General features: G+C 47.0%; 7 protein-coding genes and 2 non-coding genes across 11 annotated transcripts; 3 read left to right on the top strand and 6 right to left on the bottom strand.

Moving 5' to 3' along the window:
• Window positions 1-33,474: 33,474 nt before the first annotated feature.
• On the bottom strand, window positions 33,475-52,406 carry dhx15 (DEAH (Asp-Glu-Ala-His) box helicase 15). Its single transcript, XM_062449271.1, has 14 exons — window positions 52,179-52,406; window positions 50,650-50,974; window positions 50,334-50,527; window positions 49,928-50,087; window positions 48,572-48,790; window positions 45,587-45,754; window positions 40,974-41,060; window positions 40,383-40,532; window positions 39,777-39,885; window positions 37,245-37,436; window positions 35,796-35,918; window positions 35,372-35,562; window positions 34,349-34,518; window positions 33,475-34,161 (listed from the first exon to the last, which is right to left on the bottom strand). The coding sequence occupies exons 1-14, from the start codon at window positions 52,184-52,186 to the stop codon at window positions 34,044-34,046; spliced, it is 2,214 nt and encodes a 737-aa protein (XP_062305255.1). The 5' UTR covers window positions 52,187-52,406; the 3' UTR covers window positions 33,475-34,043.
• A 3,855-nt stretch (window positions 52,407-56,261) lies between these two features.
• Window positions 56,262-65,509, bottom strand: ccdc149a (coiled-coil domain containing 149a). 2 transcript variants are annotated; one of them, XM_062449555.1, is made up of 13 exons: window positions 65,324-65,509; window positions 64,366-64,527; window positions 64,158-64,196; window positions 63,707-63,814; window positions 63,400-63,516; window positions 62,981-63,153; window positions 62,738-62,810; window positions 62,536-62,620; window positions 61,968-62,112; window positions 61,649-61,725; window positions 61,452-61,484; window positions 58,462-58,569; window positions 56,262-57,581 (listed from the first exon to the last, which is right to left on the bottom strand). In XM_062449555.1, exons 1-13 carry the CDS (start codon window positions 65,372-65,374, stop codon window positions 56,611-56,613), a joined length of 2,142 nt encoding a protein of 713 aa, XP_062305539.1. In that variant the 5' UTR covers window positions 65,375-65,509; the 3' UTR covers window positions 56,262-56,610. The 2 variants fall into 2 exon arrangements, with proteins under 2 accessions (XP_062305539.1, XP_062305540.1); XM_062449556.1 differs by lacking the exon at window positions 61,452-61,484.
• Window positions 65,510-65,709: 200 nt separating this feature from the next.
• Window positions 65,710-70,111, bottom strand: LOC134009833 (uncharacterized). The gene is made up of 6 exons (XM_062449554.1): window positions 68,171-70,111; window positions 67,797-67,960; window positions 67,482-67,702; window positions 67,178-67,307; window positions 66,984-67,099; window positions 65,710-66,786 (listed from the first exon to the last, which is right to left on the bottom strand). Exons 1-6 carry the CDS (start codon window positions 69,846-69,848, stop codon window positions 66,312-66,314), a joined length of 2,784 nt encoding a protein of 927 aa, XP_062305538.1. The 5' UTR covers window positions 69,849-70,111; the 3' UTR covers window positions 65,710-66,311.
• Window positions 70,112-73,163: 3,052 nt separating this feature from the next.
• cfap184 (cilia and flagella associated protein 184) lies at window positions 73,164-76,536 on the bottom strand. 2 transcript variants are annotated; one of them, XM_062449205.1, is made up of 4 exons: window positions 75,214-76,536; window positions 74,358-74,705; window positions 73,742-74,110; window positions 73,164-73,693 (listed from the first exon to the last, which is right to left on the bottom strand). In XM_062449205.1, exons 1-3 carry the CDS (start codon window positions 76,009-76,011, stop codon window positions 73,769-73,771), a joined length of 1,488 nt encoding a protein of 495 aa, XP_062305189.1. In that variant the 5' UTR covers window positions 76,012-76,536; the 3' UTR covers window positions 73,164-73,693; window positions 73,742-73,768. The 2 variants fall into 2 exon arrangements, with proteins under 2 accessions (XP_062305189.1, XP_062305188.1); XM_062449204.1 differs by having other exon boundaries at window positions 73,164-74,110.
• On the top strand, window positions 76,288-81,282 carry tada2b (transcriptional adaptor 2B). Its single transcript, XM_062449206.1, has 2 exons — window positions 76,288-76,641; window positions 77,049-81,282. Exons 1-2 carry the CDS (start codon window positions 76,372-76,374, stop codon window positions 78,267-78,269), a joined length of 1,491 nt encoding a protein of 496 aa, XP_062305190.1. The 5' UTR covers window positions 76,288-76,371; the 3' UTR covers window positions 78,270-81,282.
• Window positions 81,283-81,428: 146 nt separating this feature from the next.
• grpel1 (GrpE-like 1, mitochondrial) lies at window positions 81,429-84,138 on the bottom strand. The gene is made up of 4 exons (XM_062449207.1): window positions 83,897-84,138; window positions 83,140-83,293; window positions 82,713-82,794; window positions 81,429-82,625 (listed from the first exon to the last, which is right to left on the bottom strand). The coding sequence occupies exons 1-4, from the start codon at window positions 83,962-83,964 to the stop codon at window positions 82,279-82,281; spliced, it is 651 nt and encodes a 216-aa protein (XP_062305191.1). The 5' UTR covers window positions 83,965-84,138; the 3' UTR covers window positions 81,429-82,278.
• A 942-nt stretch (window positions 84,139-85,080) lies between these two features.
• On the top strand, window positions 85,081-85,243 carry LOC134010166 (U1 spliceosomal RNA). The gene has a single exon (XR_009928316.1). It is a non-coding gene; the product is annotated as a U1 spliceosomal RNA (small nuclear RNA).
• Window positions 85,244-86,089: 846 nt separating this feature from the next.
• LOC134010164 (U1 spliceosomal RNA) lies at window positions 86,090-86,252 on the bottom strand. Its single transcript, XR_009928314.1, has one exon. It is a non-coding gene; the product is annotated as a U1 spliceosomal RNA (small nuclear RNA).
• A 4,445-nt stretch (window positions 86,253-90,697) lies between these two features.
• LOC134010122 (VPS10 domain-containing receptor SorCS2-like) lies at window positions 90,698-136,673 on the top strand. Its single transcript, XM_062449990.1, has 2 exons — window positions 90,698-91,143; window positions 136,602-136,673. The coding sequence occupies exons 1-2, from the start codon at window positions 90,784-90,786 to the stop codon at window positions 136,671-136,673; spliced, it is 432 nt and encodes a 143-aa protein (XP_062305974.1). The 5' UTR covers window positions 90,698-90,783.
• Window positions 136,674-141,798: the final 5,125 nt, after the last annotated feature.

Here is a 141,798-nt window from a genome sequence, read left to right as displayed (position 1 = left end):
AAAAAATTACGATCTATACTAAATTAATTAGGCTCGGCCAGAAGAATGTACCGAGCGTCTCTGGAATCAAAGTTGGTCTTAAATCATCTGTTGTTATCCGTTGCCTTCTCAGCAGACGGAATGAAAACGGTGGTTTAAAAAGCACATATATATATATTTTCCATACGATAAAAGACAGACCTTTTGGTCACCGTTTGAAAGCAACAGCCTGAAAAAGACAGTGTTGTTGTGGCCTGGCAGTGGACAGCAGACAGTCAGGACGCCTCCTCACGCCGTGCTGAGATAAATGACTCCAGCATCCCCAGTAAACGCAGTCACACCAGGGGAACCTAATCTCCTCACAGAGAGATGAAAAGCATGCCTGATTTAATAAGCCTGAACATGTGCATGTATGGATATATGCAGGCGCCTGGCTATAAATAAATGATCTCTTAACACACACGTGAAGACGCTAAATGCGCGTGTGTCTGTGTGCGCGCGTGTGTTCCTGTGCCTGTAGGCACACCAACACCAGGGGAATTCAACTCAAATGTAATAAATGTGAATCATACCACTTTTGGTCCAGTAGCACAATTCAGTCAGCATTTCTGTGTCTGTGTGTGCTAGTAGGAGTATGTAGAACCAAGACGTTTACATTTTACTTGACTTTAGGTGATCTGATAACCTGAGTTAAGGAAGAACACAAGGAACACCAGTTGACCTCTTTTATGCCCCTTAGTAGAGGGTCCTTTGTAAAGGATGACGAAAGCTTGTTTCATGCAAAGAGAACGACTGTGAGCCTTCACTCTTTGCACCACTCTGTACTTACCTACAATCAGTATTTAACTGGATCGAGCCTCAGAACTCTTGGTCACGTGTTACTTGGTAGTCTTCAGAACCGCCAAGGCTGACCTCACAAGGGACATTGTATCCAGCAGCTCCTGCAGTAGAGCCAGCCATCGAATTAGGGAAGGCATAGAGCACAGGAGAACCAGGCCCAAACTAGACCCTATTCTTAGGCAGCAGAGTCATCATCCCACCACCCTGCTTGCTGGTGGTCATGTGATTTCAGGGGCTGGTGAGGTCAGGCCTGGAGGGTTCTGTTTCATCACAGCACACTACTGACACAAATACACCCCAACCCCCCCTGGCTGTGTTTAAAGCCTCTCTTCAACACAGTGGTATGAGAGGATCGCATGGGTGAAGTAACCCAGACGTGCCACCCAATGCCCTGTCAAGCAACTGGGTTTCATTTGCGTGCTGGGTAGTTTGCAGGCACGGTGCCCGCACCACGAGCCTCTGGCACAGATCGTTGGAGACTCACGCGCCCGGCCAAGGCTGGCATTCGACTCCCTCCCCTCTGTTCCACTCACCCTTCCCCCCCATATCACCGTCTATGTCCAGGGGCAGTCGTGACGTAAGCCAGAGTTGGGGTATTTTTGGGATGAGGCGCACAAGTTCTCGCTGAGCAAAGAGGGCTAATTTTAACCAGATAGGTGAGATTCCTTCCTATCCTATCCCAGGATTCCAGCCGAGCAGTAGCTGAGATATTTCTGGTGAATGCTTCATGAGGCAACAGCCCAGATGGAAAGAAATAGCAGGCAGTGGAGAGAACAGCACAGGAACAAACCTGACACCAAGCACAGATCCAGCATCCAAGAATGACTCCACAAGTCCATTTATAGTCACTCTCACATGCAGACTTTTTGGAAGGGGATCAAGTTTAATACGGGGCTGCTCTAAGTTTATGATGACCACTACAGTAAATACAGGACAGATTAAGCTGTGTGTTGGACTGCAATGCTGTGACAACCTAAATCTGATGATCTGAGAAACAAATACTGGTTACTCATGGGATTCCGTACAAGGCCTTGTGGGACAGGTCAGCTTATACCCTAGAGACACAGCACCAATTTTCTTCTGTTTCTGATTGGCTGTCTCCAACGTGTGTACCCCCCCCCCACACCACCACCACCATTCCCCTTTTCACACTGAAGAACAGGACACAGTTCTTTGAAGTCATCTCACGTTTGGATTAAAATATATATATATTGCTGTTGGAGGTAAAAAAAAAAAAAAAATGCATTAGGAAAAGGATAAAAGGAGTTAATAAAAAAATATTCCGAACCAATCTGAATGAAATAAGAAGCGGTTTCCACGGACGGGCGCATGAAAAGTGCTGCACTGCAAATAGTGTGAGCACTTTATCTCCCGCAATTCCTATACATGTCTGCAGAGAGACTCATATTACATTGTCCCCAGCTTCCTGGGTGTATTTCCGTGTCCTAGATTCACTGCGTGTACCTGGCTCTTGGCATCACGCGGTGCAGAGGCTCAGACAGGAACCAAGCCAGCGTCCCCCGCAGTCGGTGAAGGACGAGCACGGGGCTGTGGCGTAAGGAGCTTCTGCTTCCCAGGTTTCCTGCGGTCGTGCGGGGCGTTGGCCTTGGTGGAAAGGGATCCGAGAGGACCGGCTTTGGTTCCGCACCTTCTCGAGAGACGAGCTGCTCCGATGCCACGTGCCGGCTTTACCCTTCGTAATCCTTGTATTTTGAGCCACCGGGGAAAAAACGATCTGTGTCTTCATCTTGATTTCCCTCGCACTGAACTGATTCACAGGGAGATATGAATGGGAATGTTACTGTTGTTCATCCTCTGGAGAGGGAGAGTGGAACAGCTTGTGCATCTCCGGGAGCAACCAAACACGTTTTAAAATCATCTACCAATTTATATAAACACCTTTAGTGTTACCAAGCATCTAATGTTGATGGTTGAAGAACACAGTAGCCTTAAATGCATATCTTCTACCCTGAGGCAGCACTTGCCGACTGAGGCGCTGATTGCTCTCAAGATGGTTCCTGTTCAGATGGAAAATAACATGAGGGTGGCACACCTCGATCACGGGGCTGCATGCAATAATTAGCTCCCGGCAGACCCGAAGAAAGGGACCATGAATGGTTTACAGCAAGAAAATGCAAGTCATGAGAGAGAGAGTCAGAGAGAGAGCTGTTATGATCTCGGTGACATTGTGCTTGTTCAGCAATTAGCATCTCAGGGAGAACAAAAGAGAAAGTGACATACGAGGTACTAGCTCAATGGGGGAACACATTAGGAACCTGGAGGAAAACAAAACAGTAAGATGACAAAATGAATACTTTTTTGCAAATGTGTGTGTGTGTTTGTGCGCGCGTGTTTAGTGGGCGCCTGCCTGAGTGTGAAAATGCAAGGCCCCGCTTCACGGCTCGTTCTCCTAATCGCACGGAAACTCGACTACTTACAGGAGCAATGAGGGGGGTAATGAGAAAGTAATCTTTACTAATTTCGCCTGGCTCCGCTTCCATTCTGTTTGATTGTGTGAGCCGTCTGCATCATTACTGCAACATCTGCAGTGATTCGACCAGCCCGTGCCATGGGCGGAGGAGAGGGGGCCTGGGGGGGGGGGGGCAGTTTGTGTTGCAGACACAAACCAGCAGAATGGGAAGGGGATTTGTTTTGGACGGTAAAACTTTCATAGCACTTGTCATCTCCTTCCTACTCCTGGTGCCCCCTGCCTCCCTGTCTGCTTCCACGCCGGGACAAGGCCGGAGACAGCCAACGCCACGCTGTCGCATCCAAAGTCTGTCTCTGTGCAGCTGCAGCTAATCTCTCCGACCAGAACCCGCCACACAGCTGACGACCCGGTAATATGGTCCCGGCGTAATCATTACCTCTGGAGCCAGCGGGGAGAGCCTAACTCGATTGGGGGGGACGGGGGGGACGGGGGGAAGTAAACAAAACCAAACCGCATTTACCTCCGACGTCTGCCGATTTGCTCTCTTTCATGTAATCTCATTTGAATATTCTTGATAGGCCAAATTCTACAATCGTTTTCATCGGGCGATCGCGTGCTCCGTACATGGGAGGCTGTTTGTGTTGACCCAGTCTGTCTGTGTGTCTGTCTGCCTGCCTGTCTGTGTGTGCCTCTGGATCCAGACGTCCCTGGTGTGGCACACTGCTGCTTGTATTACCATCCTCTGCCCCGCTCTGGGCAGAGATGCTGCCGTACTTGGAGGCTGTCAAGCTACTCTCACACACACACGCTCACACGCGCGATGGTAGGGATTACTAAAAGAGATACGATACACTCAACTAGCAATGCCTCCAGCACAGCGGTGGCCTCCCAGAGACTCCAGGGTGGCGATTGTAAGGGGAGGTTCTGTTGAGTTTGAACATTTGGATCATGTCTGCACATTAAACTCTCCGAAATAAGAGCGAGAGGCCACTTCACATGACAAACGCGTAGAGCCCTCGTTCCCCGTTCGCGAACCCGACTGCAGATGTAATCAACGACGAACCCGTCAGAGGGAAAGAGAGTATAGAGAAGCTATTTCCTTTTTTCATCACGCCAAGCCCTTCCTGGCATGGTCCCAGTGGTTATATAAGTCACACATTCAACTCCCCTACCATGAGCATACAGGAACAGGTGCCCGTGAAATTAAGTTGGGTTCGCAGCTTGAGAAAAAGGAAATAGAGAAAAAGTAGGCGCGCTACCGACTCCATATTACCTTAGGAGCGAGCGAGGGTCGAGCGGGGTGGTAGACCGGTCTGGAAAGTCACGCTGGAGGAGGAAAGGAGACACAGCCGAGGGCCCAGAAGCCCCCCTGCTAATCAGGCTATCATGGTTTGAACTTCCGGAACTTTCTTGCCGGTGGAGCTAGCCTAGACTAGAGGTACTAGAGGGGAGAATGCGGTGGCGCTCCATCACGGGGCTGCTCTGCTTATTATAGATCCTATTAAGATGGGCCTGCGCCGGACTCCGTCGTCTCGTCTGTGTGGGGAGCGCCTTGTTTGTTTTAGTCTTACCACTCAGTCTGTGGAGTTTGGCCTTTCAAAGATAAAGGGTCAATTAAAAGGATAATCAAATAAAAGGATGGGAAGTTTTCTCTGTCAATCCTATCTGTAAGACTTGGGAGGGGGAAAAAACTAAGAACCGGCAAAAAGAAATAATAGCTAACTTATTCTTAATAGAGATGCAAAATGATGAGACTTGGATGAGCTCATCTTTGGCTTTGCTCTGACACATACAGTGCCTATGCTAGCTAACAGTGCTGTTCAACCACAGTTGAGAGTCAACACTCGTCCACTGCATCGCTGTCTTTCAGATCCCTGTCAATGACATGGCATCCATCGCATCAATTACAGCCAACATAAAGATGGCAACCGACCAGGCAACCCATCTCTCCTCTGTGTCTTCCTCTACCCTGCGTGGCCAGGAAAAGAGCCATGGGTAGATGAAGGATGAGTATTGTTAGTATGGTTCTGTTCCTCTCTAAGGAGGGCCTGATTTGTGTTCCCGTTCAGAGCTGTGTACAGTGCACTCCCATTGTAATGGATGTAGCCAGTCTTAAATTCCTGTTGCGGTGGAAGCAGTTTAATTAATATTGTGCTACCATAAAATAACTATTGAAATGACAACCGTCGGAATGGATGAGCACATACCGGAGCTCCCAGACTCAGGGAGAGATATGCTGCGGGTGGAATTTACACTTGCAAATCACGCGCTTTTGGGGACAATGATGTAGACGACTAAATATTACCCTCCACCCCCCCCCCACCCCCCACCACACACACACCCAACCTCCCCCCCCCCCACCCCCTGTGTCTCATACCAGACGGGAGGGGTGAAGGATGAGCCCGTTAGTTCTTCCAGCATCGACAAAAAGATGGCTCATTTGAATATTTACGGCCGCCGCTAAGGCACGTAAATGATGTCTGCTGATTAGGCCTCAGCCCCTCCGAGCCCAGGCAAGACGCAGCGGCGGCGACGGCGGCAGCCATGGAGGGAAGACTGATGGATCCTGAGCAGCAGACTGGCTGGGACACACAGAGTTGGAATCACTCAAACATCTGAAGGTGGGTGGAGGGAGGGGGTGGAGGGAGGGGGTGGAGGGGGGGTGGAGGGAGGGGGTGGAGGGAGGGGGTGGAGGGGGGGGGGTGGAGGGAGGGGGTGGAGGGGGGGGGTGGAGGGGGGGTGGAGGGAGGGGGTGGAGGGAGGGGGTGGAGGCGTTACAGAGCGCACGGATGCGGAGGAAAGGCAGTCTAGGGGGGCAGAACTCTGTGCCGTGCAGTCAATAGTCATTTCAGGTGCATTGACCGAAGGAGGACAGATGAATATGCATGGAAAAAGAGAGGGAGATGGAGGGAGGGATGGATGGAGAGGACTCCTGGCCACTCTCAACAAGCCCACGGTGTTCCCTGCATGCTGATTAAACACTGGAGTGCGGGATGACTAAGTCGGGGTCAGACGACTGCGGGCCAGATGGAGTTTTTAATTTACACTGTCGCCACATTCAGGAGCTCGTTCATAGTCTTAGTCATGGCTGCCATTTTCGACTGGAATCACAGGGCCAACGCCAGTTTGAATTTCACTGGAAAAACAAGCTATTTTTTCATGTCAGGTGTCACAGCAGATCACAGCCAGAATGTTTTTGTGGTGGTTGTCTACTGTCACAGTTTGCAGGATGAGTTAACGGTGACAACAACTGTCATTTGGAAAAGAATGTCGGAAATCACAGAGGACGTTGAGCCTGGCGCGCAGCAAGTGAATTTATTCCGAGCACTCCTTTTATATTTGAACACAAACCATCCTAGCAGTTTTATATATATATACAAATATCAGTTTTTTCTTTGCCTACCACGCACACTGAAATGAATGGTGTCATAGAGCACGGTTCACACAGGTTTCAATTAGCGGTGGTTAAATGAATTAAGAGGTTTTAAGCCGTTGCTGTTTTAGTGGTGGTATTAACCTAGTGGCTCTCATTAGCCTCCCCTGGCTGATAAAGAGAGCAGGGGGAACAGCGCTACAGACAGACACCTCGCGCTGACAGGGGCTGACACGAGTGGATCACACCGGCTCATGAATAGTAATGGCCGTCGCCGTGTCCCCCGCTCTCTTTCTTGTGAGGAGTGACTGATTCCTGGCGTCGACAGGACCAGGGGCTGTGGAGAAGAGAGACACCTGCCTGCTCGGAGGCGTTGGGGAGGAAGAGAGGGAGAGAGGGAGAGAGGGAGGGAAGGATAGAGGGAGGGAGGGAGGGAGGGAGGGAGGGAGGGGGAGGCATGAAGGCAACGTCAAAGTCTCCCGCAAGTGAATAAACAAGCGAAAGGGAAATTGGGGGGGGGGGGGTGATTAAGGGGTGAGACAGGGTTTCAGGGCGGTGCCCTTGGGGCAAAGGCAGAGGCGCTGGGGCTATCTGAATAAAGCCAGGGCTGAGACTTTCACTCCTAATGCACTCCTCCAACCATCGATAAGAGAAGGAGAGGCAAGGGCTGCCATTTCGGAGGAGTGATGTCACTGATAACCTGCCGGGCACACTCTCTTCCCCCGCTTGCTCGGCCCGGGGCACGATCGATAACGGCACGATGCTTCACTTGGCAAACGCACGGCTGAGCGGAATCTGAAATAAGGAGCAGGAGGCGAGTCGAACTGAAGTTCTGCGTTCAGACGGAACCCGGAGCTCTGGCCCCCGCCACGCCACGCCACGCTCCAAAGCCGGGCCTCGCGGAGCCGGTCGTCTGGTGGGGGTGGACTGGACTTCACACTTCAGTCCACTTTGAAGTTGTGTAAGATGTGCAGGACTGTGGGGCGCACCTCTGCTCTCAATCGCCGGGGGTGGAACGTGGTTCTTTTTTTTCTGCCTTCCTCAATCTGTTGTTGTTTTCTGCCTTGTTCCAGTGATCCCACAGTGGATGGGGGACTACTGTGTCAAGAACGCAGCTGGCTCCCTGAAACGTTCATTTGTTCCCAATGAACCCCCTCGGCCCCGCTGAGAGCTTGCGCTTATGGCCCTTCCTGACAGTAAAAGCAGGAGGAGAAAAGAGTTGTGTGTCGCCCGGAGAAGACGAGCCTGCAGGGCCAGCAAACTTTTACAAGAGCGGAACTGCATGTTGGAGCTAAACGTGTGGAGGGCTTTGAGAAGCTCTCCGTCTCGCGGCCTTCCTCTGCTACTTCAAACAAACCCACGTCGGCACCGTTTGTCAGGCCGCAATCCGGAGGAGGAAGATCTTTTCTGATCATAGTGCAATGGAGGGATGTTTCAGACCTTCCAGGAGTGTGATATGTAGTGAAAGCTGTCGAAGTCACGCTGGGATGCATCTCTCTGCCTCCCCAAGGCCCCACAACATTGGACATCAGAGTAACAGGTGGAGAAAAAGTACTAAAGTAGAAGAATTATCCACTGGAAAAAGAGATCACTAATGTCATCCTCTCTAACGCTGAAAGACCATCTCTGACTAGATGTTTTTATGCTCACTTAGAAAAGAATCTAATTTGACCAGTCAAACAAACACTGGCCTTGAAACAATCAAGAAAGACTCCAAACTTTACCTAATCATGTTTGTCCACTGGACCAGTGGAACGATGACAAGCCGGACATTAAAATGTAAACGCCATCCGTACATCTAAATTGTCAGGTTTGCAAACCTGCTCTCTTGAAAAATGTGAAAATTAGGAATATATTGACTTTCGGTAAACTCCTATTTCACAGGGTGTCACTCTGGAGCAACTGAATTTGGTCTGATGAATAAGACAAGTGACAGCGCACACCGATGTTGCTCAGCTTTGACTTGCAAGGCCCACTTAAATCAAGAGATAATAGTATAAAGTAATTGCGTGTCTGTGTACAGTACAAGTCTATTAAATTGAGCTTTGCCTCTGTTATCCTGGGATTATGTCCATGTATTATGGAATGCATTTTTTAAAGGGAACGAATGCATGGATATTTCATTTTAATTAGGAAAACAATCATACTAGAGTAAGACCTTCGCCAGTGAGATGGAAAATCAACACTTAGAACATCAATCCTTAAAGAAATTGGTGGGTTTTGACAGCAACCTGTCTGTTGTACACAATATTTAATTTTTGTGGTTTTTAGAAGTTGACATGATTGAGAATTGTAGATGGTAGAAAAGAAATCTCAATTTCATTGCATAATTGTATATGGATCACACTGATAAAAGAAACAAACAGGCATACAAATTCATTTCTAGCTGGGACCACTATTTAATTGTGTCCCCTTTTCAATGTAAACCACCAAAAGGGATGGTTGTGGCCAGTTTAAAGGTTTCAACCTCCTAGAGCTCCTTCTTGTTAAGGATCAATTTGTCTGGACAGCCTTTACAAATTGCACAAAGAGACAAAGTTGTCTTAGGCGTGTGCCACATTTTGATTGATGGATCCACACCAGCACCGTTAATCCTCTGGACAGTGTGGAGACGAGACGAGTGTGGATCTCCAGCACGCTTCTCCCTCCCTCTCTCCATCCCTCTATCCCTCCTTCCCTTCCTCCCCTTTCCCTCTATCTTTCTCTCCTCACTCAACCCATTCCTCCCCGTTCTCCATCTTTTGCCCCTTCCTCTCTCTCCCCATCTCCTCATCCTCCCTCCCTTCTCCACATCTCTCTCCTCATCCTTCCACCCTACCTTCTCCTGCCCTCCCTCTCCCACTTTCCCTCCATGTCCTCATCCTCCCTCCTCTCCCACACTCCCTCCCTACCCTTCTCTCCCTCCATCAACTCCTCTTTCCTCCCTTCCTCCCCTGCCCTTCCTCCCCTCCCATTTGAACCCAAAACAGCATGCAGCTCAAAGTTTTTAATAGATATCCAAAACACATCACTCGCATTTCTTTCCCCCCGTTATGTTTTGCATCAAAATGTGCAAACTCGCACTGGCAAACACATAAATATGCTTATCGGACACTTTATATGGAAATTCACAGTGAGCAGTGAGTGGCAGTGAGTTTATATTGTGAGGCCGTTACAAAAATTAAAAAAAAAGCCATCCCAGGTGAATACCGGATGAAGTCGTCCCACAATAGTTATTTTTTTATCAGCAGCCAGCAAGATACAATCACTTGGCGATGCGTGAGTAACAAGACGAAGGAGTCTGGAGGCACGCGACTCAAACCCCAGAGTTAACAGCAGTGAAAGATGAAACAACTTCTCCCTTGGTGACACCACACCACTGTTTGTTTCTGCAGAAGCACCGGAGGCTGCTCTGACGCTTCCCCTCGCACACACACACTCACACATACACACACACGTATACACACACACTCACTCACACATACACACACACGTATACACACACACTCACTCACACATACACACACACGTATACACACACACACGTATACACACACACTCACTCACACATACACACACACGTATACACACTCACTCACACATACACACACACGTATACACACACACTCACTCACACATACACACACGTATACACACACACTCACTCACACATGCACACACATGTATACACACACACTCACACATACACACACACGTATACACACACACACACACACTCACTCACACATACACACACACGTATACACACACACTCACTCACACATACACACACACGTATACACACACACTCACTCACACATACACACACACGTATACACACACACTCACTCACACATACACACACACGTATACACACACACTCACTCACATATACACACACACGTATACACGCTCACATTTCTACATACACACACTCGCTCACACACATTAACACACACACACCCATCAGATGGGATCTGTTCACACGTGCGCCAGGCCCCTGGGGAGGAGCCGCTGCCAGGATGAAGGAGTTTCAGCAACCCCACGCACAAGAAAAAACTGTTGAGATAAAAAATAAAAAAGTGAATGAAGATTAAAGAAAATTAACAAGCGAAAAACGGCTCTGAGGAGTTTATCTTTTTCGTATTTTTTTTTTAAATCCTCAGCTGTGGCAAATGGGTTGCAGTTCCTACACCACACTTGTGTGAAGGCTCAAGCTGCATATGATTGTGTGTGTGTGTGTGTGTGTGTGTTTGTGTGTGTGTGTGTGTAAGTGAATGAGTGATTGAGTAAAAGAGCAGTAACACAACGAGAGATGGAGAGATGGAGAAACTAATGTATGTCTTGTATGGCTTTTAAGTGTGACGCAATGCGCACGTTTGTATCTCTGAGCCCGGGTAAACACAAGACGTGAGACAGCTTCACCTAGCCTCCACCATCTCTCCAGATAACAGGACTTGACAGAGAAGAAGATTCGGAAAGAGCTGAAGATTAAACCAAACACACACAGGGAGTATATTCCATTTCTTCTGTTGTAAGCATGTAGGTGTCGTGCCAATTTTCATGCCATAACAACAGAGAGGTATAAATAAGAAAGTGGTGCAACAGAGAAGAGCGAAAAAAATAAAATAAGTAGAGAGTAGAGAAGACAGCCCATCAAGCTCAAGGCATTTTGGAGTTCCACAACATCCTCATAATTAGGTCCTCTCCACCAATCACCAGGAATTTCTTTGAAGACAACAAATGGAATGCTTCTAGCCACCCCCCACCCCAACCAAGCACCCCCCCCAACCATCAGCCCCCCCTTCTCTCTCTAGTAATTAAAAGGAAAGCCTTGCTGTCACTAACACCAAGGAAGGCCGCAGCGTGCTACATATTTCCTGGAACTTTAATGAGTTGCGATAAACGCTATGCTCGTTTTGGCTATTTATACACTTTATGGCACAAATTGCGGCGTAAAGGCCACAAATCACAGGGCTGACGGATGAAGGACAGCCGCGCCTGCGTCCTTCATTAAACCATGCAAATGGCCCAACTATGGCGCTGGCAGTTCATTAGCCAAACGTGGCTTAATCAGAGTTCTGGAACCGGGTCCCTTCCCAGGTGATGAGCTAATAGACGCTGCCTGCGCGCCTGCCTGGGACAGGAGAGGAGAGGATAGGAGAGGTGTGAGTGGAGAAGGGCTTTGTGGACAAGCTGATTAGGTCTGATATAAGCTGAACAGGAATCACCACAATGCAGTCAAATAGCTAGAGCTTGTTCAACAGACGTGTTTCTTGTGTTGACGTTTCCCCAGTCACCGTCGCATGCTAGAGTGATGACTAACACCATAATGTCCTAATTACACACTTGCTCACTTCATGTTTTGGAGGATGAGTGTGGCCAGATTAGGCCTTCATTTTCTGCTATCCCAGCATGCATAATTCACAGTGCACTAAAACTGGTTGCAGTTACTACTTTGGGTGGGTGGGGGGCGCTGTTACAGCCCACTCCAGTCAGAGCGCTGTGGCATGAGATATCATAATAGAGCAACAGCCAGCATACAGACAAACACTCCCAGAGATAAAGCCCACAGTCGCCCGCAGCGTTCCCAAGTCATCAACAACACTTTTCTCTATGCATTTCAAATAGGCTCCCAAACAAAGCAGCCAGCTCCCGTTTCATAATCTACCACATAATCAGCCAGCTAGCACATTCTGCAGATGAGGAGAGAGTGGAGGAGAGAACGAGGACGACGACGACAGAAAAGCAGAAGGAGAGAGAGACAGAGAGAGGGACTGAGAGAGAGAGAGACAGAGAGGGACTGAGAAAAAAAGAGAGAGAGAGAGAGAGAGAGAAGAGAGAGAGAGAGAGAGAGAGAGAGAGAGAGAGAGAGAGAGAGAGAGAGAGAGAGAGAGAGAGAGAGAGAGAGAGAGAGAGGAGAGAGAGAGAGAGAGGGAGGGGGGGAAGAGGGGGGAAATCAAAGTCATGTTGTCCTGACTGATGATGTGATGCTGTAAACAGGAATCTTTTTTTCCTCACAATTAAAGAGTGCGGGCTATTGATTTCCGATGCAGTTCTCGAGTGACTCGCTGGCTGGCTGAATGGCTGGCTGGCTGGCTGCAGTCACAGTGAGGCTCGGGGTAAGGTGACCATGCTCCGCCAGTTCTGCTAGACCTGATAAAACCTTGGACGTCAGCGGGCAGGTAGGACACTATGTCCCCCCGTCCCTACACACACACACACACACAACTGCCACCACAGCATTCACCCATAGGCTGGTGTAACACGGCCCACTTCATTAACTAATGAAGTCCGCCTGGAGTTACTGCAGGTAGCGTGTGCTAGCTGGGGAGGTGAGGTCACACAGAGAGCAGGTCTTCCTGGACTGTCCAGAGCCCTGGTCACAACCAAACCTTCAGGATCTATAATCTATCATTATCTCCAATTAGTTACACATAAATAACATACATTTACGATAAAAGGAAATGCCACCAAACTGAAACAGCTGCAAAATGACAGATAGCGACTGTGCTAACCTGCCTGGGCTGCGTTTCCCGATAACGATGGATCGTAGCTGTTACGAGGGTTCTCTACGATCAAAATAACGATCCATCGTTATTTCTTACGTGCGTTTCCCGAACATACTCGTAAGGAGAACCATCGCACGTGTCTCTTAAGTTGCACTTAACAAGACGCTGTCCATTGTACTGAAATGTGATTCTTCTGACGCAACTTTAAGACTTTAAAATTAAAACGTTAACCAAAATAATTGACGAATAACGGTACACAAAAAATATTTTCTGTCGCTACAAAAAACTTTACATTTATTATAAGCTACTTATTTTTGTACTTTTCAATGTAGGCTACATTGTATGATGCAAAGACAAGGTGAACGTGCAAACTATTCTGCATCTGAGATTTACACCAGTGTCAGGACCCTGCAATCAGCGACACAGGATGCTAAATACCAAGAGGAGGTCTTGGAAATTAAGTGGGCTCGTCTCCAAATTGAGGTGAGGAAGCTCTTGTTTGAAGAGATGAAGTTCACAAGGCCCTCCATTTCTGTGCCTATTCTTCTGCCCAATCAACAAGGTAGTGTCAAATTTAGGTTACCTTATAGCCTAAGCATACAATGTTTATTCAAATTAAGTAAAGGCTGAATTGTGTATTGTATCATATATTCCGTGTTGCCTGTCCAATCCTTACATGTTTACATCCTTACAGTTGACCTTATAGATCCATGTGAAGAGCAGGAGCAGCACACTGCCATAAAACAACTATTTCTCAAATGACTTGTGCCTTGGTTTTTAACTCTTCTTGGTACTCCACTTCCCATAGGCAAATATACATATATGAGTCCTATATTTACTACTTGATTGAAGTACAAGGTTAAAAACCATGCATATAAACTGTATCACACATGGCATGTCCCAGCAGCCAGCCTAAATAATTCAATGTACAAATACAAGCATCTCAATTCAACATATTTACTGTCTTATTTTCTAGTGTTGACTATATCTACAATCTTGCATAGGCCAACAGCTTTCCAAGACCATGTTTGCAATCTCATGATTCTCACATATTGGCCACAAATGACACTGTGACAAATGACAAACACATAAGTAATGAATACCCCATGTCTTCAACATGGGGTACAACATGTCTTCAATCATTGTTTCTGACATGAATAATCAACTCTACTTTAATTGATGGTTGATCAATTATACTCATTATGAGTGTAAGATATGTCAGATGACATCATGATATCATGATGCTCCTGAACCTCACACAAGCAGACCTGCAGAGGCTAACAAGGAGGTCCTTTGCACTGACCCCTGCAACCCTACTGGCAGTGTTAAAGTTCTAGGCCTCTGGAAGTTTTCTGGAGGTTCTTGGAGATGGACATGGGCTCTCCAAGGCCTCAGTGTCAAGATCTGTGCAGGCTGTCACAACTGCATTACTTTGCCACATCCCAGACCACATCCAATTCCCCACAACCAGAGGGGACAAGTCTGCGGTGCAGGACTTAGGCTATCTTCAATGGCTTTTATGATTTGTGTATGAGTTTTCACTCCCTCCCAGCCCCTTCACCCATTTCCTGGGCACTACCATCTCCCAGCACTTTTTGTAAATCTCTCTCTTAGAGGCGCTTTGGATAAAAGCATCTGCTAAATGAATACATGTAAATGTAACATCAGCTCCCTCACCAAGAAGACACAACAGGATGTACTTCCTGTGTCAACTGAAGAAGTTGATCTGTCAAAGACAATGATGGTGCTGTAGCGGGGTTTGCTCGTTTAAAGATAGAAATACTTAATTTATCATAAAGTCTGGGGCACCACCCTAATATTGGTTTAGGACATTAGGGAATCCTATGTTTAATATGTAATAATCAGTCTCATCTTTAGGAATGAATTCGTTCTAAGAGTAGAGCCAATCGTAACATCAGTGAACACGCACGTCAAAATATCTTTACAATGAATTTATTCAAGTAAGGTAAACAGATCTTATGAAAAGTTGGATTATGGGTTTGATATGAGAGATTGGTTTCAATGAACAGAATGAAATGGTCTAACTTAAAGAAAGGCAGAAATTGTACAGTCAGTGATTACATCCTTACAAATCATAAACAGAGCTCACGCCAATGCCATGTCGAGGGGGAAAGAGCGTTAGCCATAGTTACGTTTGATCAGGGGTTGATCAATGATGTTGAGGGCGGTTTGCGCCAAAGGTCCATTTGAAGAATCTGAAGTCACAGCGCGGCTGCGCTGGGTCATGTGACTGAGTCTGCGGGATCTCAGTGAAGTCGCATTTGGAATTGCGTTTTTGGTTCTTCTGTTGAAACGTCCAGATAGTGTCGCGATCACTATAAAGTTGAATCTCAGGAGAAGCTTGGCGACGTCCTTGGAACGCCAATCCTGATGGCGTTCATGCCATGGTCGGTTTCGCTGGAGTCCGAGATTGATGGTCATCTTAGGGCTTTATACAGTTCGAGGGAGGACCCGTCTGGGGTCAGATGTGGATTGGGGGAAGCTGGGTTCTCAACTCCCCCCTCCTTCCTTCACACCTACCAAAGGTGTGATCTGATCTCTGGCTGATCATTCGATGGTTCAAATATTGTTCTGGACATCTTGGTACAGTTACAAAATATAGTTGAATGATTGTTTTATTATGATAGCTTCGTGTAGATACCAAGAATGACGTGGTTATCTTTCAGGAAGAAGGAGTTGTTACTAGAATCAAGATTTCAGTGAACACAACATTAAAACAAAGTAACAAACATAACACAAATATCCCTCTCATAATTCTCCACCTTGTACTATTGTGGTAAAGGTGAAGTCTCAAGCACTTTCCTCAAAAGTTCTGATCAAGGTATGTTCTTTGTTCAAATCGCCGCCGAAACGGATAGCAAATGGTCGCTGGAGACGTGTTGTCTAAATCAGGCCCTTTGAAGCTTGCAAGCTAGCAGGAGGGCTGATTAGGTAGATTGGGGAGGCCCCCCCCCCATTCTATGGTTCCTTTGCATCGGCGTTTGGTGGGTAATCAGCATACTGAGGGTGTCACAAGGGCTGATTCTGATGTGATTGAATCACTCTTCAGGTGTGGCAAGATGTTGGCTCCGTGTGGTCTTGTGGACCTCACTACATCCCCCCGGATGTCAACTTTCATAGACCGTCGTCGATGAAACTGTTGACATGAAGACAAGAGAAGAAAGACCACAGCAGCGTAACAGCATGTCACCCCCCCTCCCCAGACATTGGCATGGCTATGAGTGATTAAGCTATGACATGACATAGGAAAAAGGTTGAGAGGAAATTATTGAAACAAAAAGAGGCACTTGAAGTGGCTTACAATGGCCGTAGCAATTGAAGCTTTGTGACTAGGGGTCTAGATGAGGGAAAAGTTGTCGGCTTTCCAATCTTTTTAAATCAAACTAGTTTCAATAAACTCATTTAGGTTATGGTTACAATTGACTGCCAAAGACGTACACAAATAACAAATAAAGGTACAAGGTAATTATAGTACATACTTTACACAATTATAGTTACTAAGTAGCTTCTTGAAGTCAACGTAACTAAACCACATTGATGAACTGCATCTAATAATGTAACTTTAGTTTGGCAACCACTGTTATTTTAAAACACAGTTAGCTGCGGGAATAGTCAATGCATTTTTCGACAAGCTATCGTGGCGGCATAATAGGTTACGTGTAGAAACTGCATTGTTTAGTTGCTTCTAAACAAAAGTCCTTCAGGACTAAGCACTACTGTCTGTTTCCCTGAACTAGACATGTGCACCAACGTATTAGTTGGTTGGTTAATTCACTTAACCAAATAGCTACACTATTAAAATAGAGGCTATAATAAAGGCTCTTATGCTACTTTCCGTGAAGAGCTGGCCGAGGCAGATTACAACGTAAATGTCGGGGCAGCGGTGTTTCTGAGCACGAGCGTACCTCCGGTCAAACCTAGCCGCTTCCTTTGAGCTAGCTGGTCCCACACACACACTCGTGGTGGCGGTAGGTTACGTGTACAGAACTGCGTTGTTTAGTTGCTTCTAAACAAAAGTCCTTCAGGACTAAGCACTACTGTCTGTTTCCCTGAACTAGACATGTGCACCAACGTATTAGTTGGTTGGTTAATTCACTTAACCAAATAGCTACACTATTAAAATAGAGGCTATAATAAAGGCTCTTATGCTACTTTCCGTGAAGAGCTGGCCGAGGCAGATTACAACGTAAATGTCGGGGAAGCGGTGTTTCTGAGCACGCGCGTACCTCCGGTCAAACCTAGCTGCTTCCTTTGAGCTAGCTGGTCCCACACACACACTAGCAGCTATTTCACGAAAAACAATTGAATACGCACACAGCCACTGTAGCCTAGGCACAGTAGTATTAAATACATGGTGCTACATACAGTTAGAGCTCGCTCTATTTTAACAGTTCGTTTCACAAAAGTTACGATTGCTCATTTCAATCTATCTTAGCCTCACACGGGGCTCCAATATGTAGCGGGGTTTGCTCGTTTAAAGATAGAAATACTTAATTTATCATAAAGTCTGGGGCACCACCCTAATATTGGTTTAGGACATTAGGGAATCCTATGTTTAATATGTAATAATCAGTCTCATCTTTAGGAATGAATTCGTTCTAAGAGTAGAGCCAATCGTAACATCAGTGAACACGCACGTCAAAATATCTTTACAATGAATTTATTCAAGTAAGGTAAACAGATCTTATGAAAAGTTGGATTATGGGTTTGATATGAGAGATTGGTTTCAATGAACAGAATGAAATGGTCTAACTTAAAGAAAGGCAGAAATTGTACAGTCAGTGATTACATCCTTACAAATCATAAACAGAGCTCACGCCAATGCCATGTCGAGGGGGAAAGAGCGTTAGCCATAGTTACGTTTGATCAGGGGTTGATCAATGATGTTGAGGGCGGTTTGCGCCAAAGGTCCATTTGAAGAATCTGAAGTCACAGCGCGGCTGCGCTGGGTCATGTGACTGAGTCTGCGGGATCTCAGTGAAGTCGCATTTGGAATTGCGTTTTTGGTTCTTCTGTTGAAACGTCCAGATAGTGTCGCGATCACTATAAAGTTGAATCTCAGGAGAAGCTTGGCGACGTCCTTGGAACGCCAATCCTGATGGCGTTCATGCCATGGTCGGTTTCGCTGGAGTCCGAGATTGATGGTCATCTTAGGGCTTTATACAGTTCGAGGGAGGACCCGTCTGGGGTCAGATGTGGATTGGGGGAAGCTGGGTTCTCAACTCCCCCCTCCTTCCTTCACACCTACCAAAGGTGTGATCTGATCTCTGGCTGATCATTCGATGGTTCAAATATTGTTCTGGACATCTTGGTACAGTTACAAAATATAGTTGAATGATTGTTTTATTATGATAGCTTCGTGTAGATACCAAGAATGACGTGGTTATCTTTCAGGAAGAAGGAGTTGTTACTAGAATCAAGATTTCAGTGAACACAACATTAAAACAAAGTAACAAACATAACACAAATATCCCTCTCATAATTCTCCACCTTGTACTATTGTGGTAAAGGTGAAGTCTCAAGCACTTTCCTCAAAAGTTCTGATCAAGGTATGTTCTTTGTTCAAATCGCCGCCGAAACGGATAGCAAATGGTCGCTGGAGACGTGTTGTCTAAATCAGGCCCTTTGAAGCTTGCAAGCTAGCAGGAGGGCTGATTAGGTAGATTGGGGAGGCCCCCCCCCCATTCTATGGCTCCTTTGCATCGGCGTTTGGTGGGTAATCAGCATACTGAGGGTGTCACAAGGGCTGATTCTGATGTGATTGAATCACTCTTCAGGTGTGGCAAGATGTTGGCTCCGTGTGGTCTTGTGGACCTCACTACAGTGCAGTTTTGGGTACTGACAATGATGGGTTCCAGCCACTCCCCTCCGGCAGGAGGCTGCGGTCTACCCGGACAAGAACCTCTCGCCCAAGGAACAGTTTCTTCCAACTCTCACTGACTCATGTCTAAATGGAATTAGGCATAACTTGAATCCAGGAAAAGAATACCACATTAGGCCAAATGAAGTACGGGAGAATTGGACTGCACCTCCCTCTTCCCAGGTAGGCTATTGTTTCCGCATATACATATTCTTCCTGTCTGCATGCTGACATGTTTTGTTGCCCTCCCACCCTCTGCTTCACTCAGGCACGCCAGGGGGATCTGCTCGTGCTTCTGCTCAGTCGTGACTCGTGACCCTCAAGGACTCCACACCTCCAGCCCGGTAACTATCCCATCTTTACCCACTTCATTCAGTCTTGATCATATTCTAGAGAATGACACTCTTGTCTTCACAGGACGCTAGGCTTTATTGCATGCGCCAAACCCACCAAATCAAATTATTTTGTGTAACCTAAATTTACTTGAGAATAAACCGGATTCTGATATTGTTTCGGCACTTAAACTTGTATGGTTCACTAACAAATATCCCAGTTCCAACGCAACTGGTGGAAAAAGAGAACCAAAATAATCTTATTTTCCATCGGAAGTAACTTTCAGCATTAGTCTAATGTAGTTTTCATGGTCTACCTACGTGTGTCTCCACTGAGTCTCTGCGCTACGATGCATTTAGCGATCTACGACTGCTCTGGAGCTCTCAGGATTTTCAAGTGCCTCTTTAGCTACGATGGTTTCGGGAAACGGCCCGTACAACTAAGATCCATCGTACGATGGACTCTACGATAAATTTAGGCTTACAACGCTTTCGGGAAACGCAGCCCCTGCCTCTATCACATAGGTAGAATATTGCAATTTTGTGTCATAAAGTGAAAACTGACTAAAAACTAATTAGGAAGGAAGTTATCATCATCAGATTGTCAAATATCTTCATCCGATATTTCAGGTAACTTCTTTGAGTACAATTTTATAAAAATTCTTTATATTAAGAAGAATTTAGTCAAAACAATAGATGCTTTGGAGATAAGTCATTAATGAATTATCAGTTATTAACAGCTATTAGTGAATGCATGGCCAATTGTAAAGAAATTCAAACGTGAATGTAATTGACCCAGGACTGCTCCCAGAGTGATTTATCAAAGGCAAAGGCTGTTTGCACTTTACTGATAGGACAAAGTGCTATGACAACAAGATAAATTATGGCATGACCACACTGAAAGAGCCCATCAGATCAACTGTACAAGCACACAGAGTTACTGCCAAACACAACGGTTGGTCTAGGTCACTTTCCATCTTTTGGTGTCATTGTCTTTCTCTGCCATCTGTTACTTTAATATAACAAGCCCACTACCCCTCGTCATGGCTCTCACAAACAGAGAATGCATGTCCTCATAATCTCCAAACTGAACTCAATACACGGTAGGCTTGAGGAGGAACAAGCCCTTGGAAGGACTGTGATGAATTGAAAAGGGAACTGAAGGGTTCATTATTTTGCGTGGGGACGAAACTCAAGCCCTTGGCTTATTTATCACTTCAGTGGAAAACAGCTTCTGTGATTGCTTTATAATTATTTCTCTGATAATGCTACCCGACCCCCTTGGTGGCCGGCCATGCAGTACATTGATAGAGCATTCATCATTAGCGCAAACGTTTTAATTTTGAGTGGGTGGGGTGGGGGGGGGGGGAGTGGAAAAGAGAGGGGACAAAGGGAATACAAAATGTGATGCCATCTGTAACTAAAGCACATTACTAATGGAGTCGGTGTAACAGGGCTCTGATGCACTCTGGATGTTCCCTGACCTGCAGCGGGTCTGCGATGCATCATAACTCACAACAGCTACAGCACCTCTACGATTCACTTCTTCCAGTGTCACGTGATACAACGTTGGACACACTAACAGGAAGGCCGGGGATGCTGGATGGCTCAGACTGAATGTTGTGGGTAGAAGACAGTCAGCACGCCCGGAGAGCAGGTCAGGACAGGAGGAGGAACAAGCCTCCATCACCACCGCTTGATGACGGCTTTAACAACCCCCCACCAGGGGGCACCGAACCCCAGAAGAAAACGCATTAACCAGAAATAGATACGCTTAGTCTGCTATGAGGGTTTGGGCGGCATTCTGGAAACATGCACAAGAGCAAGGATAGCAGACCAGCCCACTTTACCGTGCAGAGGTGGACCTCCATTGAATGTGCAGTGCATGTGTGTGCATGCTCCAGAGACCTGTGGGCATCCTCCAGTCGTGTCACACAGACAGACACAAACTCCTACAGATGGTGCGTGTGTGTGCTGGGCTGTGAGACATGCTGGGGGGAGCCTTGCGTCCACCAAAAGGAATGGAGACGGAGAGGAAGTGACGAGGTTGTGTCTGTTTGAAAGCCCATCCCCTCCTCCCCCACCCCCCATCATCCCCCACCCCTCATCATCCCCCACCCCCCATCCTCCCCCACCCCCCGGCCGCGGGGCCTCCCAGCTCAATTAGCGAGGCTCAGCGAGGCTTTCTGCTGAGGGGGGAAATCTGCATGCTGGAGCAGGACAGGGGGCAACCCCCTCCACACTACACAGGCTTGGAGTATACCCCTGTGTGTGTGTCTGTGTGTGTGGTGTGTGTGTGTGTGTGTGTTTGTCTGGGTGTGTTTGTCTGTGTGTGTGTGTGCATGCTTTTTTCTACTTTTTCCATATTGGATCCTCACAGTGCTTTCCTCACCGGCAGCTGGCATGGTGGGTCATACTTGCTAAAACACTGCTAATTGTAGTCGTGCACAGTCATAAAAGTTAATAAATACAACATAAATTCTATGAAGGTTGTAGTCAGTTTAGCTGCACACAACAGCGCAAATGTTCCAAGATATAAAAAGGTTTTGTTTGATTACGTAAACCTTGATCCTAACCCAACTGGCAGCAGTGAGAGGATCAGCAACGGGGTTCAGACCTACAGAATAAAACCTGTAGCCGAACGGAGAAAAGTTTCAGCAAAAAGTTTTAAAAAATCAAAATAAAATGAAAAGCTGCAGGTAAATAATGTATGAGCTGAACCCTCGATAAGTAAACCCCTCAGCTAATGGCCTCAGCAGCACAGTCTATTACAAAAACATTTCTTAAAACTTCCCTCCAATGTTATCAAACTGTCCGTCCTCTTCTAAATGACTTTACCACTGCTTGGTCCACAATGTGGAGGCAGGTGGTCAGCATTTCAGATGCAGAGCATAAATCATTGATATGGGCAGAGGCGGAGCCTCCAAGATGTCCTAAAAAGGCCAAGGTCTGGAAAGGGGGGCCGTTGCCGTGACGCAGCCTCCCTCCCACCCCCAACAGAGGGGCGGTCCTTTCAGGGGTGTGGTGCACACGTTCCACAGCAAGGTGAGGTGGATAAAGGCTTACAGTAAAAAAAAAAAGGGGAGAGAGTGAGAGAGAGAGAGAGAGAGAGAGAGAGAGAGAGAGAGAGAGAGAGAGAGAGAGAGAGAGAGAGAGAGAAGTGCTTCGGCAGCACAACTCAAGGCCAAAATCTATTTAATCACAGAATAAGGACAGTTCAAGAAGAGGCTATGTAATATTCCCTGCATAAAACGTCCCCCACCTCTTCCTGTGCCCCGGAGGTGGCGGAGACGACACATTTCATGACACAGAATACATTTACGTACAAACCTGCGACCACCAAACAAACCTCATTCCATTCTGTGCCTTACCTAGAAACTACTGAACCTTCCTCTCTATACCAAGCCATGGCACCAGAACATTATACACATCCAACATGTCGACCAAATGCTGCAATGCGCAAAGTAACAAAATAAACAAACTACGCACTGATAATGCCGATAATAGCAGTCTTGTTGGAATGAAAGGATGAAGGTCAGTAATTGCAAGGACGCGGGAGATACGGAGGCGGGAGAGCTGTGTTTTGGTTTTTCTCGTGGAAAAGGAGGGTGGGGGTCCTACTGGGCACGTGCGGTGGCTGCACGGCGGAGCGCGCCTGAGCAGAGGTTAAGAAAAGCAATTAATAGACAGTTGAGATAATCGAAAGGAACCTCCCCCTGTAGACGCCTTAGTGTGTGGAAGACAGAGAGGGGGGGGACAGAAAGGGAGGGGGAGAGAGAGAGTGAGGGGGGGAGAGACAGAAAGGGAGAGAAAGAGAAGGGTGAGAGACAGAAAGGGAGAGAAAGAGAGAGAAAGAGATAGAGAGAGAGACAGAGAGACAGAGAGGGAGAGAGGGAGAGAGGGAGAGAAAACACTTGTTTACAGCCTTGCTGCGGCAATCAGCAGCAGGCGGGTTCAGTGCCGACACAGGGGCCCCTCTTCTCAGGTGAAACCGATAACACTTCAGAAACACACTTCTGGGCTGGAGCGCCTCACCTCCTCATGAGGAAGAAGCGAGGCCGTTCAGCACTCGGAGCTGCGCTGCCTTTCATCTCCTTACATTACACACAGTCACTGCCAAGACCTTCACACGTCCACAATAACAAGACAGCACGTGAAAACAGAGAGGGTAAAAGCCCACTTGATGCCTCTTTAAAGAATGAATATACAAATGTAATATAAATGCAGAATATCTGGCCCGCCGAACATTCAGAGATTCATCGTAAGGCTAAGGTCTGAAAGGGGAACATAAGGATTCAGATCCCCCCCTGATCCTACCCCCTCACAAAATGAAAGATGGTCGGTCTTTGAATCCTTGTCAGCTATGTTGAACAATACGATACAAACAACCTGCATACATTTCACCTTGTGTAGAGTTTCATCACTTATTTCTCTTGATAGGTATGCATGGGAAGAGGACAGGGTGCTTGGCATTAAAGCCTTGAGTTAACACAAGTTAGCTGGTTAGCTTGATCTCTTTATCCTTCTGATCATACAATATCAAAATGGTGGAGGAAAAAAGTAAATCCTTCTCCTAATATTTAAATACATTTTACATTTTAAGGAACGCTGCTTAGGGGTGCTGTAAGTGACCTAGATTGTCACTAAGTGGATATCTTTTTTTATTAATAGACAGTCACACATCTAACATGGAATAATGTGTCTAATGGGTCATTGATGTAAGAATAACATGCAGGCAGTAGGTGTGGAGTAAAGCCAGGTTGGCCACGGCTCTAAAACAATAAGGGCTCTTCCAAATAGCAACCCCTTTTTTATGAGAAAACTAGAACATTCCCTTTGAAAAAAGGTGGCAGGACGCCTTGTTAAATTCTGACTGCCTGTTTATTTGATCTTTAAGGGGAGGTTTCTCCGCTTGGCGTGCGTGTCGGAGTATCCTACAACAGCAAGCAGTGACAGCGATAACTAGCAAAGGATAATCTGTCCCACTTGTTAAACCGCATGTTCGCTGGATCAGAGGAGACGCGGCACAGCAGTGCGGAGGCAGGCAGATGTTTTGCAGGTCATTGGTGAGTTTGTGGCGGCTCCTTTGTAAAGTCTTGATTAGATAATTACCCAGCCATATCATAGCAATATGTTGCAAAGTAAAGAAGAGGTTGACTCATTAAAATGCTAAGAGGCCCCAGGAACTCGGAGCTCGCGTCAACGACAGGAGGAAGGAGCGGGGAGAGCGGTCTGCTCGGCTGCAAGAACGTGGGTACAAAAGAACCGCTTTTCTGTTCTGACGAATAGTCATGACAGATCATGTATCGCCTTAATCTGAACTTGAAAATGTAGGTCTATTATTGGAGGACGAGGGAATATTTTGAGGTCCAACAGTTAGGTGAGAAAAATCCTGTCCCACTATCATCCACCCCTATCACAATCAGGCAGGCAGCCTTTTCATAATCTAAATGCATAATACGACACACTGCAAAGCCTGGAGCTCTTATGGTTACAGATATTACTAGAGTGCAGAAGGTACCATTTGCATTCAAATCGACCACCGACTGCCAACCTGAACCTACAGTCCTTGTGATGGACTGCTTTGAGTCGCAGCCTCCCAAGAAACGATTCTGTGAGCGCTTTCAGGTCACCTGAAGCTTTCTGAAGCAGATTGAATGATCGGCCTCAGAATCCAGAGAGGTAGGAGAGTACGTTCGCACAAAGAGAGATACGCTTTTTGTCCAGACAAACTGAATACATCGCTTTTGAAGAGCAGGAGGCCAGACGAGGTTTCAAGTCTGGGATCTTTTATACAGTAGGTTTTTGCAAATGTGTGATGAAACTTTCAGCACCTTGGACAGCTGCCTGCACAACCCCACTCAGGAGAGGAGAAGTGAGGCTACAGCCTTCCATGCACACTAGAGGGAACGAAAGACAGCCAGAGAGGTAGGGAGCAGGAAGGAGAGACATATATACGAAGGCTGTAAAGGGAGAAGTGTGAAGAGAGGATGGATGAATGAGAGAGAGGTAGAAGGAGTGGGGACAAAGAGAGAGCCAAAAAAAAGAGCAAAGGAGGGTGGAACGAAGGAAGAAAGAGGGAGGGGAGAGAGACAGTTCAAAAGATTCAGAGTTCATCTGGTAATTAAGTGAACATGTAAGTCCTTTTACTCTCATGCAGTTCAGTGATCTCCATGTTCTTTACAAGTGGAGACACTCATTCAAAATAACTACAGACACACACACACACCCACACACACCCCACCGGCTAGATCCCATAGTTTTCTCCCGGCATGCGTGTCGCTAGCTGAATAATGTAGGGCCTTTACCCAGCGCTCAAGCCTGAGTGGATAATCTGGCCACAAGGACAGACTGTGTCAACATTCCCCTTATTTATTTATTTACCCACTTGCTGTAGGAGCTGGGGAAGGAGAGGCAATGTACCCACATGCAGCCCTGGTGCAATGTACCCACATGCAGCCCTGGTGCAATGTACCCACATGCAGCCCTGGTGCAATGTACCCACATGCAGCCCTGGTGCAATGTACCCGCATGCAGCCCTGGTGCAATGTACCCACATGCAGCCCTGGTGCAATGTACCCACATGCAGCCCTGGTGCAATGTACCCGCATGCAGCCCTGGTGCAATGTACCCACATGCAGCCCTGGTGCAATGTACCAACATGCAGCCCTGGTGCAATGTACCCACATGCAGCCCTGGTGCAGGAGCTGTGTTTAGGAGGCTCCTGTTGTATCCTCACACCAGCAAGGTGTACTTTCAGGTGCCTGCTCCACTGTCTGCCACTTCAGTCCCCCACTACTAATCTCTTCTGTAAATGTGTGAAATTAGGTTCCTTGCTTTTTAATTACATAAAACACACACAGATACACACACACGCACACATCTCCTTGTGTATTTATGGTGTAACATAGTTATGACATTGGCAAAGGCTTTATTTGTTGAAATATTACATGTTGCTTACAATAACTCATTAATAATGTTGGGGATGGCTTTTGTTTTCCAACTCTAAATACTGTTGCAATAGGATTTTGAGCATTGCCAATCACAATCCTCGTTTAAGAACCTAATCCGCTTTAATATGCAATTGCTTGAAATTCAAAACGGCACCTCGTTCTAAATAACAACTGCCATATTGTTTGAATGTGCTCCCAGAACTGCAAGGAAACTGTCCTGGACAGAAACTTCTAGGCTACCTTTCCAGGAAATGGATCCTAAACCCAAGTGGTTTCATTCTAGCTCATTACCATAAACGTTCACACAAATATTTTGACTGGAATAAAAGAACCATAAATTGCAGAACAGCTCTAAGCCCCATCAGAAAAAAAATGTTTTCAGCTCCTTATTTGTCAGTGAGATGATCATAGCTCACATCCATAGATTAGAATCCTTGGAATATCAAGCAATACAGCTTTGACACACATTTAATGAGTTTCAAGGCAGGATGATTGGGTTTAAAGCCAAATATGATTTAGGTAATTATCCGCAGGATTGCTATGAGAACGTAGCTGGATCAAACACAACAATATACAAGCTTACAGCAGCACTACCTCATACATTGTTGTAAAGTGATTGTTCTTGCCTACACATAAACTAACACCTACCAGTGTTGCTGAGTTTCAAAATGACGTGACCTTCACATCAACAAACGGAAGATAATCCAACACAATAGACAGAATTAAATAATACACATGGGTATTCATGAATTAGGTCTACTAAACTGTATATGCATGGCTATATCTTGCACAACATAGGGATGACTATAAAGTAAATAAAAAGTCTAAAAAGTCATACAGCTAACAGTTTAATTGCTTCAAAATCATTTTAAGATCCTGTTTGGAGTCAGGTGGCTGAGCGGTGAGGGAATCGGGCTAGTAATCCAAAGGTTGCCAGTTCGATTCCCGGCCGTGCCAACTGACGTTGTGTCCTTGGGCAAGGCACTTCACCCTACTTGCCTCGGGGGAATGTCCCTGTACTTACTGTAAGTCGCTCTGGATAAGAGCGTCTGCTAAATGTAAATGTTTGACTCAATTATTTATATGATTCCTGGCTATTCTATGAATCGTTTTGATTATATAATGTATAACAACTCCTACAAAGTTAGGCTAAATGTTGAGTGAGGAAATAAATATGTGACTTGCTAGGATGGTCACTTTCTTAGTGGTTCACAAGTTTTGTTTTACTTATCTTAAGTAGTAGGCTTGACTCCTGATATTTAATGATAACACACTAACATTATTACAAGTTTTCACTTTGAGGACACAGGTGAGCATGCATTTAGTTGGTTTTGTTTTTATTAAGCGATTTAAAATGTCCCTTTTGGTACCATACATGCATTGTACTCCCCTTTAAGCAGAGACAGGTGTGCTCATTCACGCGCTCAGACAACTCTCCCCGTGCTCTGTCGCGCGCATTCGATGAGACCCGCTCAATGGTATCTCTAAGAGGGGTGCGACGTCGATAGGTGCCTAATAATGTCGAAGTGAAAAAGACTGTTCCGACATGATGACATCACATTCCGATATTAATCCGGGACACGGCGAATTTGATAAGGCTTTCCTATCCCTAAATCGTTCCAATCCGTTACGATGTGAAGTTATAAATTAGAGAACATAGGGGATCTACAGTGTTTAAGTAGGTGTCGCGCGGAGTCGCGCTCCTACCTGCTCGTAGGAATCCTCCCAGGTGAGGTTCAGAAGGCAGGAAGAAAACAGTTCATCTTCTGTCAGGGCATAACCGTCCATGGTCTGTTGTGTTGCGACGAATGAGAGTAATTAGAGTCTGTATAGGTTTTATTCCTCCCTCGACGAGTCTCTCGGTCCCGCTTGCTTCTCTGGTACCGTGTATCAAACGAACGTCAACTATGGTGCTGCTCGCTCCGTCACGTGGGGCGGACACCTTCAACAACACAGATATGCCTTTTTTGGGCCAAGATACAATACTAGAAAGTATATTGTTTTCACCTATTTATCAGCAGACCAGTTTGTTTTATTACCTTTGTGTCCTAAGTTATGACAACACGAGTCCTATAAGATGTAGTAGCCTACTTCAACAGGTAGCTGGTCCTCACGCGACGCCTGGGGAACATACGTTACCTTGGCAACGAGCCTACACCAGGTGTTAATTTAGTGCTGTGTAACGGTAAATCATTTGAATACATCATTTGCATAGGCTAGTTGGCTAGTTAGGCTATTTACACTGAAGAAAATAGTTTGGTAAATATTAGGATACTTATTTGACAATTTATATATGTATAGCTAAAGCTAAATATCCTTGCATAATGCAGTCAGTCCGATATTGGAAGGTATGAATAGTTCCAAACATTACGGTCAACCATGTGATTTCTGTAGCCCACGACTTTCTGCATGTCATTACAGTAATAGCAGTAAAGCTCCCCATACACCAAAGCTGTCTACCCAGCCTTCCCCATTGGTTGAGAAATGTTTTCCTTTTCTTTTACTGCTTCACTGCTAAATCCTGTCCACTGCCTTAGCCTACTTTAGCTATATTTTTGAGAACAAGATTATGTTTTATTATTCACATCAAGCAGGTAAACTAAAATAATTTGCGCCAGAAAACAAGTAATGTTTGCACTGCGAAAATAATTGATAAACACCATCATCATATTAGCATAATGTATGCTAATATAGGGTAATTTGCACTCATTAAATATGCCTATCTATATATTGACACAATAAATGCTGCAATTTCAGAGGAATATGAAAAAGGAAAAATAGTACAATCATTACAAACTATTTTCCTAACTTTAAGGAACAATAAGCTGAAAAAGCTTCAGTAACTAAAAAGCTACTGTAACAATTCCCCCTAGTGGATCCCATGCTGGGCATCTTTAAATCAAGTTGGTTTAAGCTCAAGTCATTGAGAGCAATGAGCCCATCCGGCCATCACTAAGTTGTTTATATTTACATGTATTCATTTAGCAGATACTTTCATCCAAAGCAAGGTACAAAAAGTGCATATAGTAAGTAGGCCAACAAGTACAACAGATAGGCCAATCAAGGACTAGAAGTGCACAGATTTAACAGTGTTACAGTGGTTAGAACCAAGGAACAGTCTGTATTTTACGATACTATGCATGCCTGCTTTAATTAAATACACTCAGTTGTCTTCAATAGGAATTTGGGTTTGTGGCTTTTGGATAGGTTATTATAGTCTGACACTGTAAGGTTATCCAGTTGCAACATGTTCACATTGTTGCATTTACTATCGATTAGCCTTTTTTGGAGAACCGTCTTTCACCATTTGTCCTACCAGAATTGAGCAACACAAAGCAGAGGGGGTTTCTTTCATGCTGCAGTGTTGCTTTGCTCTCCTCCTCGTTTCATCTGGCGTGCGTTCGCCACGCATCGGTTGTAACCTTTTCATTTGTGGTCGAGTGGCTCAATGCTGTGCATGTTCCTCCACACACAAACTGTTAAAAGATTCACTTCACTGGCTAGAGTAATAGAAAGCAAAATTGACAAGTTTTTTGTTTTTCCTTTTCTTCTCTTCGTCGCATGTTCTCAGAGAAAAGCTTTGATACATGGTTCAATGCATGGTTAATTTGTTAGACGTGAGTAACAGGCCCTGTCACACGTGCAGTTAATAGATGTTTATAGAAATGTTCACATGTCCTTCCACGTCACAATGGAATGCTCAATTACCATAGTAGCCGGGTAGTCATCAATATGCAAGTGTGTTGTCAAGACAGCACATTTACCTAAAAAGCGGTTCTGGATGACAGTGAAGAATAAAGTATTCTCAGATCTGGGGGCCCGGACGCAGAAACAGGGAGGTCATGACGCACAGAGAAGGCTCCAACTCTTATCTCTCCCACCTTATCAACTATAATCTGTCCTCCACTGTAGATTAAATTAAAGATTGTGAAACACCATGCACCAGAGGAAGGCTAACAGCAAAAGGACACGTCACAAGCGTCACAAGCCAGATTTAGCTAAATAAATGGGAGAATTCCTCCTTCTCCTGGGTCTACGACATGTTCCCCCACCTCTGGCCCCCCAATGCTCCAGCACCCCCCCCCCTGTCTGTGATCTCATACGATTTCCCCTGGTCTCCTTGAGTAAAACAAATCCAAGCTGTCCAGGGAATCAAATAGACAGGCAGATTATTCCAAGTGACAACGTAACAATTACGTGTTGATTTTTTCAGTGTGGGTACATTTCCATAACGCATACACACACAAATGAGATGACACCGTTGCTCAAGGTGGCAAGTCAGGGGCCTCACCTATCAATCACAGTGTGTGGACAAAGTTAAATTAAAGCAAACATCGTTTTTTTCCGCATGTGTGCACGTTTTGCTTATTCCTGCACAGATTCTTGCTTTCAGTTGTGGAGGGGGGGGGGGGGGATTAATTCTGGTAGACTATTTTAGACATGCAGTCTTCAAATCACCACCCCCTATGGTCCATCCATCAAACATAACCATTTGGTTCATGCATATACCATATCACAGAAAAGACCCGATAGAAACTGTCAGAGATGGTGTGATTGAATTGTTCCATTGCACTGTCACCAGAGGGGCTATTACTTCAAATTAGCATACAAATTCAAACCAGGACAGATGGATTTGTCACATTCCAGGCACCATCTTCCTGCGAGATTGGCTGCGCTTGTGCTGCGTGAAGATAAGACACCTGTCTGGGTTGCGATCGGGGAGGGCTGGTGCAGGATGGTCAGGGGCTTCCTGGGTAGAGGGGTCTACGAAACGCTGAGGCATTCAGCAATGAACTTCCCCTCCCACCGTCGGGAAAAGGAAGCCTACTTCCTGCTCGCCGCAGGTGTCTTGAAAATAAGAGCCGTTTACGATACAAACTGCCAATTCACACTCCTGTCAGTTCCTGGTACAGCCCTCAGGCCTGTTGTTTTCCCGAAATACTTTGGTTTCCATGATTTATGATAAAAATAAAGTATTGTCGTTAACTAAGAAAAGATGGTTAGATCAGCAAAAATGGGGAATGGCTCCTGAATTTTCCCCTGATGGAGGTTATGGCAGTGATGACCTGGACCATCAAGCCCTCTTCACAATCCTGATCTCAGCTCAACCCCACAGGAGGCTTTCTGCATACCTGCCTCAAAACAAAGCAGCCTTCACTTCAACTTGATGAAGAATCATTGACATCCATTGCCATATAACTATTCTTTAGCCTTTTAGTAACAGCACAGGACCTTGTGGGAAACTGAGTCTACTTTGAGGATTGGGCTAAACAAAACATAAATATGGGTAAACATGTCATGCTTTTACTGTGTGCCATTATCCACTTGCTAATAAAATGTAACTTTAAAAAATACAGATTTTCTTTTGTAATTACGTGGAGTGGATCAATGGGAAATATTGAGCATGAAAAATGCCCTTACCCTAGGATCAATTCCATATAATTTCCTGATCAGCTCAACCTAATGGGATTTCTATTGGCTTCAGTTATGAAAGCTATTCTCTCCGGCACAATTTCATGGATACATTTAGATTTATGTGCCATTGAAAGGCTTCTGCAGTAAAAATGGCTCCCCAACAATCTAAGCAGTTCACAACAAGGATACCCTCATGTCTCTGCATAGTGAATGAGCTGTAGCCCAGATTTCATATGATCCTGTAATACTACTGCCAGCAGCTTTTCCCTCCTCTCTTTCTCTCCTTCGTACTTCTGACTCTAAAAACACTTTAACTGCCCCACCTCTCGTAGTGATGTGCCTTTGAAAATTGCAAAGAGGGGGCACGTGCTGACTCGGGGCGCTTTTGAAGCCGTCGTCTCTTTCCCGTGTGTCTCAGTGTGTTCTGGAATCCTCTGCTACCTCCAAACTATACAGCGGCAGAATAGAAGCCTCCTGAGGCACCATGATGAACTATGTTTTTCCCATGGTTACATAAACATTCACTATATATAGCTCATGCAACTGTTTCAGTTCTAGAGATTTACACATTACAGGAGAAGCTGTTTTGTGTAAATTCTAATAATTGTGAGAAGCTTTGTACCTGAACAGTAACAATGTCACTAGGGAGATAATGCAAAATAATTCACCCAGCGAACATGAAGCACCGTTAGAAAATAAGCATTACATCTTAGAAATACTGCCTCCAGCTACAGACTATTTTAAAACAGAATCCACTAAGGGATTGTGAACAACCACACTTCCTATAACTGTCAGTGGGTTTTAACACTGAATAACAGATTTTAGAGAAGTCGCCAAACCCCAGCCAACCCAATCATGGACACATGCTGTGAATCAGCCACCACAAAAAAAGCCCCTAGGGAGCCTGCAGGGCTGGAGGAACCCTGCATGCTCCCCCAGTTGGGATGCCGTAGCTGGGGACCCGGGCCGACCTGCGCCTGGGGGACCTCCTCTTCAACGGCCGTCCTCAGGGGTCCTACAGTCCAAACTTCCTTTGCTCCACGCTCCGCTTCACAGAGTTGGACTGATTTGGGCTGCTGACCCATGGAATGAGTGGGGGAGCTCTTCTAGAAACTTCCTTCAGGGTTCATCCAACTTTCAGAGCACTGCCTAGTTGTACAATCTGATATCTGCAGAGTAAAGTTTAATCTTGTGGACAAAGTTACCAAACTTGAGGAACTTTTGAAGGACACGGTGGCACCCAACTGGTTAGTAAACTGAGCGATTCACTTGGGGGCATTGTTTTAAGATTTGTCATCAACAGGGTGCTTCAACCTTCATGTATGAGGGCAGGGTTGAAACAGATAGTGTTGTCTGGTGTCTATTGCTTGCTGGGGTTCACTTCTACTGGACAGACCACACAGATTAACCAGTACCTTTTCCAAATAACATTTGCAGCAACACAAAATAAATAAATAAAATAACAAGATATTAGGTATATTCTATTAACCCTCGTGCTGCCTTCGGGTCACATGGCCCAAAGGTTCATAACGAACCATCGTTGTGTTTACCCAATTTTACCCAATACAAAAACAAATACAAATAATTTTCTTTTAACCATTCCAATGTGGGGGGTCTGACACAGCCCGACAGTTAAAAGAAAATGCTTCACTTTGTTTTTGTATGAGGTAAATTTGTCGCAATACGACGGTGGGTCACAATGACTGATGGGTCAGAATGACCCGAAGATAACACAAGGGTTAAGCATGGATCCATGTAGTGAACATGAACAAGTTCTTTATATGAAAGTCAGACTTTATTCAGGTAATTCCACTGTGCCTCCAGGAAACTGAACCAGGACACTGTTACAATGCTTTTCCCTACAGTTGGATCCTTGATAAACCAACCTCTCTCTCCAAGTACCATAAACACAAAAAATAATATTTAACATCCAGGACACACACCCTCAGAAGCTGGACGAGACCATCAAGACTGGCATAACCCGTCCTTCACTCCACAAGTCCTTTTCCTGGTTTACTAAATCTACACAGGCTGTGTCCATCTACAGTAAGTTCATCTGAAATAATTCACAAGTCATGAGAGTAATGCTGACATTCAGATGTATGGTCATGCTTTACATGGTCAATGGACTAGGCGATCATTTTTCCCCTCCTTCCAACTTGTTAAGCATTAGACGCAACTATTTGTTTAAAAAATGACAGGTGATTCAAAACATGAATACAAAACAAACTAAAGTATGATATAATATGGACAATGAAACAAAATACACATTTCAAACGATTGTTGAAAAGAGGTCCAATCCACTTTGTATAAATAATAAGGATGACATTGTTCCAACGAGTGTCCGCTCAGTACTGAGAGTGTTCCTTGCTTGAGAGTTTAGCCGCGATGCGCTCCAGCTGCCTTCTGGATTCACACTGAGGGAAGTTCCCCAGGTTGTAGTACTGGGGGGCGATCTTCAACAGCCTGCCACCACACAACACACCGGGTTAGTTAACGCTGTGACAATTTGTCAGTGTGTGCATGTTCGTTCAGAAAATGATTTCTTTTTCACATTCACCGATGTTTGGAACCGACACTGATCAGATGCCATAGAACCCCCCCCCCCCCCCACCCCACAGGAACCGGACGGCAGATGATGGGGACAGCTTACCACTCCGGGTTGATGCTGGTGCAGGTGCGGGTGTAGTTCTTGGTGGTGAGCACAAACTCGTTGTAGAGCACCCACTCAGGCTTGTGGTCCAGCACGGTGGAGGGATGCAGCTGAACCACCTGGTTGTCCTTCACAGTCAGGTAGTGTCCGGTACGCTCCAGATGGGCCACCTGCTCCACACACACATACACACACACAGAAAGCTGACAGAGCTACACCTGCGATTCATCTAGCTTCACAAAACACCTCCCACATAACCTAACCCTCGCCCCGACAACACGGTGCACAGTAGATGATAAGAAAATGTCATTTATAATTCAAATGTATGGGAATAAACCCCAAGACAAGAAAGACCCATCTGATCAGATGTAGCCTGCAAAAGACAGAAGGCCTTGGATGACATAACAATGGGTCTTCAGAGCAAGGACTGCTGGCCTGGCCCTAATGAGTTGGAAACTGCTAGAAACATTAAGTTGAGAGGAAGGTACGGCTTCTTCACTTGTGTTCCTATTTAGATATGCGTGTCACGGCTGTGGTGATTAACCAGGGCAATCAGTCTCAATAAAGGCTTAGCCAAATAAAGACATAAGCTTAAACCGCCACAGAAGTGGAACATGAGACCCACATTATTTCTCTGTGAAAAAGGTTAATGTTGACAAATATTTACATATTAATGCCCTAATTCAGCTTGTCAGGTTGCTTGTTTCAGGTAACCCCCCTCGGAAATGGACTCGCGCAAAATGCCATTTATTTTCCCCCGAGCGGGCAAAAGAAAGAAATAAATATATTGACTTGATTGCTTGTTGTGTGTTTTACGAGATTGTGACTTTAAAATGAGGCTATCCATTACGTAGATATTCTAACATTGATGTGTGTGTTTTGTTCATTTTGTACGTGACGGTGTGCATTTTTTTTAAGAGAACCTCTAAACGAACAAGAATTGAAACTCACTGAGTGAATAAAAATAATGACCAGTTACTTAGTATCAGTTTGGGGAGTGGGGGCTAGGGGGGGGGTGCTAACCTGCATGAAGAACCCTGTGGTGAGAGCCCGGCGGATGTTGACGTAGTAGTCTCTGCTGGTGAAGTCGGTGCTGCGGCGAGGCAGGTCGAAGCGCTCCATGATGCGGGACAGCTGCTGGCGCACGTTGTCGGCCGACATCAGAGAGCGGTAGTTGACAAAGTTGTCGAAGCACCACTGAGTGGACTCTTGGTCTGGGGGGGGGGGGGGGGGGGTGCGGGGAAGATGGAGGTTAGGGGGTTCTGGCATCAACGTCACCCAGAAAGAAAAATAAAGGCTAAAGACACGGTACACGATGAAGAAACATGACAGAATGGCGTTGATTTGGGGGACCTATGGAAGCTGGTCTGTAACATGCATCACAAGGCCACCTGGGGACTGCTGTCTGGAGATGAAGCAGCGAGGGACGGCGGGAGGGGGTGCTTACTCTGTTTGAAGGCGTGGTAGACGTTGAGGAGGGTCAGGTGGTCCCCGTCGACGTGGGCGAACTTCATCTTGGACTCGTCGGCCGCCTTCCTAGCCTCCGTGGGGCGGACGAAGCACTGTGGGACTAAACAGGGTTGGTGTGGGCCCCAACGCAGCCACCCACAGGGATGAGTCAAGCTGTACCACACAGAGCTACAAGGCCCCCCAGGTCAGAGAGGCCTGAACACAGAGGGGGCGAGGAGGAGAGACAGGTGGCTTTCTCCAGCCTTGGGTCTGGCAGCTTTTCTGGGGGAGTAAGCTATAGTCAACTCACTTGAGCCGGTATGACCAGATTGCTGCTAGGAAGTTAGACCGGAGGACAGAAGGAAGCGGGGAGCTTTGAGACCATTCAGACAAAACACGGTCTCTGTGCAGCAAATACGGGTGGCAATTAGGCTATCCTGTGTCTCGCTGAAAAGCTTTTTAACAGGCGGCAAAGAGAGAGACCAAAAGAACGAGTGTCTAAGCCTGTCGATAGGCACCCGAGTGCAATCCGGCATCTGTGTGGAAAGCACTTTCATCAAAAGACTTCCATCAAACATTTCCCCCGCCCGCCCGCACCTCGCTCCCAGCCGCCCAGCGTCAAAACACGCTCGATTGTGGGCTTAACGGACAAGGGTTGAGTGTTTATCGAGCCCCACGCTTGGTTGCTTAAGACGCCGTGCATTTTTCTTTTTTGTGTTGCTGACTCTGTAATGAACTCAGCAGAAAGTGTATTCCCTAACACACTTGTTATTAATGCACACCGTGTCCCACCAGCTAGTTACATTCAACCCCCCCCCCCATCCCAAACCGACCCCCCACCCCCCTCCCCTACTGAGGCATCGGATTCATCTCAATGAGCAGCATTCTGCTTTGGCAAGCCTAAAGTGCAATTACTGCGGCAGCACATTGGGGCTGCTCACAATATCAACCGATTCATTTAGTGGAGACACACTTTTTCCACTGCCTGACAAATATCAACCGACAGCACCAGTTCCTCCCTCCCCATCTCTCTCTCTCTCTCTCCCTCCCCCTCTACGTCACCATGGGCAAGGCCCCGCCTGACTAACCGTCAAACACGAGATCAAATGTTACTGGGCATCCATTATGATTGTGTGCTACATCATCGAGATGTTTGTTGAGGTAACTGCTGGATGTCAGTTCTATCCCAACCTGACTGTCACGGTTGTCCAACGCAAAGGTTTCATCCACCAACACCATTAGAGATGAACACCGTCTGTTAATCGACAGAGCTCGAGTACTCCACTGTCTTTTTTATAATAATGCTAAAACATTTGAATAAATGAGTAATGTTGGATTATTTAGCAAGGCATCTATAAACTATGTTGTTTTGTTTCTGAGACCTGGAGCTGAGTGCTAATGACATGAGGGAGAGGTGTGAGGCCCTGTCTCCAGGTCTGGGTGTTACCTGACAGCATGGCGGTGATGGACAGGATCTCGTTGGAGCAGTTGAACTCGCAGCTGGCGATCACCATCTTGGCCAGCTGGGGGTCCAGGGGGAACTCGGCCATCATGGAGCCCAGCTCGGTCAGGTCGCCATCGTCGTTCAGAGCCGCCAGGTAGTTGAGCAGCTCCAGCGCTCGCATCAGGGTCTCTGGGGCTGGAAGGGGGGGGGGGGGGGGGGGGAGACAGGGGGGGGGTTAGTGGTTGATGACCAGTTACCCCGGACAGAACTTAGTCACACTGATGTGGGTGGGGGGCTCATTTTTCATTCTCCGCTCTAGCGATTCAAAACAACTCTAATGCAATTACAGGGGAACCCTTCACTTAATGCATCAACACGGGGCTTTAGCCGTGGTAAAAAAAGAAATTCTCCTCTAGATGCAATTATTGACCTTTGGCTCAGGCGAACTGAAGCCTGATGACTAGTTGCATGTTAACTGAAAATTAGCTCCCTCTTCAGCTCAGGATCGCGTTCGCTTTCATTTCTCCAAAAGAGTTTAAGTGAAAAATCCCATTTCAAAATGCAGGGAGGTACTTTCTTCTGATGAACAAATATTGATTTGGGCCATCAAACTACTTTTACATCAAGTGAGAGCTAACTGCATTGCTTACAGTGGCAATGGACGCGTTGAAAATACGATTTTATGTTCTCCTACCATGATGAACCAGTGTTGGGAAAATGCAATCTATACACAACACACCTCATCAAAACAGAACCACAGAGCGCCTCCGCATGAGAAGCCGATATATTAACAAAGGGCCAAATCAATGGGACTAAAGGCTAAAGGTAAATAAACGCCGATTGGCTTTGAAATGTACGACTCTGCAAATGTCACCAGGCAAATGAATCCCTCCTCGCCTGCTCTCAGCTGTAAATGGCTACTGACTGTCTAGGGGGTTCTTGTTGTGTTTTGATGGAAGAGCGGTTCACAACACCACTTCTGCTCTTACTGAGCAGAGAGGAAAACGCGTAGAGGAAAATGGACCAGCAGTTACGATGGGCAAAACTATAATACATTAGGATTCTGAACGTCGATCTTTCTACACCTTAGAAAAAGCAAACATTGAAATGACCTTTTTCGTCACGTACAAAGTGGGCATCCACCAGCTCCACAACAACCCAGATATGAGGGTGACCCAGGCTGAAAGCTTTAGCGAACATGACCCGCTCCAGTCAGGAGTCCAGCAGAACCTGAACACACACACATGGTTTGACATCCACCTACAGAGAAGGAACAGAGAAGTTGGCGTGGGCCCCAGTCCCAGCTCTACCTGTGCTACAGGGGCTTGTTACTGGGCCAGTAAGGAGCTAGAACATGGTTCTGGTTCAGGTCCACTTTCACCTGTTCCAGAAGGATGTTTCAGAACAGATGAATTGTGTCATCATTTTCGTTCCCCATTCCCAGCTGGACTAAATAAAATGGGGCTTGAGTGGTCAACCAGGGGCGAGTAGGGGGCTCCACCGGTGCGTCCAAGAGACATACAGCAGCGGGAGAGAACCGGCAAGGTCTTGAGGAATAAGGGCACGTTTAACTGACAGAATATAAAGAGAAGGCGATAGCCGAGGTGATACCGGGGCTATTGATGTAACCAATTTCACTCACAAAATGGCGTTTGCCATGGCGGATGGGGAGAGATGGGTTTAATCTTGGAGGTGAGATGAAAACTGTATTACAGTGAGAGGAGGAGGGTGTGTGGAGGGGGGGGGGGTTAAGAGAGAGGAGGAAGAGAATGTGTGTGGGGTTAAGAGGAAGGATTGTGTGTGTGTGTGTGTGTGTGTGGGGGGGGGGTGGTAGGGCTATGAAGCAATAGAGAGAAGGAGAGGGAAGGTGTGGGTTAGGGCTATGAAGCAAGAGAGGAGGGGGAGGGTGTGTATGGAGGAGAGGGTAAGAGAGAGTAGTGTGCGTGTGTGTGGGGTTGGGGCTATGAATGGAGATGAGGGTGTCTTTAGGAGGAAAGCAGGAACAAATGCAGAACTGGCCAGGAACGCTGGGAAGTGCAACGGTCCGGTGTCTCTTGAGCGTGACATTGGTATGAGACAAGGCGCTAGTGTTTTTGGCTGTGGTCCAGGCCAGTGCGCATCGACAGGGAATAGGGAGTGCTTGCTTGTGAAACTGCAGCCCAAATACCCATCGACTGACCGACCGCAATCTACTCCCCATGACTTGGAACACCACAGTATATCCTCCCACAGAGGATAGACACAAACTGGTCCCAACAAGTAGCGGTTACACAAAAAGTCGAAACAGGAGTCACACGATACAAAGTGTGTTTTTCTCACTAGCGTTTTTGTAGTTGAAGATACCACCTGATTTTTCCTTAAACTTTAAACTGTGGGAGAGAAAAATTAAGACTTCACAACTGGTTTTCAGGACAATCTAAGAACTAATACAGTAACACACAATATGTAATCAGGACTTAATTGTGCATAATAATCAAGCCTCAGTCGTGCCTCGCCACGGGAAAGGCCTTTGTCACGACAAGAAAGTGTGCTCACCAGGTGGGTCCATGAAGTCAAAATGCACCAGGTCATCGATGCCCAGCTTCTTCAGCTGCAGGACGACCGAGCCCAGGTTGGACCTCAGGATCTCAGGGTACGTGTTGTCCTGTCCCACACAGGAGGCAGGGGGAAACCAGGAAAAGCAATCACAATGAATTAGTCAGGGTGCCGATTATTACTCCCAACGTGCGCTTGTATGACGAAGGGAACGAAAAAGCTGGGAGGCCGCCGTTTGAAGGACTATTAACTTCCCCTTTCCACGATGGCGTGACATGGAAGAAGGGCTCTGTTAAAGTGGAGGACTCGGCCCCCTCGCGTTAATTCGTCACAGGGTGTTGTTGCTGGCGCATTTTATAAAAAGAAAAGAAGCTTGCTTTCAGAGAGGACGGCAGACCAAGGACTGAGAGATTTCTAAGAGGAAAACTACCCAACCAGAGATGACTACCTTGGGGGAGCTGTCCTGATTCAACTATGTATGAGGTAACATACTGTCGGAGATCCCTGACACACAGTACATAGACTGAATGTAGCCAGCGATGATCGAATCAGGCGTTCTGAGGACGAGTCTTGCGACAACAAAAAAAAAGGCTGTGTGTCACCAACCTGCATCTCTGTCTTGTAGGCCTTTTCTGTGTAGAGGCGGAAGCACTTCCCTGGCCGTGTCCTGCCGGCCCGCCCTGCCCTCTGCTGGGCGGAGGCCTTACTGACGGCCGTCACCAGGAGGGACTCCACTCGGATACGTGGGTTGTACACCTGGGCGGTGGGGGAGGGGAGGCGGAGGAAAGGTTTGACACGCAGGAGGGGATGGAGACAACTCCGACGTATATCCTATTAAAATTGTTTTCTGCCCCCATATCCGCAAAAAATATACAATCCAACATTGACACGTGTACACAAAAATATACAATTCAACGTTGACACGTGTACACACAGGGGCAGGAGAGCGAACGAGCGCGCACACACACACACACTAGGCACATACATCATCTTAGATAGAGCCACATGTATGACTTGGCCCGGGGCTGGAGAAATGTCAGAGGAATAAATAACGGGCTTCTCCATCTCTGCTGCTGTCAGGTGCACGGGCCTCTATTTATCAGGGGATTTTCAGGCTACAGAAGCAGATGATCAGGGCAGATTAGGCTGGGGGGAAGCTGGGGGGAGGCTGGGGGAGGTCGGGGGGAGGCAACTAACCTTTTGCTTGGCAAATCCAGGATCAATTACAAACACCACGCCATCGATGGTCAGGGACGTCTCAGCGATGTTTGTCGACACCACAACCTGAGGAAATGAGAACAGCTGGTTTCAGATGCTGCCTCGATGGGGAGGAAGGGCTGGACGGCGCTTAATTCCTTGAACTCGATTCTGGAATTCACAACCAGCACGTATCGGGTCCACGGACGGGTCGGTGATTCCATAATTCAAACATGCAGGCTAATTATTAAAAAAGGCTGGTCAAGCTATGTGATAATCATTGCAACAATGGCAGCCGTGGGGTCAATGTCATCTTAAGAAGAGAGGGCTAGAAGGGAAAAGCGCAGGGGGGGAGAGAGAGAGCCAAGTGTGAAAGCCCTTCTCCCCGGACGCTGCAGGGTCTGAGGCGAAGCGGCGAGCTCTCCCGCGGCACGTTGCGGACGCTCCACTAATGCCACCCAACAGGGGAGCGCCGCGACAGTCGCAGCAATCAGGTCCAATGTGGCGCCGGCGAGACGCCTTGGCGCTGAGTGTCAGTGTCTTCCCAACGCATTACCGCCTCGCTCTTCAGAGAGGGGTTCCTCTGACTGCTCGCAGCGGGGCTTCCTGTCTCGGAGACGTCACACGCTCTCTGCACAAAGGCTTTCTCACCGCTCTTCAAAGAGCCAACACCTAATTGATGTATTAGTTGGTTTTCCGCGGGTGGGCCGCATTTGAAATACAGGGTCGTCCTCCCGAGTCTGTGTCTCCGTCGCCAGATGATAGCTTGACAAAGACTGGAGCTGTTGGCTTTAGATAAGGGAAAGTTAGGAGGGCGGGAGGGAAGGGAAAGAAAACGGGGGGGGGGGAAGAGTCTGTCGCATTCGACAAACAAAGCCAAACATGGCGGATGATTCACACGCCCCGAGGTGCAGGCGTCATGTGGCAGCGCGAGCGAGCGCCCACCAAATTAAAATCACTCACACTGACAATCAGGGGGGTGCTTGAAAACCCACCTCAAAATAAGAGCTAAGTTGCATTGAAATTAATAAGCTCAGTGGATAGCTGCAATTATGTTAAGAGAAAGAAAAAAAAAACGCCTATCAGCAAGCGGAGCTCTGAAACTCGATCTGGAGCACTGGGGGTTTGTTTTCATCTGCTTCAAATGAAAAGAGGAGGTTTGGAACATCATTTTCTATGATTCCCCTTTATTTCAAAGTATAATTTTTGGAAACATTATTCTGTGGGAAGGGGGTGATGTTTTTTTTCCTCCTCCAAAAAATGAGACCAAGGAAGCCCATAGTAATACAGAGCTGACTAAAGCTAAGAGTGGAAGCTCCTCAGCTGTCAGGGGGGTTCGCTGGCTGATCAAAGCAACAGAACCAGCTGCAATATTTCTCTCTCAAATGTATTATGGCACAGACAAAAACTCTGAAGAGAGGTTGGAGTTGGGGGGGGGGCGGTGAAAATAAGACTTTTGAGCGTTGGTAGAGATGCCGTGCAGAGAGGCGCTGGAGTTGTGCGTCTCTCAGTTCCAGATCCTTTTCTATTACATTTACATTTAGTCATTTAGCAGACGCTCTTATCCAGAGCGACTTACAGTAAGTACAGGGACATTCCCCCGAGGCAAGTAGGGTGAAGTGCCTTGCCCAAGGACACAACGTCAGTTGGCATGACCGGGAATCGAACTGGCAACCTTCGGATTACTAGCCCGATTCCCTCACCGCTCAGCCACCTGACTCCCATTTACCCTATTACAATTATCCCCTGTAGCAAGTCTGTCTATGAGAAATGACAGCTGAATTGGAGCGCCAAAATCAAATGAGTCATGTCAACCCTTTGGGTCGGTCTCTTGTCAGCATTTACTCAAGCCCGGGGTGAGGGGAGGGGGGGGGGGAGCAGATCAGAGGCCGTCTCACGCGAGCCTCAATGTCTGCTGGAGGCTGTTGTGTAACGGTGCGACCCCTTTGGCCGGAGAAACTGTCCAGACTCTGTTGCGAGTCCTGGTACTTGAGACGGAGTGAAACAGGTCTTGACCCAACGCACTGGGAACCGCCACTACAACGTCATAGCTCACGTGTAACAGAGGCCTCGCATTTAAAAGGAGTGGAAAAGGTCACCACTGAAATCTCTGCTTACAATAAACAAACCATTTGTTTGATTCGAGCAGCACAAGGCAGATCAGCCTGCATCTGTGATAGTTAGCAGTATGTGAGCCATTGCGGAAAAAAGATCATCGTGTCATAAATATTTCGTTTTGAGAATGATTAATCCCCAGACATTTATTGTCCGCTAGCAGTAAACAACCAATAAACCATTCCTTTCGTTCTCCTGATCAACCGTTTTAAATATCAAACATCTGAATAAGAATACTTCAGTGAGTCTTTCCAGATATACGTCCACAGCCAACTGTACACACTTGCCTTCCATCTAGCGTAGCTCTGCTTCTTAATCTATCTGAAGCTGGAGGCTCGGAGGCCTCCAAATCCCACCTTTAAAGCGAGGATTTCTCTCCCAAGAGAGAACGGCAGACTGTTCAGTTATTAATGCCAGAGTTTTCTTCTCCTTTCAGCCCTTGACCCTTTCTGTAATGTAGCCGTCAGAAGGAGCGACCATCTTGTTCTGTATTCATGCTGGGGGGGTGGGGGGGGGAGATGGGCAACAAAAGGAGGGGCCGAAATAAGGCTAATTCCAAACCCTTCAAAAAGCAACCGACCGTCTCTACAGAGCCTGCATGCCTCAAAGTGTGTGCACTTGGCGCGCGTGTGTGTGTGTGTGGATACAAATCACAGGGTGGAAAAACAGCATTCGGTGCAGGACACACTGCTGGGAGAGGTTCAGAGTCGCTCCTCCCCACATGGCAGGGGTCAGCCCGTGTCAAGGTAGCCTTATTGCTTCCCACAATCATACGGGAGGACCTCATCGACGGCATTGATTCCGAATGCATATGGACGCCGGGGCTATCACAAGAGTGCAGGCTGGCTCCGTCCTGTCTGATGCACTATTGAGCAATCCCGACTTTTTCATCAGTAATATCATTAGGGCATCATCTCCCGGCGTTATTTCTGGGTTATTAAGCAGCAGGAGGGCAGACAGTGAGGCTGACACGGGCCATCTCTCACTCACCCCGCTGTGGAGCGCTCCTCTCTGACGAACACGCTCCCTCCTCCAGCCTGGCGGAGAGGGAGTGCTCCTCGTGGACACGGCACGTCCCGCCGACACGGGAGCGCGTGAGCATGATGGAAAGCTAACCTGGTGCTAAAACACGGGCCGTTTGTCAAAAGACCCCCGACAATGGTGGTATTGAAACAGGGGGATTAAAGTCTTTGTTGGTAATTACAGTGAATTGACGCGTCGCCTCTGAATCATTAAACTGTTCAAAAATGGGAGATCAGTAGCTTTCATAGAGAACTGGAGATGACTGGGAAGCGTGTAGCGTTGATTGAGAGTGGTTTAATGCGGTCATTAGTGTGCTCGGCGGCAGATGTGGGGGAGCCTTCGTTTCCCTCGCCACTTCTCCGCGGACTCGACCCGACATCTGGCCACGCCCCCGTCGAACGTCCGCCGCCAACGTCACGGTGGGGGGGGGTGCTTTTGGGGGGGGGGGGGGGGGGGTGCTTTTGACTATCCTTATCTGGATAGTCAAAAGCATCAACACTGCGTCACCCCGCCCATGGCTGTCTATCCCGGCCGGGTGTGGAACTCCAACGGAATCATCAACGGAATCCAAATTATACATTCCCAGACATCACTGTTCCTAATAAGTCATCAATAACCTCTCACAGCTCCACTGACAGCCAAATCAGCCCAGAGTGGGGAGTCTGCTGTGGTGATGAGTCATTCATCAACCACCTGTCAGATGTTGGGCCACATGTTTGCAGATGTAACCGGCAAACATGGGCTCTGATTCCCCCCCACCCCCCCCCCCCCCCCCCCCTCGTCAGATCTCTGGCCGGCTCAGCTGTCGCTCGACCACGTGGCCTTTGTCGGAGCAAGCGGAGCAAAGTAAAAGCCGTGTTCTGGAAAGTATTCCTCGACGGTGAGGAAAAAGGGCAGTTGGGGGGTCTCCCGCCGTGTACCGTGGGAGAAACGCAGGAGGTAGGCGAGCGCGGGGGATGCATGCCGTCTCTCTCTGGGCTTCCACCAGGCAGGAGACGAGAGGCCACTGCTCTGGGAGAGAGAGTGTGTGTGTGTGTGTGTGTGTGTGTGTGTGTGTGTGTGTGAATCCCGTGGAGGAGCGGAGAGATGAAATAGACTGCAGCTTCGGTGTCTTCTCAAGGCTTGGAGGGTGTGAGTAATACCCCAGTTATAATTTAGAGCAGGGAATCGCATGCTGACAAAAGCAGCATATGTTGTGAGTCAGTTCTGCACCAAAGCTGAGAGCGAGGAGAGAGGAGAAAAAAAAACAAAAAACAACTTGATTCTACCCATCCCTCTCGGCTCCATCCTTATCCTCCCACCACCTACGTTCAAGTGTTTTTGCATCTCAGCCTCCCCGTTCTCCACTTCTTCCATCCCTCCGTTTCAAACTCTTCAAACTCCCCTCAACTCCCCCCGCCCGCCCTCTTTGAATAAGAGTTGCAGAGGCACCCCTTGCCTTCAAGGAGCCAGCCAATCACAGGTCGCAGTCTCACCTTCCTCCCGATGGCGCCGCCGGGCTTCCTGGGCGGGGCGGACTCGAAGATCCTCTGCTGCTGCTGGGGGGGCAGCGTGGAGTACAGGGGGATGATCTTGATGTCGCCCGCGTCCGAGCCCAGCTCCTCCACCTCCCTCTTGATCCTCTTGCAGGCCTCGTCGATTTCCTAGGAAAAAATGAGGTAGCACTGGTCAGAACAGAGCAGCAATAAGTTCGAGCTGGGCGAAGGGCGATGTGATGTCACAGGGACGACGGGACCGGGTTTGGGAGACGGGGGGGACCGCTGGTAACGGGGACCGTGGAAATAGTGTCCTCCCTTCTACAGTACACTTGTTCTAGCCATTGCTGTATCTGATGGAGGAAATGAAACCTGGAACGCCGTGCGCTCAGGCCAGCTCCCTGTGGCTCTGTTGTCAAACGCGGTGGTCACAAAAAACACGGACACACACGCACACAGTTCATTATTCCATAGTGCAGTATTGTGGGGGAATGATGAGAATGGCAATACCACGCTGGTGCATAACCAGCGGTTGTTGTGGCAGATCAGTTTAGTGAAGCTGAACATTCCGGAGCCATTGGGCTGGCAGGCCCGGCTATAAGAGCAGCCGACAGCAGACACAGGGATCCCAGTCAAGCAGCTCAACCTTGACATGAGACAACATGCCACAGTGCCATAACACTGCTCCTAAGAAGCCACACACACACACACACACACACACACACACACACACACACACACACACACACACACACACACACACACACACACACACACACACACACACACACACACACACACACACACACACACACACACACACACACACACACACACACACACACACACACACACACACACACACACACACACACACACACACACACACACACACACACCTGCAGGGAGAGTTGCTGTAGCCATACATCCTAACTCAATGATTTCCAACACCCAAGACGTTTAAAAATATAAATAACAAATAATAAGGCAGTTCAACACTCAGCCTTATTACTATGCTGTCAATGCTGAACCACAGGCCCTAACCGCCATCATCACATTCTCTTCCTCATCTATGGTCCATGTTTCACCAGCTCCAACATGGAGGCCTCACAGCTTATGCAGTTGCACCACCCTCAGGCGGAAGAGAGTATTGCACCTGATGTTTGGTTGGAAAGGCACACGATGGACCGATACCAACACAATAATACTTTGGTGTACAGGTTAGTTAGTACTATTGGATGAAAGGATCTCGAATTAAAAAAACGTTCTCCTTGTTTTGTTGCCATGTCATCCTAGTTTTCACATTTGTTTCGTGATTTTGTGAGGACAAGCCGCTTGCCAGAAAGGAGTCAAACAGCCACTAGCTGGAAAACAGGCTGCTTTCTAGACACAATTTTTTATTAGTTACCCTAAACCACAGCAAATACTGTCTATATCTGTCATATTGATCCCCAAGTCAGTCTGTGGTTCACCGGAGCATGTCCCCTTCTCAAAGTCAAACCCCACGGATGGCAACGAGCCTTGTAATCAACACGTTGACAAGTTTGAATGGAACTGAGTAAATATGAATAGATTGATCAAATTAGCCTGTGTATTAATACCCCCATCAACTCTCTGGAGTCAGCAGCTGTCCTGAAAAAAAAACGGACCCGGTTGCCAAGGCAGCTCGGGAGCGAGCTGGGCGCCCGTGCCTGAGGAGAACGGGAGCGCGTGCACAGCAGGGCAGCCGGCCAGCGTGGGCACCTGTCCACCAGCGCTCGCTACAACCCCAGGAGCAAGGGGCGCACGCCAGGCACCTCCACGATGCCACCGAGCGCTGGCCTGGGTCTGCGTGGAGCACGCGCCCCGACCAACCCCTCACGACTGCTGCTAACCGCTGACGGGGGAGCTTAACTGGTCGGACTTATCAGGGAAAGCCAGCTGTCATTAAGTTCTGCTTTTCTCTACTGTGGTAGTTTGGTTTGCGCTTCGTTTATTCACTTATTTTATTGTATTTAGTCAATCGAATTTTTTTTCTCTAAGTAAGAACAGCCCCACCCTTTCAGGATGCAGTGCGTCCCACGCCTGAACGATCCTACAGCTGACCAAAAAAAACTCAACAACCGACCTCACGGCTTCCCCTTGGATCTGCATGCCGGTCATTAGTCAACATCAAAGTTTAGGGGGAGACCAGATAGGTTAAGAAGCGCCCGAGGGCGCGCAGCGGCAAAGCTTTGAACACTCATCTCACCCCAGACCCAACTCCCATTAACTACTTTAACCCAATTAGGAGGGTGTTAATGAATTCGCCAAGGGAGAGCTCTCTGCTCTACGACGCCCTGAGCGGCTCGACGCACAGAGCGTTCAGCATCATCAAGCAGAGATAGTGTGGTGGAGAGGCATCTACTGCCAAACAGTGTCAACCGCATTACGCTCCAATCTAACAGTCCCCCCCCCACCCCCCCCCCCCCGAACGCGCGTTCGAAAGGGGAAGGCCGTGCGAAGCCCCGGCGACGAGCCGGCGAATCTAAAAAATCAATGACTGGTTGTGGAAGCAGACCACTTCAAACACAGCAGCCTTCCGTGGCGTCGCTCCTCCGCTAACGAGGCAGCCATTGATCTAACGTGTGCTAATGAAAAGAGATGGCAGGGCAGACTGAGGAAGCACCGATTCAGGAACAGGGCTGCAACATTCTCCGATAGGGTGATTGTGTTTTTTTTTTGTTTTTTTTGTTTTTTCAACATGGCGGATGTCAGGGACTCAAAAAGAGGGTAGGCGCTCGTTAATTTCAGAGATACGCGAGGAGAACACCATTTGGGTCAGCTCCTCTCGTTTACACGTATTGTGTCCCATCCAAACGGGCCAGATAAGAGCCGTCGAAAACCACCGACGGCCAGAGCGAGTGCGTTGGAGGGCGGTGTCAGCGACGGCCTACGGGGAAGGTGTGCTCGTGCGTGCGCAGCGTGCGCCGCGTGCGGGGCGTGCGCCCAGCCCGTGTGGCTAACCTCTTGTCCGGTGAGGAAGAGCAGCATGTCTCCCTCCTCCTCCTCACACATGTGGATCTGGATGACGGTGCGGATGGCGGCCTCCAGGTAGTCCCTCTCTGGCTCCGGGGTGTAGAAGATCTCCACAGGGTGCGTGCGCCCCGGGATGGTCAGCAGGGGGCAGCTGTCGAAGTACACCTGGAACTTTCCGGCGTCCAGGGTGGCGCTCATCACGATGACCTGGACAGAGGGAAGATGAGGTAAGAGGGGGAGATGAGAAAGATGAAAAGAGGAAAGGAAGGAGCAGGGGATTGTCAGGCGAGATAGTGGATAAGAAAACAGGCCATGAAGGGAAGAGGAAAGTCTGGTCGTTTGAGAGGGGAAGGTAGAAAAGTCTAATGTTCCACCCTTCACACTTGGGAGTTAAGTGCACATTGAAATAGCTGTCTATGGCCAAGTCTGGTTCGAAATATCACTGGTGCCTCACAGGACAGAATGTTCCGGGGGGGGAACGCGGCTCAAAAAAGAGCTGAGTTGCTCACAGAGAGAGGACCCAAGATGGTAGCTATATCGCAAGACATTAAAATCAAAGTCCCTGACCCAAGCAGGTTGTAACGCTCATCACTACTGAAGTTAGGCACACAATGTCCTCCTCCCCTCGACCTAGAAGCCATTACATCAAGCACATTAGGGATTCTGATGGGGAGGCGCCTTTCATCTCCAATCTCAAATATTTTAGAGCCTCGCATCTCGGCATTTCGCTTTACGCACCATGACACAATATAATTGCTCTTAATCAAGGCAAATTAAACTTCGTATTTGAAAAGGGGACGCGAGTGAGACTCAGATGGGGAGGGGGGGGGGGGGATCGTTCCCGGTAACCTAGACCTCATTTAACAGTCCCTGAACACGTGTATAACCTTTCTGACAACAACTAGTCATTACCCATCTGCTTTATGAGGCTCACTCAGATAATGAGAGCGTCCAAGCGTCCGCGCTCCTCCACGCAACCCCCCCCCCCCCCTCCTCACACACACACACACATCCCTGGCAGACTGTCTGAGGCCTGGCCTGACCCAGGGAGCCAGCTCTGCTCCTGCTGCAGAGAGGGCTGGCCGTGTCTGAGCCAAGAGTGGCGCCGCATGCCTCGCCCTCAGCGGACGCACAGCTGCTGGTGGCCGTGGACGGACTGTCAAGGAGAGGGCGGAGGAAAGGTGGGTGACACAAACACTGTCGCTGAGGGGGGAGTAATCGCCGCGGCGGAGTGCGAGCTTGTGTGCGTTTGTGCGTGTCTGTGTGTGTGTAGGCCCAGTCAAGCAGCCAGGGAGAGACCTGAGGTACCACGGTAGCCTGGAGAAGGGAGGGGGGGGGGGTTACCTTGAGGTCAGGCCTCTGTCGCGCCACCTCCTTGAGGACGCCCATGAGGATGTCGGTGGCCAGCGTGCGCTCGTGAGCCTCGTCCAGGATGATGACGCCGTAGCGCTCCAGCAGGGGGTCGTTCATGGCCTCCCGGAGAAGCATGCCGTCGGTCATGTACCTGGGCGGGGCGGAGGAAACACAGCCATGCAGCGCTTCAGCGGTTAAGCACTGTTCTTTTATGGGGATGATGAGCTGCGTCACTGATCACAGAAGGTAAGGACAGGACGTGGCGGAGGGGCAGGATGGGTACAGGAAGTGGGGTGGAGGAGGGGTGGAACTGGGTAGAGAGATGGAGGGATGGATAGGGGGTTGGTAGAGGGATGGAGGGTGGGTGGGTACTTGGTGAGAAGAGTCTGGGCCTTACTTCAGCATAGTCTTGGCTGAGCTGCAGTCTTCAAAGCGGATGGAGTAGCCCACCTCCTGGCCCAGCATGACGTCCATCTCGTCTGCAACCCTCTGGGCCACGCTCATGGCCGCCACCCTCCTGGGCTGGGTGCAGGCCACAGCCCTCTTGGGCCCTGTGGTGGAGCGTACCATGTCCACACACCACTGGGGGATCTGAAGGAGAAACACACACAGTAGTCAAGGCATACCATGCCTAGAAACCTCTGAGGTCCTTCAAATGACTCCGCTTGGCCGACGTTGTTCTGGAAAGGTCGTCGACTCTCTTCCTTCCTCACCTGGGTGGTCTTCCCGGAACCCGTCTCTCCCACGAGGACGAAGCTCTGGTTGTGGGCCAGGATGTGGTTGAAGCGCTCCTTGTACTCCCACACGGGCAGCTGCAGGCGCTTGCTGAGGATGTCGTAGTAGCGGGGCGTGTGGGGCAGGTTGGTGAAGGGGTTGGTCTGCTGCTGCATGGCGGTCTGCTTCGGCGGGACACTCCCCACTGGGGTGAGGGGCACCCCTGCGTGGGGGACCCCAGCGTGGGGCCTGGGGTTCCTGTCGCGATCCCTGTCCCTGTCCCTGTCCCTGCGCCAGTCGTCTCGGTCTCTGTCCCTGTCACGCCTGTGATGGAGACATGTATCGTACACTGTGAGAACAACTTTCATCTGGTAGACTGCAGGAACAGTGGTGCTGTTTTAAAGCCCAAAGCCCATTTAAAAGGACAAGCATCTAGCCCCAATGGCAGCTTTTGCCTACGCGTTTCATCTTGAAGACCAGAATTAAGAGATTTCTTAAAAAGAAAGGTAGTTTCTGTTCTTGTGTACAGTACATATTTTGTACCCAAATTGGAAGTTATAAAAAAAAAAAATCCAGATGACTCCACATTGCCTAATATAGAGAACAGTAGTAGTTTCATTGTTAGTTTTTTTTATTGAACATTTAGTCTTTGCAGTTGTTTCAAAAATGTAATATAAAATGTTGATCGCAAAGCCACGGTATATTTTCCAGGCCAATAACTTCATAGCCGACTTTACAGGCAAACTTGGAAATTGCACCACAGTGAGTTGGTGACTGTCCAATAACATGAAAAGGTTACTGCACATCCTCTTTCACGCTGCAGAAAAACCCCGTAATGGAGTGTTGCATTACGCAAAGGTCACATTGCTGTAGGAACGTAAAGCAGTTGCTTAAAATCATGAGTAACAAAAAAAGCTTTAAACTGCCAACGATGTTAAACTGCATCCTTTCTGTCATATTACAATGACCTCATGATCATGGGGATGCAGTATGTAGTCAGTCAGAGACACTAAAAAGCTAGTAGGGGGCCAAGCGTGAAAACCCTAGCTCTAGCTAGCCTAGTTTGGCTAACATAATTGATTTAGATGGCTAAACACCGTTAGCCATGTGTGTTGAGTCCTGGGCTAATCCGCGAACATTGTTGCTATCTAACTGGCAATTATATGCTGCAGCCACTATGACCAGCTTGTATACTCTGATATGGCTGAGTGTTTCTGCATAAGCAACAACCAATTCATTAAAAGACATTGAGCTACAGCAGCTAGCCAGCCAGTTACTGTACTACTACACACTTGCATAGCAAGGCTGCAAGCTAGGCTAACCATCTCTGGCTAGCTGTAGTCAGGCATTGCAGCCCGCTACATACTTTTTATTCGAAGAGTAATCATCACTTATATCCAACCAATGCAGTTTAGAAATAATTTACAGAAAAAATGAATCTCAAATGCAAAGTAAAGGTATTATTATGTCAATACAGTCCTTGCTTTGCCTATATCCCTGCTCAGTAATGGTGACCGGAAGCTCTTACCTCATCATTGTTATCCTTGGGCTATTGTGTACAGTCGTGTATATAACAGAGGCTGCAATTTAGTTTTGACTAGAGTTCGTCGAGCCTTGACTATAAACTAAATGACAAGCACACGTGTTTTAGCGCAGGAATGCTGCACTACAACCCCTACGAGCTATGCAATGGGCTAGTTCGCGGACTTGCTATGTTGATGCGCCATCAGAGTGATCAGACGCAGGAGAACTAATTCTCTACTGCCGGGGCTTCACAGGCAGTCCTCCGAAAGTGGTCTAAATTGGAATAACATATAGTGTGCGACACAAAGTTAGAAGACAAAATATTTGGGATATTAGAAGAGATGAAACTAATTTGGTTATAATATATGGTCCATGAGAAGATTTTAAAGATTTTTGAACATTTTTATAGACGCATTGTCATAATATCATATGAATGTCAAGAGAGCTGACTTTTCTTGTCCAGGTATAACATCAAATGAATGGCCAGTGTCCAAAATATTGTAAAATTGACATATTAGAGGGTTACACTTAACTGCCAACAAAGGAACCGTAACATCTCTGCATGCATCAGAATTTGATCAACTAGCCCCTGGATTAGAGATGCTACATTCTAGCCAACTGAGCCACATGCACCTTCATGTTTTGAAAGTGTGTTTGCCTTAGTGCACTGAGTGACTAATGTGAATGTTAATACACTGTCCAATGCAGTCTTACATTATGGATCAAAACACAACCTTTACACACATGATGTAAGTAATCCAATATGCTGGCTTTATAGCATTATCTTATCTGTGTACCTGACTTGCTTTGTAGTGGCTTACACAGACTTGCTAAACAGAAGATCGGAGTGTCGTGACAGGCTCAAATAAACACTACAGCTAAATCATTGCTATGTTTGACAACTGGGGTATTGACCAGAAGACCAGAAACTACAGTATTTCTTAAAAGATCCTAAAAATGGATTTGAACTGATTCTCCCTCCTTCTGGAATGGATGGAGGGAAGCGTGAAGAATTTGGGTTGAGGAACCACGCTGTGTCAGTAGAATGAGCCATTCCACGATGTGTGAGCCCAGACTGGGCGGTACAGCTGGAAGGAGCACCCCTGCAGAGTGGGCTCCTATTTATTTCTTCTTTTGAGATGACACAAATGATGAGGTGAATGATGTTGATGATGAATCACTAATGACAGAATAGAACAGTAGAAATGGACAAAGTGAATAGTTTGTGTGAAAGAAATCCTATACCTAAGTGGAAAACTGGATTGACAAACCTACTCAAAGCTCAATGCTACCCAAAAAAATAATCCAAAATGGAAACCTAAAGATATCAAAATCAGTGAGACGAGTTGCATGCCTATAGAGTGGCACTCTTCCTCATCCATAGTCACCCCAGACATTAAGGAAAAGCGTTCGAGGCTCTTTTGGCAACTTCCACGTCTCTAATCTGCCGCTATCACGTACAAACCAGAAGGACTGAGAACGACCTCATTACCATCCAGGACAAGTCCACTCAACCGTAGCTCCCCTGCTGGTCAAGCACGTGGCATTAGTTCTTGCTACCCACTGCAGATATCAACAGGTCCTGTCTGCCTGCTCTTATCGCCTCTGCCCACCATCTCTTATCTTAATAGAGATCTGACTGTACACCTGCTGTGCGCTGACCTCCGGTGCGGAGGTCCCCTTCTCCTTATCGGCCGCCCACCACCCCCTGCTTCCTCTTCCTCCGTCAGATCGAGCCCGGCTCCTGAGGGGGGCTTGGGAGCCATGTTGGAGAGGCTGGTAAAGTTTATGCTAATGTAACGGGTGTGAATCCGTGAAACTCACTCCTCAAGTATACAACAGGCCACCCGCGTCAACGAAGAGCTAGCTTTTCGTTGGCGTAGCTGGTAGTGGTCACGCTTGGCAAGTCAGAGGTGGCGTGTTCGAACCCAGCGAGTGGCGGACATCAGCCCGTGGACCTTGTGATGGAGCGTGGCCACATCTGTTACACTCACACAAAAAAACTGCAAGGTATCACTAAGCACTGAGACACAGACGAGCAGACCTGGCCACCCAAATCAAAAGTTGAGGGAGCACTACCATGAATGTGAGGGTAACATGATTTGCTTTGCATAACCAGACCACCCACTTAAATTCATCTTACATAAACACGTCAAATGGAACATAATTAAGGACCTTGTAGACAGCATGAGATTGCATAGTAGGCCTGAATACTACTGCACCTTTTACCTGTCTGGGTTGGGGTTTCATGATTTGTGCTAAGAGTGAACTTAACAAGAGCAGCAACAGTATGTGTCCAGGATTAGTATTATTGAGGCTACTTCACATGAAGTACGAAATATGCACAGTGTAGGCTATTTCCAACACTGTTCAATTAGAAAACTTGTACATAATATACTCACAACTGCCAACAGGGGAAACAAGTCAGACAACACCGGATTGAGCTTTGTTTTTCTATGTTCCTCAGTTCAGATACTAACAGCCCTGTCAGCCATCCTATGAGATGGCAGTGAGAGTTGCACTTTTCGAATCACACCACCAGGTAACTAGCTTTCAGGTTGCGATGAACCCTCCCCTTCCCTCTCTCTCCAGTCCCCAGGGCCCCTGACACAGCTCAAGGAGCAGTGAGCATGCAGGAGGCGTCAGCCATTGGCCACTGCCGACAGGGCATTTGGCTGGCAAAGTAATTAACCTGGTGGAGTGGTGGTTGGCGTGGAAACCGCTGGCTCGCCGTTGCTCCTGCCTCTGTATTGATGGGGTGTTGTATCCTGTCTCATCCAGCTGCCTTCTGCCTCACTCCCTTCAACTGTTCCAGTCAGCAGGCCTGCTGGGACCCGTATGGGCTGGTGCATTCGTCCAGGGTTGGTGCATGGAAGGGGGGGGGGGGGGGGGGGTGCTGGGCTGAAGAGTGAAGTAAGTCACCATTACTGGTGAGGCTCAGAACTGATTCGTGTTTGACTAGAGCAGCCAACGTCACCGGATCTGCACATTAAAGCTTTCATGTCCTCCGTGTGTGTGTTGCTCTCGCTGTTGGGGAGACAGGACTGAGGTTTGGTCATGAGCAGCACACAGACTTCCCTTCATCTCTACTCACAGGGGAAAGGGAAACACAGCCGTGGTCTATTAGACTCTCGACCACCTAATAGACCACACGTACAGCCAATCAGATGCTCAGAGGGGTTCAGGTCAGAGGAAGAGGAGTTACAGGTCCTGTAGAACCTCTAACATTTGACATTTAATCAATGGTTGCATACCATGTAAGATGTATTTGTGCTATATTTTCACCTTCAATCTACGTCAGAATGACTGCAGACCTTCTGAGTACCCGCAACTGTTCAGTGTCCCAGGACTCTCTGACGAGTTTGGTTGACTGGCGCACGGGGCATATGCCATACCCTGCCCCTCAGCAGCTTCTCAGTGAGAAGAAAACACACACACTGACACACAAACACACGCACAAACACACACACTGACACACAAACACACATACTGACACACACACACACACACACACAGACACACATAGTTCAAAAACTCTGAAGGAGTTGAAACATGATGAAGAAGCACACTATCAATCCAAAGTTGGCTGGACCCCTACGCGTGTCGCCACAGCCCAGGGTGCCACATCTCCTCACTGTTTCATTAGCGTAAATCCCATCTGTTTATAAAGTCATCAGATTCCTGGAAACGCCTCGCCAGTGTGCCATATCAGCTGCCTGGCACCGCGCCCACGGCTGCCTGGGTTGTTGTTTTTCCCCTCCATTTTGTGTCAAAGATTAAAAATAGCGAGCGGCGTTCTGCAGAATAAGCAGTTAGAGAATTCTGGCTTTGATGGTGTGTTATCCTGGAGAGGCCAGCTGTCACCTGGGTCTTAGAAGGAGAGGGCACACAGCAGACACGCAAAACTGCAGCGGGGGCGAGACTTTGGCCTCAACACAAACCTGTGTGTGTGTTTGTTTGTGTGGTGTGTGGGAGGGAGGTGGCACTGGTTTTACTTACGGAACTGTTTGGGAAAGATTAGAAGCCAGTGTTAAGACATGTTTTTGCTGACTAATCAGTCATCATCCATATCAGTTCTAAATTGAAAATCATTTAGAATCACATCAGGGTGTTTATTTCTGTGTATAAGGCACATGCAGTCACAAGGTAATATCTACTTTCCATTCCAAAGAATTTGGTCCATTACTGACTGTTAGAATGCACACATACACAACAAGGTCAACAGAGTGATCATATAATTATGTCTGGTGCCTAATGGTTAATTAAACTTACAGGCAAATGAACAGTACTCTGAAAAGGCATCTTTACGCCTGGAAGAGAATTGCCAGGAGTTCTGAAGTAGTCTATGGATGTATTGTCAGAATGTTTCTAGATAACACCAGTGCAACCATCGGTCAGCAAGTGCCTCTCTCCTATCCAGCTCTTGGGGTTACCGACTACGCCATACTGTCGCTATGGAAACTTTGTCCCGAGTGACAATAAAGGTCCCACCCCGCTGTGCTGTTCACATCTGCAAGCTTGATTATGGAGGCGGAGGCCTCTGCTGCAGGGATGACATCTGACTCTTCCTCCTGGGAATGACAGGACAGAATGGCTATGTCTGGGGAGGGCTCTGCTGGATCCAGTGCTGTGTCTGCTGGTTCCAGTGTGAGGGTTGTGTCTGAGGAGGGCTCTACTGGTTCCAGTGTCAGGGCTGTGTCTGAGAAGGGCTCTGCTGGTTCCAGTGTGAGGGCTGTGTCTGAGGAGGGCTCTGCTGGTTCCAGTGTGAGGGCTGTGTCTGGGGAGGGCTCCCCTGGTTCCAGTGTGAGGGCTGTGTCTGGGGAGGGCTCCCCTGGTTCCAGTGTGAGGGCTGTGTCTGGGGAGGGCTCCCCTGGTTCCAGTGTGAGGGCTGTGTCTGGGGAGGGCTCCCCTGGTTCCAGTGTGAGGGCTGTGTCTGAGGAGGGCTCTGCTGGTTCCAGTGTGAGGGCTGTGTCTGGGGAGGGCTCCCCTGGTTCCAGTGTGAGCCAGAGGCTGACTGAGGTAGCCTCAAGATGATCATCCAGAGCGAGGGCCGCCTCCTCCCCCTCCTCCACTGTTGAACCCAGATCTTCATCAATGACTCCTTCCACCTCATGCCCCTCCTCCTCTACAGGACTCCGCCCCTGTGCAAGCTCTGCAGCTACCTGCTTCTCCGTGAGCAACGAAGTCTCAACCCCCCTCCGGTCAATCACACAGGCACGGCTGGACTCCGCCCCTCGGCTGGACTCCGCCCCTCGGCTGGACTCCGCCCCTCGGCTGGACTCCGGGGCGTCAGGTGGGACAGGTGCGCCCTCACTGCCAGCACCATCTGCTCCGATGTCACCGCCGGCTACATCCCGTTCCCACGGCGACCCTCCCGAGCATCCCGTGGCTCTGTCCTCTGATTGGACTGAGAGAGAAGTAAAGACAAGAGGTAAAGATGAGAGGTTGAGATTAGCAACAACAACAACAAGCCCGCCCCCCCCTCACCCACACAGACACACATACACACCCCAACCCATTTTTTATCCTGCCTGCTCGAGTGCTCTTAGATTGCGTAATCTATTGCTGTAATCTAATGCGTCAGATTACAGCAGCTCTCATCATTACACTAAATGTAAACTGTGCTTCTAAATAAATAAATAAAAGATCAAAGGATTGCATTACAAGACTTTGCCATTTCTTCGGCGTAGGCCCGATGCATCAATAAGGAAAGTTATTTCAATTACTTATGTGACTGACTGGTGAGCTTCCATGGCAACATGCTAAAAATAGTACCACAGGCACAGACGGGAGTGTGACGGCCCGTATCCTCGACGATGGCAACAGCTTAGTTCCCCTCCCCTCCAAAATATGCTCTCATTTAGAGGATTACTGACCCATATTTGCAAATGTGCAGCCAAAAAGGTTAAAGACTGCACGCAGAGTACCCCCGTTCCCCCACAGAGAGAGAGAGAAAAACATTGTTTTACCCGCCAAGCATACATATTTATGTGGGGCTCTACTTAAAAAGAAGAAGAAAAAAAAGACAGTTTTTTGAATGTCAGAAGGCGAGAATTTGCTAGCATTTCCAAAATGCCATGGCATTTGAAGATCCATGGGTACTTATCCATCAGCACCAATGAGAGGCCAGGCGGCCGAGAGGAGGGGAAGAGGACCGGGTGAAGAAGATGTGGGAGGGGTCTAGGTGGCGGTTGGTTAGACCGTGCGCCAGCTAATTACAGCTTTCATGTGGTTGGCCAGGGCCGCAGTCGGTGAACGGGAAAAGTTACACACAATTACACACTCACCTCTGTGTATCGGCGCTGGCGGCTGAGCGGGGGGCCGGGGGGGGCCCGGCGGGGGGGCCGGGGTTAGGAGCTCCACATGCTCACTCAGCGTAATGACATCACGCCCTCCTGATGCGGTTCCCCGAAAGAAGAACATTTGGGAAAGTTACCTCTCAAAAAAAGTTCCCGTGCTGCTCACGCAAACGCATGCATACGCGTGCGAGCGCATACACACACACACAGTTCTCAACAGACTACAATGAGACACCAAGAAGGCTTTCAAAAGTGTAACTTTAGGCTGGATGGGATGGAGTCTATATGATCTGTTAGTATGGTTCCAAAACACTATAGCCACCATTTGAAAATGACTGCTACACAGTTATGAAAACCTTGCTGGCCTAAAAAAAATATTTACTATTGAATAAACACCATCTGGTAAGATACATTTTTCTGAAGATGAATTCAGTCTTCATCATGAAGCTCTGAAAGGTTAAAAAGTCAGAAGACATCAAAATCTTTTCAAATGGATTTAGTGTTTCGGAATGAAACACGTATGGACACACCAAAGAAGCCTGCGCTCACGCACACACACACACACAGGGCTGTGTTCACAGGAAGTGGCTGCAGTCCCTCTCATCTGTCTTCATTAGTGATGGCTGCACGCCTCCTGGGCTCACGCCATATGCTACTCACAGACGACCATGCACTATATACCAGGCTCCACACACGCATGCACGCAGTACACACACACAGTACCACACAAACGGGTCAATGTAAATATGGATGACGTGGGATTTTGATTGACAGTTGACAGAACATCAACCCATGTTATGGGTAATGCTAGGTGCTACTCCGAATCACTTTCAGGACACTAGAATTAGGAACGGATTCCGTTTTGGATGACACGCATCCTTATTATTTCCGAGCAGGGAAGGAGACACACCTACGGCCCACCTGACAGAGTCCACTCTGCAGCCTCAGGGGCGTGGCCAGTAGGTGAGGGTGTTGGTTTTGAACTACAGCCCAGCACCACTGCTCCTGGAGTCAGGAGGCCAACTTCAAGCCTGCTAACGTCACAGTCAGTCTTTACGGTCTCTTTAAAACTACCTCTGCACTCTTTCAGACAGGTCTTCTGCTCTCCAGACTGAGGGGGTTTGAAGGATCTTGTGCATCTGTAAGAGAACTTGTAGTAGGTTGTATATCTATAAAATAGATTGTAGGTGTCTGTGGGCTTGTGTGTGTGTTAGAGGGTCCCTGGGTGGGTGTGTGGGAGTGTGTGTATGTTAGAAGGTCCCTGGGTGGGTGTGTGTGTTGGAGGGTTCCTGGGTGTGTGTGTATGTGTTAGAGGGTTCGTGTGTGTGTGTGTGTTGGAGGGTTCATGTGTGTGTGTGCGTTAGAGGGTTCCTGGTTGTGTAAGTGTGTGTGTGTGTGTGTGTGTGGGGGGGGTTTGAGCCAGCAGTGAAGCGGTGCTGGTGATTAGGAATGCAGAGCAGGCCGAGCAGGAGCACAGCAGCTCCCAGCCTCATGGCGTGCACAGCAGGGGGGCCCGGAGACGTGTGCCTGCACCCTCCTGACAGCTGCCTATCCATCCTATAACTCCTCACTCGCACGGACGGAAATGTACACACACACACACACACATAGGATTTAAGAACACTGACAGCCAGGCATGCACTCTCAACCACCCCGAGATGCATCTCCAGCGCATACGCGCACAGACACACGACCGACGCGCCCTCGCACGCAGCGTCGACAACCAGGGCGGGTCTGACACCATGGAGACGTGTGCGTCCCGGAGAGGCCCTGCCAGTGGGAGGCGCTGCCTGCCAGGAGAGAGGAGCAGCAGCAGCCTGGGATCACTCAGGCCCTGCCGCTACGTCTAGCAGAGCTCCTCCGCCACCCCTTCACACACCAGCGCTGCCGTCAGCTCGCAGAACGCACTCGGCGCTCCCGCTGCCCTTTCATGTGTGGCTCTATGTTTTACTGCTGCTTCCCCGGGACAGACAATGGGCATGCGTTTCACTGGGCCTGATTGACAGCGACTCCCAGAATCCATTGCTGGTTCGCCATGATAGACAGGGACCAAGAGTGGATTCTGGGAGTCGTTGTCAATCAGGGGTCTTTCAAAAAGGCACCGAGGAGTTTTGTTTGCCTGACAGACAACTCAGTCACCTCTAACACTCGCAGTGTCCTCTCAGTCGTAACCTTATTTCATTCTTATCCATTTTTGCCGGCCTTTGTCTATCTCAACAACATCCCCCCCCCCCCCTTCCGCTTTCTGGACTCACCAATCTCTCCCTCCCTCCTTCTTTTTGACTGTGGTGGACAGAGTCGTGAGTCACTTTGGGCCTCGTCTACAAATTCCCTAATAACAGCACATTCCCCTAAATGTGTTTGTAATGTGGGCAATCATTTTCAGTAATGGACGCTTGTCAGTTTTATGGTGGGGAGAATGACGGTCTCATGACAGACAAGCTTCATCCAGACCCAGTTCTGCTCTTCTGGATGTGCTCCACACACAGCGCAACACTCCCCTCTTGTGGCCACGATCAAATCTGTTCATAACATTTGGGTGGCTCGTCATTGCCTGGTCAACACCTCTTCTAAACAGTTACAAATTTTAATTGAAGTTGTTAAGGAATCAACCCAGCGCTGGTATAAACACACCTTGCATGTGGATATAAAGAGGAAGTTGCTCTGAAAAAGCAAAGTCCATTCCACCCAATATCGTATGTACAGCAGTACTACCACCGTAATAGGTTGTTCCCTTTTCACTCTCCAATGAGTCAACCGACCATTGTACAAAACTGAGCAGATCCCAGCGGAAAATATGAGAGCACAATGGGGTGGTCAGTGAGGATGGAGGGCAAGATGGCCGTCGGACAGATGGCATGACGTGGCCTTTCTCTGGGAAGCTGCCCAGATGTGGCCTGGCACAACACCCAGACAGGAACAGGAACAGACAGAGATGGGCATGGAGGATATATACGTAAGGCATCGAGAACACATACTCCCTATTCCCAATGACACGCGGTACGTCAAGCCTGAACGGAGGTGCAGGAAGGAAAGAGACACCTGGTTAATAACAAAGCATCTCATTGGTCTGTTTGCTCAGGCATTTAGAAAAAGACCACTAAAAACGCAGCTGATTGGTTTAGATAGGTATTTTGACAAAGGACATCCCCCAATCACACAAAAACACACATACCTGGCAGACTCCATAAACCAGACACCTCCAAAGTCTTCAACTTCCGTTCCAGCTCTGCAACTCGGTTTCCCAGAATCCTAAGCAGAGAGGGTGGTAGTCAGCAAGAGAGGGTGACGTGAATCTCTAGCAGCGTGTACAGTTGAGTGTGTGGCAACATGAATTCAAATAATTGGTTGGATACCATGAACCTAAACCTGAACAAAAGGAGATTTAGCCAGTCTTTGTGAGGAAGTGTCCAGCATAGGAACCTTGATCAATTTGGGTAAAGACCAAGGCAGACTAAGGCATGATGGAAGGCAGGTGTGTGGCTGGGCTCCACCTGTTGGTGTGGCGCTGGTGCTGGATCACCAAGTTCTTCTCGTGGATGGTCTCCAGCAGGGCCGTGGCCAGGGACTTGAGGTCACAGATGGACTGAGGCGTGGCCGGGAGACTGCAGCCCCGCTCCTCCACCAACAGCTCCTGCACTGAGAGGGGGAGGGGAGGGAGGTGAGGAATGGGGGGAGAGAGAGAGAGAGAGAGAGAGAGAGAGAGAGAGAGAGAGAGAGAGAGAGAGAGAGAGAGAGAGAGAGAGAGAGAGAGAGAGAGAGAGAGAGAGAGAGAGCGAGAGAGAGAGAGAGAGAGGGGGGGGGGATGAAAGAGAGGGAGAGAGAATGAAAGAGAGGGAGAGAGAAATAGTTATTGACTAAAGGAGTGTCATTTGAAGAATGGATGCTCTGACTAGTCTTTAAGCAGTTAAAAAACGGTACTACATATGATCATTTACAATATATGTGAGTAGGTGCTGTTTGTGAGGCACCTTCAAGTTCCCACTTATGGAACTCCAATGGTGTTAAGGACCTACGATAGCTGAACTACATCAAGCATTTGTCCCAGGTGTGGCTGTTTACCTTGTTTGGCAGATAGGACTCCTGTAAGGGCACTGCTGCTAGACTTTCCACTCACTTTAGAGTTCCTTCGTCTCTCCAACGCCGTCTGTCAACAGATACGGTATACTCAGAATTTCTCAACCACTTACACGTGCGTGGTTTGGAGTCAGATGTAGGTACTGTGTGACACAGAGGGACGTAAAGGACAGGATACTATGTTTACCTTGTACTTCATGATATTAGACTTGAGCAGGTTGACTTCTTCCTGGACTTGGTTGAACCTCTCGTGCAAATATCTAACAGAGACAAACACAGAGCATCAACAACATCTAGAAACATGTCATTTATAAGACTTTATAATGACTTAGTCCTGAAATACTTGCTGCCTGGTTAAGTTTGGCCAGTTTGGCAAGTCTAATCAAACAGTATGAGCTAGGTGCTGGACAAAAGCTGGACGCCCTCACACCTGTTCTCCATGCAGAGGGCGTCCACGTCGATGATGCGGCCGTCCCGACCGCCCAGCACGTGGTTGAGCTCCAGGTTGAGTCGCTCCGCCTTCTCCCTGAACGCGGCGCGCTCCGCCTTGACGTCCTGCAGCTCGTCACACATGGCCTTGACGGAGCTCTGCAGCTGCTCCATCTGAGGGGACGGGTTTTATATCCCATCAGTCACAGGTCATTGTGGGAAAACTTACAGGAAGTAAACCTCTTTTTTATATAAATGGATGGATTTATGGATGGATGGAATGGATGGACTTTTGGATGGATGGAATGGATGGATTTTTGGATGGATGGAATGGATGGATTTTTGGATGGATGGAATGGATGGATTTTTGGATGGATGGAATGGATGGATTTATGGATGGAATGGAGGGTCCCCTCCCACCTGTAGCCCCGCCTCCTCCAGCTGGCCAACCAAGTCCTCTCTCTCGTGGGCGGGGAAGTGTCGCGCCCCCACCTCCTCGTCGCCTAGCCTCTGCCTGGTGATGGTCATTCTGAGGAGCTGAACACACACAGGCTGGGGGCGGGGCCACACAGCTACAACACCCACCACCATACCCCGCTGAGCTCACTAAAACTCCCACTTGAAGTTTTTTCAATTTCCATAGCCTGCGTGTGTATGTGTGTACGTGTGTGTGTAGGTTTGTGTGTGCGTGTGTGTGTGTGTGTGTGTGTGTGTGTAGACCCCTAACCTTGTTATCCCCCTGCGCCTCGGTCAATCTCTGTGTCAACTCCTTCACCTCCTCTGTCAGCTTCCTCCCTCGCTCCCGAGAGTCTCTCAGCAGCTGGGCCAGGTTCACCTGCAGAGAGGAGGAAGAGGAGAGATGGAGGGAGAGGATGGCGGGGGGGAGGGGAAAGATGGAAGGAGACAGGATTGAGAGGGGGTCAGATGGAAGGAGACAGGATGGAGAGGAGAAGATGTGGACGGAGATAGGATGAAGAGGAGGAGAGATGGAGGGAGGCAGGATGTAGAGAGAAGATGAAGAGAATGAGAGATGTAGGGAGACGGGTGGAGAAGATAGATATGCCATTCTACAAGCCATTCCTTGATTTAAAAACATATATTTATTTCTCTTTCACAAAGTATCAGGTTGAATACGTGTAACATATTTGCAGGGATTGTGTGCAGTAGCAATGTATTACCTGATTGCGTTTCTCAGGCGGTAAAGAGGGATCTCCATCCTAAAATGTAACACAAAGTCAATCCCTATACTTGGCTACAAACACATGTAAATGTAGTTAGAATAAGTAGCAATCAATATACCATCAAGACAGTATCCAAAAATACACAGAAAATAGTATGAAGCACAACCAAATAAATTTGTGTGCACAAGCTTCCCTGCTGACTTACGATGAGCTCTCTGTACTTCTTCTTGAGTCCCTGGTGGCGTTCTCGCAGCTGATTGGCCATGAGTCTGTACTGATCCCTCTCTTGTTGGCAGGTGTCCAGCTCCTTAGACAGAATGAGGAGAGCCTCCTTCTTACTCTCCAGCTTACGCTTGCACACCAGGAACTGGGGAAACACACACTGTTCATTCCGTCGTTTTACAAAACCAAGAGGAGGACCAGAGGAAATGGAGGCCCAGTAAAGGAAGTCCCAGTATTTCAAATGTTTACATTTAAATGTCATGGTTTAAGTTAGAAACAGCTGGTGTGACGTAAACGCCAGCTGTCACCTGACTGATCAAGCCCCCCCTGAGCTTTTTTCACAGGTGAAGAACAAACACGCTGTGTCACGAGAAGTGATAAGAAACCACCCAGAGAACCTTATCCAGCAAAGACAAAGGCCAGACAAAAGATCACTTAAATGAGAAGAGGCATATCTTCCTTTATGCAAAAACATATAAAAGGTGATAACTAGCAATTGAGCTCATAAACTGTATTAAATGCATACATTTATAGCATGCAAACTCAAAGCATTTTTAATACTGTGAAAGGTAGCCACTGGAGTAAATGACTTTATAACAAGACTACATGAGACAGAAAAAAGCTTCGTGTCATACTGTATTGACATATTTGCAGAGACCCATAAGGGCCTACACAGGTTCCGACTTGAGATTCTGGAAACAGGTGGTCTACTATGCTGCTGGGATTGTGAATGAACTTGTTCAGCCTCTCTAATGTTATGTGCCCTACAAACACTTTTGCATTGTAAAAATATTATTCAGATGAATGATGATGATAATGGTGATTATAATGTGGATAATATGTTTTCAGTCCAGCTTTATTGCCCATATGGCAAACCTCAGAACATCGTCTCATTGCAAGCGCGACAGCCATCGTTGTGGGATTTAGTGCGGCTCACTCACCTCGCTGACCAGTCCTTGCCAGTCGCTCTCACTCCTTTTAATAGAATTCATGATTTCTGGCTTCTCGACACGTTATGTGAAGCTAGTTGGTGAAAATCGGTCGGCATCTGTGAGAATCATCTGCTTGCGTCCTCCGCCCTCTGCAACTTGTTACGTCACTCATCCGTGTACAGGTGGGCGGGCCGTCGGGGATGTCCGGGATCAATGACATCAAACGTTGCCTACCAGCATTTCTTTCAATGATGAAGTGTAGTGAGTGACCTTCAAAATTATTTGGTTTGCGATTCAACTAAATTGGCTTACTGATAGGCTATTTGTGTTTTGATCTCATTATCATATTGCAAAGGTTTGGTCAAAAATATTTTTTTATCCGTAACAAAAACACAATTATGAGACCACGAATTAAAAGTAAAAGTTTATAAGACACAGAACTATCAAACGTAGCTCAGTACGGACCTCATAAGTGATTCTAAAAACTAGTAATATCCTTTTTAAATGTACATTATAGTATAGACCAGGAGATGGAGCTGCTGTACTGACGAACAATATCTGTTTCTCCTTGATTAGCAAATACCTTTGTAAAAATCGACGCATAAATAGTCAATAATCAAGTGCGGTACATACTTAAGGATAAGAAGTGCACGGTTCTAACAGTATTATTATTGGTAGGCCTATGCATCAAGGAACAGGCTGTTTTTACAGTCTGTTTTGACAGCGAACGAGTATTAAAGAAGTTACGCATAGTGTAGACAAATCAACACTTATTTTTATAGCCCTTTTTACACGCAAGCATGTCACAGAGGGCTTCACATACGCCCATAGAACTGCCCGTCAACCAACCTAAACCCCTCAAGGACAATTATCAACAGCAACAAAACATATTTCGCACTGGGTCAGCAGCTGGCCCCAGCAGCTGGCCCCAAATACCAATCTACCCTTTTCACTCACTGTTTTCACTGTTCCATATAACATTTACTACTCCGGGTTCTTAAACCTCCAGAGACTCCTTCTCTGGAGCCTTGGACTCAGACTCCTTCTCTGCAGCCTTAAACCCGGACTCCTTCTCTGGAGCTTTGGACTCATTCTCTGGAGCCTTGGACTCAGACTCCTTCTCTGGAGCCTTAAACCCAGACTCCTTCTCTGGAGCTTTGGACTCAGACTCCTTCTCAGGAGCCTTGGACTCAAACTCCTTCTCTGGAGCCTTAAACCCAGACTCCTTCTCTGGAGCCTTGAACTCAGACTCCTTCTCTGGAGCCTTGGACTCCTGCACTGGGACTGTACAACTCGACTTGGACTCAGAGGATGATGACCTGGTTGCAGCACTGGCACTAGAATGTATTATTTTACCAAATTTTTTTAGCGACGGTCTTGACTTCCAATCAAGTGTTTTGACAAAGATGTATACACATCCAAACAGATCAGGGAATATCTGGATCAGGTCAACAGTGACTGCATCTTCAATGCTGCATGCAAACAAAGGGGAAAACTCAATCAAGTTACACAGGCAGGTTGTGTGGGACAAGTGTGCTAGATGATGTGTTACTGTATTCATACATAGAACCCATGCAATACCAAAAGACACTCCCACAGTGGCGTGAACTCGCCAGCAATGCCTTAGCTTGTATTTAATATAATGAATTAATGCTCCAATATGACTTACTGGTGCTCCCAGAGATTACGTATGAAGCGTAATAATCCCAGCATATGCTGTGGGTAAAGCTTCGGCTTTTTCGTCTTCTGCCATTCTTCCACCTTCTTCACCAACTCAGTGGGCAGCTTAAACACAACATAACAGACACAAATTATTCTTCTGTCCATACACTGGGATAATCAGCCACTTGCTGTTTGCCTCACCTTAGTCTTCCACTCACTGAAGGACTGGACTTTATCACATTGGGACATGTCTTCAAGAAGTTTAGGATCTGCATTACGACAGTTCTCTGGCTCTGGCTGATTTCCGACCTCTTTCAGGTATTCTACCCTCCTTGAGAACAGAATTTACACATATATATATATATATATGTATATTATATTTGTACTTACAGTACTTAAATACTTAATATATATTCCTGAAAATTTGTAAAAGCTATAAGAATTGTCTAAAAAGAATGGAAAATTTGTGTCTGGGCTCAACTAATGTGTTTTGAGTGCTGCTCACTTGTCTTTGTCCCAAAAGAAGGGATGTGCCAAGGCTTCTTCCACTGTGGGTCGCTGCTTTGGCTCCTTATTGATCATCCACTCAATGAGGTCTTTTGCCACCCTGTCGTCAACATGCTTCAGATTGTACTTTCCTTCATGAATGTTACACTCACAATAAATCCCTTCTCCAAATGGGTGATGTCCACCTGACAGGATGTAATATATCAACATCCCAGCCACCTGGAAATAACACATTTAAAGAAAACCAAGCAATCAAGATACAGCTACTTATTGAAAAGGTGATATCAAAGAAATGAACAGACGTTGGAACAACCTGGATATCAGTACTCTTCTTATATGCTGTGTTGTTGCTGTCATCTAAAGTTTCTCTGGCCTTCCAGCACTTTGTTCCTGCACTGCTTGTGCGAAGTGTTGTTTGTCCTTTTGGTAAACGTCGACTTATCCCAAAATCTGACAATCTTGCTTTGTCTGTGATGTCTAAAAACAAAACAGTACAAAACAAATAATTAAGAATAACATTAAAAGTACTAGCACAAGGAACAAAAGCTAACTGTTCTTTAGAGTTTTTCCATTTAAAAACAGAAAGATGCTTTGAGAAGATTACTGTTATCATGTTACTCATTTTATAGTATGCAATAAATGTAATAGAGAGATCATTTAATCATCAACCATTATGTTTGGTCTTACCTATCAAAACATTCTGTGGCTTTATATCCCGATGTATAATATTCTGTGGTGAGTGACAATGAAGCACTTCTAGACTATATAGTAACTCATGTGCAAATTTCTCCAGTACATTGGGTCGTTTGTTTGAAATGTCATTCTTGATGTATTCTTCCAAGGTATATTCACAAAGTTGAAGAATAAGATAACCAAAGTTTATATCATCTTCAAAGTCTACATATCTGACAATACAGGGATGGTCCAAATGTGGAAGATGTAAGAATCCTTTCTCATTCTTGAGAGCTTCATAGTTTGACTTGGACATTCTCTTAACAGCTACTTCTGTGCCATCTTCCCTGAGGCCCAGGAACACCTCTGTCCCATCACTTCCTTTTGCTATGCGATATTCTCCAGTATTCACATAAGTAAGGTTACCTATTTTAGTGACTTGCCTGTCATCCATGTGAGCTAATTTTTCCAACTTGGGCTTCCATCGTTTGCTGATTTCAACCCACTTCCGTGGTTGTGGTGTTTCGGAGGAGTGAAATGGCTCAGTACTCAGACTTGAAAGACCCGACTCTTCAACAGGAGTAGAGGAGGTGGAACAGACAGTGTTGTCTTCATCCTTCTCCTGGATTTCTGACTTCTTGCTCTTTTTTTTCTTCTTTTTTTTCTTCTTCTTTGGTTGTGGTTGATGACCATTTGAACCTTCACCTGTGTGTGTTGAATCTGTGACAGATGATCGGCTGAAGTATTCGCACAGCTCCTTCAGTTTGTCTTTAAGTGTTCCATCCATCACCATTCCTGCACATGTGAGAAGTTCCTTTGGCACTGAACTTATTCCAAATGATGAAATGTCCCATTCACATGAACGCAGGTTTGCAAATATGCAGAAGGCATGTGTCTTAATGTCTGAGTCTTCTGACTTCACAAAAGGGGATATTTTCTTGCCTAACATGTCAAGGAGACATGAATCCCAGCCCTTTTTTACCATTGTCTTCTGGGTGATCACATACAGTACTCTCAGAACAAGTAGTTGCTCATGTTGAATTTTTGTGGAGAGAAGTTTGAGAAGTATTGGGACCATCTTAACTGCAACACCATCTGGAATCTCTTCCATGGTGCGGAAAGCTGTATCAAGAACTCTGACAACACCGAATTTTAAATGTTGTTTAGGAATTGTGTCAAAACGTTTGATTGTATCCTCAATATAAACGTTTAGATTGTCAGATTCTTTCAGCCACATCATGCATTTTTCTCGGTACTCCTTCTGTATATTATCAGGCCCATTTATGCCAAATAAAATATCAATCATATTCAAGTGGGTTTGAGGGTTATCTTCAAGCAAATATTGGTTGAAGAGTGTGAAAACCTCTATTGTTTTTTTTTGTTGTACTGCTATTTCCATGGCTAAGTGATGCTTTAATTTGGAAACATCAATACTTAAGTCACCAGCTAATGCCAAATTATGTATCATCTTAGTCATATTTGTATTAATAACATGACCATTTGGAAGAGTCTCATGACACACTGTCACAAATGCTCCAGCGGTGATGAGGAGCTTCCCAATATCCTCTCGGTCATAATTTGCAGCCATATGAAGTGGTGTAAACATTGGAGGATGACCATTGACATTAACACCATTCGGATCGGCTTTTGCATTGAGTAGTCTTCCTACTATATCCACTGGAGCATTTTGCATACAGGCATAATGCAGAGGTGTCCACCCATTCGATGATACTTGGTTTGGGTCAGCACTCTCCTTCAAAAGTAAAGAACAGAGCTCCACATTGCTAGTTGCAACAGCAGCAATCAAGAGGGTGACATCATCATTCCACTCCTTGCATGGGTAAAGTCCATTTATGTTCCGACCTCTAATCTTTTGCTTTATCTTGTTTTTTTTGTCTATGATGCATCGTATAAGAGGATCTGTTATCCTTTGGATCACTGAAAGCCCTTGGCTGATATCCATTGCCAAAACATGGGACCGTTTCAGTGGGTTATCTGTGGGAGAAAAACATGGATGACAAGTAAGTCGGGTGACATGCCTCTGACAAGGTCTAGGTATAAAGGTCTAAAGACATTCACTGATTAATTCAGTAGCATGCAGTGTATAGATTCTTCTGATGTACAGTAGGGATTATATTAACAAGATCAATGTAACACTGCATAAGACGTAGCAGCACATGTACTAAAATTTAAAATCTGTGCTGCACCTTGCAACTAAGTAAACATATGCAGGCTCCTTCATTCAAGTCACCTGTATAAATGATATAAACTTAAGTGCTCTGTTCAGTAAAACACATATTGTGTATTCAGTCAGTATGGCCAAGCAAATTATTTCCGGTTTGTGATTCAGTAGTGTAAATAATCCATTTGATGTGCTACTGAGTATGTACATTTGTTGATATAGACTACTGTACTCTTTCCACACCTTAGTATCTAGAAAACGAGTTCAAAACTACATTGCATTCAGCTGTTTTACACACACACACACACACACACACACACACACACACACACACACACACACACACACACACAAACAGCTCACGGCAGACGGATAGTTATGAATAAATTCAGAATTGTGTGGTTCAGATTAGAGCAATGAAAACTAACTTACTTTTCGTCTGGATATAAGGTTTTTGCCTCCAGCTTGATCGGTTTTCTGAAAATGAGATAACTACAGCTGCAGTACAGGTAGGACAGGGTGTGTTCAGGTGACTGTAAAAGGAAACCTGCCAGGAAACGAAACTAGAAGCATTCACCCTACATGGGCACAAACCGAGTTATTGTAAGTCACATGACCCTCCTTTTGAATACTGTGTTGGCCAGTGTTCTCTGTGCTGCACCTTGCAACTAAGTAAACATAGGCAGACTCCTTCATTCAAGTCACCTGTATAAATGCCATAAAGATGTCTTCTGAGTTGAGTATTGGTTTAATACAAAAAGGTTCTTAGATTGACAGCTGGGTACAATCATTGCATGATGTAAGGTTGGAGACAACTTTACTTCGCACGCAACTTTACTTGACATGCCCCCCCCCCGGACTTTTGCATGGGCTCCTCCTGGGTGAGTTTTGTGACTACAGTTTTGAAAAAGGACATCAAGGTTCTGAAATTAGTGTCAAAGTGATTGTAAACTGAATTACATAGTCACACTATGTATATAGCATTAAGGCAAACAGGAGTTCCATCTGATTCCAAAGTGTTTTATTACCACAACTCCAGCTGTAATGTCTAGTAAAGAGGCAACAATACAAAATGATTAATTAAATTATTTGTTATTCAGAAACAAATTCTAACAATGCTTCTCAAAATCCACTTTTCTCAGGATCACTTCCTTTTTTCTCTTGAGGCATCAACAACACAGCTGACAGGTTAGGCTCTCCCTGTCAAGGTGTAAGGTGTGTGTAAGCCTTTCCTTATACCTGATGAAGCTGCTTAGGTGAGTTTGTGAATGTTTAAATACAATTTAATACTTTCCTAAGCAATGAGAAATGTGTGCATCAGACAAAGTCAAATGAATCACACGTTTTGCACATTTTCTTTTGAGTTACTAAGAGGGGACAGATGGGACTTGTCATATCAGTCAGTTAAATCTATTTCCTTCCTGTCAATGAAAGATAAATGGTTTGCAAAATTAAGATAATTTATTTAGCAAAATAAGGAACTTTCCACTGTGACTATTTCAGTACCACTAAGTGCTGATTCTATAATATGCTTATGTAGCCGAGGTGAATTGTAAACTCACTCCTCATTATAAAGACAGTCCACCAGCATAAAGATAACTTTTTGGTGGCGTAGCTGGTTAGTAGTCATGCTCATAGGTCGGAGGGCCCGACTTTGAAGCCCAGTGTGAGAGATCGAGAATAAGTAACACTGACAGGCGACTTGACAACCGCTGTTACACTTACATGTAGCCAATTTGTAGAATTCAACTCTTGGACCCACTGACCATAACCACACTGCCACCTGATCCAGCCCATCCAACCATGGTGGAACCACTGCCGCAACCTACAGGCCTAGAAGTGGCGGCGTTGATACCTGCGATACCATCATACCTGTAGGTTCCACTTTACTTCCTTAAAGTTAGCTAGAAACCAGAGTTTTTTTAACACTACATATTTCTATTTCAAGACAACTGGTTCCAAATAAATGGAAAATGTATATCTCGCAGGGGCATAGGTTTCATTATAGAGACATTTTGAAAACACCAAATCTGCCCCCCCCCCCTCCCACACACACACAGACTTTTTATCAAGAAACATGTTAAATAACAGCCTTATCTACAGTTATTGCTCGGCCCACGATTCAAGCTGATGAAACCTTTTCAATGTTAACAACATAGATCACAGTTTATTGATAACAGTAGAGGTACACTTTACTCCTAGTAAGTACCCCAATGAGTATTGTTATGCAAATTGAATTTACACTGACAGGGACTCCTCATTGTCTTATACTTGACTGTCAGAAAATTCAAAGCAGTGTGAATCTTGAACCACCCTCTTAGTACTGCCCTACATACTTATAATTGTACCTAATAGTACACACTCTAATTAAGTAGAGGTGGATGGATAATAGTGTTTGAAACAACATTTGGAGATATGTGTGGGATAATACTCACCATCATTCTGGTTTCCAAGTAACATTTCAGAGATAATTTCAGAAACTGAATGCCAACACTGCCTGACCCTGCGGCCCATTGACCCTGACAGTTTAGAACACATTGAGTTGATTCCCTCCAAATCCTGCCCAGTTCAGCTTATGTAAGTTCCTGCTCCTTTCACCCCCATTAAACCACACACGCCACACATTAAATCCAATTAAAAAAAAGTGTAACCCATGTGGATGGGATGCGTGTGTGTGTGGATCATACTGAACATTGGGTGGGCAGCGCACTGGAGAGGATTCTAGGGTTAGACATCCAGTCCCCATGAGCAACCAAAACATAGTTGATCCCAGGTGTCACTAAATCCTGGTACACAGTGGATTAGCTCTATGTGTTACTGTTTGGTTGATGAGCCTTCACCATTGCTGATATTGTCATTGCTGATTTTACCGGCAACATGAATGTGAGAGCATGACAATGATTCGAATAAAATACATGTTAAATGAACGATAGTTAACTTACTCTATCATGTGAATCTCAACCTGACATAACCGAAAGAACCAGCAGTTTTTATGTACAACACTGCCATCTGTTGCCTATTAAAGAGAACAGTCTCATTTAACTTTCAGCAAGCATTTATTGTAATTAATTTGTATAATGCAAACCAGAACAAATAAAAGCAAATACTGTTATTTTTTATTACTTAATGTGTATTTATATTAATATATGCAATGTTGTTTTTTCCCGATGTGCCTAGGTAATGCATGGTCGATCTGTGTGCTTCTATGTGTGTGTATTCCTATGTGTGTGTGTTCCTGTGAATGTGTGTTCCTGTGTGTGTGTACCTGTGTTTGTGTGTGTGCTCCTATGTGTGAGTGTGTACCTATGTCATGTGTGTTCCTGTGTGTGTGTACTTGTGTGTACCTGTGTGTGTACCTGTGTGTGTGTGTGTGTGTGTGTGTACGTAGGTGTGTGTGTGTTTACCAATGTGTGTGTGTGTGCTGGCTCTCCTCACTGTGACTGGGGCTTGGTCTGCTCCAGCTTCTTCTTGACGCCGGCACACTTCAGGATGAGCTCGGCGTGCCGGCGCTTCAGCCTCTCCAGCCTCTCCTCCAGGCCGTCGGAGGCGTCCACCTTCTCCTCAAAGTCCCTCAGCAGGGTCTCGTTCCCCAGCAGGCCGCTGCGCTGCCGCAGCCGCAGGTTGTCCGTGCGGAGGCCGTCGCGGGCCTGCTTGGTCCTGGTGAGCACGTCCCGCCTGCAGGCCAACACCGCCTCCACGTCAGCCTGCTGGGCCCGCTTGGCCAGGTTCTCCGTCTGGACGAACTGGAGCTTCTCCTTCACATGGGTCAGAACCTGGTGGAACCAGTGGAACAGTTGAGCACAGCATAGAGAAGAGTCAAAAACCACAAGGACATAGAATAGAGAGTATTAGAGTAGAGAAGAGTAGCGTAAAAAGACAAATTGAGAAGAGAATATTTTTTGGTGACACAGTACACATTAGCCTTGCTCAAAGACTCCATTGCAACCACTCGTCTAAGGTATCAAACCTGGCTTTCCCAAATGAAAACCTTCAACCAGTTTGTGGCCACCAACAACATACCTGCACCGTGTTGGTGATCTTCTTGCGCAGCTTCAGCAGCTCCTCGTTGCGCTCCTCGATCTTCTCGTTGTACGTCTGGTTCTCGATCTTCAGCTGCTCGAAGTCGATGAGGTGGAGCCCTTCGGCCAGCTCCTCCTTGGCGCGCAGCGTGGCCTCGTACTTCTTGGTCTTGTTCTTCAGCTTGATGTTCTCCAGGCGCACGCGCACCAGCTCGTTCTCCCGCCGCTGCTCGGCCGCCTGGATCTGCTCCACCTCCGCCTGCGCCGCCTGCTTCCCCAGACGCCGGCTCAGGGCCGCCACGGCGACGTCGCGCTTCAACACCATGACGCTTTGCCACTCGCTCTCCACCTGAAAACCACATTGGTGATGAAACATTCCTTTAGTTATTAATGAACACCTGCTATTGTGCCTTGCTGAAGGACCCAAAGATGAGTTAAGTGGGAACTAAAAACAGACAACACATAGGCCGCACACACCCGCAGGGCAAGTCAAAGCCCGTCTTTAAATTCAAACCTAGTAACTCGACCTGTAGTTTGCCTGATGCTCTCTTCCCTCTAATCCATTCTAACCATTTTGTTACACTGAACCATCTGGGAAGTTGTCCTTGGAAACTGTTTGGAAAAGGGCAGGCACTTAAATACACAAAAATACAGCAGATGATTGTATGAACCATCTGTCTATTACCGTGACTATCACAGGTGATAGACCTACTTCATCCACACCCATAGGCCATTGATTGTTCCAAACCACTGTGGTTCGGCCACAAACTAATAACGTGGGGCTTGGCATGAGGGATTCTCGATTGGCAGTGAATCTCACAAATCCAGTTGTCTCTCAAGGTCAAATCCATTCTGACCTGAATCAGCTTTTCTTGGACCTGCAGCCTCAAGTCCTCCGCCTGCAACCGCCCCGCCTCAGAGTCACGCTGGTGCTGCAACTTGAGGTCTGCCATCATGGCCATGTACTTCTGGTAACGCTGCTCCTGGTCCAACGCAGCCTTCTCCTTCTGCGTATCGTCCCCGGTCTTCTTCCGGATGTACTCCACCAGCTTCATCTGCAGCTGGCTGTCCAGCTGGCTCAGCTTCTCGTTCTCCATCTGGAGCTCGTGGAGAAGGTTCACTTGCTCCTTGTAGTTGATCCTCGGGGCTGCCTCCTCAGCCGGAGGGGGCCGCTCTTCTATCTTCTCACTTTGCGGCTCCGGGCTGCAGCTCCCTCTCTTCGGCGTCCCTAGTTCCAACAGCACAGGGCTGTGGTCGCTGTTGTCGTCTTGCTCCACCTCAAGGATGACGCTCCCGTCACGGGAGAGGGGTTCCCCGTTGAGGTCTGTCGCCTCTGGGCCGTCGCCCTCGTCGAACGCCACGCTGGCGGGCTGGTCGGTTACCGTGGGCGCCTCGTCTCCGGCGTCCTCTCCGGGCTCAGGTGTGTCTCCTCCTGCCACACCTGTCTCAGCCAGGGCCTCCGTTGACGTGGCTTCATCAACCTCTCCTGTTTTCTGATCCAGGGCATTTTCAGCATTGGCATTAAGAGAAGGAGATTGGCCCTTTTCTGATGTCTCATTAGCTTGTGTTTCCTGGACTGGCTCGTCATTATTCAAGTCTGTGTTTTCAACTCCAAGGCTTAGGTCACTTTCACTTTGCTCTGGCTGTTCATCCATGGAACTGCTTGTTATCTAATCTTTTCGAGTTTTAAATGAGTCAATCTCAATGAGTAAATCTAGTCCTATTGAACACTATATGTAAAGCCTCTCATTAAATTCTTGATATTTTTAGTATTTTCAATAATAAAACACGGTGACGAAAGCCTACGGCTAACTTCGAAACAGTCTGTAATGTTCGTCAATGAAAACCATCGGTGTTATGAGTTGTCCTGGAAACTGGTGTGTAAGCCAATCACAACCGTTTGCGAATGGGTCATTAATATTAATGAGACGCAGTACTCTGACCGGAGATACACCAGTACGCATGCCCCCCTCCAGCGGCTGTGCTGCTTCCAACAACAACCAGGATTCAGCAACATGGCCGATCTAGGGAAGAAGTACTGTGTGAACTGTCTTGCAGATGTTACAAATCTGCGGCTTCGATGCAATGACTGTCCGGACATCGAATTATGTCCGGAGTGCTTCTCAGCGGGTGCAGAAATTGGTAATCATCGGCGATGGCACAGTTATCAGCATGTCGACGGCGGGCGCTTTCCCCTTTGGGGTCCCGAAGCGGAGGGAGGATGGACTAGCAGGGAAGAGCAGTCGCTACTCGATGCGATCGAGCAATATGGATTTGGAAACTGGGTATTTCACTTTTACCGATATCTTAAAACCTACAATTGCAAAGTGTGTGCTATTATTGTGGATACGCTAACATTTCCTTCCTAAAACGTTGCATAATGAACCCGGAAACGAACCGGGGCTGCAACTTTACAAACTAACAGGACTACCGTCCCAGTTGAGTTTGCAAGAGTTGATAACATCGATATCAGAACTGCACGCTTGCTGCATTTAAGACAGCAAGGAAGCTTGGCTATTTTAATTATGCGTGCAATGAATGCAAAATAAAATGTGAAGTTTAATATTTATTCATACAATAATATAAGGGCCTAACCCACTTAACGTTTCATTGACGTGTAGCATGTAGCCTAACTGTGTTGTTGTATGTTATGTCCCTTCCAACATGTTGGTGTACGTGTATTTCTCTCCAGGAGGATATGGCGACCAACGTGGTGGCGTCCCGGACACCCCAGGAAGTAATGGACCACTATGTCAACATGTACATCCACGGTAACCTGGGCAAAGCCTGCATCCCAGACAGCATCCCCAACCGGGTGACGGACCACACCTGCCCCAGCGGTGGGCCCCTGTCTCCCAGCCTCACCACCCCGCTGCCCCCCCTGGACGTCACTCTGGCCGAGCAGCAGCAGCTGGGCTACATGCCCCTCCGTGACGACTACGAGATCGAGTACGACCAGGAGGCTGAGAAGCTGATCAGTGGGCTGTCGGTGAATTACGACGACGAAGACGTCGAGATCGAGATGAAGCGTGCCCACGTCGACATGTACGTCCGCAAGCTCCGGGAGAGACAGCGCCGCAAGAACATCGCTCGGGACTACAACCTTGTGCCCGTCTTCCTGGGCCGCGACAAGAAGGAGAAGGAGAAGGACAAGCCGGGGATTACGGGGGTTGTAGGCGGCGGAGGAGTGGCCGCGGGAGCCGTGGGGACTGTGGGTGGCACGGCGGCCTCCACGGTCCCCGTGGTAACGGCAGGGTCAGGGGCGGTGCCGAACACGCCCAAGCGCAAGATCACCAAGGAGGAGAAGGAGCAGCGCGTACGCCTGCGGGCACTGTGCCAGTTCATGGCCCAGCGAGAGTTTGAAGACTTCTTCGACAACATGCACAAGGAGCGTGTGCTGCGGGCGAAGGTCCGCGAGCTGCAGCGCTACCGCCGCAACGGCATCACGCGCCTGGAGGAGTCCACAGAATACGAAGCTTCGCGCCACAAACGGGAGAAGCGCAAGGAGAACAAGAGCGTGACCACTTCCAAGCGAGGCGGGGGGGCCAGCGGGGGGCTCGGCGCTGGGGCCGGGCTGGGAGGGGGGCTGGGGGCCCTCGGAGGAGGAGGTGGCGGGGCAGGAGGCGTGGGCGGCAGCATTAAGGAGGAAGGCAAAGATGGCGAGTTTGCGGCCATTGAGAATCTTCCGGGCTTCGAGCTGCTGTCAGACCGGGAGAAGGTACTGTGTAACTCGCTCAACCTCAGCCCCACGCGCTACCTGACCGTCAAGACTATCATCATCAAAGACCACCTCCAGAAACGCCAGGGCATCCCCTCTAAGAGCAGGCTGCCCAGCTACCTCGACAAGGTCCTCAAGAAACGCATCCTCAGCTTCCTCACAGAGAGTGGCTGGATATCTCGGGATACATCATAATAATCCACTGACATTAACTCTTGTTCTGTGATTGGTTACCGTGTGGCGTTTCTTTCCAGGCGGACCAAACTACCCGATTCTATTGCCTTTTAATCTAATCTTGTCCAACGTCCTTCACAGAACGTTTTTGTGCATATGTATATTTAAAAGAAAATAGTGATTTCCCCTGACTAAAGTTTTTTGAATACCCTTTACAAGAGTGACGGAACAAATGTAGGCTCTATTTTTGCATTTGAATCGTAAGAGTCCATAGTATAGTTATATTTGTATGGCCAAGGTTGGCAGTACAGTGTTTCAGCTTAACAGAAGAGACACTCGACAAACAAAAATGACACTGTGTTTTAATGCATACAAGGTCTACTTACAGGTTGAGAAAAGCTTTCTGAAAGCTGTCTTTTGAGTAGATTCTAAACAGCAATACAATCACTGTTCCTGAAGGAGAGGGCATAGTAGCTTTTTTCAAGAAGAAAGGAAGACTAAGCTCACAGATCAGTATTTGGCAGCTATCAGCCCACCACTTATTTGTCCAGTTCAGTCCCCGTACCTGTACAGTACATACAGCTGGAAATATGGCAAGGACTAGTTTAACTGCCATTTCCATGACACATAGGATGTAACCAAACTACCTTTGAGTCTCCCATTCACTTCTCATTTGCTCAACTTGATTATGTTCTCCATCATTAACCTTTCCCTGTAGAAAGCAAAAGAGATGCTCTCTCGTTTACATGGGGATGAACCCTAGATGCAAATCTGAAATGTTTCCTCCTTGCCAAACAAGCATGTCTTTTTTACTGTTTTCTAACTCCTATTAGAGGTTACAGTACATTTACCTGCCTTTTGGTTTCAGTGTTATTTGAAAACAGCATTGGTCTGCTTGAACAAATGTTAGTTGATGGAAGGAATGTGCTGGGAATGACTGTTCTGTTATTGCCTGCTGCTTCCTGTTTGGTTTAGTTTGCTTGTCGTATGAGTGGTGTTTTTGTTAGCTATTTGAATTGTCAACAACTTACTATCTTTCTGTCAAGTTTTAAAAATAGTTTTTTTTGTTGCATGTTCATTAACACAGTATCAGTTACTTGGCTGTATTATATGGCATTTCAATGAGAAATTGGAAGTGTTTCTTGGAAGAAAGGGTAGACTGACAGTGTAGAGGGGTTCAGCAGAAATGTCATCATACTAATGGAAAACCATAGGTATAGTCAGGTTCTCCTGATAACCTTTGTGTCCTCGATGTACAGACAACACCTATAAACATATGTTTGAAAACTAGGATGTGTATGTGGGTTGGTTGAATGGAAACAATTTTAGGTGTGGTGACCTTGATCTTGTGCTGATAGTGAACACAAAAGACCTCAAAAGCAGGTAAAAATATTGGACAACCAAATGTTTAAATTCTTTTGGAACATAAAAAATAAGAATGCTACCTCTAATTCAACTCCTGTCCAAAACTGCCTTATTTACAGTCGAGCATAGATCTCCTTATTTATTTTACAAGCAGAACAAGTCTTGTTGCTGTGCAGACCATAGTGGCAGCTCTTCTAATTCCTTCTCACTTTCCTCCACTGAGGGCTCTCTGTGACTGGATCAGTGAGGAGCTCCGTTTAAATGTAAATTTAAGTTCTTGAATGGGCGTCTGTTGACAGGGAGGAGCGAGGGCACGGAACTGGGACATGGGCCAAGAAAGAGAGGATGGAAGTAACTGTGTTCTTAGGCCTTCACTTTATTAATGGCTGCAGTCTTTACAAGTTATGCGTCTTCACAATTAAGAGGGTTTTGTTTCCAATTAAGGGTCATGTCCTAACAGTCCCATTCCTTCATGTTATAGAGGAGACCTTGGTAAAATAATTTGTCTCTTGTTAGTTGGTTCTTCAGAAAACACATTGGTCCAGTGGTTTATCTTTCTCAAACTGACAGCCCCAGAGTTTTGAGAAAGAGGTAAAATATAAAACGAATGTTTTGAAGGCTGACAAGATTTGTCCCTCTGGGAAATACTCCATGGTGAAGGGGTCAATGGTATGGTCAGTGTGGCCTAGATTATGTTAGAGCAGCCCAGTAAGTTGACTGCCAGCTCCTATTACATCTGTTTGTGTTCTTCTGTCTACAATAACTAGACTGATTCGGAAATAAACAATGATCTTCTCTCCTTTTGATTATTTCATCCAAAGTCTATCATTTCTCATACATACTTTTTCTAAAGAATGGCTTGCATGCTTGTGTTGTACTATTCAGGGTATTCCATCTTGTGCCAAACTACTTCACCACCTGCATGGCACAGACCTGATGACTAAAGAGTTAGAGTTCTACGCTCTCAAAGTTAAGCTTTTGCTTTCCATTAATAGTTACTTCTACATAGCGCATTCTTGACTTTTTAATGCAGAAGTGATCTCTAGTTTGCGGTTTGCTTGTCTGTGTTATTCATTTCTGTTCACTTCAGATATCCAGCTATATTTTCAGGTTATTTGTCATAATTTTCTTTAGTTCTAAACTGTCAACATACTGGAATGTGTGTTTGTGTTTTTGTTTGCATGTGTTTTCCAAGTGTTTTGAAAATGGCTTGCAAATGGTGTGTAACTGACAAAATATCTAAATTGACTGTTTTTAGACTTTACTTTTACATGGGGGAAGGGGAATTTCTATATTTTATTTCAGTGGGAAATATTGCTTAAAATATTTTACCAAATGTAAATACTTTTTGTAAGATAAATCAAAAGGAACATATAAAAACTGACCTGTGAAATGTACAGTATTTTATTTCAAGAACATTTTTTTTTTTTTACTTTTGTAATAAAAACATTGAAAGACTAGCAAAAAGCATTCTAAAAGCCTTAGGTGTTCTCTCAAAAGCAGCATGTTGTTAAGCTGTTCATGTATATCAGTCGTATGCTTAGGAATCAAACCATGTTAAGAAGTGGGTAGTCAAAACTGTTAAAAGGCTTATTGTTTTCCCATTTTGTAGTTGCACAAGACATGGAGTGTGAATTAATGTTCTGTAATAAAGTGCTATACTTTTTAATTTCAAGCCTCCAGATCATATTTATCTGCATGTAATGAGTTGAGGTGCTTCATATTCGTATAAGAATATCTCAATTCTAGTTACATCTTTAGTGGATGTGTCAAGATGTACAACAGTAATATGAAACAGACCAAGACCAATAGTCGTCACAGTTAATATATTTATTAAGATGCTACGACCCTTAATTGGACGTTCGTCCACAGACTCACATGTAGCATTCAAGTCAAATTGTTTCATGAATGAACAAGGTCTTGTGGTATCAAAATCCCAACACACCTTTCAACCCCAGACATGGCAGAGAGGGAAGGTTTACTGCAGGAACTACATCTGTGATTCTTTTATTTTAGATACATTTTGAGAACCATATACTCTACTATTGTGTACTATGTGCAGTGACTGAGAAGATCAAAATAAGGATCGGTCAAACATTTCACACAATTTCTTTATAGCATCAGCTCTGTGAATTGGTGAACACACCCCATTTATCTGCCTCCTTACACTCATGTGAATATTAGAGTGGACAGACTGCTCAGAATATAAAGACCCAAGTCAATTTCTGTGGTTCTCCTATGAGAACAGTAATGGTATAAAATCAATGAGGTCCATGACATTCCCCATGACATAACATAAGAAACAGCACAATTACATAGACTGGCAAAAAAAAAAAAAGAAGCTGGAATCTGACATCGATGATGAAATGACTTACAACCAGCTCTGTTCTCTACTGCCATTCGATTGTGGCTTTGGTTTAAAAACAGGAACAAACAAAAAAAACATGGTCAAAAACAGCCTGTCAGTCGTGTTGGATTCCTGCCTTTTAGAGGCACCTGTGGATGGGATGGATGTCAGGGAGGCTGGGGGGGGTTAACCTGGGAGGGGAGTAACTTGGGGGGCTATGACTAGCCTGTTGTACCATAGATTATCCATTGCCCAGGGAACCACAAATTAACAATCAACAACAATTTTGTGTTCTTCAAAACCCTGAATCAACTTCCCTTAAGGTCCTTTGGCCACGCCCACCAACGCTGGCCGCAGGGTGCGTCCATGGATCTTGTAGCCCACCTTGGTAACCACGGCAACAGTGCCAGGCTCCTTGCCTTTGACGGGAGCGTGGAAGAGTGCTTCGTGCTCATAGGGATCAAACTTCTTCCCGTCGGGGTTGATCTTGACCAGGCCGTGCTTGGTGAAGACCTTCTGCATCTGGCCCTCTGTCATCACCAGCCCATCGTACAGATTCTTCAGGTGGGGGTTCTGAGAGTTCACCTCCTCCTTGGGTACACTCTCCGTAGCCTTCTCCAAGATGTCTGCCACCTCCAACAGGTCTTTACAAAACCCTTGGATTCCTGGTTAGAGGGCAGAAGCATTTCGTTTCAGAGCGTGATTTTAATCCCTGTTTCTTTGTACTCCTCTACAAGAAACTCTGAGCTCACCATATAACTTTGCATCCTCCACCATCTTCTGACTCCTCGTCCTGAGGTTCTCTGTATCTGCTAGCGCTCGCTTGTACTTATCCTGGAGACAGAGATACCACTGTTAGTTAAGGAGAACATATGTAGAAACATAAGGACACAGCTGAAAAGAAAGCCTTTCTCATTGGATGACTGTGCCAACCTAAATGCACTAGTTTTTCTCATTGGATGACTGTGCCAACCTCAATGCACTAGTCTTTCTCATTGGATGACTGTGCCAACCTCAATGCACTAGTCTTTCTCATTGGATGACAGTGCCAACCTCAATGCAGTAGTATTTCTCATTGGATGACTGTGCCAACCTTAATGCACTAGTCTATCTTAACAGTCTGAAATCTTCGGAAAAACCTTGCCAGAAAGAAAGATCACACCATTGTATCCTCCTCACCATGACCTCTTTTAGCTGTTCCTCCAGCTGGCTCTTCTCCTCAGCCAAGGCCTTCTCTGACGCGCTCTGCTCCGGCTTTTGGCTCCCATCCTCCTCTGACCCGTTGTTGTTCTTCTGTCGGGCCGCCGTGCATAGCAGTCGCGCCGAAGACGCTCTGAAAGCGAGGTCAATTCACATTAGATGGTCCTTAATGAGATGCAGATCTATTGGATAACTTCGATATGTGTATGGCAAAGTAGAATATTAGGATAGGCTATTAACTCTAGCTATCGTTAGTAAACTAATTCAGCTACCAACGGCTTTAAAATGTGTCTTAATACCCAGCAAACTGTAGTAATTTATCCTAAAGGCAACACTTTATTTATGTAACGTCAACTTATTCAGACCTCAGAACCAAGGGTGATTTGAACCAGAAAGGTGAGCTTCTTAGGCTAGTAGTAGTACATGAATCAGAGGTGCATGGTTGTCAGAGTAATCAAATTATTTATTTGCTTAACAAGTGGATTATATAGACTATGGTTGAGATTAATCCACCTACATGCCAACACTCGATGCCACTGTCAAAGCAGGCATTACGAAACAAGCATCGGCAACACGGTCTCAATGACTTATATCAGCTAGCTAGCAAGCCTAGCTTGAAAGCCAAGCCTTATGCAACTAGATAGTCAGATCGCTCACCAGCTTTGAAAAACTAAGTGATGACATGAAGGACAGTATAGATACTAACGTGTCAAGTTCCAAAGATATAATAGCATACCTTATTAGTGATGGAGATGCTACAACTGAGTAGCTTTGTCTGACAGCTCGTACACACCAGCTCGCCATCTTGACTTACACCGTTAACACACGCTAAAGGGGCAGAGTAACACACTAGCAGGAGCATAAGATGTCTGGCCAATCTCGAGTCGAATAGAAAGCGCGTAGTTGCTGCGTCCAATCAAAGTTAGGGATCAGTATGACGACAGTGTATAGTTTGGTTGAGATCAGTTTAAAGGTCGAAAACTACACGTGATCAAGGATAGAATTTCTCCCTGAAAACGTTCATTCTGAAGGTTATCTCCACTTTACCAATGTATCAAACTCTATTGATATATTTTAATGTCGCCAAGTTTATTTATCTTTGCTATCTTTAATTATTGATGAACATATCATGATTCAAAAATGATGGTAATCATGAATCCTTCAGGATAATTTCAGTTTAACAACGAATGTTCTGAACAAATTATCTGAAACTATTGATAGCACTCTTGACACTTTGAAACAGTTTAAAAGAGATTTGGCAGGGCGCTCGGCTAGACAGTTAAAGTAACTTCCGGCATCCGGTTGACACGCTTGGAGCATAATCTGTCTGGGAAACTCTTAATCTGTTTAAATCAAATCAATGTCATGTAAATCCAGGGTATATTCGTGGGTTGGTAGCAGAGCCATTGGAAAATATTTTTCGGGTTCTGGTTATTAGTTATACATTAGGTGTGTGTGTTTTGTGAACGTTATGTCATTTCATCTTAATCCTAGTGTCGGCTTTGAGGAACTGCAGTGAGTAAGGCCAGAGCCTGTTTGGCCGGCGACGAAAGGGGCACTTTGCCATGATATAGTTTACTTAAAATATTGAAGTGATTGAACTGTCACAATGAAACGGACACCTAACTATAAATAACACATTTAGAATAAGTCAATAATATTTGTAATCGTAATTACAAATATTCGTAATCGTATTGTTTGGGTAACATTTACTGCAATGCATTGTGGGTCGGAGACAAAAGTAGATTTAAAGGTTTAAAACGCAGCCAAACGCTATTTCTTGTGTGTATTCGTTTTTAAATTAATGGTTTTCTGATGCTTTTCACGTGCGATGGTAAAACAATAAATAAGTAAATTTTATCACCGTCACTTTATAGGTACTCATGGAAATAAGTAGTCCCCACTGTCCATTAACAAATTTAATATACCTGAAAGGTGTGACACCATGATCAGAAAAGTGATTCATCCAAATTGAGGCTCAGAAATTGCACTCAGGCTGTTTGACCCTTGTACATTGCCCAAATGTGGAAATCTCGACTGCTTAATTTCTAGTAGTAGGAGACTGCGTTTGCGCTCTCCCCTGGTATAATGTCGAAAAAGGAGTTAACATTAGGGCCTGTTATGGCTGTAAATGAGTGGGTCAGCATGTCTAACTGAATGTTTATTGAATAAGGGGGGCAGAAAGATCGACTGAGCGACCATGGAAATGTGAAATTGATGTGTTGGTGGTGGTGTGTGTGTGGGGGGAGACCTTTAATGCCCTGACACAATCTACATAAGTTTTCTATTCAAAAACAAGAGCAAGCATCCAACCATCAAAGACATCCGATTCATCATCTCAGGAGAGGCGCGCCGGTTAATTCGGAATCCTTAAAGAACACCCACTGTGCAGTGATTCCCTCTGTTCCGCTTTCGCAGATGAATAATTCCCTGTTCCCGTTCGGAGTGTTTCTCAAACATCTGTACAGGTGGAGCGTTGAGAAGCGGGACCGGAATGGAAATCAATTAGCTCCGCCTCGTCAGATGTGACTGAATGTAGAACGAGTGAGAGAGCGAGAAGAGAGGAGCACGATCTAAGACCGTCGACGTTGCTTCATCAAACGTGTGATGTTTTCTCTCTGCCAGGCTCCATCGTGGGATGTGTCTAACTTGTAGGAGCACCGACGCACCAGATGAGGAGCATTATATTATTGTGTTTAATGATATAACATCCTTCCTTTCTTCTGTTACTTTTCGTTTTTTTTCTCTCCAGAAACTCGTTCTTTCATGTTACCGGTGTCACACCATCCCATTGAACAGTTCAATTTGCGAACTGTGCAATAATATTTCGTCGACACAAATTGTGCTCTTCTAAATTAAGCTATAAGAAACCAAAGTTCCAAGTTGACTACATTACAGTTATATTAAAACGTTATATTCGACCTCACACCAGGGGAGAGCGCGAACGCAGTCCCCAACTACCAGAAATTATGCAGTCGAGATTTCCACATTTGGGAAATTCGCAAGCGTCAGACAGCCGAGGTGCAATGGCTGAGCCTCGACTTGGGTGAACCACCTAAGTGATCATGGTGTCTCCCCTGCCAGGTAAGTATGAATTGCGCCCGGGCATTGGGGACTAGTCATTTCCATGCGTACCCTATAAAGTGACGGTGTTCAGATTTACGTACTTAATGTTTTACCATCGCACGTGAAAGGCATCAGACAAATATTCATTTAAAAACGAATACACACAAGAAATAGCTTTTGGCTGCGTTTTAAAACTAAATTTAAATCTACTTTTGTCTCCAACCCACAATGCATTGCAGTAAATGTTACCAAAAAAACGATAACGAGACTGGTGAAGTTCAATGCTGAATTCGAACGGTTGAACTCTGACCCTGAATCTAGTAGCCTAGGAATACAAGAAAATCATAATTTTTTAAATTTCACAACCTTGACCAAGTCTTTGTCCTTATGTCCTTACGTCTTTATACTGGCAGAGAGAGTGAGTGGGGGATAGGGGAGAGAGAGAGAGAGAGAGAGAGAGAGAGAGAGAGAGAGAGAGAGAGAGAGAGAGAGAGAGAGAGAGAGAGAGAGAGAGAGAGAGAGAGAGAGAGAGAGAGAGAGAGAGAGAGAGAGAGAGAGAGAGAGAGAGAGAGTGAGGAGGAGATGTGAAAGCAAGGGGATGAGAGAGAGAGAGAGAGAGAGAGAGAGAGAGCAGTGGAGTGAGTGAGGGACAGGAACGAGGGAAGGGGTAACATTCAACAATAAGTCACCACTGGGAAAACAGTGAAAAACAGATGTGTTTCAGAGTTTTTAATAATGTATGCAGGGATGGGTGTTTCTTCCTAACCTCCCATCCTCATGCTGCTGTTCCTACAACACCTTCAGCACATCTTCAAGGGGCTGACTGTATAACCATATCAGAGACAGTACTGCATGACTCGGATCCATTCCAGATCTAACGTCCCTTACCATGCACGAACAGCAGGGGGCGACCTGGTCCAACTTCCCTAAGTGGAAAGTGAACTTCCACTTGCATTTCTAGAAATATCCATCCCTCCTTTGAACCTTACTTTGACAATCACAAAATCTTAACTCTGAAATAACTGGATAGGTCATTTCCTTCCATAATGTTGTGAGCATCTTTACCCATATAGTACATTTACATTACATTTACATTTAGTCATTTAGCAGACGCTCTTATCCAGAGCGACTTACAGTAAGTACAGGGACATTCCCCAGAGGCAAGTAGGGTGAAGTGCCTTGCCCGAGGACACAACGTCATTTTGCACGGCCGGGAATCGAACTGGCAACCTTCAGATTACTAGCCCGACTCCCTCACCGCTCAGCCACCTGACTCCCTGTAGTCGCAGCTATGGTAGCATATAGCTTCATGTAATTTACATGGTAAGTGCAGCAGAAAATCAAGGACTTATAGTGCACAATTCTCACAGTTGCAGTGATTCATGCCAAGGTACAGTTTGTGTTGTCAGACAGTTCATTAACAGTTTGTTTTGGCAAACCAGACCTTACTGACAAAAATATTGTATGTTGTATATGAGTGGCCATGGAATGTACAGGCTAGGTGAAACATAAAAAGTGAAACACATATGCAACGCCATATACTGTATTATCAATGAGATAGTAACTCGATTATTTCTCGCTGGCAGTTTGCTTCTCTGAAGGTTAATTGAATGTCTGTGTTTGTGTGTGTGTGTGTGTGTGTGTGTGATAGAGACTGACACATTACCAAGGTCTGTTAAATTGGGCCTGTTCTCTATTAACAGAATGCTACAGCCTCTCTCGGAATCTTCGGTGTGCTCAAGGTGAACAGCACGCTCTCCCCAAGGTCCATGTCTCACACACACACATTGCTGATGGCTTCATACGTGTGTGTGTGTCCTTTTGAGGAACGTGTGTGGTGTGTGTGGGTGGGTGGGGTGATACAAAGACAGTGACCATGAGGACATATACTGAGCCTGAGTTGTCACACTGCTGCTGGTTAATCCGTGATGACAGAGAGGGGCAGTGGTGACGTCTGTGTGGGAGAAGCAGTGTGTCTTTTCCATGCAAGAGAATGGATGAGTTTTTCCCAATGTGTGCGAGTGTGTGTGTGTCTGAAAAGATGTTACGGTATTCAGTTAAAGCTGTGTGTGTCTGTGTGTGTGTGTGGGCAGGGTGGGTTAGGGGGTGATTGGTTTGAGACTAACCCGCTGAGGTAATTACCCCTAGGGTTGGAGGGGGTCAATTGCTGGCTGCCTCATTACTTGAGTGGAACATCCCATTAAAACGGGTTTGAAATACAGCATGACTCTTGCACAAGACCAAGGTGTGTGTTTATGTGTTTGTGTGTGTGTGTGGCAGGGGTGGGTAGGTTAAGAGAGAGAGAGAGCGGACGTGATAGAGAGTGTGCACATGTTTGTGTGTGTTTGCAGTGCTGGGGATCAGAAGAATGATTCAAGATGAGATGGAGTGAGATGGAGGGATGCCATAGGCTAGCGTAATGAATTAATATATCACAAGCAAGACATGCAGAGTGATGGCTTCCATTGAGAATCCCAGTGATTGGGAGTTGACACCAATTAATATAGAAAGGGGTAACAATATAATCTGGTCCACCAGCCTAGATTCAATAGTCTGACTTTAATCTAAATCTATTCTGTAAATATTTCATCTCGTCCTCTAACATCTATCTGAACAGCTGATGAAAACCAAGGATGAACGATTCAGATATCAGACTATAAACCCACATGGTTATGAACAGCAAACCTCTCAACTCCAACTTCTATCAAACCAAACAGCCTACTGGGTGTGGGCCCCATTTTAAAGGTTCACTAGTTTTGTGTACACAGAGGCATTTCTATAGAAATGTCAATTTACGCTGATTAACATCCATGTAAAGGGGCACAAAAGTTCAATGTGATATGTATGCATTGCAATGAGAAAATGTATAAAAAAGTTTCAGAATTGTTCTTTTTGGGAAGTGTTGGAATTGTTGAGATGCTTTACCCTGTTCCATAACTACTATACATATTGTGTTGGGACACATTGCAACCTCAGGCCTGTGTTCTCTTCTGGCATTCTCTTCACCATCAACTGTTCTAGAAAATACAGCAAATGCAGCGGTGTCGAATATTTACTCTTCAGCCCCAGTTTAGCTGTGCCAATTAGAGACTCTCTCTCTCTCTCGCTCTCTCTCTCTCTCTCTCTCTCTCTCTCTCTCTCTCTCTCTCTCTCTCTCTCTCTCTCTCTCTCTCTCTCTCTCTCTCCCGAACGCAGACATATCATAATCAGCATTCTTCTAAGGTGCTGTGTGTGTATGTGCAGTAAATCAGTAAATATAAAAGAGAAGATGGATGGATGGATGGGTGGGCGGACGTAAAAATGGTGTCAGAAAATATCAGTCCCTCCTATATCAGTCTGGCCCCCTTTCCTTGGATACCTGAAGCCATTGATCCATAAAGACTAAACACAACCATTCACCACTTAATCTGAACCCGATAAAATAATGTTAGCAAAGCAGAAAAATAATTATGGCCTACTAATTTGGATCGAAGTATCCTCTTTTTCCGCTTAGGCAGTGAGTCTAGAAGACTTTTTGCAACGCAGATAGATAACCTGGGAAATGAATGGACTGCAGCACTAGAACATTTATCATATTTTAACAGTTTAAATATAGACAGAAAGAGTAGCTAGCTTTGTGATTTGACTTCAAAATATTAAAATGTGTAAGTGACAGGTGACTGGCAGGCAATCTCATTAGAGTCGCATTCGGAGGTGCATAATCGGAAAATGCTAAACGACTTCTCATTCACTGACCGCTAGCTGCGTTTCACGAAATAACAAACCTCCATAGCGGCTGACAATATCAATTAATTGAGGGCATAGCTAATTTCATCTTGCGGAAAGTAGAAATTGCCGATTATTTCTAATAGAGAATCTAACTCTTCTATGATTGGATCTGTTTAGAACACGTTGGACCTTTAACCCCAATAAGCCGTAGGCTTTTCTACAAACCCACAAGGGCATGCTCTCCCAAATGTTTCAGACAGATACAAACTAGTATAACCTCTACAGTTCTTCAGACTGTGGGATTGTCTCTAATTCAAATATTGGCTTTCTTAGGAGCGTTCTAAGACGCTCCTAAGAAGCTCTTAGCGTTAAGAGCTTCTTAACGAATCTGGGAAACCTGGCCATTGTGTGTTTCTGTTTTTCTGTCAATTGAATAATCCCTAGGTCGCATAAACCTGATAGACACGTACGAGTTACCAACCACTACGGTCAGGATATTGTCTTAAGGAAAAACTGATTGTGGTTGTGAAAGTTTGTTCAAGTGCATGTAGGGTGAACACTGTTCAGTCCATCTGTAGCTGGTCAAATAGACCACTTCATGATATACAGACAATGGGCTGTGCGTCCTGCGTCTGTGAGCATTACTTAACATTGCCGCCAGGTGGCATCAGTGTTTTGCTCACCGCGTCTTATTTGGCATTCAGACGCGACCACGTTGAGTTTCCACTGTCTGCCCTCGCTCGAGTTCCACTCCCTCCCTACCTCATTTTCTCTCCGCGTACAGTAGAGCTATCTATCTTTCACTCGCATCGCAGTCTCTCTGTCAGTGTCCGCGATTAGAGCGCTATAATGGCGCGAAGCATGGTACCTCTGTGTCCGAATGGAACCATTTTCGCGCACCTGTGCATTATTGTGGTGATTGCCTTGGCTTGGATGTCACTGACTGGACCCGTGCGATGTGACAGCGGGGTTTTAAACCGGAGCGGCGGGGATCGTATGCTTGACAGCAGCGGCGATATAGGCAGGAGAGACGGAGGGCTCATACCGGGCGATAGTGACAGTGAAGTGGACGCGGTCGGCGTGGAGTCACCGCGCTTCAGGAGAGCGCTATCCCAGGAGAAAGTGTCGCTGCTCAGCAGTTCGTTCGTGCTGAAAGGGGATGCCACTCACAACCAGGCGATGGTCCATTGGACGGGGGAGAACAGTAGCGTAAGTACCCATCTATCCTGTCCCACTCTGCCTTAATCTTCAGGCTATCTTGTTCCCTGTACTTATAATGCACCATACTATTAGGCTACAGTTCATTCCAATTGGAGAGAAGTTGTGTTTAATACAAAGTGAAATACAGCCTCATACATTGTTTGTTTATTTATCCACGTAGGCTACACTATCCAATGTTAGTGCGCACTGAGTTTGACAAACCAAAACACAAGAGGGGTGTCCCTTTGTTTGAATTGGATGTTTAGCAATAATTTTACCAGTGTGGGATAACGCACACGAGCAGGTGCGATGGACACACATACACCTGTCTTTTGTTTGCGCATGATCATACCGCCAGGTCGAAGCCAGACCCGCCGTTGACTGACTGTGCAGAGTGATGCCCGATGAAGCTTACGTTTAATATGAGAAAAAACGAAATTAGAAATGTTCTTTTGGCGTGAAAATATTTTTTCAAACCCCAGTTGTTTAGAATAGCGAACCTCCGCCGTAAAAAAAAGGTTATAGGCTATGTTTTATGACAACCAGGCTCTCCAGCCTGTCTTATAGGCCTACCAACTGATTCTATATCTCCCGAGGTCAAGTGAGAACAACAGTGTAAACAACAAGCACAAAGAGCTTTGTGACAGATTCGCTTTATTGACAGCTGCTGGGGTACAGCCGTGTCTAGCGGGGATGTCACATGCAGACGGTGCTTTTGTCAATACAGCATCCTCACTGTTTCCCTGGAACCAACGCTGCTTTTTCATCTGTTTCATATGAGTAACAAAGATGATTGTGTCTGAAATATTCCCTACTTTGATTGTAGACAGTTGTTTATATTGACAATTTAAAGCATAGTTTTCATTACATCATTTTGCATTAACAACAAAGCATATGGCTACGAAATCGCTTACTGACTAACCCAAGTTTAATGTTACGTAACCTGAATTGTTTTGTAAGCAATCGTTTGAGTTGATAAAAAACAAAAACGTTTAATTTATTAAAAGCTTCTTAACTGTTCTGTAATTGAATCTTGCGCAAATCATGCCATTGGCTCAGTGTTCCTTCCCGTCAGTCAAGCCGAGTTGATGTAGTAGGCTACCAGTGTAAGTTTTCCTTGATTAACTTGGCACCGGCCTTGGAAGGCCAACGGTATGGGGTTGGCCCTTCTGTAACCAGACGCAATAAAAAAAGACAAATGCTGCCACTCAATTTCACGAACTCTGACACTTACGACACAAGTATAGATTGATGGGTAGGAACATTGAATCTTTGCCTCCGCGTCGTATATCACCTAGAGGGCTATTTGAGAAATGTGCATTTCAGCTGAGTAATCGCCACACGATTGCAGTTTGTACTTTGTGCCCTGGTGAAGGTCTGGTAAAGATGGAGCATTGCTAATAATCTGTTGAATAAAAGCAATCTCCCAGTGTCCCTTTCGATTTTCTGCTGTCCCATTGTGGAGGTTGAAAGCTTGTTTGTGATTGTGACTGTGTAGCCATTACAATCAGCTGGCTCCACTTACCCCAATGAGGGGAATAACCCTGTTATTTCACCCAGATTGATGTGTTGAGTGGCTCTCCCAGAAGGAGAATCACTCTGCCTGGACATACATGTGCTCAGAGAGTGTAAGTATGCCGGAGTGTGTGTGTGTGTCCTATCAACAGTGCTCGTCTTTGACAGGTAGGTGGGAGGTGGTGTCCAAGTGAGGGAGAGAGCGATAGAGAGGAGGGAGGGAGGGAGGGAGGGAGGGGGAGAGAGAGAGAGAGAGAAAGGGGGAGGTGGGTGGGAGGGGCATAGATTGGCTGAAGGACTGGAGACCAAGGTTGAGGGGAGTCGAAGGGGGATGAGGATGACAAGCCGAGAGTGCAGATAGCCACACACCTGACTGAGTAGAGGAGAGAGACAGAGTAAGTGTAAAAGTGTGTGTGTGTGTGTGTGTGTGTGGTAGACAGTTCCATTGTGCAGGGCTGGCAGAGGGTTAGAGACAGGGCAGAGGGAGAACAAGATGGGGAGAAAGTGAGATCATTCCGAGACCATTTTCAGGAACAAGGAGCAAGAGACAATCAGCCGCGTTCATATTTCAAAGTGACACCACTTTTATACAAATAGGCTTAGTACCTTACCCACAAGAACTAACCATGCACATTCAAGAAAGGAAAACATAGCTAGTTAGACATTTGTTTTGAGAGACAGAATCACCCCCCCCCCCCTCCAACAAAACAACAGCTGGGTAGATGAATTGTAAAAGTCTAGGGAGGGGTTGACATTTAAAGTTGTTGTTTTTCTATCATTCAGAAGTCACAGGCATGTTTTACCACAGGCCCCAGAGTGTATTCCCTCTGTTCAGGACGAGCTGCTGTTCATTCCAAGCCCCCCCACTGGTGTTGAGTCCTTCCGGAAGACATTCTGGGAACATCCATTTGGCCCCTTAACTTGATACCAGCATTCCCGGACTAGAGCTCTCTGTTGAAAGAGCTCCCTTTGTGTTGCTTTTCTCTCTCTCACCCTCTTCATTTTCTCCTCTGGGAACTGTTGACTAGCTTGGGGGTCACCAGAAGTTGTGTTCTCTATTTCTGTATTCCTGTCTGTGACGACGAACAAGGTCTCTGTCAGCGTGTGGTTGTCTGTCTGTCTGTCTGTCTGTCTGTGTTGTTGTGTTAGGAGAGTTGGTGTTCAGCTGTGCGTTTATTGGCTCATTGCTTTGTGTGCCTGATGAAGGAGGAAAATGAGGATTTTCAAGAATAAAGGAAGTAAAAGGGATGTCGTGGGAATGAGGGATAGTGATTGAGCGAGAGAGAAAGGGTGGGTGAGAGAGATAGGGATTGCAGAGGTAAGAGGAGGAACAGAGTGAGGGTGTGTGTTTGTGCATGTGCACGTTGCATGTGTGTGCACGTGTGTCTGTGTATGTGTGGCTGCTCTCTACCCAGCTCTACAGTAGCCAATGTGATTAATGGGAGGCACATGGACCACTGACACTCCAAAGGCTAACCTTCTGTACCCCTGCCTCACTGGGGAATCATGGGTAATTTCTGCCACTTCCTGTTTTAAGTGTCCCCTCTGGAGTGGCAGAGAGAGAGAGAGACAGAGAGAGAGAAAGTGTGTGTGTGTGTGTCTGAGGGGGGGGGGGGTGTTGTGTATATTAGGCTACTTGTTTTGGAAATACCAGCTGGAATTGTTTGACAGCAGTGTTGTACATCCGTAAAAATCAGTTTCTTTTATTCAACTGTTATTGTGCTCCTCAAGTTATTTTGAAGTGGTAATTTCTGTAATTATCATCAGCCATGTATTAGTGTGTGTGTGTGTGTGTGTGTGTGTGTGTGTGTGTGTGTGTTGTAGTAGTAGTAGTGGGAAGGGGGTGTTATGGACTAGGTCTCACCCCCTACTCTCACCTTTCACCATAGTCCCGTTACCTTGCCAACCCTCCACCTCTGATACCGATCATCATGTCCAAGAATGATCCCTTGCAGCACAACACAGAATATAAACATTGCGTTGTGTGAATTTAGATTGAGAATTTAAGAAACAAGGTGAAAAAACATTATGTTTTATAATAAGGTGCCTGCCTGCATTTGCATACATAGCATGGCTCCCCCCACCTACACACTAACTGGCATGCAAGAACACACACATACATTTTCTCTCTCTCTTTCTAGGTCTCTTTCGCCAGCTGACTTAATGTGAAAGGCATTTATTCACGCTTGACATACTAAACAGACAGTTCATTTGGCCCCCAGGTCCCAGAGAGTGGAAATTGTTTGCACATGTGAAGAGAATCCTTTTATCGTTTATCTCCTCTCTGTCCATCCATCCATCCATTATTTTTGTATATACTGCTAAGTATGTCTTTCTATGCAAACCCCGACTATAGAACCGTAATGCCAATTATTTCCAACTTGGTTGTAGTTTTTCCAAGGATTTTTATCATGGGTCCAGTAAGGAAAAGAGTCTCGCTTTATGGAACAGGCCCCTGGTTTGAGTTCAGGAAGTTTTGCCACCCAAGATGTCTCCAGAAACAATTCATTTATTTATTTTAACTTTCACCTCAACGATGTTTCTCCACTATAGGAACATTCCCATTTGCATGACTGAGTAAACCACGTTATACGTCTGTTCAAAATGATGACATTTGATTTTTTGAATGTCAATGTTGACCCTCGGTCCAAAGTGTGTTTGTGAAGTTGTTGGATGTTGTACACAGTGACAGCAGACTGGGACTAGGGACAAGCCCCTGGGAAAGTAGCTTGTCAGGATGCTACCCTGTAGACAGTTTCTAATTAGCCAGTGGGGTAGGCCAAGGAGTCCCCTAGCTGGTAAATGCTCGTGGTTAGAAGGGTTTCCTTCGCAGGGGGTGAAATGTAGAAGTGTTCTCGCTGAACCTTTGTCTGTTGTCTGTTGAGGTGGAAAAAAGTCTCCCATGGTTCTAGGGCTACCCCCCACTTTTTCTGACTCACTTTCTCTCACACTCACTCTTTCTCGCACGCACACACACACACACACACACGCACCTTTCTATCTCTGTCAACATTTTCTTTCTTTTTCTTTCTCACACACACACATACACTCACACACGGGGAAGGGGTAGGGGGTGGTCTCCCAGCAACGGGCAAAACAACCATTTGGGAGGCCCTGGCACAATGAACACTTACGTTTTCTGTCAGCTATTTTAACATCCAGCTCCTCCTCCTCCTCCCTCCGTACATTCCCTCATCCAGTTCCAGACCAAGCTGTCCGTACTTCACCTTCTCCTCACTACTCGGTGTGGACAGACCAGGTTATTGTCGTCGCAAATTCTCAGTCGAGTTTTTCTGCTCCTTCTGTCCATCTGTCCCTATATGCCACGGTGAAAGTTACCCCGGTAACAGGGATGGAATTCTGTCGGGGGGGTCTTCCAGTGTTCCACCAGTGGAAGTTCATGTGCAGCATTCAGAGTGGGCTTGCTCCTCAAGCCTCCCTGAAGACCTGCATATTTCATTTGTCGCCAGCCTATTTATAGCACCAACTCTGGTCATCGGTAGCACACCACACTCTCCTGCTCATATGGTATGGGTACCTGGCGTGTTTGTGCGTGCGTCTATATAAGCTACTTTGCTTAGGAATCGATTGGTGTGTGTGTGTGTGTATGGGGGAATGTGTGTTGCGACACAGCGGCGAGAGAGATACCTTTAGATTAGAGCTCCGCAAGCTGAGAAATTTGGCACAGCGGGGTGCCAATCTCTCATCTTCACAGCCACACATCCCAGAGATTGGATCTTGTCCAGTCCCCACAGGCCTGCCTCCCTACAGTAGACACACTACAGCACCAACGCCTGTTCTTCCACGCACACAGAATAGCTAGCATACAGCATTGCATCAAGCTCTTGACCAGATGCATCTTTTGAACAAAAATACAAAAAAAAAAAAAAAAATAGTAAAATTTCCTTTACGTCCCCATTGTAACCAGATAAACACTGCCTTTGGTCTATCAGACATTCACACCTTTGGCATATTCCAGCTATTCTAAAACCCACTTTACACATGCCGTGTCCATCTCCAACTGCTTTTGCCGTGTTGGCAGGACTCTCCATGTTTGGTGTTGGTGTCCTTATATGGCCTTAACACTAGTTGGCTGTAGTTTGACTTGGACCACAAAGCCCAGACCGTTAACTCAGCCGAACACAGACTGTGGTGTAAACTCTGTCCTCACACCATGGTTTTCCCCTCTCCCAGTGTGATGTTGTGCTGTGCCAGTCCCTCGACTACCCATGCGCACACGGCAAGTTAACATGCTGACATATAGACAACATGCCAGTCACAATTCTTCTCCGTAAAACGTCACTGAGTGTTAGTGACTCACGTTGATAGCAGTTATTGCAGCCGCACTTTGATAGGAAGCGGATTGGAGGAGAATGAAGAAAAGAGAATTGTTGAGTTATAGTGACAGAAAGACACACGTGCCTCTTTCATCCAACCGTTTCTTGGGCGGTTTGACAAACGTGCCGTTTGTGTGTGTGTGTGTGAGCTTCAGATTGGACGTGTGTGTATCGTTTGAGTCTCTGTCGTGTGAATGTGTCCTTCGCCAACTATTGCTTGATTAGAGGGGTTGTGAGCGAGATGCAATGGAATCTCCTGAAACGAGACATATTGAATTATTGTTTAGAGCTCGACGCTGTCACAACATTGACATCTGCCTAATTTCAGCCTCTCGGCATGGTATCTGAGGAAAGAACACAGTGATAGTTATCTCCAGACAGGTGACAAAGGACACTCCCGGTTCCTGAATACATCTCATCAAACACGCAGCTGAAACGGAGGAAGCCACCGTAAAATAGTGACCTGCAGCGCAGCAACCATAATTTCCATTTGTACCCATGGCACATGCACACTGTCTTTTGTCTTTGCTAAAAATATTTGTCATGGTCCTTAGTCCAGCTATCAAACGTCCACTATTCTTTTTATTATATTTGGCAATTGCTATATTTTTTTGCCTGGAGCTGAGAAGAGAAAGAGAGGCTTGATGCCCAAATCTCCTGCTCTACACTGTTTGTTATTGGATTTGGAACTTTGTCGTTCTGAAGGAGTATGTGAGAGAGAGTGAGAAGAGAGAGTGTGTGTTGAGGCAGGGGTAAACCGAGGCGGCGCTCACTCAGGTAATGAGATTCTTCACTCCAGTTAAATCTAAAGCCGTCAGCGCCTTGGGAGGACCAACACAAATCTCGGAACACACTTCTCACTCGCACACATCTGTCCCACACTCTTTTCTCTCATGCACAACACAAACCTCACCAGCTTTCTCTCTTACACACACACATGCGCACGCACGCACACACACACACTTCACAAACTTCTCTCCTCTTTGTACCATCCTTGGTCTCCCCTGTGTGTTTGGGCAGGTTGTTTTTATACAAATCCTCTGTCCTGCGTTGTTCAGTGAGAGAAAAGGAGGAGGTAAACCCAATTGGGTGTCACGGCACTCCGGGACCAACGCCGGTTTAAAGCATGACGGCAGAGGGCTGTGCTGTTCATCTGCCAGCAGGCTCAACTGGTTTCTCTCCTCTTTTTTTGTTTTAATCCCTTGTTTTCATTACCGGTCGTCCTTTCCGCTCGCCTGCGGTGTACGACAAAAGCGGGCTCACTTAACCGATTTTCGTAGCTTTTCTTTTCAATTCGTGGATATGTTAAACCGGATTTGGGGGGGGGGGGGAGTAACGTTTGTTACCTTTTTGCCAAGCTAACAAGGCGCGTGGCAAGGTGGCGCCCTGCAGGTGTTTCAGGAGACCGCTGTCAGTGCAAGACATGTCTGTTAGCACGCTAACACAACCTACCCCAGTTTGTTCAATTCTAAACGACACAGAGAAAACACCCAACAGCAAATGAATGTCTTCAGTCGGAGGTCAAGGTGGCTTCAGGTGAAGTGTGAGCCAGGCTACACTTGCGCTGAGCGTAGGTACCACTCTTGGAGCCGTATTACATTGTGCAAGGCTGTTCAGCAGTGCTGACGTTGGTCAATGGAAGATATCGATCCCGGCTGCATCCTGACTCATGGAAAAGTAGCACCCAGCAGTCGGACTCTGTGTAGATGTGTGTGTGTGTGTGTGTGTAATGTATGAGCCTGTGTGTGTTTGCATGTATGTTTTCTCCATTCCAATGGCCCATGGAAAGAAGACATTCCATCTGGCTTGTTACTGGCCTGTAAAACTGTTCCCTCTTTCCCTGTTAAAGGCCCAGTCCCCCATCTTTCACACAGCCTCACCCTCCACCAGCCCTTCTTCATCTAGTGAGTGTGCGTGTGTCAGCGGGAAGGGAGAGGGAGAGAATGTGATCGGGCCTTTTACTTTTTCTGCTGTCAAAAAGAGGACCACTTCCCAGTTTCTCTCATCCTCTCTGTTCGTGTCTCTGTCTCTCAGTTTCTCTCTTTCTCCCGTGCTCTCCCTCCCTCTCTCTCGTTCCCTCCCTGACTGTCCGTTCCTCTGCTGCCAGTCATGGATACATCTCCTACTCTGGACGCAGGTCTCCCCAATATGAGGTAGCAGTTGCTTTGGAGTGGAGCCCCTCTCAGCCTCCCCCCCCCCAACCCTAACCCCCCCAGCCACCCAGTGTTCTGTGTTGGGGTGGGGGGGGGTAGTAGGGGGTCTGGGGGTGGGCTCAGTTAGGACCCCCCTGGAAGGCTCACACACTGATTGCTGGTGGACAACGAACTGACCAACTAGGTGGCTGTCAGATTATCCCTTGCATCAGATCAGCCCCCCCCCCCCCCATCCAAGACTCCTAACCATGACCCTGCTGTACCTCAGACTTACCGGCTATCATATTACCGGTGTGTTGATAGCCTCACGCTATCAACACAGTGTGGAAAAGCAACGGCGTAGTAGGAGCATCAGCGGCTAACTGGAGCTAATCCAGGATTATGTGATGGAAGCCCTGACGAAAAGGTGGACGAGGAAAGTGTTTCCGAGCCATAACGACCCCCGTCCCCGACAGAAGTGAACAGTCGCACATCCAGAAAGAGATATTCTCTCTCTCTCTCTCTCTCTCCTCTCTCTCCTCTCTCTCTCTCTCTCTCTCTCTCTCTCTCTCTCTCTCTCTCTCTCTCTCTCTCTCTCTCTCTCTCTCTCTCTCTCTCTCTCTCTCTCTCTCTCTCTCTCTCTCTCTCTCTCTCTCTCTCTCTCTCCTCTCTCTCTCATCTCTCTCTCTCTCTCTCTCTCTCTCTCTCCTCTCTCTCTTCCTCTTTCTCCTTGCCTCTCTTTGATCCCTCCTTCCTGTCTCTCTTCCTCTATTTTTTCTCTCACTCAATCCTTCTCTCCTGCCCCGCTATCTGTGTTTCGGTCTCTCTCTGCCGACGGTTGTGTCTGGGTTTTCTACGCTCCCGTCATCACAAGCTTCACCTGAGGTAACAAAGCGCCTCTGGCTGAAGAACGTCCCGCGCTTGAACTCCTTCAAAGCAACTCCTACCCCAGCCACCTCTGACCCCCACTCCCCCGCCGCCAGGAGGAATGGAGTAATCCTGTGGAGAAATCCTCCACCAAAGGAACAGCAGCAGCATATTATATAGGCCAGTACCATTGGGCTGTCTAAGGGATGGGAGGGGCGGTAGTTGGTGAATGCTGGAGAAAAGTGTGCCGAACACTATGGGATTCTTCGATTGGATTATCTCATTATCTCAGTGTCACTGTGAAATGCTGATTGGCTCCAATTAGGTTTCGGCATCTGCACAACAAGTCTCCCGGGGTCCGCCCCCTCGACTTTGCCATCATCGTCATGACGATTGCTTATTCCAGCTGGTTGGCAGACGGCCACATGCTGTTTGGTTGTCTGCATTTGTGTGTACCTGTGTCTGGATGTGTGTGTGTGTGTGTAGGTCTAGATGGTTAAAAACGAGCTGCATCCCACAATGGACCAGTATATCGGTGGTGAAATTGCATCCACAGCATTCACACAGGACAGTTTGGTTCCTGATTGTCTCCCCCCCAACGCTCATTCCTGTCTTTCCCAGTCCACTGTCCCTCCCATTGTGTAGAGGACTTCTCCCCCAGAAGTTTCAATTTGCCCAGCAATTTTCGGGGCAAGATGGAGGCCCGCATTGAGGACGAATCACCCCCAGTGTGCCGGAAGAAATTGCATTTCGCATGAACATGTGCTTGGCCGCGATGCAGCCTCTGTATTGGTGGGGAGATGCTAATTAGCTGAGGTGACTGCTGGCAGAGGGGTCGACAGCCGCTATGTCTCTGACACACAGACATGTACAACCACATGCACACACATGCAGCTACCAGAACAGGTTCTCCTAAAACACATGCACACTCCCACATCAAGAACTGTATTGTGTGTGTGTGAGAGAGAGAGAGACTTGGATAGGTTCAGGCATGCAAGCCTGTGTTTTCTCCACAGCAGCATTTATAGACCACTTGTGGGCACAGCAACACAACACTGGGTAATCCCTCATGCCTATCATGTATCCTCATGCTAAGCACCCCTTGAGTTTTGCTCGTTCAACACAGTGGGGTCCCACTGCCTTTTGTGGCACCTGTACTGGTGCAAGACACAGATAGCATTCTCTGATGTATTTTAGGGAACTCTAATGAATGTATTGTGATGCGGCGCTTAATGCCTCTGGGCTCATCTCCCATGTCACACAACACGGATTGGATGAGTCACACTCACTCTTTCTCTCACTCACTGACTCACACACACACACAAATTCTATTAGGGAAAAGGAACACATACACAGAACTCGTACTCGAGATATATTGAAAAGCCATATGAACTCTCACACCCACCCACGCGCACACACGCACACACACGCACACACACAGGCACAACTCTGTAGAATAGCACCTGTGAGTCCAACTCGATAGTTCTCCCATCCACATTGGATAGCTGACAGCTTGACTTGTGTTTAGAACTGAGTGGAACGCTTATATTTTCTCTTTCTCCTCCCTTCCTCTCTGGCGTTCCACTCTGTTTATTCCCTCCCTTTGTTTGGTTGCTCTCGGCTCTGAATGGATTTGAGTGGAAACCAAGCAGAGGGGGAAAAATAGTGAGAATCATTCTGTTTGTTTGTTTGTTTTGGCTTGTGGGTGCAAATCTTTGAATCATTTATCCTATAGCTTCGATGGATGAGGCCCTCAGTATTGACCAGAGCAAAACTGACTCTCGGGGTACTTCTCGAACCCCAGTAATTGCCTTGTTTCTGGCGCTGCTCTTACGGTGAATCACCTGTCACCACTAGAGCCTCCTTGGAGTAAAGAAATCACATGGAATCGGGGTGTGTCATTCTTAAAGTTTCAGCCATTCTCATCGATGCTAACTTTCCTCACGATGGTCCAAGTTTCTCCACACTGCAACTACCCATACTGGTTCAAATAGTTCTTTTTTTTTTTACCACTCTTCAGATAGGGTGGTGTTTAAAATGGAATTGAATTTGTTCTATCCACCTCAAGCTACATGGTCACAATGAGGTGAAAAGTTTATCTCCAGACTGTACACCACCCCATACCAAGGTTTGTATTCAGTCTTATTTTTGGTGACCTTGAGGGGGACAAGCTGAGAAGGAAAGACATTTTTCCTTGTGTGTGTGAACTCAGAAGCCTACCTTATCAAAACAAAAAGAGACAAGGAGAAAAAAAAGGTTTTACAATGTGCAGTTTTTAGGGGGTTTACCCCACCCATGTGTTTGAAACCAAATTCTGGCTGAGAGTAACCTGATATATTTCCACACCGCGGCCAGTTAAGAGTTCGAAAATCACATTACTGTCTGAATGTTTGTGTATTCAGTGCTCTGAGATAATTGCCTCTGATTGGTGAAAGGGCACGATGGGAAGAACCTTTGGATGGCTGAGACCAGGAAGGAGCCTGAGAAAACTCTCAACCAAAACCCAAGTCTAGACTCATGGGATTTGGACCCAGCCTGAACTTGGTTTCATTAAAGAACCACCCGGAACTTTTTGAAAACAAGTACACGCACTACACTAGCTGTATTCAACACGACGCTGAAACCACACATCCAGTTGAACAAGTCTAACCCTGAGAATCCCCACTTCTCCCTCCTCCTCCCTTGCTCCATCCTGTCGTCCTCCCCCTCTCTGTTGCTTCTATTGCCGAACCCAGCTCACCCCTTCTTCCTCGCTCTCCTCCTTTTTCCCCTGTCTTCTCCTGCTATTATCCCTCTCTCCCTTCATCCCTCTACCCCAAGCCCTACACCCATTGTCACCCCCCAGGGCCATAGACAATGCCTGTGTAACCGGGCACGTCTGAAAAACTCACACGGGGCAGAGAGGAGGTTTTAGCCATGCCCACCCCAGAGGGGGAGGGAGAGAGAGAGAGAGAGAGAGAGAGAGAGAGAGAGAGAAGATGAGGAGAGGGGGGGGTTGATAATCTGATAATGGCCCCAGGCAATAATGGTTTTGTCCTGGGCTCCAGTATTGTACCCAGGCCCACAGTCATCTATCAGGACTGAGCCACCACTGTAATTACATATTCTTCATCTGGATACTGTGTGTGTGTGTGCGTGCGCATGTGTGGATACGCTGGTCAGCACAGCCACAGATGAGGCGTGGGATGATTAGAAACAGGAATCAAAAGACGCCTTTTCACTCTGAAACCAGACATGGGAGATATGAGAAACAAGAGAAGGTGATGGAGAGAAAGAACAAGGGCAGGAAAGAACAAGATTAGAGAGTTGGCTTTTTGTGAGAGAGAGAGAGATAAAAAAATGTGTGTGTGTGTGCCTCTTCTGGTCGTTTGCATTTGTGTGCATGTCTGCGAAGGTCTCGTAGGTTCTGAGAAAGTGTGACGACATCACCGCCTGTGTCTCCACGGAGATGAGATGAAAACGGAGAGACACATTAAGTGTCTGCTATCGCCGCCCTACGTCTGCTACCCATAGAGCCGTCCTGTATTGTCTCGTGGCCTGCTTTTCCTGTTCACCCACAGTGTGGGCCACAGGTCTTGGCAAGATAGACTGCATATCCATGATCCTGTCTTCTGCGAAACTCTCTGAATGAAACACCCAGATAGATAACATCTGTAAATGGAAGCATATCCTGAAATCTAGCATGTCATTGTGTTCCTTGTTGGCTATTCAGATTGCGACAAGTAAAAGAGATGCGTGAAAGAAAAGATTGGCTAATGATAGACTATGCTGAGGCCATCAGAAACCGTACTGGGAACAAAACAATGTTTCTCAGAAAGCCACAGCATAAATACTGGTGGCCCAGAACTGATTCAGATTACATCTACCTGCAAGTATCACATTTCCACACCAATTTGTCCCATGATGCATGCGTTGTCTGTGAACAGTTGAATCCCATGTTCCTCAGGGCTGCCTTATCTCTTACTGTCAGTCCTAAACCTTCTCTCAAGGTTTACTTTTCAATCTATTTTTCTGAAAAGGTGAACAATGGAAACCATCTAAGGTGCTTTTCTCAGGTTGAGATGTGGTTTTCCTTGGTTGACTGCATCCTATCACTGCTATGAGAGTGTGTGTGCGCGTGTGTGTGCGCGTGTGTGTCCAGCAAAATAGATACCTGACTCCTCAATCACTGGTTCCAGAGACTAGGTTCCTACATCCAGTCGTGCGTCATAACCATGGCGACTGAGCAGGCTAGCTGAGCCCTTGCCCCAGAGACCCCAATCAATCACCCTGACCCTACGACAGACAACCTCTGAGGCTGATATTTTCTATTATTCTACCAGTTTTTCCCAATATTCTCCCCAATCCCCACATAACACACACACAAACATCCGTTCCCATGGCCGTTTGACGTTTAAGATCAGCACAGATACAGGGTAGATAAGATAAGGATATCAGCTAATTGAATTCCATACTCTCCCCATGCGTCCTAGACTCCTTCCTGTACCGTTCTTGGCTTTGTCCAGCTCTCCCCTCACACTGGCTCCTCTAATCAGAGCGCTGGGTTGGTTCCTCCAGTACCAGTTCCTGGGAGGGTCTCTGTTCTGGTCCCTGAGGGGCTGCTGTCCAGAGTGGGCTGAACCAGGCTCCAAGTTTGGCTGAAAAAAATTCTCATCTATCTTCATGTTATGAATGAGATTATTCCTGTATAATTTTGTGAAGAAGGGGGACTGGGGGTTTTACTGAACAGAAACTGGAATGTGTTGTTCTTTCCCTTGTCACAAGTTATTTACCTCAACAAGAACATCAAACAATTAGTCCTTAGTTTCATTCCTTGTCACTGACAAGGTAACAAGCTAGTGTTTTCCTTGTCAGAACATAGCTAAGCCAAATCACATTGTACTCTACCAGATGTATGGGTTGCATACTGGATGTCACATAAAATCTCTTGTGAGTCATGGAAAAGAAGATTTGCCAAGCAAAGCAGACTGTTATCATGTGTGTTATCATGTTACCATACTAAGCCACCAGGTGTTCACACTGTATCATCACAGAGCACAGCTCTAGAGCGTGGGAATATTCATGAGCAGAAGATTCATGATTCCCTACAAACCCTTTTAAATGGTTGATATGTTGCTACAACGTCCAAAACATGTGTCAACTTTATCCAAGTGGAGAACTTTCAGTCATTTCAACTCATTTATCAATGCAGCCTGTGCACTTTATCCCTTGTATTCGCTGAGTCACTTCCTATATGAAGGGCTAAGTTGTTGAAAGCAATCTGCAGTGAGCTGCTTTGTGGGAGCAGAGGATGAAAGTTCGGGTCTGACCTTTTTGTGACTTCAGCTACCTTCACACAATGCCCTTGTAACTCGACCTGACGGCTGACATTTTACTGATTGTTAGCAGTTTATGACGACGCTCTTATTGTCACTCGCCATGTATATCATGAATGTTTGCAGAGTCGATTGGTGTCCAAACTTTAAGTCTTCTTTTCCTTCATCCTGTGGCCTGGAAACAGAGCTTCACATTCAGAGCAGGTGTCCAGCCCCGCCCCACCAAGCCTTACACCAGATGTCTGTCTGCGGTCATGAGGTCAATGGGGTTATGTTTGGGCTTATCAAAGCTTGTTATGGGAGGCGGAGCTTACTGGCTTAATATTTTGACTGCAGCTGTCACCTCCGAAAACAAGTCTGCCTCAATTCCATCTGCGACTGGTCCAGCTAGCCTGTCTACTGTACAATGGCTCTTTGTGATTGTTGACAATTGGTTGCCTTTTAAGACCTTGCCTTTCTGGTCGCACCTGTGATTGGTCCAGGTGACCCCCGGGGTCGTGTGTGATTAGACCCTGGCTGGGATGGTTGTGATGATAACATCTGTGGAGAGACCCGGGATTTAGGGTCGGTGGCGTTATGGTTGCTGCACCGTCGAGTCGAGGTTCTTAAGAATCTTCTTTCAACCATCTGACAAAGTTTTTTTCTTTTAGGTTCTTGTAGCGTTTCGGTTGGATGATAGCAAGGCCGTGATGTCCCAGGCAACAGTTAATTTTGTTCGTAATTTCGTTTCCTGCATGTACCATTCTTATTGTCACGTAGAACATAATGTGCTTTACACAAAACTACCCCCCCCCCCCCGTAACTAGAACACCTGCAGGGCTAACAATGTGTGATGCAAGTGGAATCAGATTTATTTCCATTCTCCATCCTATGGTCTATTCTCAGTTTCCTGCGCCTCTTTTCTTGGAGGTGTGATGCTCTGGGAGAACGTGGGTGGATATTTTCCTGTGTCTCTTTGTCTGCAGGGTGCTCCTGTACGCACCAGCCCTCCTGCTCTCCGGAGCCTGTTTGTTTTGATCAGTTCACTTCCGGCTCATTGCGGCCCACAGCGGAGTTACCTAACTCCTTAGACAGGCAATCCAGTTCTGAGTAATTGTGTTAACGCAGAACTTTTTTTTTATTAGAAGTCTTCTCTTTTAAGATGGTCACCGACTGAGAATGTTGTGATGTTCACATGCATCATTTGAGTAACCAGAAAGATGACTTCACCGGTTGTAAAGAACCATGTTTCCTAGAAACAAATTTAGAGACTGTAACTCTAAACAGCACAGTATCAGTGCACAAACCCACTGTACATAAGCACTGTTATAAACTCTACTGGTTTGTCCATGGTCCTTGGTTGGATAACTTAATAGAATACGAGGATGGGTCCACTTGAGTGCAAACGGCACCAATGTTCACGCATGATTTGGATTTTGGTTGGGAGTCGTCGCATGAAGGCCCCAACATGAGTGTGTGAATCGAACTGGGAGAAATTTGCGCAGTGCTGTGTCCATAGTGATTGTGTGTGTGTGAATAAATGTCACCCCATGCATGTAAATTGAGAGAATGTTTAGTCGTTCAGTTTGTTTGCCCCGAAGGGAAACCTGGAATATAGCACCGGTCAACTGTGACAATTGAAGAAATTCAGAACAGAGCAAGCGAGAAGGAAAGGGAGAGAGAGAAGAAAAAAATAAATAAGAGTCTGGCATGAATCACATTCTAGCCTTTTAAAATAGACAATAGCATGTTAAGTATGCAGGTTGCACGACTTCTCCTGTCAATGTCAAATATACGTATGAATATGGTAATGGATATAAAAGGATAAATCCCGCTTGCCTGGTTGGATGGTAAGTAGCCAGTTCTTTGTACAATGGAAAACACCTATCACTGAAACCATGATGGATGCTGGTGGAGTAAGATGATGCAGGAAAAACCAGCTGAATCCGACCAGGGACACACATCGCCTGGGAAGCACCGCCGGCTATCTGTCGTCAACCATCGCAGAGAAACCCAGAGCTGTTATCATCTCTGCACCTGCTGTTGGAAAGGAAACGCAAAGTATGACACCAGCCGAAGAGATCTCATTCAGATGTGAATAGAGGTGGTTTTCTAAACGTCGCTGACGACATCCGTATCTAGGAGGAGATTCTGCGCTGAGGAATGGGAGCACTGGGCAATAGGGGCACACGTCTTCAAGAAACCACACAGGCTTACATGCCAAGCCTCTCGCTTTAAGGAATCACGGAGGGGCACCGTGCTTAGCCTTGGCGGCAAAGTGGTTTCCGTTCTCGCTGCGTCTATTTAAGGCCTAATAATGAAGCTAATGACTGTCGCTGGGGTTTAATTAAGCCCCACGGACGCCAGTGCCAGACTCAGGTGTATGGGGAACCTAATTAACACATGGTAATTAATTTGCGGTGTGGGAAGATGAAGGGGGTTGCCCCAGAGATAGCAGGAAGACTTGAGTCAACCGCTAGAGAGACCTCGTATTACACCGCGTAGCGCTCCGAAAGGCAGATTTATCATAGCATAGAACACCAAGATGGGTGTCTAGGAACTAAAAGTTTAAGATATTTGAATGATTTTGTGTGGACATGTTTTGTGAAAGTATACACTATCTATTCCCGAAAGGTTAAACAGTGAAACAGTCATCAAGGAACTTTTCTGAAACATTTCTGTTCCAGTCCCCTCTTATTTTCTCCCATGAATGCATCTCCATCAATATGACCAGAACATTCTATTCCAAGCAGAGAGAGGCCAAAGCTGTACGTTGATTAAATGTATTATTGTGCAATGGAGTGACAGAGGTTTTCAATCAGGGCCCATGTTAGTCTGACCTAGCTTGCACTGAAATAGCTCAGCTCATTTAGGTAGAGCCCTGGAATAGCTGGCTGTTGGAGGGAATGTATTTGATTTTTAAACTGAAAATCCTCCTGATTTCTTATTACATAACTTGGTCCCTATCAACCACGGCGAGGGACGCAGTCTTTGAGGGGAAAAATAACAAGATAAAACGGTGTGTGGGGTTTAGCGGAACTCCCACCCAGGAAACGAGATGAGAGGGATGTTATCCCCTGCTTGGCGCGTGTTCAGGTGCCTGTGGCTGTGGGGCTCCCAGATTAGTCCACGCGTGTGGCTGTCAGTGTGCTTACCTGTGTGGGTGTGCGTGTGCATGCACGCGTTTGTGCGACTATGCCGGCGTGTGTGCAAGTTGCGCAGGGCAGTTAGGAAGGCCACATGGCGGTCATGAGAAGTGAAGGTGCGGGCGGGAGGGGGGGGTTTCCCAAGATGCATCACATCCAACAGTCACACTGATTACGTGTCCCTTCTTCCGGACGGCCATCTCTCTCTCATCTCCCCGTTTAGTCTCTCTTTCTCTCCCAGTTCTCTGTGTGCGTTCTCTCCTCGCTCTGCCTCCCTCCCTCCCTCTTTGATCAGGGATGTAGACACACACACAGAGATGTGGCGTCTGGGGGTGGACAGATAAGGCCACTGTGTAGATTAGTTAGTCTATCCTGGACGGGCTACAATGACGGGGGGGGGGGGGGGGGGGAGAGGAGAGCGAAGGGCAGGGGGGGGGTCAGTGTAAACCATTGCAGCGTCACTGATGGCCACCAGTGCTAACAAGCTAGCAGGTCCTGTCTGTTTATGCTGGTCTCGCTAAGCTCACTATATCATCTTCTTCTCTCTCGTACTGCTAGGGGCGTGCTGTTACGTGGATTGAATCATGCTATACTAATGATTACAGTACGCAGCGGTTTATTTACTTTTATTTAAGGAGCGCATCTTCTCATGTTTATTCGCAGCGTCTCCCTGTGGAACTGAACCCAAAACAAACACGGTTCCTCGCGCACCAGAGTGCATGGTTTCATTGAAGGTGCTATCTTGGGCGGCTGTGGCTCAGGGGGTAGAGAGGGTTGTCTGTTAATCGCAAGGTTGGCGGTTCGATCCCCGACTCCTCCTAGGTCATGTGCCGAAGTATCCTGGAGCAAGACTCTGAACCCCAAGTTGCTCCCGATGGGCAGGCCGGCGCCTTGCATGGTAGCTCGCTGCCGTCGGTATGTGTGAGTGTGAGTATGAATGGGTGAATGAGAGGCAAACATTGTAAAGCGCTTTGAGTGCCGCTAAGGTAGAAAAGCGCTATATAAATGCAGTCCATCTTGAGGGGGGGTTGGGGCGATTCAAGTCACGTTTCAGGAGAGGTGAGGTACAGTACCAAGCGGCTAGATCTGTGGGATCTGTCTAGGCTTAGGTCAGTTCTAAATTCCTATGACCCACCTGCTTTGATCACACACACAGAGATGCGCACACACACACACATACACACACACACACGAACACACCCAAGCGAGCACACACACAGCAACACCCGAAGCCAGGAACATGCCTCATCTCCACTCTTTGCCCATTGTATTTGCCTAGAGACTAGAGGCACGTCTAGACGAGAGGCTGGATGCTATACTTGTCAACTGTTGTGTCAACATGAAAATGGTGTGTTTGGTCTCTGGTGATAACCATCATATTCCTGTTAAAATGTGTTTATTTAAGTTCAAGGCCTTAATCCTGGAAGCTGTATCAGTGTTTATGTGGCAGAGAGAGCGAGAAAGAGAGAAAGTGTTGACCTTTCGTGTGTATATAAAGTCAAGTAAATATAGGGGAGATTTTTCTCCCCGGTCGCCTAGCGGTAGCTTGGGAGGTGGGGGTGATGCGGAAGAACGGGAGCGAGGGATGGAAGTAGACAGAGGAGTTCAGCTGTCCAGTTTGCTGCCTCGCCCCTCCCGCCAAAGAAACGGACAGATTTATGTGGGTGTGGCGCGTCTGGATTACAGTGGTGACTGGAAACCGCGCATTCCAGCAGACGGCGACGCCGGCCTCTGGGGAGTCTTAAACCCCAAAGCATGCTGGGTATGCGGCGCTGATCAGTCTCTAGGCTGAGCAGCTGTCTCTCTGCCACCCGTTTACCCAGAGTGCATCACCTGCAGGCGTCACATCCTGATAGATGACAGTTTTGAGACACACAAACACACACACTGTACTGTATATGTTAGTGTGTGTATGTCGGGTGTCGATATTCCATGCTGTCTCCTGGGTTCAGCCCTCTAAAGCAGACATGATGCCATGTGGTTATGCATCCTCTGCATGGCCTGGAACACTGACTGGAATGCAAGGCTTGAGTGTCTGAGGACGGACACACACACACACACGCCCGCTTGGGTGGCCAGTGGAGTTACAACCTCTCGGACGATCTCTTCCATCTTCGCCCCACCCCCCACCCCCGTCTCCTGTTGCTGCTCTTCCCTCACCTGTGTTTCCTTGACGACAGTCTACATTGACAGCGAGGTGTGTCACATGACTTCGGGGGCCAGTGACTGATCTGGTTCGGGAGAAGCAAGTTCCTCCACTCACTGCTTATGCTAATCCACATCTGATCAGTAAGGGAGGAAGGGAGGAAGGGAAGGAGGAAGGGAAGGAGGAAGGGAAGGAGGAAGGGAGGAAGGGAAGGAGGAAGGGAGGAAGGGAAGGAGGAAGGAAGGGAGGAAGGAAGGGTGGAAGGGAAGGAAGGAAGGAAGGAAGAAAAGGAGGAAGGATCAAAAGTTTTCTGAGTTTTTTTTCATAGAGATGTAAAAGCACCCACACAGTTCCCTCCACTCACCGTCTTAGTTATTCTGGACTAATGTTTTCACCTTGTACCGGTATCAGTCTTGCATATAATGCAGTGCTACTGACTCTACAGTCAAGCTCCAGTCTACCTCCACACCTGCAAGCACGACTGCCCTTGCTAGACGATGTGGCAGCGGTGTGTGTGTGTGTGTGTGTGTGTGTGTGATGGACGCAGCTATGTTGAAATGGAAAACTTGTGTTGCGTTCACATGACTGTGTCGCGATCAGGGGTGTGTGGAAACGCACCTGTCATAGAGTTTTTGGGTGGGGGGCGGGTCATGACCAGGCTGTAAATGGCACTGGTGTATGTGTTTGCGTGTGTGTGCATTTGAGGTATATACTGAGATTTGAAAGAGAGAATGAGAATTAGAGAGAGAACAAAGAGAGAGACACTATGGATGTGAATGGATGTATGAACATGTGTAATTATCTGTGTGTGTGTCTGCTTGTACAACACCTGGCGTGTGTGTGTGTGATAAAAGCTCCTTTTGATGACACCTTTGATCAAAGTCAACCACAGCTAATCAGAAGAGATTTAAGGTTCAGGACCTGAGCTGTCAGTCAATAAGCCTTTTAGTGTTTGAGTGTGAGGATGTGCTTTGACTTCCTGTCATGACCCCGCCCACAGACCATACCTGTTTCTGAGTGGCTGAGCTTTATATCTCTCTGACATGTTGTTAGTGGCTGGTTTCTGTGAGAATGTTTTTTTGCTTCTTTTATTTCTGACGCCCATGACGGTAATGAGCTGTGTATACCTGCAGTTTTGTGTGTTTGTGTATTTGGCAGGGTCTGTCAACAATGCAAAGAGCTTTCACACTTACACCACCTTGCGATGACCTTGTTGGAGACGTGCGGTTGACAGTTCCATCTCTCTCCCTGGAGACTAATGGACATGTGCTTTTTGAAGTTGCCGTTCATATCAGACTGGCTCCCAGCAACACACTCACAGGTGTGACACACACACACACACAGCTCTCACATATATTACACCCACAGACATTTTTTCTCTATGGAAGACTGTAACGCTCATTTAGGCTCTTCAACTTGCTTGCAATTAGTGAAAACCCAAGATTTCTACCTTAAACACGAACCAAGGGAGCCACTTTCAGGATATTAAACAGGAAGTGAGCAGTCATAGAAGTTGGTTATATAATATAAGGCACTCAATTATACTTCCTGCCCCCCTCCCCCCATAATTAGGGGGGAACAGTACAAATAGTACAGATATCATACAGACAATGACGATACATAGTCAATAAGGCGTACAGAGTGTACATTAGACATCTCAAAAAATACATTAATAAACGATTGATTGGACGTAAAAATTAAAATACAAATGTAAGTACTAAGAATAAGTGAAACAAACTGGTTTTACTGGTTAAGAGGGATTTGTTTTAAACAACAATAGACACATCTGGTCGCTTTACCAGATTGGTGTGGCGAGAAGAGAGACTACACAAACGATCCTTCAATCCTGTGAGAGGGGAGATTTAAAGTCAAAGTCTTTTGACACAGTCATATTTAGCACTCTGGTGAAACCCCACCAGCAGACCTAATGGAGCCCTAAACACCCTCCTGTCTCTACTTCAGTTTTACTGCTCTCCTCTCCCCCGTTGGAGTGGTTTTATTTGGGGCTAATGAGTTATTAAGCAGAGCCACTGGGGACTGGGTCACCCCCTCACCCTAGACCCCCTGTGTCGGACTGTCAACAGGCCCCAGGGGAACGCAGGGTAGTGGTTAATGGTTCCCACTGGAGGGGGGCACTGTGGACGGTACCTCATTAAATAAAGCGTGTTTGCTCGTTTCTGTGTAAGGTCAGACCTAGGGAGGGGTCAGTAGGGGGTTAAATCATTAACTACCCCCACCAAGCTAACTCAACTTGCATAAAAAGATGCTCTGACACACACGCATCCCCCCCCCCCCCCCCCACAGCCAATACAACATACCTCATATACGTATATATATATATACATATGCCATATAATTATATGTATGGCATGCATATAATTAAGCAAAGCTCATTCTAAAATGTTGTTTTGGAGGGTCACAAAAGAACTGTTAGCTAACATAAACTTGTGCCTCCCCGCATGCCTGTGTAAAACAACAGTTTTTCTATTCAATTCCCATCTCATCGCTCTGCTGTAATTTGTTAGTCAGTGTCCTCACTGCTTTAACTCTGGAGGCTGAGGGTGTAATTGTAATTTGAACCGCTCCCGTTTCCCCGGACGACTGCAGACAATCGGGTGATTTATTCGTTTATCTCTCTCGTTTTATTTATTTATTTACTTTGATTTCTCTCTTCTTTCTCTCAATCACCCTCCAGCATTCTCTCCTAGCTAGCCTCGCTCTCCCTGTCGCGCTCTCTCTCTCTATCTCTCACTCTCATCATACTGGGTTCTGTGCCAGGTAAATAATGCAATTATCCAATAATGAAATAGGAGCAAATAGAATCACTCATGGGCCTGATTGAGTCAATTGGTCAGCAGAGATCTACCGTAGTTTAATATGGCTGACCGCCTGGTCACTGAGGGGCACTATAGGAAGTACAGTGGAGACAAAGAGTAGGGTTTTTCCAATTGACCTAATTAACTGTTGGCATAAACTACATACTATACATTTTAAGGATATTTCAGTTCTCCTTTTGAGTGTGTTTCTACATACATATTTACATTTTACATTTACATTGTCATTTAGCAGACGCTCTTATCCAGAGCGACTTACAGTAAGTACACGGACATTCCCCCGAGGCAAGTAGGGTGAAGTGCCTTGCCCAAGGACACAACGTCAGTTGGCATGACCGGGAATCGAACTGGCAACCTTCGGATTACTAGCCCGATTCCCTCACCGCTCAGCCACCTGACTCCCATATCCCACTCATATCCCACTCACATATGCTAGTTTAGCTCTATCAGGCTGCTATAACATCACATTAGCTAATACTTATGCTTCTGTAGCTTGTGCTCATGCTCATAGCATTCCATCTTGCTAACTAGCACAGATGCTAGCTTAGGTGTTGCATGTTCTTGCTATCTGTGGTGTTGTTGTTAGAGTAACTGCCTAGCACAGCCTAGCCAGGGGGAATAGGCCTTTTCTTAGCCTGTGGGGCCACGTAGCATCACATTACCACATTAAAGCGCCATGTTTGCGCTTTCCTAATTGAAGTTGAAGCCAATTAGCGACACAGATATTATAATGCATGTAAATGCCGTGTGATTTATGTATATAAACGGTAGCTCCCGTGGCAGCAGAGTGACAGGGACGTCATGCTCGTTAAGACACAACAACAGAGCGGCGAGCAGTGACGGACGTGCGGGGGGAGATTAGTCATGTCTGTATTAATCTGCACTCCGTGCCGGATGCACGGCAGCAAATTCATGGAATCTCAAGGATTGTTTACAATTTGAAAATATGACAAAATGGCCGACGCAAACTCACTCTGACAGGTGTTGGTGGCTCATAGCAAATTTCTGTTCTCACACTTAACAACGCACACTTAATACACCGTTTTATGCCTCCCCCCTCCAATCAAAACATGTGTTTAGTATCTTTCCCACGTCTTCAGGCAAGTATAGAAAGTTAGTGTGACATTCTGACGTCATTCTGAGTTCATCCTCATCCCTTTCCTGTGGGGCTTGTTCCCAGACTCTCAAATCATTGCGGAGGTGGTGGAGGATGTGAGGGAGGGGGGGGGGGGGGAGACCAGAGGGGGTCTTTGTGCCCCATCGATCTGGCCCATTAGACCTTTTGAGTCCTTCTAAAACCCAACCCAAAACAGCTACCAACTGGCCAGCTAAACAGGAGGGGCCTTTGTGCTTTGTTTTGGCTGTTTTATTTAATTTTGGGGGATGAAGAGATGGATAGAGAGTACATGAGGGAGGGGGGGGATGTACACAAAAACATGCCTGAGCACATGGGGAGGAAAGGGGGAAGTTATGGGATGGGGGTAAGAAAGCAGAAGAGGGAGGGGGGCGTAAAGAGAAGGCATCACTGAGAGAGAGGTGAAAGACGTTAAGGAGAGATTGAATGAATAATAAGAGGAAGACAGAGTTAAAGAGAAACGTGGATGATTGAGGGAGAGAGAGAGAGAGGGTGGTAGGAAAAAGATTAGCAGTGTTTTCCAGCTTCACGGTGTCCACAGATAAACAGGTTTTTTTTTTTACTTCAGGGAGAGACAGAGTCAATAATGCAGCTCGATATAGCCCCGGAACAGTTTGACTGACCAAAGACGGGTGGGGGATCAGACTCCCAGTCTCCCCCATTCCCCGCCTCCTCACCCCCACCTCCTCCTCACCCCCGCTTGCCAATAGCAATTACGTTGGTGCGAGCGCCCAGTGTGCCAACTGAAATGCTCCCTTCCAAAACACACTTCCCCCCCCTTGCGCACACACACTCCCCCTCACACGCACACACACCTGCAACCCAAACACCTCCCCTGCAAAAAGAAACAGAGCCAGATCGAGCTCTTTACTAAGCCCACCAAGCTTGTCAGACAGCAACAATAATGAGGAGATCATTAATTTGCCCCAAACGAGCGATGGGGGCCCTTTCACGCCCGCGTGCTGTCCGCTGACTAATTAATTAACGGCAACACAGTTTCTTAATTAGCCCCACATGAAAGGACTGGAGGGAGGTTTAGGATACTGGTGGTGGTGGTGGTGGTGGCATATGTGTGTAGTGCGAGTGCCTGTGTGTGTGTGTGTGTGTGTGCGAATGTGTGTGTGCTGAGTGTTCGAAGGGAAACACTCCAGGGAGAACAGAACCAGACCAAGATGATGGCTAGGTTTCCTAGAAACCTTAAAAACCGAGATATTATGTGAAAGGGGGGTGTGTGTCAGCCGGAGGCGAGAGTTGGGTTCCAGTAAACCGGCTGTGTGCTTCAAGCAGTCCATACATTCTGCAGCTCAGAATCCCTTTTATACTTCATACACATTCTGCTGGATGCTGTTGCATCTTCAAAGAAACCCTGTTTTTTCATCTCAACGGTAAAGTGATCCTTATATATTATACATTACGGTAGCATGTTCTACGTCAAGTCCGTTAGAAAGGACTGCATTGAAGTTTTAAGAAACGACCCCGAAGCAAAAAGCCAAAGCGTACAAATGAGTGTATTTCTTCATGTGCCTGACCGCCTGGTCAAACACAGAAGCTAAACTATCTGCATAGAAAAAGGAGGGATGGACTATGAAATGTTCCTCTTTGGTTCGGTGTTCATAACCTGTTCTGACAGGAGTAATCTGCCTTCTTGGCCTCCATCTGGCCTTTTCTGTGCTTTAATCCTCTCTATACGATCTTGAGTGATTTATACAGACACGGATCACGAGGGCAGCTCTGTAATGCAATCGTATCATTTAATCAGACAAAAATCCAGTGTTTGTGTGCTTGGCTATACAGTACAGTGTGTGTTGGTGTGTCTGTGTTGCTGTGTGTGTTTTTTGCACATCTCTTGAGAACTGAGCACAGGACAGCAAACTGATAAATGGGTGCGACTCTCTCTCTCACCCTGGCCTTGACTTCTCCCCCAGAAAAAGAACAATATTGGTCTCCACGTCCCCAGAAGGACTCCCCTCTCTGGGTCTCAGTCTGTGGGGTCGCAGTGGTGCACAGTGACCAAGCACTCGGGGTCAGAGCAGGGGACCCAAGGGGCCACCAGGCCCTAGCATAGTGGCCAGCCATTTCTGCATGTCTTCTCCTTTGTCTCTCTCTCCCATACGTTCGCTTACTCTCTCTAACTGTCTCCAGTAAAGCCATAAAAGACCAAAAGTGGATCTTTTATCTAAGAGTAAGGGGACGCATGCATTATATATATGCTGAAAACCAAATATCATTCCGTGGACGTGTTGTTATTGTGTGAAGGGAGGGAGCTGGAGGCGCTCGATCTGTTTTGGTACTTGGAGATGATAATAGGAGTACGTGCAGGTGCTATTTTCAGCTCGCGAGAGCTCCTTTTGTCTTGTCGTCCGCTCCTTCTCTCCTCCACCCCTCTCTTCTTTCAATGTTTTCAAACTGTCACCCTCTTCTGTATGAGAGCTAACTCGTATAGATATCAGAGGCATCTGCCTAAGTGTGTGTGGGAGGGAGGGCGGGTGGTGGGTGTGGGGGGGGTTGGATGGTGTGTGAGGGTGCGCCAGTCTTCTTTATTAATTATGTATACAACTCTCATGCAAGTCTTATCTGGCTGAAGAAGATTAATAATGGAACAGCATTGTAATTACATCGAAGTCTTCGAACGCTCTCTATCTTTCTTTACCCCTATCTTTTTTCTCTCTCCAGTATCTCTCTCTCACTCTCTTTGCATGTCAATCACTCTTTTCATCTATCCTTTGTCTTCCTCTCTCTCTCTCTCTCTCTCTCTCTCACTCTCTCTCTCTCTCTCTCTCTCTCTCTCCTCTCTCTCTCTCTCTCTCTCTCTCTCTGTGTCTCTCTCTCTCTGTGTCTCTCTCTCTCTGTGTCTCTCTCTCTCTCTCTCTCTCTCTCTCTCTTCCTCTCTCTCTCTCTCTCTCTCTCTCTCTATCTCTCTCTCTCTCTTACTCCCCCACATCTATCTCCTTTTCCATCTCCTCTTCATGCTTTCCCTCCCTCCCTCCCACCCTGTCTGTCTGTCTGTCTCCTTTCTAAACTTCAATGCAATCTGGGCTCGTCTGTGTCAGCTTCTTATCATCGCGGTGTGTAGATGAGCCCCTCTGAAACCGAGACGGCTACCCTACCACCACATCCCCTTATATCTCCTCCTTCTCCCCTCAACCCCTTTGTCTACGCGGACACTTTCGGTGTCTCAAACAGGAGCTGAGAGACAGCCCGCTACTCCCTCTTTCGCCCACGTGCGGCACAGCCGTGTCAAAGGTTGGACCCGGAGAGAAGGCCTGCGCGACGCCCCGGTCCGACCGCGCCGATCACCGCCGCAGCCGCATCGACCGCTTGGAGCTCCGGGGGGGAACGGCCACGTGGACTCCTGGAGAACGGCAGGCCGCTTAATCATTCAATCAACGCCGTCGGCAACATCAATAACAACAACAACAACAACAACAAGAGCAGCAGACGGGTGTGTGTCTGGTCTGCTCCTCCGAGGCAGAGAAACACGCTCCTGCCAGCTTCCTTTCCTGTCATGTTTCTGAGAGAGCGGAATGTTGAAGGGGGCACTTTGATGGCCAGCACCAATCAGGTGTCTTTGATTAGAGGGAAGTGCATCATTTCGTTCAGGCGCGCTCCATGTTTTCTTCATTTGCAAATTCCTCCTCTCTCTCCCTCTCTCTCCCTGTGCAGAGCGTGAATGACTGCTTTCTCCTTTCGCCCATCTCCTTTTTCGAGCGAAGCGGAGCGGGAGCCATCTCTGATATCCATAACCTTAGAACTCTGTGTTTACTTGATTGGTGGGTTCCAAGAGTGCGAGGGCTGTGATTGGCTGGCCCCGTGACAGGGACTGGCAGAGGTTTGATGGTGTGAGAGGGAGAGAGGAGGACAACTCTTCCTAAAATAGCCCTCTGTACTGACAGGACAATGATGGTGTGTGTGTGTGTTTCTTCCCACTGTGAAATCTTAATAACAGCAGCGAGCGAGCGAGCGAGCGAGCGAGCGAGCGAGAGAGCGAGCGAGCGAGCGAGCGAGCGAGAGAGCGAGAGAGAGAGAGAGAGAGAGAGAGAGAGAGAGAGAGAGAGAGAGAGAGAGAGAGAGAGAGAGAGAGAGAGAGAGAGAGAGAGAGAGAGAGAGAGAGAGAGAGAGAGAGAGAGAGAGAGACAGAGAGAGACAGAGAGAGACAGAGAGAGACAGAGAGAGACAGAGAGAGACAGAGAGAGACAGAGAGAGACAGAGAGAGACAGAGAGAGACAGAGAGAGACAGAGAGAGACAGAGAGAGACAGAGAGACAGAGAGAGGAAGAGAGAGAGACAAGAGGAATCAGCCACTGATTAGGACACTAAGACTCTAAGGCCATCATTTTTTGACACCTACTGTATGAAGGTGATAAAACCCTGTGATAGACCCCAAACCCCCCACACACAAACACAGACTCAGACCCACACCTTTGCAGGGAGGCGAACAGATCGAGGAGCAAAACTCTTCAGCCCAACATTTGAGCTGCAACTAAGAATATTGACCATGAGCGGATACGTTCCAACCTGTGGGAGAGAAGAGGAGAGACCAGGGCTAAGGAAGGAAGCAGTCAAGTGTAAGGTAATTGATGAGTGAAAAGAAGGGAGAGAAGGATATAATTGAGTGAGCAAGGCTATGAAGGATGATAGAAGAGTTCACAAAGAGAAAGTGGGGGAAAAAGAGAGATTGAATAAAAGAGAGTGGTGTAAATGTAGTGTGACCTCACCATGCCCTCAGTTTCAGGCCAGTACGCAAGTAGTAGTCCTTTCCAGAGTCATCTCCAGTGATGACATTTGAGGAATGGCTACAGGTCAGCTTGAAACAATCTTGTTTGTTATCCATCTAAATGACTAGCTTTACATAAGTCAGTAAATCCCTCATAAACCTTTTTTTCTGTTAACAAATTGAAATAACTCACATTGATTGAAACTCTTGGCCGCCCGCAGGTTTTGGTAATGAACTAAGGGTATTGCATTGTAGAATATGCGCATGGACAATTTTCAGAATCAAATATAATTGTTTTGGTTGCACTTTTTGAGCAAGCATGCCGATTACTGGAGCGCACTGGTTGAAACCACGCTCCACTTTCACAGCTAGTTGGCCTCATCACTTTGTTTTTGGCGAGGAGCAATGGAGGAGAAGGAGGTTGGCTCCTCCGGGAGAAGCTAACAAAACCTCGGTACTCTTTCCATCTAAATCATTCATGTTTGGAGCTGTAGCTTGTTAGCTGTATCATATTGAACCACAGCACTTCCTTAGCCTCCTCGCTAAGTCTCTAGCTTAGACAGTTTCTAGGTTTACCGTGTCCTACATAGCCCACAAATGTCTCTGTGCTCTTAGCAACCATACAGTTTAATGGTTTTGCTAACGACACACGCCATGCTCATCTATCTTAATTCTTCCTGACAGCTAGCTGCAATCGTGTGTGTGTGTGTGTGGGAGGTAGAGTGGCCAGGCAGTAGCATATGTCATCAGACATGCACATTAGCCTTTTCCTGTGATTATGTCTAGTTGGTTTCTCTTCGTCTCTGCTACAGTCAACTGGTCTGACCCTGGCGTCAGAGACACTCGTCTGGTCGGTACCTCATCTCTGTGAGCGAAGCACCTCGGGTTAGCGATGCTCGTCCAATCAGAAACGGGTGTTTTTGTGTACTACTGATGGGTATTTGTGTGTGATAGTGGATGTGCTAGCCTGTCGCCATGGTTGGCATGGTGTTTGTTAGGTGGGAATAACCTTCACCCGCTGCTCAGCCAATCGGAACAGGGCTGACAGGGTTTCATGGGATTTTTTTTTCTCTTTGCAAACTTGTTGTTGAGATGTGAGGGAGGGCTGCTTTTGTGGGACACACTCATACACAAATGCACACAAACACACACACACACACGCACACACAGTGTGATGGTACACACACATGCACGCAGGGTGATGGTACACACACACACTCACACTCTCTCCCTCCCTCACACACCAACACAAACACACAAAAACACACATGCACAACGAGGCAGTCATTGACAAGGGTAATGATGCACACATTCTGTTATGCTCTCCCTCACACACACATATGCACGCACGCACACACGCACTGTTGTGTTCAAGGTCATGAATAAGCCTGGAGGAGGGAAGGTAAATAAGTGATTAAAGTAGAGGCAGCAGGAAATGAGTGTATGGGTTCCGTATTGTCATGGTAATGAGCAGGGATCCGCTGTGGATTCACACTGTGTCTGTCTCCTGGTTTAGATCTTCACCTGGTTAAACCTGACCTTTTTATACATGCATGATTGCACGTGGCAGATTAAGACGCACACACATACCCCAAGTACATACACTCACTGGGTTTCTCTCAGCCAATCAGAATAGCATCAGTTCAGACGCACCATTCGCGTTGAACATCGTTTTTCAATTTATTTCCGAAACTTCTTCACGTTCTGGGTGCTCACACTACAAGCATAAGATCCTCCAGTGTCTACATAGAAGACCACAGCAACAGTGACCTCTTATCCTAATGAACTGACAGCCTTCCAGCTCTGCTTCCAACTACTACAATCCCATCACTAAATTGGATCTGTGGATTAAATTAGTCCAATTAAGTCCTAATGGGCTCCACTTAGCCCCCAGTGCCTCAGGCACCTGTAATTTGAACCAAAGTCGTTTAGTCTAGATTACGCTTTGAAATCATCCCAACATGCGAGCACGAGCACACACACATACATATACTATACTGTAGTGGGGTTTGCTCGTTTAAGATTAGCAATACTTAATTTATAATAAAGTATGTAGTTCTTGGGGGGGGGCACCACCTCTTATTGTTAAAGGGACAGAGGAAACCTTATTGAATAATATTTAAATAATAGCCTTCGTAATAATCAGTCTAATCTTAAATCGTGAATTCTATGAAAGTAGAGCAGATCAGATAACGTGAGTGATACGCGAATATTATACACAATGATTTATTTAGGAGAATGTAATTATAATGAACAAATACCAGATAAGTTATGGGTTAGTCAGAGTAGTACAGTGGCTGGATGCAAATGAGGGCGAGCAACACAATGGCTGTGTAGAGCGCGTGTAAAGGGGGGGAGGGAGAGAGAGTGAGAGAGGGGTAGAGAGGGACAGGTAGGCCTTTGTGGTAACAATGGACGAGCAAGGGCAACTGACTTAGCAAGGGTTAAGCTAACTCATTTGTAAAATACAATCAACATCAACAATTCAATCACAACATGCCAATATGTCACAGGTAAGAAATATTGCAAATCGTAGTTACTTTTGTCGGTTTGAAGAAGGGTAGAGTCAATGGTTTCGTTATCGTCCAACAAAAATAGAACGGAATCTTTGGCCAAAGTTCCGGGCGCTCAGTGAATTTGCAGGTTGAGAGGAATAGTTTAGAAATGTCGCAAGCACTTCAGTTTAATCCTACGAACAAGCGAGAGTGATTGTACGTTTGGGGGTTTTATACTCCAAAGAACAAGGGGGGGTCCCCGTGAAGGTGACCTCTTTCATTGGTCAGTTTCCCCCCACCTGGGCGTCGTCCTGAGATCTGCCTAGGTGTGAAGTAGCTGTACCTTTTGAGTTCCGTTATTTCAACTGTCCATGGAATGCTCAAACTTCCGAATATAACAATACAACATTCGTAAATGGTTTTGTTAGTATGGTACAATCATTTTGATATCACGATTGGCTGACTTAACTATACTTGAAGGGAAGTTATAATCAAACCTCAATTAAACAACGTTCTAAGTAAATGAGAAAAACACACATTATAACACATCAACTACTGTCATTGAAATAGTGTCCATGAGCCATGTAGTCCTTGAGAATATGTTTGTAAATCCACATAAGAAAGTTCTTCCTTATAAATCCTTTGTCTGATACTGTGGGCCGTGTGGCCTCTGTATCTGACCCCATGCTGGGTCAGAAGCTTTGAAGCTTCTCCTCTGGGAGAAGGACAAAGGGGGAAGACCCTTTCCTTGTCGGGGGTAGGAGAAGGTGTGATGGTACCGTGCTTTGTCTGTGGACTGTGCTACAATACATACACACTGCAGGGGTAGTAGCATTTGTTAGTCTGGAGAGGCTGGTGTTCGCTGCTATACATCTGTGACCTTTGAAGAAAATCAAGTTTTGGAAAGTGTTCTCTTGCGCATTGTAATCGAGCAATTTGGGATTTTCCAGTGTGTACAGAAAGCAGCATCCCTTTGTCTTAGGTTGTGCTGGACCAGTGCCAAGCCTGTTTTCTTACACACGTCACACACTACCTGTATCTCTGTTTGCCATGTGCCTGTGTTCTGTACGTGCACATGCACGTGTGTGTGTGTGTCGACGACCAGGGCTGTGCAAGAATGTGTGCAGTGTACGTATATGTGAGTGTGTATGATTGAGCTGGTGTGAGGGTGCCTATATAATGCAGATATAATATGTTTGTGTGTGTGTGTTTGTGTATGTGTTTGCGTGTGTGTTTTAAATGGAAGTGTGGCTTATGAGGCCTGGGGTCTGTCTCTAATGTGTGTGTCAAGTCTCCTGAAGTGACAGATTAAGGGATTAGAGGAGGGGAAGGCCTCGTTCACAGAAAGAGGAGAGAGAGAGAGAGACCTACCCTGCCTCAGGAAAGACTGCCTACTCTACTCTTCCTTTGTCCTTTCCCTTCCTCTTCTTCCCTTCTTCAAACCTCACTCCGTCCTCCCTCCCTACTTCAAACTCCACTACGTACTCCCTCCCTACTTCTATTTAGCCTTTACTTCTTTTCTCTTTCTCAGCCCTGCTTGCTCTCTCACAGACACACACAGATTCACGCCAGCAAAAAAAAAAAAACACACACACACACTAAAAAACAGCACAAAGAATTCCTTCAGAAAAAAGTCTTGTTTGGAAACTGTCGCAGCCATAGCGACGCCAGCTCTCAGCTCTTGCCGTGAATAGCCCATAATAATCAAGCTACCCCTCCCCTCCTCCGCACACTACCTCTGTTGAATGATGAGTAATTGCTTGCAGGCTCCAGCCAATGTGAATCACGTAGTTACCCTTATACTGATCATAGACCAGTTAAGCATTTTTTGTACCCACTTAATAGTTGAGGTTAAGGGAGGGATAGCTCACCGGCTATTGCTACCCAGCAGTCAATGAGTGTGTGGTTATGGAGACCTTGGGCTGTGCTTACGTACATCTCATTCCTCACCATTATCCAGGAAGCATTGCCACAGACCACCAAATCTCACAAAATGGCCGCCACAATCTTGCTTATACTAGCATTGGCGTCAGCCGCTTGATTAACAAACGAAAAAAACAGTGGTTTGGATGTCCGCCCTTTCTTTCAGCACATACAAGCTCCATATATCGAACATCTGCCATGTTATTGTATTTGTTTTATTCTGAAAGGTAAATAGACTTCAGTTGAACTCGCTAACTGACTTTGACCATTGAGAGAGGTTGTAGGTCAAAGTTTATGTTTCTCTTATACCCACATGACTGCTTAACCCTTCAAACATGAGTTTGGCTGATGAAAGATACTTCAGTCATGAGGGTCACTCCTTCATCTGCTTTTAGACACACTTTTTAATAAAAGAAAAGCTGGAACTCGATTGGAATAAAATACATTCTAAGAATGTCTTCCATGCCAAGTTGGCAGAGTAATAAAAGCAACACACTCTAATTAGACAAGCATTAACATTTCGTTTTATATTCCACTAAATTTAGCAGAATGTCTAAATTTACTAACAAGAGAGGAAGAAAAATGTGGCATTCACGACTTCGAGGAAGTACTTGGATCTCAGATTGGTAGTGAGACGATCATTAGTTTGCTTCTGGACCAATTAAAGAGGAGATTTAGTAGAAACTCTTGTACTGGGAAGTTCTCAGAGCATCGAATGGGTTGTTGAGTCAGTCGGCTCATGCTCTGTACTAGGAAGAGACTGCAGAAGACAGATGCTGCTGACTCTGTTCTACCAGCCGTCTCTACACAGTTGAATGTTTGGCTGTGTGTGTGTGTGTGTGTATTTGAGAGAAAATAATGAGTGTGTATTTGAGAGACAATAAGAGACAGTTTGTGTGTGTGTGTGTTTTCGATGCTTTCTGTCTTTGCCGTAGGCTGCTCACCTACTGTCAAATGATCTAAATGGGCCTTCCTTCCGTGTGTTAGTGTGTGCGCGTGCGCGTGCCAATGTGGATCTGAACTTTCAGTTCCTGACTGCCTCCACTCCTTTGTGTCTGGGGAGAAAGAAGGAGTGGATAACCTTTTCGGCCCCCAAGATTTGTGTGTGCGTTCGACCGCACACATGCAACCTTGTGTGTGTCACCCTCGTGTCAGTGCGCATGTTGAGTGCAGTCCAGCTGTTTGTTTGTGTGTGTGTATTTGTGATTCTCTCCAACTTCAATAACCAACAGAAGCTTCCTGTTGTCCGGACCAATGGGGAGGTAGGCAGGTTGGCGTGTGTGTGTGCAGGGGGGGGGGGGAGGGGGGGGGGGAGGGGGGGGGGGGTGGAGGCACAGCTGCATCACGGATTAGTTGGCAAGAGGAAGGGGGTAGAGGTTTGTCGGTATCTGGGAAAGCTGCTGGGCACGCTCTGCCTTGCAAGAGAGGTCACAACACGCGCGCACACACTCACACACTCTCAGACACACACATATACACACACACGCATATGCAAACACATAGCCACTCTGGGAGAACACTGAGTTCCACTAGGTGTCAATGGCTCATTACATTTCTTTTTGTTGTGTTTCTTTGGGGGAGGGTGATCGTGTCTTCGTCTTGTCTGTGTCTTTTCCATCGATGCAGAGCTGTGTCTCTGCTCTTTGGTGTAGTCATCATGCATTCTTCTTCATGTATGCACAGTTTGAGACGTCGATACCCCGCTGAGATACTGGACGGGTTCATTTTGCAGTGTGGGCAAATAATGTGCAGCTCACGGTACACGCTTCACACCGCCTAAACATCCAATCACTCTCTCTCGCTCGCTCTCGCTCGCTCTCACTCTCGCTCTCGCTCACTCTCGCTCTCTCTCACTCTCTCTCGCTCTCTCTCTCTCTTGCTCTCTTTCTCACACACGCGCACACGCACCCAAACCCAGCCAGATATCGGGTACAACTGACTTCGGCCAAGAGCTGTCAGCCATTTTGGGCTGAAATCCTGTTATTTTTGGAGCTGACACATCCCTTCTCCAGCCTTTTAGTGATAAAGGTCACCTCTGCGGGGCCCGTCCCCCACCCCTGACTCTGGCTAGGGTATTATCAGAGGCCTGGGGATGGTTTGGGGTCCCTGGCATGCGATCTGGTCATTGTTGTCGGTGTCCTGATTTGTTCTTTGGCAAAACAAAAAAGGGGGGGGGGGGGGTCAGTAATTGTTTGAAACTTCCTCGGTCAGCTGATCTTCTCTACCTCATCCTCCTTTCTCTCCCTCCTCATACCTCCACTGGCACACGTCCCCCCTCTCTCCATTCCCCCAGTCTATCCTCTCCTTTGTTTTGCCATTTGTTGCCGTTGCGCGGAATCTCCCTTCCAGGAGAACAAAGGGCAGGTCCCCATGAATAATGAAGGAGGTCCTGTGGCCCAGTAACAATCTCCCCCCTCCCTGCTACGCCACGCCGGGACCACAGGGACGCCGCCGCACGCCACCACCGCCATGTTTATGGATGAGGTTCCTCAGGGACGAGGAGCCTCTGGTCCCCCAGAACCATCCTCCGCCATCTGCACCGACTGAAATTTCCTATCTGGGAGGGGGAGGCAGAGAGACAGAGGCAGAGAGACAGAGGCAGAGAGACAGAGGCAGAGAGACAGAGAGACAGAGGCAGAGAGACAGAGGCAGAGAGACAGAGGCAGAGAGACAGAGGCAGAGAGACAGAGGCAGAGAGACAGAGGCAGAGAGACAGAGGCAGAGAGAGAGAGAGAGAGAGAGAGAGAGAGTCTGTCCTTGAAGCAATTGCAGTGCCACAAATCCACATGGTGTATGTACACCAACATCTCCTGAAAACCCTAGGATTCTTTTGTTTGTGATTTAGTATTGTGTTGATGTGTGTGTGTGTGTGGGCACTGAATATCAAGCTCTTTTTTTCTTATTCTTTGGAACAATCTTGTTATTTTCACCTGGACAGCCTCTAAATTATCCAAACTGAGCTGAATTAAATGGTCCTGGGTATTTTTCTTTACCCCCTGTCAGGTTCTGAGAAATATGCCCCCTGTAACCAGTGGAATACTAAAACGCCCGGTCTGTGTAGATGTGATTAATGCCAAAGTCGAGCATAGTCTCTACAACACGTTGGCGCAAAACAGAGGTGGACAGAGAGCTTGGCACCATGTTGGCACCGTCTGCTCCTGTGTAGCGTGGCGGTGCCCGGGCTCTGCCATCTTGACAGGAAACACGGTTTGGAGAGTCCATGGCGCGTCCACGACAGAGCTCCTGCTCAGCCAAAGTCTCTCTCTCTCTCTCTCTCTCTCTGTGTCTCTCTCTGTGTCTCTCTCTGTGTCTCTCTCTCTCTGTGTCTCTCTCTCTGTGTCTCTCTCTCTGTGTCTCTCTCTGTGTCTCTCTCTGTGTCTCTCTCTCTCTCTCTCTCTCTCTCTCTCTCTCTCTCTCTCTCTCTCTCTCTCTCTCTCTCTCTCTCTCTCTCTCTCTCTCTCTCTCTCTCTCTCTCTCTCTCTCTCTCTGTGTCCTCTCTCTCTCTCTGTGTCTCTCTCTCTCTCTGTGTCTCTCTCTCTCTCTCTCTGCTGGACGCGTTTTTGTTGGAAACCGTGTCCTTGGCCCTAGCGTCTCTTTTTCCGTTTACAAGACACCCCTCTGAGTTATTTTGCTGGTTGATGTGTCTGGGCGAGGAGCCGGGCTGGTGAGGTCCTCCCTCGGCCTCCCTCCTTTCTTCCACATGTGACTGGCGGAACAGCCTGGCCGTGTGATAAGACTCCCCTAAAGGGGGGGGGGGGGGGGGGGGGGGGTCGGGGTCGGCTGAAGGATGGGGGTTCTTGGCCCCGGAGGGACATCTGGAGGAGAGGGAGTAAGGGGACACAAAGGAAGGGAAAGAGAGAGAAGGAGAGGCATGGAAAGAGAGCGAGAGAAAGAGATAAAGATGTCGAATGAGCAAGTGGGTGAGGGAAAGTCTATGCAGTTGGAATGAAGTCGCTCTCGGGATATTTCCAGAAGGCTTGCGATGCAACACACACTCACACACGCACACGTCACACCCCATTCCTCTTCCTCCTTAATGAAGTGTGACAACACATTAAAGCAGGGCTAAGGTCCCATGCCCGCTTCTAGAAAGAGTGGTGGGGTGTAAGTGGAGTGGTGGGGGTGGAGGTTGGGGTGGCAGTTCTTTTTGGGTGAGACAGGCCCCAGGATCTCTGGCTGTCAGACTAAACAGGGCCTGCTTTTAGGCTTTTAACCCAGAGGAGAGCAGGAATAGGGAAGTATATCCAGACCATAGGGGCCTGCTCTGTGTGTGTGTGGTGTGAAATGAACATGTGTGCAAGCCTGTGTGAGTCTAGTTGTGTTCAAGGTGTTTCGTGGTGTTTGTCAAATAAGCCGTAGAGAGAGGGAATGGAGAGAGAGGGAGGCACGCACATCTTCAGAGAGGAAGAGAACGAGTGAGGGAGAGGGAGAGAGAGGGTTATTTGAGGAGAGTTAGTTGTTAGAGCCCTCAATTGTTGAGAGAGCGACTTGCCTCAGTTCACAGGTAATTGAGCGTCGGTGCCAAAGTCACCAATGTCAATTAGTCGTGCTAATACTTGGCTGGCCAGTGGCCATAGCCGGTGCCAAAGGTTTTATCTTAATATGTTTACATAGTTCCTCCCTCGGGCCCACACGGGTCACCTGACTTCTGACACCATGGAGACAATGGCACACAGCCTGTCTATTGGTCAGTTGGTTCTGGAGAGTTGATTGGCTGGAAGAATGACAGGAAAAAGTGGAGAGGTGGAGTGTAGCTGTGCGCAACAGGCGACGACGAAAGCAAAAAAAGAGAGAAGAAATTGACCAAGTGAATGAACCGGTATACTTTCATATAGCGTGCGGCGGGACCAATCAACTTGTCTGTACACTCATTATTTTCCCTTATTTTAGTAACCACGCCGCCTCTCTGCAAAGTAGCCTTGGCTTTGAGTATTAGAGTTGTGGGTTGCTTGTTTTGAGTGAGAATGGCTGCATGAGAATATATTATCGACTGCAAATGTTTGCTATGTTTGCCAGCCTTGGCCCCAAAAAAAACAACAACATACAGAGTATGTTCCATAACAACCAAGTTTGCCTATCCATCCATGCCTCCATCCATCCCTCCATCTGGGTCAGTCTCCCAATCTCCACTGCACAATTACTCAGAACTGCGCCATTATCAGAACTCTCACGCAAACGTTTGATAAACTGTGTATGAACCCAGTCTGAGGGAACGCACACACATTCGATCAATAATGCAGCCCTGTTCCATTTCCTGTAATTAGAACAAAAGTTCTATGAATGCATTTGCCCAAATTAGATACAGCAGGGAGTGTTTCAGAGTGTGTGTGTGTATGGCTTTGTTTAATGCATCGTAGGACCCACCTCCACATCGGCCGTGCCTCTCTGCCCCAGTTAACTAAGTCCCTCACTCTCTCAGTAGCAGACAATAGGAAACATCTAGTGGAATATATATATATGGCTATATATATATATATATATATATATATATAGCCATTGTGTCAGGGGATACATGAGGTTGACTGTTTGTGATGAAGCATGGCGCACGGCAGACTGCTTTAGTTCCACCGTCAGAAGGGATGAGGTATGGAGAAAAGATGGACGGAGATAGATAGAGAGAGAGAGAGAGAGAGAGAGAGAGAGAGAGGGTGGACGGAATGAGATGGAGAAGGATGGAGAGAGAGGATGGAAGGATGTGGCGAAGAGAGGGGACTTGGGGAAGGGACAGAGAGGGGTCAAGGAGAGAGGACAGGACCGTGCAGGAGAGGAGATTGAAAGAACAGCGGAGCTTGAATGATGGATGGAGGAAGGGGTTGATGTTTGAGAGAGAGGCGGAAACAGGGATGGATACATGGAGAGGGGGCATGGAGAGAGGGATAACCAGGGAAAGAGAGGGATAAACAGGGATGGATTGAGAGAGAGAGAACCAGAGAGAGGGGGGGCAGTGAGAGAGGGATAACCAGGGAAAGAGAGGGATAAACAGGGATGGATTGAGAGAAAGAGAACCAGAGAGAAAGAGAGAGGGGGGGCAGTGAGAGAGGGATAACAAGAGAGAGATGGAGATGGGGGGGGGAGAGACTGAGGTATGACCAGGGATGGATGGAGAGAGAGGGAGGTATACCAAGGGCTAGACGGGGAGCGGGAGAGGGGAAGAGAGAGAGGCAGAGTGAGTGCAGGGGGATTATGGTAATACTAAGACGACAGCTGTTGAAGCGCTTCCAGCAGCTGCACCCACTAAAAGAGCTGCTGTCTAAGCGGAGCTGGGATCCGGGTTTTTCCGTAGCAGGGTACGACCAGGCACCCAACTCTCCGCTCCATCCCGGCCCCAGATGGCTGCTCGCCTTGAAAGGCTGGATGTGTCCAGTTCCCAGAGTTTCAAACCTGTGTTGATGGGCTGCGGAAGGGGATAACGTCATTGCGTCCTCCCGGCCTGCGACTCCAGAGCATGCGAGAGGCGTGTAGGCGTGACGACCCCCCCCCCCTCACACACACACACACCTCACAAACGACACCTGGCCATGTTTATTTTCTGCCTTTCCTCCAGACTGGGAGGATTTCTTTACTGGGAAAGCCAGCTCAGCGGAACGAGACCTCCGTGCCCCCCCCCCTCCATACTTTCATCCTTCATGTCAGTGTTCTTCCTTCTCGTGTCTTTCATGTGGACTGCTGAATGACAGACAGCTGGCAGAAAGATCAGTCGGTGGGAACACAGGACGAACCGCCAGCCCTACAACAACAGTTCCGTATTCAAATAGTTCTTTTTTATTCTTTTTGGGAGAGATACAAAGGCACATGGAGGCTTTTATTTGATTTATTTTGTCTGCGTTCGACTCACTGTTAAATATCTCACAGTCAAAACGACATTTCTATCCCCCCCCCTTAAAAAAAACTACAGGAATACAACATTTCCCCATAAAAGGTGAAAACTACAACTATCCCCAGCTCCCAATGTACCAACTACATCATGTTTGTTTCTCTATATAAACCCAGACCCCCTTTCACTGAACCTTAACCCAGACAGAGATGTGGCTTTGAGACGTGACTCTTTTTTTAAAGGGAGCCCTGCTGATCTGCTTCCCAGTGTCAGGTTCGGTCAGTTGCCATTCCCACTGCCCCCCCCCCCCCCCCCCCCAAGTCCACCACCCCCTAAACCGGCTTCAGGGGTCAGATCAATGGACACATCAGAGGGCCAAAGGGCCAGCTGTAATCCCCTGGGCCCTGCCAGAGCCTCATCGATCATTCAGTCACTGAGGAAACATCAGTAGGCCTGGGGCTCCCTCTCTTTCTCTCTCTGCAGATCTCCCGGCACTCCCATCCTCCCAATCGCCACTGTCTATCTCTCCACCTCCTATTCCCCCTCCCTCTCTCCTCTGTCTCTCCCCCCCCACCCCTTCCCCCCGCTGGTCCCCGAGGCCCCTGGCTCCTCTCAGTGGATTAGCGCACGTCTGAGAACTTGAGTCTCTCAATCCTGCTGGTCCAATTAACTGTCTTAGAGCATCAGTCGGTTTGCGGCAGTCTCCATGGAAAACATCAGGGCATAGAAAATACCCTGCATATATTTCCCCTTGTAGTTAGTGGGGGTCGCTTGACTGTTGTTATGTTTTGGCTCCTGGCCTCGATTTGAAAGGTTGGCCTCTTTTTCAGAAAGATTCCGGAAAATGTACTGTTCTTTTTCTTAAGTTTTTCAGTCCGCTGTGTGTTTTTTGTTTGTTTTTTCTATCGCATCTGTTACAACCCAGTGTGTGATGTCTCGTCACCGTAAACAAACACCCTTCAGATGCTCACCCACAGCAAAGGAACAATGAGAAAAGGGATTGAGACTTAAACATCGGAAGAGCAGAAGACGGAAGAGTAAAATAAACCGAGATCAAGACGGGAGTTTAACGGCAACACGGATCGCAGAGGCACAAAGGAAGCCGGAACAAAGGAAGGACCAGATAGAAGAGCACAAAGAGAGACAGACTGCCTGCCTGCAGATAGGACACACTGGAGTATTCACACAAGCCTGTGTGGAAGGTCAAGGTAGACAAACAGACCAGGAACCCACAGGCCCATGCAATTATCCATCCTCTCGACCGGAGGGATTTAATGAGTGGGCGAGATTTCAAACAACTGTTAAAAAGCCATCGGGGGGGTAGTTGGTCACTAGCCCCACCCCTGGAGAGGGCAACAGTCAGTCAGGCAGAGATGTGCTGGTTCTGGGTTCGTCGAGATCTGGGTGATTATCACTTCCAACAAAGGAGAAGGCTTCTGGTCGATGTTGGGTACTTATGGCTGATGGGAGACCATGTTTAGTAAATGTGTGTCTGAGAAACACCGGTAAAGAGGGTCAGAGAGAAGAAGAGGTAGCTTGTCAGTGTTCTGTTAGAGAATAACGTGTGCGTGTGAGCACCAAGATGTGACAGAGCACAGTCATTCTTCAAATTGAATTGGCCTGGAATCATTCCTTTTTCACACTTTGTGCTCAGGGAAAAATCTATCAAATTATACTTTTTTGGGGGGGGGAACATGGTGAAACCATAGCTGAAATATTTGTGGACCATGACAAATGGTTTGTGTGTGTGTGTGGTCCGTTTTCAGGAGAAAGTGTTCACCCCAGGACTTCGGTTGTTGAAAAAATTCAAGAATGACTGCATTCTTGCTCCTTTCCCCCAACTCTTCATCTCTCACCCCAGTTCCTTTCCCTGAACCATTGTCCGCAAAAATACTGACTGGTAGCTTTTCATTGAGTCTCCCAGTCGACTGGAATGCCTTGGGGACAAACAGTCTGGAGTTCATGCTCGGCTGTGTCGCTCGTGTCTGGGCTCAATGGAGGCTCTTGTATCTGTGTGTGTAGTTCGACAGGGGTCCTGACAGCCTAGTTGACATTGCCCTGGTAAATTCCTTCAATAGGCTGACAAAACAGGATGACCGCTGTATGCCGTGTGTGTGTTATCAACAAAGAGTATGACCGCAAAGTTGGACTGTAAATGAGCTTGAACGAATACTTAAAGAACCAAGGGAGCTACAGGCCCTAGAAATGTCCTCGGGATTACTGAGTTTTTCGAAACCTCCTAATATTATTTTACCTCATACAGTATCTTGCAATACAGGTTTGGAGCCAAACCTCAGCCCTGATAATTGAATGCCTCATCTCAGCTCTTAAGTATATTTCTAGGCTTAATCTGCACCATGTGTCTTGCGTTTTGTTAGATTTTTTCGCTCAAACAAAAACAGGACATGTATTATGAATAGAATCCTGTCAAGGAGGTCACATTGTGCCAACTTGAAATCTCAAGTTGCGTAGCCCAAGGTGCTGTAGGGGTGATATGCAGTGTGGACAGTGGTGGCACGTGGCAGACAAGTCCTCCTCTTCCTCGCTCCCCTGATTTAATGGGAGACTGTCCACTTCCTCTCCATGCGAACCATTTTCCTCTACTCGTTGGGTGGCCTCGAACTCTGGTCTTGAGGCTGACTGACAGGATGCTGTTGTTAAAGTAAGCGGAGTGATATGTGCAGCCTCTTGTCCATTCGAATTCCTTGGTCGGAACTGTTATTCATTTTCACAACAGCACACCTCGCTGTGGATGATCTCTTACATCATATGGCCACAAAGTTGGACTGTCAATTAGCTTGAATGAATAGCAGTATTACGTAGAGAACAAAGAGGGCAATAAAAGTTTCACCAGGTTTACTGGGTTTCACTAAACCTCATTTAATGCCTCATCTGAGCTCTTGGTATAGTCTTATGCTTTATCTCTATGTAGTTATGTATTTTACTGCTCAAATCAAAACATGTGTTCATTAGGAATAACATTTGAAACTTGAGAAATCAAGTTGGCATAATGTGGCCTTCTTGAAAGGATGTTATTCCTGAAACACGTGATTTTATAGGACTGTCGGATGAAAAACCACGGGAATGCTGACATGCAAATGAATGATGCATGACTGAATTTATTTGGCCCCCGTTGTAAAGTGCAAAATAAATAGTCTCTCCTGCAAATGGAGGTAAAGTGTATTCTCATAAAAGGCTTTTTTGTGGTAACATAGCACACAATGCCTATGACAGATCTCATACACACCAGCCAGAGAACTCAAGGACAATTCCCTCTATAGACCAGCCATGGCTGTACATGAGATCATCACCCTACGTCCGTACGTACGGTATGTGATATGATGCAAGTCTTCATTCATATACACAATGCAAACCTAACCCTTTTTGAACACCCACGTGTTGTCATAGAAACAGATCATGAGCAAATCTCCCTGACCTCAGCCATCCAAAGGTCAGAGTTCACAGACCCACTCTGTGGATTTACTCTCCTCGCCGTTCCCATGTAGCGTGTCATGTTGAACCCAGAGATTTGCACAATGAGGGCATTGACTGGAGTCAGCCTAGACTCACCACCTGTTCCCCCCCTCCCCCCCACAATGCTGTCAGTACCAGATCTCTGCTGCTCCTCCTCCACCTGTTTCTCTCTGTTTTACCAACTTACACCCCCTGCTTCTACACCCCTGGTCTCCTCATCTCCACTTTCCTCTGTCCCTGTGCCCCTCCAGCAAAACCCTAAACGTCGACCATACATACCAGCAACCCATACATCCGAGAAGTTTCAGCTCTGTAAATTTGAGCGTCGGGTTTTGAACCGCGTCGGTGTTCCGTCTCTGACGGGTGTGAGGTTCGGGCCGCACTCGGAGTGTCTCATTAGAGGGTTGCGGAGAGGGGCAGCTGTGCAGGGGCGGACATTCTGTTTCCACGGACACCATCTGACTCACAGTAGGGGCAGCATGCATGCGGCCGGGTTGGGGAGGGGCAGGCGGGGGAGGGACACACACACACACACACAGCCTTCCTGTCCCTCTGTGTTCCGGTGGTGCTGGAAGTTCAGATTCCTCCGCTGTGCAATCTCCTCCACAGAGACATTCTTCGAGAGCACCACTGTGTGAGACTGTAGAAGGTTGTTACGGCTTCTGCCAAGGATGTTATTGTGGTGGTTGTTATCTGGTTTGGGAACGCCGCCCTGTCTTGGGGGATTGTTCGTGGTTCCATTCCTCTGACCTCAAAGCGTCTCTGGAACCCGGTCTGCACCGGCGTTCCGTCTGTGGACCGGAGTGGCTTGTAACCCAGGGTCTCCAGGCTCCATCGAGTTCCTTTTGATAGAACTGTGTTCTGAACTTTCGACGGACGGGGCTCAGAGCTCCCACTATCAAATCACATGGGTTCCTCTTCCCAGCTGCGGTTCCCTGCTCGGAGTTCGGCTGTGTGGAATAATGTAAACGTCGCTGGGGTCCCTGTGTGGGCTTTAAAACTGATCCAGCTTCAAGGGAACATTTACCACTTTACTTTACCACAAGGTCTTTGGGTGAAATGCTTTGCCTGACATGCAGGGGGCAGTGTTGACGGCTTGGGTTGAACACCATCCGTATTGGACACCATTGTGTGCTGCTCACCTTGGCTGTATGTTTAAATCGTTTTTATATGATCCTCCTAGTCCTTTTAATGTTTAGTATCATGCATATTTTGGTGCATTTTGTAATATGTCGTTGGGTCTGTAACAACAGTGGCATTTCCCCAGCCTCAGGATACCTGACAGAGATACCAGTGTACAGGATTTAGGATCAATTAAATACAGCTACATTTGAAAGGCATAATCAGCTCACAAATACATGTTTTTCTTCCAAGAGAACATTCACCCACAAAGCCATCAGAGTAGAGAAGAGGGCATGTGCATTATTGCTTTAGTACTGGGCCAACAAAGCTGGTGTTTCCCACACATGGGTTTATCCTAGGCGGAGCATTCTACTGTGCTGCCTCACCATTGAAGTCATTATCACAGTCACACGTTTATGCAAGATGCGCTTAGACCACCTTGACTAGTCAGCACTTTGGTGTCTTGCCTTCCCCTCCAGACTTCCACCTTCAACCGAGCCTGCTTTGTGCCAGCCCCGTTCAGGAACCCCCATAAGCCAATCAGCAGCCCCCATCCCCCAGCCTGGAGGGCACTCCCTATCCTTCCTCTCGCTCCGACGCCTACACTGCAACCAAACCTGTCAATCACACCTCTAGGGCAGCTGCACTGCCTGATTCGCAGGCGATCTCTCGCCATGGCAACTCAGCCCCAGCAGGCCCAGTGTTGTCAGTAGCGAGCAGCTCTCTGGAATACGAAGGACAGGGGTTCCAACAGCCGTACATTCATGCTCCGAGTTAGTTTGCACCTGGGACCTGTAATGTGGCCGTCACTCGTATACATGAATAATAATAAACCGGAATTTTCTCTAGAACATTCTTTTGGTCCCTCTCTGAGAGCCTGATACCCTGCACTGGTTTTGAATAGACAAGTTTGTTTTTATATTCCTAAACAGCACCTTGTGAAATCATTTTCCATCAGAAACAAAAACACAATTGATCTTGCGTAGAGGCGAGGCTGACGGGAGGGAGGCTCTCTGTAAACATTTCCCTCTAAAATTAAAGTGGCAAACGAGAGCTATTTGTTCAGTGTAATAGTCTCTGTGTGCCCTCACAAATACAAACTGCATTATCAGCACTATAGTACTAAACTGAATCTGGGGAGGCCGAATGGTCCAAAGTTCCCTTTATATCATTTGAAGTACAAAAAGAATATGCTGTATTTTTTTTCATGAAACAATACATTTATGCATTTCTACTGAATCTATGCAAACTGCGCTATGCTAAGGTATCGATGAAGTAACTTCCTGTCATTTTTTTTTTTTCTGGCCCCGAATGTCATGCATTATGCTCTTATTGATTAAAACACACATGAATTACACATATGTTGACCTGTAGGTCATATGCTCAGTGTTGTACACAAAAAAGTGCGTGCTTATTGTCCCTTCTCTCGGGTCAAGTGATAAATGGGCAAAGATGCAGTGGTGTTGAGAAGGTCTCGTGCTGCCAGTGTGTCTTACCCTGCCTCTGTCCTCCTCCTGCAGGTCATCCTCATCCTGACCAAGTACTACCACGCTGACTCCACCAAGGTCCTGGAGAGCTCGCTCTGGAGGTGAGTCGGATTGTCCCGTGAGCTTGGCTGCGCGTCCGTTTGTTTACAGACTGATCGTTGCGTTTGCGCCTGGGGCCCGGAAACAGCAAATGGAACAATCTCGGCCCTGGTTCCTACAGCGAGTCCGAGGTGCCGTCTTATCTTGGTGTTGTGCTTCTCAGAAGAGGCAGCGCGACAGAGGACAGAACCTTGTCTTGGAAGACAAAACATCGGCGGGCTCTGAGAGGGGGGGAGGGGGTGCGGAGGGGGGGGTGAGCGGGCATCTGTTTGGACAGATAGTGTATCAGCAGGGCACAGGGCAGGGCAGCGGGCCACGTCTGTGCCAAGTGGAGGGGTCAAGGCCGGAACATCCTTTACTTAGCAGCTCTGACCGGTCGCCGGGCCGATTATTCTGTCTCAGCCTGGTGATGCTGGTACCAAAGACCTGGCACTAACCCAAGATACTAGATTCTGGGTTCTGGTTGCTAACACTGACTAAAACAGGCTCTAGACTGCTGACAGGCCTATGTAGCTAGTGGCAAAACTCGTTAACCGTACCAAAGGGCTATGTTGTAACTTCAAAGCACCTTTTGCTCATTAGCCTTGTCCTGCATGTCTCCCTCCAGGAGATACGTTTAATCAATGCACACACCCCACCTTTTGTTAATGTTATGATTATGAATTATGAATAATGCTGCCAATAAATGAGTTCTGTTTGCTGAAAGCCTAAAAAACAATTGGACAAAATTGTACACCGAACGTCTTTTCCAACCCTTTTCTCCTCAGTGTTTGTAGCACCTAGCGAGGTTAGCATGTTTGGTCAGGAGCCGGCCAAAATGTCCGCCCTCCCCGGACTGCAACCGACCACTCTGACTGCCTTCATCTGAGCTGGGCTCCTCCGCTGTCCTCAAGCCTGTCTGGGGCTTTGATGTTCTCCGGCTAGAGGGGGTCAAGCGGTGGTGGTGGGGGGTGGTGGTGGTGGTGGTTGGGGGGGGGGGGGGGGGGGCGGGGATGGGGGGGAAGATGAACGGCCTTGGTGCTTCGCTGTGGCAGGTGGCGTAGATAAAGACGGCGGGCAGGGCTGCTGATCGGGAGGGAAGTTGGCGTAGAGGGAAGGAGAGAAACTTCTGTCGGCGCCAGGGTCAGGCTCGTCCCTCCTTCTCATCCGTCATCTTGTCACTTTGGTCTGTCTGTGTGTCTGTCTGTTCCTCTGTCTGGCTGTGATAGCGGTTAGCTGGTCTGTCTGTGTGTCTGTCTGTTCCTCTGTCTGGCTGTGATAGCGGTTAGCTGGTCTGTCTGTGTGTCTGTCTGTTCCTCTGTCTGGCTGTGATAGCGGTTAGCTGGTCTGTCTGTGTGTCTGTCTGTTCCTCTGTCTGGCTGTGATAGCGGTTAGCTGGTCTGTCTGTGTGTCTGCCTGTTCATCCTCACGATTCCCTTCTGTCCTTTTCTTCTGAAGAAAGGGAAAGAAAGAGAGGGACACAGAGGGAGAGATGTTGTGTCCACGTGTTGGTGATGTAGTGTCGAAAGTGTTGGCTACCTGGACTGCTCTGGCGTCAGCCTGCTAACTTTCCTGTTGTCTCTGGCTCCAGTAACTTGAATCTGTTATGGCTGTCCCAAGACTCCGCGCTGTACCACCCTCCGTTATAGGACATTCCCTTTCTCCAGAATAGCTCTTTCTTTGTGAGGCGAGGGGTTGAGATGTATGTCTATGTGGTTTGATTGAGGTAACGTCAACCACCAGGTAATGCTTATGTTGAGAAGTGTTTATTTCACAGTTTCTTCATGGTATAAAATAGTAGAATAATAAACATGGTTTAGGAATGGGTTGACTCAGTCCTCCACAGGTGTCTGAAGACTGAATGTCCAACAGCAATAATATAGGACCTGTTCTCTCTCTGTCTCTGTCTCTCTGTCTCTGTCTCGTGACAATGTTCATGTTCCAGAATGCTCGCTCTCTCTCTCTCTCTCTCTCTCTCTCTCTCTCTCTCTCTCTCTCTCTCTCTCTCTCTCTCTCTCTCTCTCTCTCTCTCTCTCTCTCTCTCTCTCTCTCTCTCTCTCTCTCTCTCTCTCTCTCTCTCTCTCTCTCTCTCTCTCTCTCTCTCTCTCTCTCTCTCTCTTTATCGATTCAGACGGATGAAATGATGTAATGTTAGACGAAGGAGAGACGGATGAAACGGGTGAAGAAAACAGAGAGGAAGACGAGGTTCCCGCTTCATGACTCTGGAGGTGGAGCACGTGACCCGTATCTAGTGGGCATTTATTTTTCTCATTTCACTCTTTATTTTGTCCTCAACCTTCCCTCCTCCTCTCTCTCACTGACTGTATCATGTGACTCCAGTCCATCTTGCTCTCTCTCTCTCTCTCTCTCTCTCTCTCTCATCTCGCTCTCTCTCTCTCTCTCTCTCTCTCTCTCTCTCTCTCTCTCTCTCTCTCTCTCTCCTTTCCTCTCTCGCCTCTCTCTATCTCCCTCCTCTATCTGCCCCCTGACACAACGGTAGGTAAAAGGAGAAACCTCATGCTGGCATGGTCAATAATTGATGGTATTTCCGTGGCGATGACCGTGTTGTTGGTTGTTTTCGAGCCTGACAGGAGTGGTTCCCTGCGGTTGACGGCCAGCGGCCGATGTGAGACGGGAAACGGTGAGCGGTTAATATGCCTGTGATCCCTTGCTGTGTGTACTTGTGAGAGAAAGACCCAAAGTGTGTGTGTGTGTGTGTTTACGGGTGTAAAAGAGAGCGTGTGTGTCCGCATGCGAGAGTGAGAGAAAGATGGAGAGGGAGAGAAGTGTGTTAGTGGTTTTGTCTTCGTGAGTGTGAGAGAGACAGAGAAAAATGTGGGGGTTTCAAACCTCCAGTGTGTTCAGCAACGGCCAGTAGGATAACCTCCGTTTGAACTGCCCCGGCACTCTCTCCCCTCCCCGCGCTCCTCATCCTTCCATTCACCCCAGAAAGCCCTGATTTGCCTTCAGCCTCACAACGTTTATTGAATTAGATTTTCTGCCACAGGCTGCTGAAACAAATACATCTTTTAGTTTTTAATAAGGTAAAATATTTTCGCCCCTGTAGATGCCATACACAGACTCACAATGTCCCATCCGAAACCTATATTGAATTAGCATGTTAGCTGTCAAAGCTACCAATCAGCAGGTGGCGTGCATATTTGTTGCAGCTAAAGATAGAGACAAGACATGGCAACAAAGCGAGTCAGTCATCGTGCAATAGCCACTCCCACGTGCATAAAACACTCCATGCTTTTAGTATGTTCACACATTTGCACAGACACACTTTTCTTCTTGAAGGTCATTGTACAGCTGCTCATATGTATTTTAGTCATACAACACACTCACTCACACACAAACCTGTATGCACTCTCTCTCTCTCTCTCTCTCTCTCTCTCTCTCTCTCTCTCTCTCTCTCTCTCTCTCTCTCTCTCTCTCTCTCTCTCTCTCTCTCTCTCTCTCTCTCTCTCTCTCTCTCTCTCTCTCTCTCTCTGTCTCTCTCTCTCTCTGTGTCTCTCTCTCTCTGTGTCTCTCTCTCTTGCACAAACACACACACACATACATGCTATGGATTTATAATTCATGTGTTCTTCACACTTGTTTTGTACTGGTGCTGATGGTCCAAAGAAAGCCGTTCACTACTTTTACACTCACACATGCTTACACACACGCTTACACACACACGTACACACACACACGCGTACACACACACAGACAGACCCCAGAGGCTTCAAGTTTTCATAATACATGAGGAAATACGATGAAGGACCATCACACACACACACACCCCCGACCCCCTGGGGCGGCGCATCGAGCACAACAGTAGGGGGGGCACACACTTCAGACAGTTGTCTGTCACTGTGCTCCCTCTTCTTCAAGATGCACGGCGTACTCACACCTCACCTCCTCCTCCCTCCAGCCCTGTCTTACTCTCTTTGTCTTTTTTCCCTGTCAGACCCTGGCATTTCAAAAGCCGGTTTGAGAAACGGGTCCCCTGGTTTGTCCTCCATGACCAATGAGTAGGGAGTTACGTGTCCAGTTCTGCTCCCCCCCCCCCCAAATTGAGAGATGGTTGTGTTAATAAAAAGGATGTGGAACCTAACCTATGCACTTTCCTGAAAATAGCCAGGACTCAGTTATCTCCAATTACCACTCTTAATTTCCTCTCTCGTTCTTTATTTCCTGAAATTTCTCTCTTTCTTTCTTTCTTTCTTCTCTCTTTCTCGCTTCTTACTCCATCCCGCTCTCTCTTTCTCCCTCTCTTCTTCTCTCTCTCCCCACAGTTATCCAGCACTTTCCCCACTGAACATTTTTACTTTACTATCCTCTTATTTTCACCTCACGTCTGTCTCCCCTCCCCCCCCACCTCAATTTCCAGATCTCCTCTTATCCCTCCTTCCTACCACCTTTACTTCCTCTCGCTCTCGCTCTCGCTCTCTCTCTCTCTCAGGCCAGATGGTGTGGTTGCTGTAAATACTTAATCGAGGCTAGAGCATCGTCTTCTCCCCCACCAATCTCGCCCCGGTCCTCCATGCATATTTCATAGCCCAGTGAGAGAGAGAGGGGGAGAGACGTGTCCAACCCAGACAGGTGGGTTTGCCTGATATTAAGAAGTAGGTATGGGGCTACATAAATCAATGCTAAAGCTCAGCCAGGGATAATTGAGAGACAGAACTCGGACAGAACCGCAACTGTCCAGAGAGATGGAAAAAGAGAGAGGGAGAGAGCATACTCCCTAATAAAGACATGAGTAGGTGGAGAGGGCGAGCGGGGAACGGAGGAGAAGCAGAGCTAGAATCTATAGGTTAGACTTGTTGCGGGCCAAGCCAGCACTACAGTCTTTGAATCCTGAATGATGTATGTGACCCGAGTCTGCCTCGAGCAGTATTTGCGAAAGTAAACTTTATAGAAAACTGGAGAAGTGAAGTGTTCTCAAAAGTACCACAATACACCACCATATTGCTCTCCCGGTATTGTCAATGCGAAAAGAAAAGGTCGATAATTGGCTTATGTTCTTGAGTTTCCAGTCACCTTGCAAACTTTGCAAACTCCATATTTGAGTATCGTCACAACCATCGTTGTCAGACATGTGACTGACCTCAATCACAGGCACAATATGGAGCTCGTGGGTGGAAGAGGAGGAGGATGAAGA

The sequence above is a fragment of the Osmerus eperlanus genome, chromosome 23 (genome assembly GCF_963692335.1).
Source record: "Osmerus eperlanus chromosome 23, fOsmEpe2.1, whole genome shotgun sequence".
Lineage (NCBI taxonomy): Eukaryota > Metazoa > Chordata > Actinopteri > Osmeriformes > Osmeridae > Osmerus > Osmerus eperlanus.
The sequence above is the reverse complement of the archived record's forward strand: the minus strand, read 5'-3'. Positions and strand labels throughout refer to the sequence as shown.

What these genes read in the sequence shown, in the direction of transcription:
- dhx15 (XM_062449271.1), bottom strand. An exon ending in GACAGAGGCCTGACCTCAAG is followed by an intron (nt 48,791 to 49,927) that starts GTAACCCCCCCC and finishes CCCTCTGTCCAG; the next exon opens with GTCATCGTGATGAGCGCCAC. An exon ending in TGACTTCATGGACCCACCTG is followed by an intron (nt 37,437 to 39,776) that starts GTGAGCACACTT and finishes CCCCCCTTCCAG; the next exon opens with CCCCAGAGACCCTGATGCGA.
- ccdc149a (XM_062449555.1), bottom strand. Translation starts at nt 65,374, where the DNA reads ATGAATTCTATTAAAAGGAGTGAGAGCGACTGGCAAGGACTGGTCAGC. An exon ending in AGGCGCAGGGGGATAACAAG is followed by an intron (nt 63,517 to 63,706) that starts GTTAGGGGTCTA and finishes GTGTGTGTTCAG; the next exon opens with CTCCTCAGAATGACCATCAC. An exon ending in AGTCCTATCTGCCAAACAAG is followed by an intron (nt 62,113 to 62,535) that starts GTAAACAGCCAC and finishes TCCCCCTCTCAG; the next exon opens with TGCAGGAGCTGTTGGTGGAG.
- LOC134009833 (XM_062449554.1), bottom strand. Translation starts at nt 69,848, where the DNA reads ATGCAAAATGCTCCAGTGGATATAGTAGGAAGACTACTCAATGCAAAA. An exon ending in TTCTTTTGGGACAAAGACAA is followed by an intron (nt 67,308 to 67,481) that starts GTGAGCAGCACT and finishes TCTGTTCTCAAG; the next exon opens with GAGGGTAGAATACCTGAAAG. An exon ending in CGTAATCTCTGGGAGCACCA is followed by an intron (nt 66,787 to 66,983) that starts GTAAGTCATATT and finishes GTTTGCATGCAG; the next exon opens with CATTGAAGATGCAGTCACTG.
- cfap184 (XM_062449204.1), bottom strand. Translation starts at nt 76,011, where the DNA reads ATGGATGAACAGCCAGAGCAAAGTGAAAGTGACCTAAGCCTTGGAGTT. An exon ending in TCCAAGAAAAGCTGATTCAG is followed by an intron (nt 74,706 to 75,213) that starts GTCAGAATGGAT and finishes TGTGGTTTTCAG; the next exon opens with GTGGAGAGCGAGTGGCAAAG. An exon ending in AGATCACCAACACGGTGCAG is followed by an intron (nt 74,111 to 74,357) that starts GTATGTTGTTGG and finishes TGGTTCCACCAG; the next exon opens with GTTCTGACCCATGTGAAGGA.
- tada2b (XM_062449206.1), top strand. Translation starts at nt 76,372, where the DNA reads ATGGCCGATCTAGGGAAGAAGTACTGTGTGAACTGTCTTGCAGATGTT. An exon ending in AATATGGATTTGGAAACTGG is followed by an intron (nt 76,642 to 77,048) that starts GTATTTCACTTT and finishes ATTTCTCTCCAG; the next exon opens with GAGGATATGGCGACCAACGT.
- grpel1 (XM_062449207.1), bottom strand. Translation starts at nt 83,964, where the DNA reads ATGGCGAGCTGGTGTGTACGAGCTGTCAGACAAAGCTACTCAGTTGTA. An exon ending in AACAGCTAAAAGAGGTCATG is followed by an intron (nt 82,795 to 83,139) that starts GTGAGGAGGATA and finishes CTCTGTCTCCAG; the next exon opens with GATAAGTACAAGCGAGCGCT. An exon ending in GGAGGATGCAAAGTTATATG is followed by an intron (nt 82,626 to 82,712) that starts GTGAGCTCAGAG and finishes CCCTCTAACCAG; the next exon opens with GAATCCAAGGGTTTTGTAAA.
- LOC134010122 (XM_062449990.1), top strand. Translation starts at nt 90,784, where the DNA reads ATGGCGCGAAGCATGGTACCTCTGTGTCCGAATGGAACCATTTTCGCG. An exon ending in GGACGGGGGAGAACAGTAGC is followed by an intron (nt 91,144 to 136,601) that starts GTAAGTACCCAT and finishes CTCCTCCTGCAG; the next exon opens with GTCATCCTCATCCTGACCAA.